Source organism: Opisthocomus hoazin, chromosome 7 (assembly GCF_030867145.1).
Source record: "Opisthocomus hoazin isolate bOpiHoa1 chromosome 7, bOpiHoa1.hap1, whole genome shotgun sequence".
Lineage (NCBI taxonomy): Eukaryota > Metazoa > Chordata > Aves > Opisthocomiformes > Opisthocomidae > Opisthocomus > Opisthocomus hoazin.
In genome coordinates, this window is record NC_134420.1 from 51,108,934 (window position 1) to 51,231,038 (window position 122,105).

A 122,105-nucleotide genomic window follows, 5' to 3' on the forward strand; every position below is an offset into this window, starting at 1 on the left:
TCATGTCAGCCTGGCTGTCAGGCCTGGCATGGAGGGGTCCATGGCTGGGCAGGTCAGGGCCGTGGGGAGCTGGAGACCAACCCTGATGTGGCATCGCTGGGGCAGGGGCTGATGGCCTTGGAGGCTGACATGGGGTCCTGGGCTGTGGTCAGGGTGGGACGAGGTCCTAGATAAGGCCAGGCAGGAACAGGCAGACCCATCAGTGCCTTCAGCCCTGCCAGGCAGCTCTAAGAGGAGCAGCAAGCTCGGAGCCAAGGGTGGCCACAGCACAGACAGTGACCTTGCCAACAGGACACAGTCCAGCAGCATCTTAGCAGGATTGGGTTGGTGACATTGACAGTCCCAGAAAGGCAAGAAATCACATCAGATCCAGGGTCCAGACAGGAAGGGCAAGAGACACCTGGAGACATGAGTACAATGTAGGTCCAAGGTCTATCAAGGAGACAGGACTGAAGAGAAGACTGGAGACAATGCTAGCTTCCACACAGCTCCAGAGTCTACCCAGGAAAACCAGTCAGCAAGACAGGGCTTCAGGAATCAGGCTGGGAACGGGTTCAACTTTTAAATAGCTCAGGAACAGGTTTGGGTGACCCAGCCGGAGCTGTTGCAGAGGGTGCATGGTGCTGGGGTGGGCTGGTTGGCCAGGGCAGAGCCCTGGCAGAGTGAAATAACTAAACCGTGATTGCAGACTTCTAGCCAGCAAATTCCTTAAACGTGCTACAAACTCCAATGTATACAACTTCATCTTGCTCAGAGCATAACTTTGCAGCACAAAGCCAGCGCCCGTGGAAACACCATGTGATGAGCAACAGTCCTTTTGCTCCCCAAACTCTTACTATTGATGTTCCTGTCTCAGAACCTGCAAGCCAGGTCTCAAAGCCTAGGAGGCAGCGCATCCAGACCTGGAGCTCTCCCCAGGCTGAAGTTGCATGGTCTGTCCTGTTTCCTTCAAAGCTATCAGGCCTTGAGCAAGAGGAATTCTGTGCTTCTCTCAGACAGGGTTCAAGCCCAGAAACCATGTATTAAGCAGTTCTTATTTATTTTGAAATCTGCTCAGAACGTCTACAGCTTCAGTATCAGCTTTGCCATTTCTTCACTCTGCAATCTTTTATAGTTGCCATTTTTGATCCCTTAGAAATAGCTGGGAAGATATTTATTCCTTCCATTAACTTTCTGGACCACGACTGCTGCCACAGAGCAGTTGACATGCCAAAGCTTCTAATGCCAATATGTACGTGCATGCTCTTTTTCCTACGAAATGAAAGGTATACATAATACTTAGTCCTCAGTGAAAAAGCAATGAAACAAATTACCCTTCCTCTAGCTGAAGAGTCTGAAACACAATTACTATGGAGTAGCTAATGCAAGGTAGCTTATTAGTAAAGGTAAGTAGCATAAGCATACCTTTAGTACAGCAAATGAATGAGTATGATTTGGTTTACGAAAACCCACTGAAATGACTGAAATCTTGGGACTACTTATCTGGTCACCAATAAAACTATTATTCCCCACACAAAAAATAGTACTGAAGTCAGAATAAAAGTGGGGGAGAAGTGCATTGAAAGAGAGTACACACAAGAGGTTGCAACAAATCACCCCAGCAGTACTGTCATTACCGAGGCAATACACATCCCTAGCCTCTTCCTGCTAGCCAGGCCATGTCATGAACAGCAAGTCCACACATCCTCTGTTGTGCTCCAAGTCGTATTAGGTCACCAACATCAGTTGTGAGACAACAGAAGTTGAGCTGGATGAGGATTTTAATGCTGCTGCTCAAAGTTGACAAGCTGCCTCTGGGCAGTGTCAGGAGATATTGTTTGCTGGATGAAACAACCATGGCTTATACCCACTGCCTGGAAATCGGGTGTAGAATAGACTCATGACACTTGAGAGACTTGTCCAAAAGAAGGCAGAGATTCCTTTGGTGATACACTAGTTTTGCTAGATGGCTTTGTACGCCTCTGCGTCAGACTATGTCAACCACAATATTTCTTTGTCGAAGCCAAAAGGAACTGAGATTTTCATGTCCTATTGCTAATACAGCATACAGTGTCCTCAGGACAAACTGGATGCTTTGGCAGCAAGAACAAGAAAACCAGCGGAGAATTTTGATATCCTGGGAAAACCCCGTAGGCAGCTATAGCACTGCCTGAATTTTCTAACGTAGCAGGACGGGACGGAGTAGCAGCCCAGAAGTAGGTGTGCTTCCACCCTCAGAACCTGTACTAGCTTGGGGCTTTCTTCCTCATGAAATTTGTCATTAGCCCTTGGCTGAGAAAGAACGTGATCCCACCGCTGAGAGCTGGCAAGCCTGAACGCACTGGTAGCAGCCTCCAGCAGCTTGATCTGGCTCACACTGTACTGCAGTCTCCCGTAGCACTGACCAGAGGGGTGAGCAGTTACAGAGCTCCGTGTCGGACTGGACAGCGCTGAGTCACACCTTTTCCCTTGCCTGTGCCTTGGCGGAGTGTGCAGCTGCCTTGTTCATCAGCCTTGAAGTTCAGTGATGGGCCTGCAGCTTCATTTTTGTCTGGTCAGTTTGGCATGGACACCAAAAAGTGGTGGTGGGTGGTGGCTCTTAGGGCTGGCAGGGTGAGTTACTGGTATGAGCACTGTGCCAGAAGGATGTGACTGAGTGGGGCATGGGACAGCCAGCATTGCCAAGGGAATTCCGTGCAATGGGGTGTGAAGTTGTCTAGGGCACCCTTTGGTGGGTGCTTTAGCTTGTCCCCTCACTGGGACTCCCCTCAGGATAGCCCTGTCCTAAACAGGATGAATGTATCTGATGGGGTTCCTTACTTACACAGATAGGTCTAAGCACTATCATGTGTTTGCAAGATCAAGATTTATACTGTATTTCTTTATGGGCATAGTATTATTTGCTCACCTTGAAAAGATATGTTGAGAGCATTAATTATGTTTAGGAAACACATACTAATGAACAGCCTTAAATTACTTTTAAAGAGTCATATCAAAATAATACCTGATGTGTGGTACTCAACTTCTGGATATCTCTGATCTAGCAGGAGGGGAACTATTTATCCAAGAAGACTGCAGTCTAATTTTTTTCTGTGAGTAGGTTCCTTTTTCAAGTTTTCTCCTCCCAAGGTTACATTTTTCTTGGCATTTTGTTGACATTTTTCTTGTTGTGCACCTACACATGCACAAAGCCTACACGGAGGAGAAAGCACTGGCAGTTAGTTGTAACAAAAAAATTAAAGGAGTTGAGGTGAAGTATTAAAGAACTTTCTTCACTGTGTCATTGCATTAAACATTAATATCTTTTTTCCTTTCATTACTTTTAAATATTTGACTTTAGCGAGAACATCTCTTGTTTATGAAGAAACTCAAAATTAAATGAATATTGACCAGATTTTTTCAGCTTTTAGTGTGTCTGTCAGGCTGCTTCAACGTGGGAAACTCCATGCTATGTCCATTGTAAGCCTGTGTCCCTACCGGTGACGGCAGCAGGTTGCTGACAGAATAAACAAGAAGTGACAATAATTTCACCTTCTTTCTCTCAACGTTGGATTTTTTTTTTCCTTCATTTTTTCTTTGGTGAAAGGCTTTTATCTTTTCTAATAATGTGGAAAATATTACTCTCTCCTCTTCATTTTTCTCTTTTTTTTCATGTGATTTTCAAAATCACTCTTTTGAATTTTCAGTGGATTTTTAAGTGCTTTACATATAGTGCGTATCCACTTGGCAGCTAGTCAATTTTCCCCCGCTGTCAAGCTCTCTTTTAACTTCACCGCTTTTACAGGTAAGTTGGCATTGCGCTTACGCAGCCCCCTCCCTCCTCCTGAGATGCCGGAAGAAACGTTCGGGCTAGGTGGGACGCCGCGCTGCCGTGCTGGAAGCCGGCTTGGCGGGCTCGTCCCGCTGCCGGCGGGGAGCCCGAGCCCAGCTCCCTGCCCGGAGGCTCTCGGCTCGGCCCGGTTGGGCAGGGCTGGGCGGGGAGCCCGCTCTCCCCGCACCGTCCCAGCCCCGCTGGGCAGGCGGCCCCGGCCCGATCGCCCCGCGGCTGCGCTGGGACCAGCCGGCTGCGGCGGGGGCGCGGGGAGCCGGGCTCGGCGCCGCGGGGGGCCTGCGGGGGACCAGGCTCGGGGGACCCCCGGGAGGGGTGCGGGGCGGGGGGGATGGAGCCTGCCCGAAGGAGGGGGCGCGCGGGGCTCGCCGAGACCTGCCCTGTCCCCGCGTAGGGAGGGGCCGGCGTTGCCCAGCGCAGGGGCCGCCTTCCCCCCGCAGCTTCTCCCGGCGGGGCAGCCGGGAGAACACCGGCCCCGGTGTCCGCTCGCTTCCCCGGGCAGCGGGCGGCGGGCGGCGGAAGATGCTGTGCCTGCCGGTAGCCTTCCAGGTGCTGCTGGTGCTGGCGCTGCGCAGCCAGGGCACGGAGAGGTGTCCCTCAGCCTTCTGCGAGTGTTCCGACTGGGACGACTACAAAATCACCTGCAGGGACATCCGCTTCATCCCCAGCCTGCCGGAGAGCACCCAGACCCTGTGAGTACGCGGGCGGGGCCCAGGAGGGGCAGCGGCCGGCCGTGAGGGTTCGTGTTGTGGGGGCAGGAGGTGCCGGGGCTGGTGCCCTGTGAGACGAGGGAGGGGAGCGGCGGGGGGGGCTGCGCGGGCTGCCCGCGGGTCCGGGAGCCGTAGGAGAAGTGACTCGCAAACCTCACGGAGATGTGGCGAGAGGGCTGTCCGCGGGGCCTGGAAAGTTCTCAGTGGGCTATGGGAAGACTCGTCGGCGGGCTGTTTCCGCGCAAACCGAGCGCAGGGCTGGACTCTGTGTGGCATCTGCCCCGGGGAGGGGGGGGGGGGGGTTAGACCAAACACAGTTGTGTAATTGAAAAAAACAAAGGAATTGGATGTGCCACGTCGCGAACAGTTCCGTGAAAGCTTCTATGCGCTTTCAGGTTCTTTGCCAAAGCCTGACAAAAAGAATCCATGGGAACTGAGAATCCCAGTACACTGTCTGGGAGTCGAAGTGCTTCAGATCAACAAAAGTGTGAAGTACGGGATACGGCAGCAAATCTGGGGCTTGCCAAAGTGATAGAGCACTTCAAGCATCTAAAGCTCAGTGCTAGTCCCATTACAGGTACCTTGGAATATCCTGCCTGGGTTCCAGAAGCATCTCCCGTGTCCTATCTGTCAGTCCCGCACAGATCCATCCGGCAGATGCTCTGGGGAAGCTGAAATGGCACCAGTTAGCTAGAACTAAGCAGCTGAATCACTCCTGGCTTTCACTGTGTCTCACAAGGCGCTAAATGTTTCTAGTTTCCAAGGGAAAATTCATTTGTAAGTAGGTTACTTTCTCACAAAATAAACAAACTCGAACTCAGTTGATTTAATTGGAAGATAAACCAGGTTGATTGGCTTATGTCTTAATAATGTTTCTGGGGACTTTATTTGAAAATATGAGCCATGAAGTTATTTGAATGGGCTTCTCAAGTTTTTTTAACACCTGAAAGTAGAGGTTTAGCAAAATGATCACTTACCTGAAAAGACAGGGAAAAAATCATTTATGTTATTTCCATTATGTATGTATGCCTTTAATTTTTTGGATAATTAGACTGTAGTTATACAAGTATTTCAGTGGATAAGTAAGATTTTATATTAAATGGGTTTTCATTTGGTTATTATACTTTTGTATATGCAGTTTACTTAGTTTGAAATTACAGTAACATTACTGTATGTGACATGTAGCATATTCTTTGAAATCTACCGTAACAAGCTAGAAAATAAAGCAGTTTATAGGAGAAATATGCCTTCGTACGGGCACTTAAAATAGTTCAAAGAAACAACGAGATCACATAATGGAATTAGATACTTTCCTTGAAAAATGCTGGTACGATGGCTGTGAAGCAGGTCTCTACGTACAGCTCCACAAATACAGCACGTTGGCTGCTGGAGTTCTGGTGTGTTGAACACCTGTTGTAATGGGGGCTCTGCGATCATAAGCCACTGTTCTTAAAAGACAGAAACAGCCGGTGAAAATCTTATTTCCATGGAAAAAGGGATTAACAAAAACAATTGAGGAGTACTTTTCTGTTTATTTTGGGTGTATTTTAATCATCTGTACCAACTGATCTGTGACCACTGCAAACTTCTCAAGAAGTGTACTCCCTACCATAGTCATTATAAGTGGAGAAAGAGTTCCAGGTAATGACAATTGTGATTTTATAGTGTATAGTAGAAAAGGTAGAACATGTGCTGTATAATCTGTTTGATTTGAAAATAAATGGTAACATTCTCTAAGGAAATTAGGAAAACAGAGCTCTTTTCACAAAAAAAAAAAAAAAGACATTTTTTACTTCAGTTTGCAGTTTTCTCTCTGTATAAGGTGTGTATGTTTTTCTTCTGTGTTATTATTTGAACTGCTGAAGCCTGGTGGACTGTATCTAATTCTGCAGTCCCTTGCTTTCGGCAAACTGCTTAACCTTTCTTTCCCTCCATATGCTAAATGGGAGTCATAACAGTTAATTGTATCTGTTTTTCATTCAGAGTGCTTTCAGAGGCTTCAGACTGACTTACTTGCATGTGGAGGATAAAATAACACAAAGAGTTTTCCTGAGAGATTGTAAGGTGTGCACCCCTGCTTCTGTCACGTTTTGCATCCTTCTGCCTTACACCTGGCAACAGTTCTGAATTAAAGACAAAAGATTCCAAAATAATTGACGTTTCTGTTAACCTTAAGAACAAATGAACACTGATTTTGAAATGGAGTATGTAGATGTGCATATCTGCACATATCTGCACATTGTATATTGAAACTCTCTACTCTTTTCCCCAAATCCAGCAACTGTTTTACTTTACATAAAGTAACTTTGCTTCTTGGCTGCATGAACCTGAAGATTGCTGAATTTAAAACTTTGTTATGAGGCTATTCAGTTTTGTAGGGTTTGTAAAGCGAAGAGACTGGTGAGTCTAGGAGTACTTTGCCAGCTTTTGGAGATGATGAGCTTTTTTCAGTGCACATGATCTTGAAATTCCAATTAAAGTTTCATTCTGATTATTCAGTCGGGACTGTTCTCATTTCTCTGCCCAACTTCAAGAGAGTGGTGTAAGCCTCTTTTTTTAACAAGCCATGCTTATAAGAAATTGTAAAAATGTTTATTTCCAAACTCTTTTAGTGGAAAAGGGACATGAACTGCAGCCAGGAAAGTGTTTGTTTTAAACTGTTTTTAATGTATTTGTCCAAATATAGTTAATGCAGGTGCTTATCCAGAATGGCTGAGTGCACAGATACTGTACTTGGAGATGATTTTTTTCAGTATAAGATTTTTTTTTTTCCTGTGGACTAAACAAAATAAATAAAAAGAAAAAGGTTTTGTGTATTACAGGCAAAGCTTGTCTTGTTGGCAGAAGTTAAGGATTTTATGCTCATACCTGACTACAGTAGGAAAGCAGTTCTAAGTAGTGTAGAAATACAGTACTAAAAAGATGAAATTAGGTATCAATAATTTTGTCACATCTGTAATATTTTCATGCCTCTCTGCACTGCTGGCACCTGGCCTGCTCTGGTGCTGTTTCATCCCTGCCTGGCCCCTCTTTGCTTCTGCCTCTGCCTACCCTTGACTCCACTTCTTCATGTCGGGCAGTGGCACTACGTGCAGGGTACTGAGGGATCCCTGTCCTAACCCCTCGGCTGGCAGTGCTTTTCTCATTCACCAGCACAGCGCTGGAACAGACCAACCTTTGGTGCTATAACCTCCTCCGTGTTTGGTGGAATGTGCAGGGGCAGATCCTGGCCTTTCAGTGCACGCAGATCCGCTAGGAAGTGGATGTTAATGACTGTGAAGAATTACTTACATTTACAGATCACTAAAACCCCACTGAACCTTTGTCCAAGGATATAATTGCACCATAATGCTTGAATTATTGTAATACCTTTCTTGGCATTGTTATGGTGAAATATTCAGATGGTATCATTATCCCAGCATAATCTCAACGTAGTTCCCAATGCTTTTCATTTTATGAATCTATTATTAGTTGCCTTTATTTTTCCTTTGGCAATGAAACTTATAAACTTTTTCTTATTATTTATAAGTGCTCTACATCACCTGCATTTACTTACTAAAATAATTTCAGCTCCCCTTCCTATCCCCAATGTCCTCAATACCCTTGCTTATGTTTTCCACCACTTAAGAACAGGATAGCAAATCAGTCCAATGGCTCTCATCTAATGCAGTATCCTGTCTCCAGGATTTCCGTTCTCTTAATTTTCCTTAGGTATGTGCATATTCAAGTCATATGTGGTACTGGCCATGAATAGTGTCTCAGCTTTCAATTACTTTTACCTGCAGAAAATTTCTAAACTTGGTGTGGTTTTGTCACTGTGGTAGCTCTCAAAGGATTGCTCTTCTGTGTCTCTTGAGTTTCATGTCTGCATCTCATTCAGTTGTCTCTTGAGCCCATTTCAGCATCTGTAATATCCTTTGGCAATGAGTTCCACAAGTTTAACAGAAGTTGCAAGAACTCTTTTTTCCATCAGCAGCCGGATACACAACATTTTCAGGTCCATGCTGTGCCACTTAAGACTGCTGACAATTTTCTCATCTCCTCCCTATACCTTCTATAGCAAGCCAACAGTAGAGACCTGTCTTCCCTCCCATAAATGTTACTCAAAGCAGTCTCATCTGCTGCCTAAAACCTGTGTGTGTGTGTATATGTATATATATATATACACACACACATATATATATGACTGGGCAGAAGGCAGCATCTCCTGAATTCAGAGCTCTGTGAGTGCTGGTTGATTATTCCCCACAGAATGGATAAAGAGTTGAGCCCTCCCTGCTTTTTTTCTTTTTTTTTCTTTTTTTTTTTTTTTTCCAGAAGGGATGCTAATAAGATTTCTATCCTGTACCCAGGTGCTATTTTCACATCACTGTAAACAAATTTGGTTGAAATTGAACAAGAGGGAGTTGAGGGGGGACATTGGAACTGGCAGATTAGACACAAAACCAGTACAGTCTTTTAGAATATGCTCTTTACATGAGGTATTAAGCTACAATTCTGCCTTTGCTTCAGGATTTTGGCTGTAGGTAGGATACTTACTTCTGATAAATGCAACGTAGCTCACCCTTCAGGGGCAAGGAGCCCTAGCGTATGTCATATTTACCATGTTGGTAAGGGTGAGCAAGTGGATGCCAGGATAACAAGACGTAGTGAATCATCTGGTCTGTTTAGTTCCCCGCCCTGTTGTCAGCTTTTGATAAAAGAGATATGGAAACCGTATAACATAGTTTACACATTTACAATGTGATATTTAGAACTAGCAATGATATGTTGAATATTCATATATACCTTTTTTTGAACTGGAGAACAAAATACATAGGGACTTAATAGTTTTGCCTGTAATAACTGCATCACTGGCATCCACATTTTTCATAAGTTTAGTGAGTAGTTTAGAGCATTTTGAGTTCACAGAAGCTACAGGTAAAACCGAAGGAGATGATGTCTCTACTTTATATTGAAAATAAATTAAATGGATTTAAAATATTTTCCCTCAAATCTTAATCTTAGGAATTATCTGAAATTCAGAGATATTCTGACTTCAGGTAATTCTGTTACGATCTTTTTATAGACTTCATTACTTCAGAATTAAGTATGGAGCCTCATAAACACATCTTCATAAATTATGTTGCAACATAAGCGCATAATTATTATCCCCATTTTAATGGTGAAGTACCTGGAGTCTAAAAAAACAGGAAAAACACTAACATGGTTAAACAGGCAACTGGAGGAAGGTATTAGGGCATCCGTCAGAAAATGGAAGTTATGCCCAAATGAGGAAATCTTTGGAAACTTGAAGTAATATTGTACAAAAATATTTCAAAGAGAAACCTGTAATATCATAAAAGCTCAGTATGTTCTTTAAAACACTAAAGAGGGTAAGTCTAAAAAACTTCTATCAAACTGAAGTGTCAGTATGAAGCTTGTTTACAACAGATTGAAAAGTTGAATAGAATTAAATTCTGTGAGGCAGATAATATTTGTGTAAGAGTTCCAAAGACATTAAAACATTAAATAGCTGCATTACCTACTGTAGTATGTAACTTGCCGTTCAAATCAGCTGTGGTCACAGAGCAATGGAAGGCCACAAGTGTAGCACAATTCTTTAAAAAAAGTGCTTTAGGGCATACCTTGGGAACTAAACACTGATAGGTCTGTCTTCTTTGGAAGGCTGTGAAAAGTAGGAGGGAATTGATCTGGTTTCCATAAAGGGAAAGCTCACCTCACAGATATATATGCTAGTTCTTCAAAGGAATCGGAAACATGCGAATACACTGATTTTTGAACTCGGGTTGTTAAAAAAAAAATCAGCAAGGACCTTAGGAAAGACTTGAGACAAACTAGCTGTTAGACATAGGAAAGAAAGCTCTTTTCTGGATTGACAGCAAGTTTAAGCAAGGAGAAAAAAAGGTGGTAACAAACTCTTGATTTTCAGAATACAGGGAATTCATCAAAGGTCCTTTACTTGCAACTATGACATGGAACAGTCTGTGTGTCGGCTGCTCCTTGTTTAGGCTGTTCCTAGTTTCTTCTAATCTGGGTTTTGTAGTAAACTGCCCATAGATATGCTGTGATCTTAATGAGTAAGCTGCCATCAATACATGCCGTTTTTATATCCTGCTATTTCTCCTCAGTAGCCAGCCACCAGCTACTATCGGTAGCTAAAAAGACAAAAATTTTACTGTTCCCTGTGAGTGAGCCTAATTGCCCTGAGGGTGAGCAGAAATTACACAGATCCATTGCAGGGAGATTAAAACCTATAGTTTACTGTTTTAGCTTGGTAACGGTTGATAATGCAGCTTCTTGCCCCCATATTTTTAGAAACTGATCTCATAAGATTTCAGTAAGATGTAATTATATTGTAAAAAATATTTGTGTTGTGTATGGCTTATAATCAACTGGCATTTGACTGTGGCAAAAGCAAAAAGAGGATGTTTGCTTTCCAACAACTGTTTAACTCGCTGTCTGTGAACAGTCACATAGTAAAATATGTTATAATAAAATGTTAGGTGCTTGTTTGTGAACTTCATTTGTTTTGCCTTCTTAATAAGTTGTAGAAGCATAGGTTTTAAGGCCAAGAGGGCTCATGGGAATATCTAGTCTGACATTCTGGATGATAAAAAGCATAAAACTTCCCAGTAGGTGTGGTTATTTAGAGCTCCTTCTCCTTTTTTGTTTTTTTGGTGTAGAAAAATCACGTATAGTCGGTTAAAAATAATATTAAAAAGAATCATATTAAAAAGAACCCCATACAACTGTTAACAATTTATTCAAATGCTCAATCATCCTTGCTTTTTGTCTGTGTTTGTGGCTACTGCTGTGCGGTACAAAGTAGGGAAATGTATTTAAGCATTTAATTTACGCATTTTGAATTGCCGCTCTGGAGTGAATTGCCACTCTCTGCATTGACTCCAAGAAATTCAGGCTTCTGATTTTGATCCTCTGAACTGCATGTAAGAGAAGTGCCAGAACCATCGCGGATGTTTCACTCCTAACATGAAATCTGGGCAACTGTAGCTTTATGCCACTAGATTTTGTGGGTCTTTACCTGTCAGATGAAAGAGCCCATCATTCTCACTGTTAACATGATCAAATTGCTCATTTTTGTTTTGATAAATCAATCAAGTTATGATCCTGGTGTCTTCCACTGTAAGGCATTTTCAATACTTTATTTAAATCTGTGATTCCTTTCTGAAATGTCTCCAGCATTTCTACCTACTTCTTAAATTATGAGCATTAAAATTCAACTACTCAGATACTTTATTAAACATCATTGGGCATAGAGCTCTAATCAGTTATCCACTGAGCACAACCCTTAGGTCATTTTCAAAGTTTTTGTTTTTGAGAATAGTGTCTGCCCAGTCTGTAAGAAAAATTTGTGGTTTTCTATCTTCCAAACATTTTTTTTTGCTGCCTATTTCAGTGCACATTGTCTGCTTTACTCAATTTACCAAATGTTCAAGCTCTCTGTTTATAAGTGACTTGTCTTCTTCATTATTTGCAATAATGAATTATTCTTCTTCTTTACAATTCTTCATTATTTACAATTCTCACAACATTTCTCCTCATCAGAAAGTCTGTTTTCCTTTTTTGTTGAATCTGGCAATATTTGTTGTTCCTATAGGGATCGTAAGCAATTTATTCCTCTCACCCTCTTTCTCTCTGACTGTTGTAGCATAAACAACTTCTCAGCTGAAAGATTTCGCTTATCAACTTAAGAAAAACAAGATGGTGCAATTATTTAAAAATCATTTCTGGACTTAAACATCAGAGTCTAAATCTGAATATTCCTTTTAAAACAGAACCTTCCACATAAAGATTTAATTAATAATCAATAGCTCACCAAGTTTGCTGAAATTTTCAAATCTTCCTATCTTCAGAGTACTTCTTTCATCTTGCAAAGTTAACTATTGCCTTCATTGCAAAAACAGAGGACCAGTATAATGACGTTGTCACTGAAAGGCATTTTCATTTAAGAGTTGATCACAGTATAGCAACTTTCCTTTCTCTCTCGCCCCAGATTTTCTTGTTTCCTGGTCCACCTTCCTCTTGTAACTGAATTATTTTAACAGTAGCCTATGACATCATTAACCCATGAAAAAATACTATCAAAAAGTACCTCACAAGGAAATCCTGTTAAGAGTAGAGGAATGGTTGTACTTCGTCAGACAAAAGGTCCACCTAGTGCAGTATCCTGTTTCTGATAGACTCCATGAGCAGGTGCCAAGAGAATAGTATAAGAAAAAGAGAAGTGAATATTATACTTTCCCCTAATATTCTCCTAACCTTTAACAATAAGGGGATTCATTAGCTAGATGTTGTTCTTGTCCCTATGCAGAGTCCACTATTTTCATGTTGTTTCTGAAACCAGTTTTGTTTTTGAAACCTTCCAGAGATGAAGTCTTCGCAAGCTCCCCTCAGCAGTCTTTTCCACAGCTTCATTCTCTTCCTGATGCTTTTCTTTGGATTCTTTCCATCTAACCCACAATTTTCCTGAGATGTGCTGTTCCAAAATACATCCATATCACTGCTGACTAAGTACTGCAAGTAGCATTGGTATTCCGAGATGTAAAATGACACATGTGGGGAGGTCAGTAAGAAATGGGGTTTCTTTCCTGAAAAAAAATCAAACTATTTCTAGCTGCTGAAAAATGGAATTAGCAAAAATTCTTCCACTAAATCCAATAGATTTAATTGAGGTATAGCAGTGAAGTGAGTTTTCACCTAAATAAGAAACAATGATTTTATTAGGCTACAGCAGTGACATTAAGAACATAATAGCCATGCTGACTGAAATGGAGGACTGACCCATTTTGCCAGGTACTCTATGTCTGAGAGGGACCACAAACGGACTGGAAGGGTAAGAACAGGCCAAGCACATGCGATACTCCCTTAATGCTTTCCCAGCTTCTCACTTTTTTCAGTTGAAGAAATTTCCTCAGCCTGGCATGTTCATGAATATATTTTTTTGCAATTTTTTAATTCTCAGTGGATCTCTCTTTCAGCTGCACATCCAATTTTGCCTTGAGCTTATATTACCTTCTTTTTTTGACAATGTCTTTTGACAAGGAATTTCTCAGGTCTGCTTCCTTTTGCATGAAGAATCACTTCCCTTTTGGTTTTGGTGGTTTTGTGTTTGGTTTTTTTTTTAACTTCCTGAACTTGTCTCCCTCTAGCTTCATATATATGGCATTTTGGTCTTGTATTTGAAGAAGGAGCAATAAGTCAATCCTGTCTTCTCCCTGCCCTTCTTGATGTGTAGACCTCTATTGTGTTCAGCTGTTCCTCAGCCAGAGTGAAAGGTCCTGATATCTTCTGTGGAAACCATTCCATACCTTTGATCATCCTTCTTGCTTTCTTTGTTTCTTCCATTTCTAAGTAAATATTCTACTCCAAGTGACAATACCAGTGTTCTACAAGGTATTCAAGGTACAGAGAAACACTAAATTTCTACAGTGGCAAAAGTATATGATCTGTTCCTTTCCCAGTATTTTCTAATATTTGATTTGCATTTTTTTTTTACTGTTCATAAGCACTGAATTCATGTTTTCACTGACCTAGTGCCAATGTCTAACATAATGCCAAGATCTGCTCCTGAGTGAAAATGGTGTGCACAGAACCTGTCATTTCTAATGTATCTATGTATGGGTTTCCCCCTGTGTATCATTTATACCTATTGACACCAAATTTCATATACCACTTTATTTTCCAGAAACTCAGTCCTATAAGAGCCTTCTGAAATTCTTCACTGTCAGCTCTTAGCATTATAACCTTAATAACTTCTTAGCATGAGTAAATATTGTTACCTTACTGTTTACCCCCCTTTTCTAGGTCATTTATGAAAGTATATTAAGCAGCCTAAGTTGTTACCCAGATCCCTGTGGAACTTTGTTTACTCTTCTCCTTTGTTTCCTGTTTTTAACTAATGATTTGTTACGAGTGTATTTATCCAGCTGTCACTATCTTGGAAATGAACTAGCTTTTTTGTTTTTCCTCTAAGGAAGAAATAAATTTTCCTTCTATATTGAAGTGTCTTCTTTGGGAGGGGATAATTGCATAAACTTATTTTTAATACGTAAAATCCTTACACAAACATTTATACATGCTGGAAAATACCAGTGAAAACTATTTATTAAGGAAGATCTAAGTAAAAATACAAATAAAAGTATTACCTTAGAAACTGCTGAATGTGCTCTCTTTGATCAACCTCAAAACTTAGAGCTATTTACTTGTATATTATCAGTCTTATCATCACACTGCAGTACCACGTTCGCTGCCTTTGGCAGCTGGTCTAAGATTCTAAACCTGAAGTGTTGCGCAGTCTGGAATAGCAGCTGCCACACCATTGCTGTTGTTACTGTGAATAACAATGTCATGGATGCTGACCAGGTTTCTGTAACAGCATTTGTTAGTTTCCCTCATCCTTCACTGAGGATTTTAGACAATCTAACAGGCAGAAATAAAGTATCTGAAAGGCTGCCACTGGATTTTTAGTGCTGTTCTGGATCCCCTTTTAAAAGAGGTTACATTTTGAACATCCATTTGCATACCAGTTGCACTTCTCATACTTACCTGTATTTAACTTGCACTGTTATCACCACAATTCAACTCCAGCTCATTCCTTACATTCCTCAAATAGGAAAAATCAAGCAAATTACATTAATTATTTCATTCATTGTCTGTATTACTGTCATTTGTGGAGCACAGCGCTATAGCTGTGGGCATTGCATCAGGACAGGACATAGATGGTTCTTGCCTCCAAAAGTAATGTGGGACTGCGGATAGATACAGACAAACATGGGCATCTGTAAGACAGTAGAAAGCTGTATATTTACATATGTAATATATGCACATTTCTGGAATGGGATGGTGCTTTTTCCCTAAGGTAGAGGTCTGCCACTATTGTGATTTATAAATGAAAGAAATTTAAGCTAAGCAAATATGAAACCAAAATTACAGTTTGTGTGTGTTTTCAGTAGAAATTCAAGCAGTTTTGAAGTAAATTCTTGTGTAGTTTTATTTCTGAAAGTCCTCTGGTGAATCTTAGCAGTATTGTGATGAATGTTTATTTAAATTTCCATATATTCTTTTAACATTTGTTGTATGTACCAAAAAAAATAGGTTTCAGAGATCTTTCTGAATTTTAAAGTATCTCTGTTTATAAAGGCCCCTGAGGTTTTTAAAGCCTCTTTCCTTTCTGTCACATATGATCTCAGACTTTCTTTGGCTCACCAAACTAGATGCTGCTTTTTTGTTCAAATGGAATAGCAGGAAATTTCTTCATTTACATTTGAAATGTAAAGAAAATTATTAACTAAAGCATGCTGTTCTGTAATCCCTGCTCAGCTAGTCAGATTCCAATCAAATTCCCTCCTTATTCTCAAATAAACATACAAAGATTTCTTTAAAGGGAGGTGGTTTAAGTGGTCTCTAGTGCAAATATGGCCTACTGAAACATTTTCACAGTCTGGGAGAACGGCCTCTGTATTGCAACAACTTTTTAATATCCGACTCATACAGAAATCAAGAAAATAAGAAAAAAAATTGAAAAAAATGCTGTAATCGTATGCAAATGGCAAGAAAGAAAGGCTAGGTAGAAAAAGATGACATTGTTTTGGTGGAACGGGTGAAGATTCTCTTCTTGTTGATCTATGGTACTAATTTTTCTTCCTGACCACCAGAAAAAAGGTAATGCTGTTGCTCAGAGTTGTGATCTTGCAATCAGTATGGATACATGCGTTCCGAATTATATCAGGAGCAAACCTTCTCTTTTGGGCTACATGAATTTCAAAATTGCCATCAGGACTGTCTCGGCGTCAGTTGAATGCATGCAGTCATGTTCAGGTATGACAACACATTGTAATGGAGATAGCTTCTGAAGAAGTCCTTGAATTTTTTTTTTACTTTGTAACTGAATTTACCCATCAAGAAGGAATAGAATTATTTTTCTAATAGCTATGTTAAGCTCTAGGCTTTAATTTTTTTCAACTTTGTTCACTCTCCTGTTGTGACAGAGAATTTCCCTTTTGCTAACGTGCATCAATCGTTGTGGAGGAAGGAAGAGGAATTTCACCACTCAGAGAGGTTCTGCAGGAAAATTATATTTCATATAGTCCTATTTTATATTTGTGGAAACTCCCTAATTAAGTGGATAAGGAGAAAACTGCATTTTTTAACAGGGAGTCTTTTAAACTGTTGTGGTGGACATTTCCTTTCTGACTAATGGATCTGAGTTGAAAGAAACTTACTTCATTAGTTCCTGGAGGACAAGCGTGTGTACTAACTCTTTGGAGCATCCTGGAGCATAAAAACTTCACAATTATTGTACTGGGTTGTAAAGAAAGCTCCATCTCACCTAAGATTCTGTCCTCAACGCTGACCAAAAACAGATACCCAGGGCACAGGATATGAATAGTCTTGTATACAGGGATCAAATTAGGACAGCCAAAGTTCTGCTGGAGCTGAAACTAGCAAGGGATGTGAAGGGTAGCAAGAGGGACTTCTGTAAGTGCATGGTCAGCAAAAGCAAAAACAAGGAAAACGCGAGCCCACTGCTGAGGGGCACAAGGGACCTAGTGACAAAGGACATGGAAAAGGCCTTGATGCCTTATTTGCACTGTCTGGTTTTTTTTTTTTTTTATTTTTCATCTGCTCCCAGGCCTCCTAGTCCCTTCACCTAGTAGCACAACCTGAGGAAACGGAGCACTACCTGCTGCAAAAGATAGACTAGAGAAGCTCTGAAGTGTACTGGACATACAGAAATCTGCAGGACCAGATAGGATGCACCTAAGAGTGGTGAGGGAGCTGGTAGATGTCATTGTGAGGCCACTCTATCATCTTTGAAAAGTTGTGGTGCTGAACGGAGGCTGATGCTGTCTGAAAAAGGCAGACATCATCTTCCTTTAAGGCAAAAAGGAAGATCAAGGGAAGCACAGACTGGTGGCTACTGCGTAGTTATTTTTTGTTTGCAAGTCATTCTGTACCTTTGAACATACTGTTGCAGGTGCTATCCATCTACCAAACCAGTGGCAAAAGAATTTTCGTTATTTTATTCTGTATTTCTATCTTAAGAATTCCTAACATTCAGTTTGCCTTTTTGACCTCAGCTGAGCAGCAGGCAGTGAATATAGGCACTTAGTGGTCCTCTGATTAGAAACAATAGTAACCAGCAATTACAGGCTGTTCTTACTCTCTTTGCCTGTAGGAAGTGAACCTCCTCTGACTGATATTTTCTGAAATTGCACTGTCCCATTTGAAATTTCTTTGGAGCCATTTATAGACTTTTAGCTTGATATTTCAGCACCTCGGCTCTTTGTTGTATTGGGAGTGTGTGCTCCTCTGGTGCAGGCAAGGTGGTGGTCCGTTTGGAAGGGTGGCCAGTAGAGGGACCACATCCTGCCAGGCAGATCTACCCAGAATTAGTTAACCAGAATAAACCATTATGATCTTCAGAGAACATTTAAGTGTGAACTGAGACCAATAAGACCTTTAGAATCAATCATACTGAAAGTATGCCAGTGTTCTTAGGAAAATATTATTTTTATTAATGGTCAGAAAAAAATCTAGAAATGAAATTTTCTTTCACCGATGGGACTGTCTCTTAGATAGCAGGGCTAATAGGCAAAACCAGAAGGGAAATCTGCGCTATTTCTGCAGCAGATTAGAAGATTGTGGACTTCTGTAGTCTTGGGTCCAGAAATTTTTTCCATTATGCTAAAGACATTAAGCAGAGAAAGCTAGGGATCCAGTTAAAGGTATAGAAGAAAGAAAAAAATTGAGTAACAGGCATAAGAGGTCAGAGCACAGACAAACTCTTTATGTGTATCTTAGTACCTGTGGCTGATAGATAGGCTTAAAAAAGTTTTCATATTGTGCCACTGAGGAAGTTTAACTCTTTCCTGAATTATACACAATTATACAGTTAAGATGCTAGGTTATAGTGTTAGGTTTCGTTTCAATTACCTTTGTGATCTCTTCATACTCTGTATTTAAGTACCTCCTTATTGGTGAGAGCAAATAGCTCAAAGTTTCTGTGTTGTGTGATTCAACCTTTCTCCTTAAAGGTTACCATTTAAAATGTCCATTTTCATTAAATGGGGATATACTAGAGGTAATTGCTGTATATTATAGTACCTTTGTTTTTATTTTTAAAGAATTTCAAAAGATTTCCGTAAAAATAATCTATGATGCTTTCTTTAGATCCAGACAGATCACACTCACTATCTTGAGATCAAGAGAGAAGTAGTCTTCTTTTAGCATGTGCCAGCAGCTCTTTATCTATGTTGAGGTTTAAATTGTAATGAATTTACTGCCAATGTTATCGTTGTTTCTACCTGAGTACGTAGCATTGGATTTTGCAAAATCCTGAGCATCGTTGTTTCCCATTGATTTGAGTAAGGCATTAGGGCACTGGCTGGACTGAAGAATCTTGAATAGAATAGAAGCAGTTGACATAAAATGGGCTTTTTGCAGATGGGACCATTTTTAATTCCTGAGCGAAACAAACTTCTTTTTCTACTCTCTAAAATTTTGACTTCTACTTAAGAGACACCAAAGTGTGCCTAACAAGCTGCTATGCTATTAGCAGCTTCACAATAAAAATTGTTTTTTTTTTTGAGACTCTTTAATGTGTATCCTGCTAGCACAAGGATGTGTAAAGGCTTAACCCAGCAGAATACAAAAGCACATGTTTGAAGTTGAGTTTTTGAGAAACTGAGATTGTACCTCATACTTCTCACCCCTGTTTTGGCAGATCAGCATTTGACAGCATCTGAGCTGCATGTGGGAATGTTCCATCACAGTTGGTGAAGAAGACAGATCATTTAGATTTGTTTAAAACCACTTCCTGAGACAGTCCGGTTTTCAAAATACAGTAACTTTTAGACTGTTTTGAGGCTCTGTAAACCCAAGTTATGGAAAATATCAAACATTGATTTTGCCAAAATATAAGAAATCTGTATGAGTCAGTTTTCTGAAAAGTTGCCTTCTTAACTGATAGTCACAGAAGACATTACTAGCTCTTTGCAAAATACTCTATAAACAATTGCTTAGTAGTTACAGTATATTTTAAAATTTAAGCTTTTTTTTTTCCTTTTACAGTTATATCAATAAGCTCTGTTTCTCAATTCAGGAGAAGGCTGCTGTGTGCTTCTGAAGTGTAATGGGTTGGAAAATTAATGTTGAAAGAAAACAATGTAATGAAAACTGACTGTAGTAGCAATTGAAGATTCAGTGGACTTAAACACTTACAGAATCAGTCTGCTAAATGACTGTCCGAATCTTCTCCAAAAATAGAGTTTTTTAACTCTGCTGTAAACCACTTTTTTGCTATTAAGTTCATCAAAACTAGTCATCTCCACAGACAAGGAAAAGATAAAAATGAGTTTCTACTGCCATATCACCAGTGTCTTTTGTGACAACATGTGGTATTCTCATTTAATTGAACCTCTTCCTAACATCTACAAAAGAACTATTTGAAGTCTTTCTGCTTTTCTGTTGAGCGAGCTGTGTGTGTATTTAAAGCATACTGAAACAATGCTTGTTTCTACTGGGAATGGCTTTTTGTTTTGCACTTGTACAGTTCCCAGCACTGGGTGGGTTTGTGTGCCATGACACAGGAATTTTGAATGTTACAAACATAAAAGAAATGCTACTGATACCATGACTGAGACGCAATGAAAAAAAAAATTTTTGCAAGGTTCAAAAAATATTATTTTGATCTTCAGCAGTCTCTCTGGTCCCCTTCTGTCACTTATTTCTATTCTTCATCTGGTCACTTCATTGAGTTGTTGTGTGTGCATACAGTAAGGCAGTGCATAGTTTGTAGATAACTTCAAGAACCCTTAGAATAATTTTTTCTGTGACTCACAGTTGTGATTATGAACAAAACATTTGACTTTAACATTTCACTTTGAGAGGATAATACATACCAATTTTTTGGACTAGTGTATGTCAACACGCAGGATTTTTGTATGTTAACAGCAGGATTACAGAATACCGTGCCTTTTCAAGCAAAATATGTAGGTAAATATAATAACATGCATCAGATTTGAAAGGAAATTTTAAAAGTATAGATTTTTGTAAAATGTAGCATTTTGGAAGCATTTTATTTTGCGGCAAGTACATAAAATTATTTAAATCATTACCTGAAAGACAATTGATAAGATATTGTAAAGGATTTGGTAAGTATAATGGTGTTTGGTAGAAAAATAATTAATTATTTTAAGAAAGCTCAAATCTTGTTTTGCCTTCAGAAATAGGTAAATACTTTTGCAAATGACAACAACTCAGTGTTGTTTGGAAAGTGAATTAACTGCAACAGAAACATTGTTTCAAAAAGTGTTGCCATTTCATATTATTTCTGACTGAATATCCAGATATTGCCACAGGTCAAGGGAAAATCTTCCAGTTGTGAGAAATGTGGCCAATGAATAGGCTGCATGTCTGTGTTTGATATTTACATGTGATGTCTCATCATAGACTTAAAATGACTTCTGCTTTCTTTATTTGATGCAGAAACAACAGTTATAAACTGGGTTTAGGTACCCTGTGTACCGTGAAGTGTATTAGTTGTTTCCTTGGAGGAATGTGAGAGATATCTTAAACTGATGTGAATTGAATATTTCAAAGGTAGCTCCCAGTTTTGTTCAGAACTCATTTTATAGGTGTGTTTGTAGAGCTTGGAAACATTTTGCACGGAAAAGACCTGGTTACTTTACTTATTTTTAGAGTGCTTTTAATTTTAGTTCGATATTTCACATAGTTATTTATTGTCTTTTCAACTTTATTGTCTATTCAACCTTGCCTTGAATAAGAAGAAAATATTTAAAACAACTTTAAAATGAGGACAGTTGACCAATAGTCCTAGTGTTTATACATAAAGGCAAACTTCAATGGAGAAAATAATTGGTATCTTTCAAATATTAAATACAAAGACCTTACAAAGACCTTACCGCTGTGCAGGGCAGTAGTGTATGATTTTTATAAAGACCAGTTTTAATATGGCATAAGTTGAATTGTGACTGGTCACCATTTTAAAACCCAATTTTTTCCTTTAAATTCTTTAAATTTTATTGGCTTTTGGTGTTTTTTCTGAGAGAGTAAATTTGTAAAAAAGAAGGCAAGTGGTTTCATGATGTATTTAGTTCAGGATTTTACTGAGTCACGTATTTAAAGTGCAGCTTTAAAATTAGCAGTTGTCTCTTGCTGTTTCTTAGGATATTCAACTGTATAATTTCAAGGCTATTATTTTAATGAAATCTTCTGCAGATATTTACAAATGCGTATTTAAGTGTTATCTTCAGTGTGATCATCATAATGTGACACTCAAGAAATTCTTCTATTGCTTGCATTTTGTATGGTCACCTTCCTTTAGCATTGAAATGAATACTGAGCGAAATATTAAGCTGCTATGTAGTTTCCTGTTTGGTTTTTCTTTGGATTTTAGTGGCACTGATTATGTTTTTACCTGCTGGGCCAGCGTCTTTCCACAGTTCTCTGTGTTAGTGCAGTTCCTCACCTAGGCCTTGTGAGCATTTAAATGGCATGATTTCTTCAGCACAGACACTTTGGAAATCTGCTAAATAACATTAGCTCCCTACTGTTTTGCCAGTAAATGGAAGGTGATGTTCAGGAGGGCCAAGCGCTTCCTGTAAAGTCTTCGTTTTTAACTCAAATCCAGCAAGAAGCAGTGGGCAATCACAAACTGAGCAAGAATAAGATCCAACATTGTGGACTGAAGTTTTCTCCTTGCTACATATTAGCAAGTAACCAACTTGAATTCTTGCCTGTCAGTCTGACAGTATCCATATGCACCTCAGTTTGTAGGAAGAGGATATCTGAGTGCTAAGAACTTACTTTCAATACAGAATTGTCCCAAGTGCTAACATGCACACTTTCACTGTGAAAGGATCTAGTATTTCTTTAATTTCTTAGGGCTGGGACATGTTTGACGTATACTTTATGTTATTCTTGTGGATTTCTAGTTAATTGTAGGAGAGTAGCTATATTCTAGTATATTCAGAAGTGATTTCCTACTTTTAGAGTTACTTTGCTCTGCAAGTCTTTCCTTCGCTCCTACCACGTTGGTAATTCTAGCATTAGACACTAGGTGGTAATCGTCTTCTGGTAAGGTCAGCATGCATTTCACTGTGTGAAATGCCTTTTTATAACTATGTTTGCACCACTGAAAGACTACAATGCATTTATTTCAGAATAATAATTTAAAAACACATCATATTTTTAAGTTTGTTTAGTTTGTATTGGGTTTAGTTGAATATAAAAACTTAGAAGTTAATGTGCCAATAGTTGTTTACCTAGCCATTATCTTAGCTGTCTTGGTTATTTCTCCTAGATAAAAGCTGAAACGTCATTGAAATTAACATGCAAAATTTCTTACTTTGTTTCACATATAGTCATTTTTTTCCCCTGTCTTTGTGGAGAATAGTTCATTAAAATACTTGTAGCTGTTGTTGCCATGATTCAAATTACAAATCAAGTCATTTTAATCTGAAATTCTTTGGATAGTCCCTAATTATTTATTATCTTTTGTAGACAGGCATTTTAAAAATGTTTTAAAATTAAGAGGTTAAGTATGTAAAATATATATTTACTTCCCTAATTTATCTTACTGAAGTAATATCACAGATATTGATGAGGATGTTGTTAAAATCAAGTATATATGGCATATATTTATATATTTCTTAATACAGAAAATGTGAAATCTTTTATATATTTGAGGAGAATGTTGGTTTCTCCTGGATTTTTCATTGACTATTTGCCTCCAGCTTCTGCTAAAAGATAACGTCCTCTCAGCTCTAGCACAGCTTTTTGCTTCATTATTTAGGGCTGCAAAGTAGCTGCAGGGATTGCTGCAGCCAAGCTGCAACTGAGCGAGAAGGGTTTCCTTCTCTACTGTTTACTGGAGCGTGAAGTCAGGTCCCTTGTTACCGACAATTTCGATGAGTCTGGGTGCAGCAGTGGTCCATGAGAAAGGATGGTGGAACCATCAGGATCGAGCGAGTAGATTCAAAGTCCAAGAGACAGTAAAGCGGAAGAAAGAACCATCAAGCTATATCCAAGAGAAGAGACTCGTTTTCCAAATTTGTATGTAAGGTGGAGTTCTTTGGTAGGCTGTTGTGCGCTGAAATGATCAAGTGTAAAGAAGAAGTGTGAGGGTATGGGGTAAAATCTAGTGTATATCATAGAATCATGGAACAGTTTGGGTTGGGAGCGACCTTATAGATCATCTAGTTCCAACCCCCCTGCCATGGGCAGGGACACCTTCCACTAGGCCAGGTTGCTCAAAGACGCATCCAACTTGGCCCTGAACATTTCCAGGGAGGGATATATACAACAGTTTAATATATGCAGTTAGGCAAATGTTTCCATTTGCATTGCAACATGTATTTTCTCGGGGGTGAGGCGCGCATTTGGTGAGTTTTTACTGCTTGATTAAATGAAGGAGGTTGAAAACCAGGGCTTTCATTTTGTTTTGAGGGATTCAGATACACAGATTTTGAAAGTATTAAAAACTATTCTGTGTTGTTACATTATGCAGAGCAATCACACAAGTTATCTGGAAGGGTATGTGGCAGGAGGTAGTGTCTGCTCCGCTAAGGTTATCTGATCAAGGACGTTGTTGAATGGGATGCTAAGGAAAAGGGCAGCAATAAGCAAAACAGACAGAGACACAGACCTCACAGAGAGGCAATAACAACGAGAATGAAAAAAATAATGACAAGAAACGGGCCTGATCAGTCACACTAATTGAGGGGTTATCAAGAAACTTCAGGCATCATTTCAAAGAGGCCAACCTGGACTCGGCAAGTGACAAGGATGCAGACCTGGGGGTCCTGGTATTGTGTGTACGGGGAGGGCCGGTATTGGTGAATACCCTGCATCAAGAAGAGTGTGGCCAGTAGGACGAGGGAGGTTCTCCTTCCCCTCTACACTGCCCTGGTGAGGCCTCATCTGGAGTACTGTGTCCAGTTCTGGGCTCCCCAGTTCAAGAAAGATGAAGAGCTACTGGAGAGAGTCCAGCGGAGGGCTACAAGGATGGTGAGGGGACTGGAGCATCTCCCCTATGAGGAGAGGTTGAGGGAACTGGGCTTGTTCAGCCTGAAGAAGAGAAGGCTGCGAGGGGACCTTATAAATGCCTACAAATATCTGAAGGGTGGGTGTCAGGAGGATGGGGCCAAGCTCTTTTCAGTGGTGCCCAGTGACAGGACAAGGGGCAATGGGCACAAACTGAGGCACAGGAAGTTCCGTCTGAACATGAGGAAGAACTTCTTCCCTCTGAGGGTGACGGAGCACTGGAACAGGCTGCCCAGAGGGGTTGTGGGGTCTCCTTCTCTGGAGATATTCAAGACCCGCCTGGACAAGGTCCTGTGCACCCTGCTGTAGGTGACCCTGCTTCAGCAGGGGGGTTGGACTAGATGACCCACAGAGGTCCCTTCCAACCCCTACTATTCTGTGATTCTGTGGTGAAACTATGCAAACTGATCAGGCAATGTGAAGGGGCAGGGGATTGGGGGAACAAAGGAGGAATAGGCAGAAAGGGGTATAAAAGGGCTCAGTTGTGGGCGAAATGGAGCTGGTCAACATGTTTGACTGAACCCTGTGCCTGATCACTGCAATCTGTCCTATCTCCTTACTAAATCAGTTACATGTAGTGACAGCTGAAGTTTTATTAGATTTTTGCTGAAACATAATATTTACATACAATATGAAGGCCATATTTGTGTATGGTATGAACCTTAATGAAAAGAAAGTATAGATTAAATCAGAGGAGAGAGAGATAAGAAGTGAACACCCAAACTCTGCAGCCACTTCAGCCAATATCTGGCAAAGGAACAGGTTTTGACTATCCCAGTTAGATCTACCTGCTAATGTGCATCAGACTCCTCATGCAATTGCTCCCATCCCTGACTCTGCACCTAAATGTTTATCTTCTTCATTTACCACTCTGTTCTGTGTTTTTTTCTGCTCTGTGAACTCAGGTGATAGACATGGCTGTTAGCCTGGTCTGGGCTTCGTATAGGGTATCAAAGAATGAGGAGGAGAAGAAGTCATGGTCAGTGTTGCTCAAAGAAGGAAGGCTCCCTCCCATCTGTCTGTCACAGGTGATAGATAGGAACAACACCGTTTTTCTGCTGCCCTGAAACTCAAGCTTGGGAAACAAACCCCCAGAAATCCACAAAACAAACCCCAAATTCTTGAGAGGCTTGTAGCTAAATGCAGTTGTAAAAATATTTTAGAGACGCCAGTGCTTTTTATAAATGTTTAGTGTAAGTTACTAGATAATATATTACATATACCTTCAAGCTATTTTGAGAACTTCAGCACTGAGTCAGCATTCATCAGCAATGAGAAATAAAGCTGTTAAGTGATTTACCAAATAAGTCAGAGAGCAACAGAAATGTTTTCTCTTTAGATTTTCATGTACTCTATCACATCTATGTCTGTAAATTCTCACTCTAATAGTATTTTAGCTACGTAGTGCAAGCTGTTAATGCTAGTTATCAGATGAATAGGTGTGACTGAAGTACACTTCCTACCTTTCCTCCTGGATTTTTTTTGCTGTAACACAAGACAGTAATAGAAATTAAATAGTCAAACATAAGTAGGCAGAGGCTGTGGCAGTTACATGTACACATGATGTTTCTCTGGCCCTAGTTGCTAGGTACTTCTGATATTCACCAATTTCAGATGTTTTAAAATGGTCACCTGCAAGAAATTAAATACCTGTCAAAGTTTTCAGTTTAACCTCCTTATATGCTGAACACTGACTGTTGTAAGTCATAGGCCAGATTCCATTCTTGTGCATATGTGCAGTCAAAAGACAACTGGGATTATAAGGAGTTTCACTTGAATTTTGCTGTAACTCCTTGGTACTAGCCTTCCTCTAACTATATTTAGCATTCAATAAAAAAAGTCAGCTATGCTGGAATTCTGACTTAAATACACAAGTGGACGTGAGGAACTGCTGGCTTCTGAGATGTAATTATGGCTTTGCTTAACATTAAAATAGAGTGCTGTTAAATGGATAGTCAAGAACTATAATCTGTAGAGTTAGTAGTGTTTCATATAGAAGAGCAGAGCTTTTATTCTATTTTTCTAATCTTGATTTATTAGTGGAATATTTTTGTGAAATTGTTTTTATTTCTGTTATTATTACTTTTATCTTGTTTTAAGTGAGCTGTAAATTGCTTATTTTCCTGTATTACTATTTATAGATTTTTTAAAGTGCAGTCTAAAATACGAAAAAATTAACTGTGATGCAACAGAATATACTGAAGCAAATATGTTGAAGTTTGAATACTTCACAATTTCGACTTACATATACATGTATTTTGAAATTAGTCAAAAGTAGAGTTGTTTCTATGCAGATATGAAATATTTTGAAGTCTATGTGATCTTATACTTTTTAAAAAAGCTTATTTTTCTCATTAATGAAAACAACTAGGCTAAAGCTAGTCTATTTAAATTACTCTTGGTTTTGATCTATCATAGACTTTTCTGGTTGAGAATTCTCTCAGTTTGTCTTCTTCCCACTTCTAAGAATTACTGTCTGTCCCACAGCCTTCTACACACCGCTGGTGCCTCATGGTCCTCGACTAATGATTATCCGCAGGCTCCCACTTGGCAAATAGGGACTGAAGCACTGGGGTTTTTTCTGCAAAGTTTTAAACTTCTTTAGGAGGTGGCTTAAAATTAGCAGTAATGTATTAGCCCACAGGTTTTTAAAACTCAGAGAGAACTGGAGCTTAGTTTAGTAAAAATTAATTTAATTTACTAATTAATTTAAATTTTAATTTACTAATTTAATTTAACTAAGTACTAGTTTCTGTAATGGTTGCTGATGGGAAGTAACAATTGTGTGAGTCAGCCTTTTGTAGGTGAACAGAGGACCAGAGGGATATGAGAGGTTAAAAGTGAGCTTGGATAGTTGGAAGTGGCTTAAACTATATGTTTCTTGACTGCTGAGTTCTAACAGTCTCAGGGAGAAGCCTTAGGACTGCGTTCTCCTTCTAATGCAGCCCAGTCTCGCACTAGCCCTCTTCACAGCAAGGGCGCATTGCTAGCTCATGTTCAACTTGGTGTCCACCAGGACCCCCAGGTCATGTTCTGCAATGCTGCTTTCCAGCCAGCTGGCCACCAGCATGTACTCGTGCATGTAGTTGTTCTTCCTCAGCTGCAGGTCTTTGTACTTTCTCCTTGTTGAACTGTGTAAGGTTCCTATTAGCCCATTTCTCCAGCCTGTCAAGGTCCCTCATTCACTCTGTTGTACTTTAAGACTTGTTAAAATCTGTCTGAAACCAGAACTTCCTCAGTCATCACTGTCAGCTTCTTCAAAGGCCTGGAAATACAGACAGATGTTGAAACACAACAACAAGGTCAGCTGGCTGTGCTGGACTAAGCAGCTGATTTTTACAAATACCTTGTCTAGGACTGTGATAATAAAAGGAAGCAGTAGGGTGAAGTGAAGGAGGGAGAAGAATGGCAGAGAACTGGTATGGGTGCAGGGGAGTAGGCGAGCATAACTCTGGACCAACTGACATTCTCCTGGTTGGGGGCTTGGTGAGAGCTGGGTGGATTGGGGTCAGGAGAAACATCAACCCACTGTTGGAAAAACAGAAGTCTTTAGGTTCTCCTTGCTCATTCTTGTAACAAGTATACAGAGTAGGGGAGGTATCCTTGGGAAGCAGACAGAGCCTTCCTCTGGGGTGACGGGAGTGTACATTCTCTTGATTTATATTTTTACTCAAGATGGAAGTTTTAAAAATTTCTACATATATTTTTGTATATCTTGTATGCAAGTTCCAGAAGCTTGATAAATCATCTTAAGATGATAATGTTTTTGTCTGTGTAAATCAAGTATAATTATTATAATCAGATACATCACATTATGAAACAGAAAACAGAATTAGGAGATCATCCTAATTTGTTTATTACTTTTCTACTGAACTGCTCTTAAACAGCAGCTATGGGAAATGTTTATCATTTGTACTTAATTATCCTTCAGACGATTCGTTGACTATAAATTATGTAAGTGTATTCCCAGATGTACTGGAAAACCAAAAATTACCTCATCCAGCAATGACAGGTTGTAACTGTAAGTTTAACAGACATATAGGCTAATTTTCCAAAGCATTTCCTCCTTTTTTTGAGGAGTCGGTCTGCTAGAGATTCATTCTATTAAGAAATTGGCTGTTGATAAGAATCTCCATTAAATGTCACATGTTTTTCTACAGCCTCCTGCAGATGAGTAAAATACATAATTCTGTTCTCTCCTGAAGTGCATCTTTAACTAGGCTTAAACAAAAAATAATGTACGTGCCAGCCCCATATCAGAGGTTTAGGGAGGAATAATCTTGTATTTATTGCAAAGTATGTGGAGAATTCTGTGGAGGTAGTGTGCATTTGCTCTAATTCAATCTCAGTTTTCTGGTATGCCTGAATTTCTTGCTCAGAATGAGGGATGGGATATCTTTGTGGAGCCTGAAATAGTTAAAATAATTCTTATACTCTTAAAACTTCATTTACTTCAGTGGGCAAATACGTTTACTGGTCATGCTCTGGAATTTTGGAGGGTCCATCATTACCACTGGATGTTGAGTTGCCAGGAGAGACAGTGCAGAAGGTTGTAACTTAGATTGAGAGAGCAGCCCAAGCAAACCAAGCTGCATAATGAAACAGGAATAGAAATGAGGCAAAGATGGTAACATTGGGAAAAGGGAAGATAAGAACAGAAATGTTGGAGGAGAGCTGGAGTTGTGTAGGTCTTTTTAATGTTAAATTGTACTCACCAAAGGATATTAACTGCGAAACTTTTATTTCCGTAGGAGATTTATGGAGACTCATCTAAGAACAATTCCAAGTGACGCTTTTTCCAATCTCCCCAACATCTCTAGGATGTAAGTTCTGTTTCTGATATTATTTTTTTAGCTCTTTTGGTAAAAATAATTTTCCTTCTCCAACATTCTGTCTTTGTGTATAAAATCTTCTGAAATGAAAATATTCTTGCACCTTTATTACCTCACCACTTACATTTTAGGACTGCAGGTAATCCAGGTAATCATCCCATTGTTTATAATCTGAACCAGCTGTAGGAAGGCATACTAGGCATTTTTTGATAAAAGCACACCTTTCTTGAAGTAGGTGTGACAAAGAAGGCTATAAAACTTTTCTTTTTTTTTTCTTTTCCGGTTTGCAAAATATCACAAATGGTTTTATTCACAACAAATGAACATATTCTATCGCTCGTCCTGGCTAAAAATTTGTTTCCAGCTCCCAGCACGATATGTAGCTGATTTCACTGGAGACCCTGTAGCATTTCTAGACTGGGGATAGACTTTCACAAAAACATTAGTATTTGTGTGATGTGAGAAGGACTTCCATTGTGTCACTTCCTTTGTGTTTAAACGCATGCATAGATACAATCCATAAATGCACAACCAGCAGCCTCTACCTATTTGCCTCCCTTCAACATTTGTCCTGTTGAAAGTGGCTACCATTGCACTGTACTGTTCATTGATGGCAGCAGTCTTGAGACAAAGTTGTCCCACCTTTGTTTCTTCTTGGTGGCTCGCCCACAATCTGTCATCCTGTGCATGGCTGTTTGATGCAGAGAACTTCTCTGCCGTCTCCCCATTCACTCCCTAGAATAAGAGAGTCATGTAATTTAGAAGGGTCCTCAGGAGCCCTCTAGCCCACCACCTGCTCAAAGTTGGGCCAACTATAATGTCCAACCAGATTGTTCAGGGCTTTATCCGGTCTAGTGCTCAGCTTTATCTGTGTCCATTGTTAACTAAGTAAACCATCTCATTCCGCGGGAGGCCCACATTTTTCTCGTTCAGCCTTTTATTTCTAATGTTGCAATAGGAGCTCTTCTGGTTGTCCTTGACGTTCATTGCAAGCCTGAACTCCAGCTGAGCTTTGGCAGAATGACTGAGATGGACTGCTATTTGAGAATTCATGAAACAGGACTTGGGGGGGGGAGGGGAATGGAGGTCTGCCTAATTACATTTTATGGTTTCAGCCAGGTATATTGAACTAGTGACTTTCTAAAATCCGTGTAAGTAATTGTTCCTGAATAGCTGCAGCCTCATTTACCATCTCAGTTTAATCAGATAGATGGTTTATTGCTTTGGGGTTTTTCGAGGGGAGGGATGTCCCTCATATGATGTGTAGTATCCTATCTGATGAAGTTTGTTCAAAACAGAGTTTTATTAAATGTAGAAGTATGTCAAATCTTCTCTGGCTTTCAGTGACACATAATCCATTGCTTAGATGCTTTTCAGATTTTAAAGTTCTCAAATCATAGTATTTATGAACTTGTAAGAGCACAGGTGTTCATCTGAAGAATGTGGTGAGCTCTTCTCTAAAGAAGCCTACCCTCCAGAAACTTCCAGTGGCCAAAAGGCTGTTACACCAAATCTTCCTAATCTTCATGGCACCGGAGGTGAGGAAGGGGTATTCACACTGACTGTCTCTAGATCACTTCGTGACCTCGCAGGCTAAGGACACTTAGCCACCTAGTCTTTCTCCATGGGCGTTAGGAGTCAATGACAATCTCTTGCCTATACTGTTTGATAGTAAGATGGTAACAGAAAACCACTCTGTTTCATGTTTTTATCACGTCAGTTGAAGAGGAAAGTCAAAATGACAAAGACCTTATGGCCTTGAATGAGATGAATAGGTGATTTTTACACATCTTAAGATAATATGTTGGCATCCATGTCGGTTTAATTGGTTCATGATTTCAAGGATGCCCAGGAAAATAAATGTCTGTATCTTCCCCAAATTATTCTTTAGAGAGAGTATCTGAATATGGAGTTTTACCTTCTCCCTACTCCACATTTATGTGTGGGAAAATAGCGTAGATACGGTTGAGTATAGCAGCAAGCTACCTAAAATCATGACCTGATGTGGTAGCGTTTCACTCTGTCTCCTGCTGTACAATACCTTCTTGGTTACCACATCTCTTTTTTGTTCGTTAATTTTAAAAAGCCTCCAAAGAATAGATCGCAGCTTAAATTAGAATAATGTCAATGCCCTTCTGGATTGTTCTTAGAGTGTTACTACTACTACAGATCATGAACTCCCACCTTCTTGATATAATCTTTGGGCTAAGGAACCAGTACCTGTATTTTAACTACAGCTCACGTGTGTATGTCTTGGCCTCTAATGTACCCAATTCCCATTTGCCTCTCCCAGCCCATAATTTCCATCAGCAACGAAAATTACCAGATCATTCCTTGCTTTTTTAAACTCATCTAGAAAATGTTCTGAAGGTTCAATGATCAATTGACTGTGTTTACCGTTCCAAATATAACACTTCATTTTGCTGTATGGTTTCTACTATATAATTTCCACAAAAGAACTTTTTTCCTCTGTACTGAACAGAAAATTGAGTTGTCCTCTTTATGAACCTTGTTTAAACAAAAATTTGAGGGCTACCATTTCTCTTAAATGAATGCATATCTATATACTCTCGTTAGCTAAAAGCAGAGATTGTTTCCCTGTACTTCTTTGCCACAGGAATGAAACGAAAAGCATTTCAATGAAATGCCCAAATACAGAGCTAATTCCTGTCAGAAATAGATCAGCACACTGAAGAAAAAAAAAAAAAAGGTTTTATAAGGTATTTAGATGCAAGAGAAATTTGTGTTACATCCTGAAAGCTGTAAATACATTAAATCTTGGTAGAAGGGCTTTGCCTTGTATTTCCTACTGACTTAGGACAGGTTGAACACACAGTATTCTTAAGGTCAGGGATAAAGAACATTTTTCCTGGGCTCAGGACGGTGTTTTGGGGACATATTAATGAGTACCTCACAGACACTTGACCAATAGCTCCCTGAGAACTTTACTCCACAGCTTCTCCACGCAAAGTAGCATCCCCGCATCACACAGTGCTCACTGCCAGCAGCCCCATGCAGAGCACAACATTTCCCCCGTGCAGTGTTTTCCCCTGTGCAGCACAGTGCCCTTTCACGCCCTGCACACGCTGCTGTCCCACAGCCAGTGTCACCACAGGGCTCCCCACGCCGAGCACGTGCCTGCACCGCTGGGCTCCCACACCTCCCCTGCTCCCCAGTACCAGCCCATGCAGCACAGCCCCAGCTCGGGGTGGCGATTGCCTTAGCCGCTCCTGGTTGTCCTCTTGTGAAGCACCCTACATGTCACCAACCCGCCCTCCGTCAGCAGCAGAGGAGAACAGGGGCAGCTGGTGGGCTGCAACACAGGGGATGCCGAGGCTGGAAAAAAGCCAAGAAAGGTGGAGAGGGTGAGAAGGGAGAAGATAAGAGCAAGGAGCCTTGCGGCTACTGCCATGTGCTGATACACCTTAAATCCTGTGTTCTCAAGCTCTTTCTGAATGGGCAATGATGACTAAAGAGTTACCTGCAAACAGACCATCTCTGAAGCTGTGCATCTTGTGTTTAAGCTATGACTGTGCTGGTGATGGGTGTTGAAGGCATTTTGAAATCCTGCAAATTAAACACAGCTGGCAGAGAGAGATGCTGAATTGTGGCACGCCTTCAAAATGCGAATTAAACACGCTTTCCCTCTTCTTCTGATGCAAAGCCTTCCAGTTCTGATAGCTACGATTTTTATTTCTTACATTTAACATATTGTATTATCTGTTCATCAGCCAGAGCCCAGAGGTTTTTGGAGGCACTCTGAACACTTGGAATCAAATGTTTATGCACCATTAATATGTGTTTCTGTTTGACATTCTTGTCTCAGAGGAGATTTTGAATGTGTTTGTGTGGTTTTTGGGTGTTCATCTAGATGACACTAAAGCAAATAAAACTACTCATTTCCCTGTCATCAGTGAGGATGTGGTTTAATTAATATACACAAATACATCTGCTTATGAAGCAGAAGAGTGAAGGTCAACGTGCAAAGAAAATAAGCCGTTTCCTTCACACTTTTGTCCCACAGCTGCAAGATATAAAACTGTAACTCAAACAGCACCAAGGCAGGCAGTATAGTAAAAATGTGACATGCGGCACGGTGGGAAGGGACGTGGTGGCTGTAGGGGCGAGGGAGGGGAGGAGGAATCCCTACTGCAACTCTTATGCCTCTTCTCATATGTGAGAGAAGCACTTGCCTGCCTGATGTAAAGAGACCAGAGCACACAAAAAGTACTCTCTAATTCCTAGCCCCAGCATGAGGATGCAATGTTTGTTCATTATCTGGTTTTATTTTCATTTTCTGTCAAGCTGATTTATATATAGCTGTTTGCTACATAGAACAGCCTTTTTATTTTTATATGTCATTGATACAACCTATCTTGGTATGTTAAAATGTAGGCTCTGTTAAAAATGAATAATTAATTTTCTTTTAAGACTGAAACTCCAATTTCATGGGCAATAGACATTTATAGCTTACAGGAAAACAAAATCAAAGTGTCTCACATAAACATCTAACTCTGCAATACTCAATCACAGAAGTACAGCATGGAAACACTTTCTTTATTGTATTCCTCTTTTATTATCTTTCTTCCTTTCAGAAGAGTCAAATAGCTTTGTAAAAGCAATACTACTGTGGAAAGAGAATCTGTTAGTCATACAATTGCTACTAGTTACTTTTCTGGTATCTTTTCAAACACATACATTTGAATGCATCTTCACAGTGACCAATAAAAAGTAAATGTGATGTTAGAAGAGTTAAAATTAGTTCAGGTAATATGCTTTTAGCTCCGGTCTGGAGAGAACATAAATGCCCATGAAACAGTTAGTGGTATTAGTCAGCTGCTGGTTGTTAGAGCATGCACTGGTCGCAAAATATTGTTTCTAATTTTTAAAAACATTTAAAATATTTTTTAATATCCATTGAAAGAAATATTTTTCTTCTTTAAAATTTCCACAAAAAATCAAAATCTGATCCATAATTGATTGTGTTAAAAAGCCCTCCTGGGTTAAGTGATCATATTTTAATTTGCTGTTTACTATTATTACTCTTAATACTGTCATTGGAAAAAATGGAAAGAAACTTAAGAATCTTTTCTGTTTTGTTTAAGGAACACAACCCAGTTAGAATTGATGTAAAATACCAGTTGGATATGTTTTAGGTTAAGTATGATTCTAGGTCCTTGAAAGTCTACTGATTAAAAAATAGGAAAGGCATATAGTACACTCTCTTTTCACACTGATGTCTAAGACTCTAGTAGTCAATTTAATTTTGTGCGTTTAAAATAATGATCAAGTTGCTCAGGGTATGTGTAACCATGCAAAATATTAAAAACTGTTTAACTTCGATCAAGACTATCAAAAGATAGTACTTAAATATTTTAATAATAATAATAAATACAAAGAATATATAAGGCATTACAATTATTTTGTAAGATACATAGATAAGAAATATGATATAAAATATTATTAGAATAGTAAATAAAATACAGGAATAAATTTTTAAATGCTATTCCAGCATTAGTAAATTTTAAAACTAAGAGATATTTTGAAAGACAGAATCAGGTAATTTAAATAGTAATGTCAGTTACTCTGAAAATCTGCACTAGTTAGTTGTGTTGCAACTTTATTCACACTTGAAAGCCTTTAACAGCAGTTCCAGTATTATCATCCTCCTAATGATGGTGGAGACTCTGTAGAGCAATTTTCTCATCACATTCAGTAGATCACTAGCAGTACAAATCCTACACAGTCTGAACTGTGTGCAAATAAGTATTTATTAAGCTTGCTGTCTGGTTTTGCTTCTGAGCCACAGCACTCCTTACACCCTTTACGACATTCACCATATGGCTAGAGTTTCTCTCTAAATTCATGCCAGAGCACATTTTTTTCCTCAGCAATATCAAAACACCAGTCGCCCCGATGATCTGTTTCTCTCTAGAGAAATTGCGACAGTTGTTGCAGTGATGGCCCAAGGAACATCTTTGCTTCTTTCCTTCTTTTTTTATTCTTCAATATAGAGAAATATGTCAATTTACCTGGGGGCTAGATCCCCTTAGAGAACTCCAGGGTGATCTTGTGGGGAAAAGGGAAGAAATATGATTCTGAAATATGAAATATGGATGTTTGCTTCTGCTGCTTAATAGCACTGTTGTGGGTTTTTTATTTAACTGTGTTCTCCAGTATGGTGTGCATGTAAGGCATCAGTCAAAATCAAAATCCTGTTAAAAGTTCCTCCCTCAGACACTGTCCATATGTCTGACAGTGTCATGGCAGTTGGATGAGAAAAAGAATGAGAGGAAAAAATAAAGTGCCATGATAGGCACTAGCCATGGCTTGCCAAGGTCTGAGACTTGTTTCTTTTTCTGCTTGTTGGTGTTTAGCTACATCTCCATAGACGAAACACTTCAGAGTTTGGAGGCCCGTTCCTTCGACAGTTTAAGCAAAGTCACTCATATGTAAGTACTGTAATTAAATAAATGAATACAGTGACAAAATAAATTTGGGGATGTGTGGCAATAACATACATGTTGATATTTGAGTTGTCATTCTTGTCTCCTTTGTAGCTACACATTTCTTTTCTCATTCCCTCTCTCCGTAATGTGGAGTCAGTCTCTTTTTTGACTTGTGCTTTCTCTCCCTACATCTTTGCGGTTTCCTTGCCCTTCTGTATCCTCCCACGGAAGTCTAAGAAGGTGTAGTGAAAAATATGTAGGACTAAATCATGAGTTTGATTGGAAGGTTGAAATAAGCTGGCGAATATGAATTACTTCTGTCAAATTACTGAAGGTAAGTATAGAACAGTAATATAAGCACCAGAAATGAATCAGAAGGGCCAAAGCACAGAGAAAATTTGCATTAGCTGGAGACATGAAGAATCGTAAGTTATCATTCTGGAAGTGCACTAGTAAAATGAAAAGTGTTTATCTGGTTATTAAGTGGAATGGGAATGTTATGGACAAAAGCTTCTGGGAGGTGTTTTCATACCTTTTTGTTCTGGCCAGTCCTCACCAAATGATGCATTAGGGCAGATACAAAAGTGGCAGGACACCTGCATCCAGGGAGTTCCTGTCATTCAGCAGGACCCTGTCAAAAGAAGAGGATAAGGCACTGAATAGAGCTTCGTAGGATCAGTCCTGCATCTGGTACTCATCCATGTTTCCATTAGTGATCCAAGTGAGGGAACAGAAGGTGTGCCAGTGTCATCAAGCTCAGATGAGCTGCAGCTTGAAGTATTTCCAGAGAAGATTTGTGTTTGCAGAGGTTCCACGAGAGAGCACTGTCAGTCATCACAGATCCAGAAACCATTGTCAGAGAGGAAAGACTTTTGTGTCCAGAAAGAAAACACGCCAGAGGTAGATGTGTCTTTTAAGGTTGTTGCAAGGGTGAAAGCTGCAGCCCGTTTTCCACACCGATAATTGACAAAGCAAAAGTAATAATAACCTTAAATTAGATTAGGCAAGATTCATGTTCGACTTCAGGAAATGTTTTCATATGGCTGGCATAACTAAACACTAGAATTGTTTTCCTGGGGAGCTTGTCGCTCTCCCTGGAGGAATTTAAGGCTTTGTAATCAGAAACTTCATAGGTCTATTTAATCTTCACTCAGAGAAAGAGATTGATGAAAAAAAAAGAAAAGATATGATCTCTTAACACTATTCTATTTTCTATATTTTTTTTCCTTTTACTTTATGCAGTGTGAAACAGAAAGGTTAATAAAAATAAAGGAAATAATATCATTACTATTGCTGTAGATAGAGAGCAATTGATGCTGGAAAGTGGAAGTGCCTCTGCTAAAAGTACCGGGCACGCAGAGCTAGAAGTAGAGTCCAGGATCCTGAGACGTAGCTGAGGCCAAGAACACGCTCCTGTAATCTTCCTGAAAGAGTTTTGCAGACAGGCTTTGGTGTGATAACAGTACTTGTCTTTAGTTATAATGCCATTCCCTCTTCTGTAGGTGGTTTTTCCAGGCCTGTCATCTTCATGTTCGCTTTTCCTGTTTCACAGTTGTTCTGTCTTTAGGATTTCTTGTTTAACACAAATGACCATTTAAGAAAACATTTACTGGCGGCGCATTTTATAAACAATAAATAAAGCATCTGGCACTATGCACTACAAATTCCTCACGTGGTACTTATTTTGTCGTTCACCTTATTAGAAGTTAAAGATCAAATGCTCTTGGGCCATCGCATTTCATTGCAAGATTCTTCCGTACAATATACAGTGTAGTATCTTGCTTGTTTTAAATGATGTGGATACAAAGGCTTCTTGAGGACAGCTTGAGGAAAAAAGCTAGCTGGCTAGATAGCTGTTTTCTATTGTTTCTGTATGAGATTCAGTGTGGAGAATGGACTAGAAAAATCTCCCTCAGGATCTTAATTCGTAACATAAAACTGATGTCCTTCAAAGGGTAATGTAATGTAAGCTTTTGGTTATAAAGAACTCTTCCACAAAATGCACACTTTTAAATGTGTGACTAGCTTGAAGGAGTGGTGGACGGAGCTCTGGTGTTGCCAGTGCCTCCCGAGGCACTCATTCTTGCGATGTGCTCTGGAGCACTGCCTGATTTGCATTACTTTCTACTACCTAAAGGGTTGGCAAGAAACGTGAGTAGAAGCCTTTTCTCTTGTCCTCTTCCAGTCTCTAACCACCCCCAAAGCACGTTTACATTCCTGCCTGGGAGGCCCGCCAGTGCGCCCTGCCATAAGCGCACCTCTGTTGCGGCTCCCCTGGGGTCAGGCCAGAGCACACCAGCGAGGTCCGAAATTGCCACACTCTCACACCCATGCCAGAGCCCAGGCCTGGATGTGCTGTCCATGGCCAGGAAGCTGCAGGCCTGGGCAGGAGTCAGAACAGCTCACGGGGGCACTTATGCTCCTGTCGCCTATGGCACAGGCTGCGAGGAGGGCACGCTGGGGAGGAGGTTTCCTGATCTGCTGTGCAAGGGTTATGGTAATGTGGGACCCCTTCTATTTCTTACAAGGCACTACCAAAAAAGCGACTGTACACAGTCATACATCTTTTTTCTGTGCAAGAGTGAAAAATATTACTTAGGACAAGACATGAGAACTCTACCCACAAAAGCTATAGGCAAACCCCAGACCTTTGCAGATAGCCCACGGAGAAGGGCTACCTCTACCACTCAAAAGTGCTTACCAGGTTTTTAAAATCTCTTTGGAAGTAAGGCGCGTGTATTATTTGATCAGGGAATATCCAGGCATCTGGCAAATTAGGCAGTTGCATATAAGCTGTAAAAGAAAGCAAATTATAAATTTGGCCATTTTTCTGAATTGCTGCCATAACTTCTCGTGTTTGTTAACACTTACCATTGCTGGGCTCGATTTACTTTCCAAAGAACAAGATTATTTAGGGATAAATGTATATGTTGTGCTATGCATTTTTTTAATGTTCTCAACTTACATAGTATTTTCAAAGCATTACTGCTAAAATAGCACTGGATAAAGATTATCATAGGATATTTTAAAGGAGGTTGAAGTTACAGTTTGGAAAAGTCATTTCACAGAGTTTCATTTTCACAGGTTGTTTTTCATGGACTTTTCATAAAGTGCAGTTTTATGTAAATAACCTTTTTACCCTAATCTAAACTTATACACACAGTTTCATTTTAAAAACATTAGTTTTTAAACATAAGAACTTCTTACCAGAAAATTCAGTGTTTGTGGAAGGGAGGAACTAATTGCTTTGGCTTGAGTCACGTGTCATGTGAACAGGCGTCCTGTGTTCGCCATCGCCCCTGTCTGCCAAGCCTGTTAGTGTGCTTCAGCTTCGGTCTGCAGCGCTCCATTTTCTTGGTCCTTATTCAGTTCACGTGCCTCTGTCCCGACTTTCTGTTCCCTCCAGACCTCCGCTCTCTTGAAGCATAGGTCATATTTTCATGAACCTAATCCTGTCAAGTGCTGAGCAGCTTCTGCAAACTAAGGATACTGATCGTCTGTTGTATTTTAATGGGCCAGATCTCATTTTGGTTGTAATTAATGGCAAAATTCCTACTCTATGAAGATGAAAATCAGCGCCAAGACTTTGTGGGGATTTTTTTTCCCCAGTCGTGTTAAATTGGTCTCACGATGGTTTCTTGTTCCTTCTTTTTGTCTTTACCTTTTTTAAGTATGTCTGTGAGACAAACTTAATGTGTTTACAAATTCAGAACAGTCTCCTCCACACAATGGCATATTTATTTTTTCTAGATATAATTGTGAAAGTGCAGTCAATGTGTCTGTGTAGTTATCTTACTAGTAGTGCTGCAGCTTGGTAGCATTACACTGAAAAAAAATCTCTTGTAATTAGGTCATTGTGTCTCAGGAAAACATTCCTGTGGAAGGAACCCCAGAAAATTTCACTCTTTCTTTTCCCGTTCTCTGTGTCTTTGCTCACTCTCCTCTGATCTCTGCCTACTCCCCTCTCCTCCTGACGCTGAAAGCTCTCTCCTCTTATACAACCACATGAAAAGCCCTCTCAGCACTTGGGAACAGGTCCAAAGGTTATGGTTCAAGTGGTTTGCCCTCATATAAGTGACGTCATTTGGATAGCTGGTGGGGGACTGCTCTCCCTCTTCGCAGTGAGCTGGAGCCAAGGGCTGGGCCAGCTCCACCAGCCTCCGGGCCAGGGCTGCACTTCTCTTCTTGAACAGCTCATGGAGCCAGGTCGTGGGATACAGCGCTGCAGAAAGGAGAGGTGATTTGATGGAAATATCTGAGAAGCAACTGGAGAGAGAGACTGAAGAGATTTGGGGGGACTGCTGTATACCTGCAGTGAATTTCAGGGCACTGAGACAAGTGCTGAGCAGAAAAAAATCTTGTGAAAAGCTGCAGTCTGGAGGTAGGGAGTAGACTGTTGGGAGCCTGAGCCAATTTTCTGGTGCTAGCAGTGCAAAAGCTTGTCAGGTGCACGCAGATGAAATAATGTGGGTTGTTTGGCTGTAGGGGGAGACTAAAACATGGAAATATATAGGCAAGTGAGACAAGCCAAGGAAGACATAGGCAAACTAAGTCTAAGAAGGCAGAGGGAGGTCCCAATTTATTACAAGAAAAAAAAAAATGGCTGATTTAAAACATTTTAGAGCTGCTGACCTGAATATCCTTAGTCTTTGTAGGTATGTCCACATGTGTATTAAGACTCTGTGGCCAGATTTACAATTTCTGGATTCTGGAGTCTTGAACAATCACAAGGATGTGTCAATATTGCAAGGCAGGTATGAAAGACATGTCTGTTCAATGAAGTTTAGAAGCCACTTAAATATGTAAATATTTGTCCTTTTTTCAAATGTTGCTGAATTCATATAGAATGTTAAGTAGCTTAATAACTTTTGTAAAAGTTCTCTGGCAAACTTATCTCTCATTAATTAATTCATTAGATGAATATTTGAATAATTATTATTAGTTGAATTTGTGAATTCATTTGGAATTAGAACTAAATATTTATATCTCTGTTACTCAGCATAAGTTCATTGTTATCCGCAAGTCTTGACACAAGACTTTATATCATTGAGCGACTTCTCTGCACATCTGTTCTTTGCATGTTAAAGCTTTTGAAGTATTTTCTTTAAAAAGCAAAAGTGAGTTGCTGTTCATGGACAGTCAAGTGGTGGCTTGATTGTGAACCTAGTACATTTTTAATTACTAGTCTGAGTGCCAGAAATAAAATTTAAAACATTGGTTGTCTTTGAAGCACAAATAAGCCACCTCTTGGTCATTTTATTTACTTTTAAAAGCAAAGAAGAAGCTGAACAATTTGTAAAGTAACTTTGAATAATTCTGTAAATATTCCGCAAATAATCTTGTTATCTTGTGGGTAAGTAGCAGCATCCGTCTTTCTTATGAGCATCTCTAAGTAATTTTACTTAGGATAGCAAGTGAAATGTTTGTTCAGGGCACCTTTTACCTCTCTGCATCAATGATCAGCAAAGATGCCTGTTAAACATCTTAGGGTTTTTTTATATCTTTAAAGCACTTCATTCCCAGAAGAACTCAGAATTGTTACAGTGCTGTTGGATGCAGGCTTTAAGTACTGTATGCTAAGATTAAGTTGTATTTATATTTATTCCATAAGTCACTGAAAATCAGCTCTCGTAGACACTTAGATACCTGGGAACTAGCCTACTAGACATTTTTCAGTATACTCTTTGGCTTTATCTGCATTTTAGGAAGCTGAAACTACTAATAGCTTTCCTAGAGCCGCTTTTCAAAGGAACCTTAACTTTCTAGATTGGTGGGTTTCAATCTTTTCAATTCACCAGTTCAGAAACACTTACTGATAAAAGTGCAAACCCCATGCAATGAATCTGCCAATAACCTACTTGCTTTTCTTATTTTTTTGGATCCTTTGTAAGTAATCCTTACACTGCAGCAGTCTTTTGTTTACACTGTGAAAATTACTATCGTATAACATTTAGGCACCTTTGAGTATATTACTCATGACTAATTAATGTAAAAGAAATTGTGAAATCCAGTTTGTGTATCAGTATCCTATGAACTGATGAGATCAGAACTATTTCAGTATCTTTTCTCTTCATGCGCTTAACTTCATAGGCTCCAATATTGATGGAGCTATAGATATCCTTTAAATCTACGATTTTAGGGGGAGTTTCCTTCCAGTACTCTGAGATTCATTCTGTATGAGTGTGCAAAACAAGGACAGCAGCACAGTTCATGAGTGGAACTGAATTTGAAGATCTTTCTCTTTTTCACGCACATGAAATGAGAAGCCACATATTCAGCCAGTCAAGTGTGAGAGGCACATTTGACTGGACTAGAAGTAGGGAAAATTGTATTTTTCTCCTGAGTTCTTTTCTTAAGCATAGCATTCACTTCAGTCAAATCACTTTTTACCTTTTTATACCTCTCTCACCCTTTTTCTTGTCTGTTTTGACTAGAGACTTCTAAGCAACTGGCTGTCTGCTGTTGTTTTCTGTAGTACCTACCACAACAGGCCCTTTTCTTCTTTTGGGGATTTAAGAAACCTCTGTAATACAAAGCGTAGGATAAAGTTCAAATATAAATACAGTATATATTAAAGCTTACTTCTTTCCTAATCCCAGCATTACCAATTCAAGGAAATCGAACATCAGGGATGTAAATCTTTCTCCAACATTCAGCTGAATCATACTGATTTCCTCACTCACATTCTTTAAACTTTTATCCAATTACTGTGCCAACTGTCTCATCTAGCGGTTTTAAATCTTTTATTCCCAGATTAATTAGTTTTTAATTTGCCTTTGTTAAACAACACATGCCCTCTCATGGCCCAGTTACTTAAGAAATTGAAATTGAAATCTGATTGAATCTCATTGCATTATTTGGTATTTCCAATTTTAATACTATCTACAGATTTGGGATTCTTACTTTCAGTACCCTCATTTATGCAGAATACTATGAACAGCAACAAGCCAAATCCTGATGACTCTATGGTATTCCAGTGCATTATCCATCTCTAGGCTGTAGGTTGATGTGAACATTGTCTTTCCCTTTGGTCCACAACAAAGGAGTATGTAACAAGGAAGCTCATGAGTCCAGCATTTTAAATGTAGTCAGTGACAGAAAAAACATATCAGAGTTTATGGAGCAAATTCTACTGTCAGGAGAGTGATAGTTACATAACTAATAAAATCATTTGAGAGAAGCAAGAGGCTGACATTGAGAAGATTTCCTTTAAATACAGAAACACTACTGTTCAAAGTAGCTAACAGATATGAAGAATATTTGATTACATCACTGTAATGGCAGTGGTACAGCTATTAATTACATCCATTTAACATGCAAGTAAAAAGTAAATCCTTCTCTCCCTGAAATACTGTAGTAAACAGAGTAAAACCTGAAGACTTGAAACGTGGAACAGAATGGTTTCATCAGTATAACAGCATATAGAGAGGCTGAAGTCTTGGTACGTGTATCTACATACTGATTTATGTACTTATGTCTCTTTTCCCACTTTTATTTCTCAGGCAACTTGGCTGGGTTGATTTCATCCCACAAAAATTATTCCAGCGGCAAAGCTATGCTTAAACCCCAGCTTCCTGATACCTATATTGTGTAGGTTACTTGGCACTGTCAGGTAACGTGGTAAACTAAATACTACTGGTTTCTGCCCATTGAGTCTCTGCCCTGTAGCAGCACTTCTTGGACTGACTTAAGATGAGAACATTGTCTATACAACCTGCACCACCATCCCATCTATACCTGTCTTCATCAAATTTCTGTCTACAAGTAGCAAGAAGTGCTTCCCTCAGCCCACTGCTCCCCAGCTAGTCTCAGGAGGAAAACTGGGACTGTTTTTTTCTATATGGTTTCTATATTAGGAAAGGCTGAGAGCTGTTGCACCAGAGTTGTAAGACCAGTGCCCAGAACTAGTTTAAGGTAAAGCAGTAGAAGCAAACAAGCAAAAAGGGCTATCCCTTTCTGGAGACATTAAAGAGGCCAGGAAAGGAAAAGTGTGCATGTGATGGGGGCAGGTAAGGGTGGGTTTTTTCATAAATGGTGAAAATTTTGTAGGTTTACTGAATCTAGACAGTGAATTTTGGCACAGTCTGATTGGTGCTGCCAGACTGCTGGCTGTTGTTATGGATAGAAAAGAAAGAAATCTGCTGAGGAATGAGAAAGATTGAGGAAAATTGCATTAAGGGCAGAGACAAGCATTTCAGAAAAATGAGGAGAAGTCATGATGCCAGGCAATGATCACGATGGCTGGAGGGGCAGCAGCCCCACCAGCACACTGACAGAAAGCACCCCATGTCACCATAGCCGTGATCAGTGTCAGGCTGGTTCTTCAACACTTGCAGTCTAAAAAGCCATCTGCAGACCAAGCTGTCACCTGTGTAGAAGTATTCAAGGACATAATTGTGGACAGAAGATATAAGGAATGAAGTCTGTGTTACATTTTGCATCAGCATAAAGCAAAGAGGTACACTATCCTCTATACTGCTGGACACGGCTATATTATATAGTGAATGGCGTGTCCATTTCATGCTGCAGAATGGAGTGAATTTAAGTGACCTGATCTGTCTTTTGGACCCATTGATGAGTTCTGTAAAAGGGAGAGGAAAAATAATACAAAACACTGTTGGAGACATGAAGGAAATAACCAGAAAAACGGGATATAAAATTATAAGCTAAATAGATGGTTGTGAGTTGATAGGACTATGATACGTCAATGCTGAAAGTTTTGCTTAACTTTTCTTCTTTTTACTCAACTTCACAGAAACAAAACTCTCACCGTGTTCAAAGAACAGCCATTACCACAGGCTATTACTTTGACTTTAGGACCATACAGACAAAGGATCCATATTCAAATCTCAGGTGCTTCTTCCCCTGATGCTTAAACTACCCAGTCTCCAGCACTGTGTCTATCCAGATGATAACTAGTCATTGTAAGACTGGTCAGAATTTATAGTGGTCTTGAGCTAGTGCTGGTTGGTACAAAAGCTCATTGTAGGAATTAGATCCCTGAAATCTTATTTTAACATTGCTGATTTCTGTTATGATAAATAATTAAACAGTAATGATCAATCTGGTAATGTTCCTCCCTTTTTTACAGTGAAATTCGAAATCTTAGAAACTTGGATTACATAGATCCAGATGCCTTTAAGAACCTCCCACTTCTGAAATACCTGTAAGTATTTAGCACCTGCAACAAGTAGGCACTTAAGCCTTACAGATGACTTTTTACACAGTTTTGTTTCTTTGCATTTGATTTTGGAACTGATTGCAATGTTTTTCACTGTTGCTTTATTTTAATGACAGAAAGCCAGCTAGGGTAGGGGTTGGAACTTTGACTACTTTCGTGAGAAAGCAACACATGTTCACAAATTCATTAGTAATTTTGCCATTTTTCTTATCCATTAAATGTCTGGAATACACTAATATTTCCTTGGCATCATTCCACAGCTAGTCTTCTTATGTAAGTGCTGTCTTACTATATTTTTGTAGGAAATAGTAGGAAGAAGGGACAAACAGAAATATACACAACTTCTATAGTTACTAGAAATTTACACAGGTTTTTAAAGCACACCCCTCAGCTAAGTGTGGCAAGCCCATCCATAGACACCTGATCTCATATGACCTCTATGGCAGAGAGAAATCCTGAAGAATTCTCTATATTCCCATAAGGTTTCTGAAGAGCAGCACAGAGTAACCAAACCATAAAATTCTAAAATTACAGCATAGGAAAGAGAGATGAGAAAGAGAGTAACTTCTGTGATTTTGAGAAATGTTTGGAAGACTCTAGAAAGGGCGGTCTGTGTGTGTGTGGTGCGGGTAGCATTGAGGAGGAAAGATTTTTCCAGATTTTTCCTATAGATCAGAAAGCAATGAAAAGAAAGTAGTCACAACAATTTCATTTCAGGGAATAATTTTTAAAATTGAGAACTATATTTTCTTAGTTATTTCCACTCTACAGGAGTTCAGAAATAAAGGGCATTAACTGTATTCACATTTGGAGAGTTTCCCTTTCTAGAGCTATTTGAACAGCTCTTAGTCTCAATGAAAGATAGAGGATTTGAGAGTCCAGAGTATTGTCTGAAGCAGCCTTAATCTCTCAAGTGAATCCACAGTTATAACTTTTTTTTCTCCCTATCCACCTCACAGGCTACTTTGCTCTGCAGATATGCTTAGCTGTCTTATTTTGTGTTGCCATTTTTCAGATTGTATAATTTATTGTAAATCTCGTATTTTTATTTTTTTAATTGTTCTTGCATCCTTATATTTTGGACAGTTGATTATATATTAATTGATTGACAATAGAGAGGGTGAAATAACTGCCCTGCACTGCTCAATGCTCTAAATGCATTGTTTTTTGTTGTTCAGTGATCCAGTATGTGCAGTTCTTTTTGTTTCTTCTTTCTTTCAGAGGTATTTTTAATACTGGACTCAAGGCATTTCCAGACCTCACCAAAATCTACTCATCTGATGTGAACTTTTTACTGTAAGTATCTGTCCTCACAGCTGGTTAGAATACTGCCATCCTCAGATCCCAAGAAAAACCTATAGTGAAAGTTTCTGCTTTGGAGAAAAATATTTAAGAAGTCTGACAAAGCACTATTCCTCAAGCTAGATTTCAAAGATCATTAGTACCAAATCTGGAAAATGCCAGGTCACCTAGCACTATACATTTAACCTGGATGAGAGACATGGACACACAACAATTCCTCTTGAATTAGCCTAAGCACATGATACACAACATCTACAGGCCATTTTCTTTTATTTTGTTTCTGTTTTTGTAATGGCTGTGCAATACCCGAATTAGCTTGAAGTCAGAATAGTGTGGCACACAGGACCTGATCTGACATACAGCCCGCTAACACTAAGTTATCTTGTCAACATTCTTCTAACAAATTTGTGCTGGTGTGGTGAGCTCATATTGCACATTTTCTGATACTACTCTTCACTGATCTTCTGTATTGCTGAATCATAACTTCCGTTGGCTATCCGTCTTCTTTCTTCTGACCCCACTTGGAGCACAGAATACTCAAGAGCAGAACTGGACAGTGTTTACCATTACACCCTTAAAAAGCTCAGTGTTGGCTGAGCTCATGTTTTTAGGAAGATTTCAGTGAAGATTTATTTTATGCAACATATGTTTCTGTAATTGTTCATACAGTTAATGTTTTAATAAAGAAAACAGAAAAGTAGTTTAAAAAGCAAATCAAAAAAGCTGAGAAATAAAGTAGAGCTTTTAAGTCGCTACACCAGGAGCAGCTTCGTTTCACAACAGCTTTAGTATTGAGGTCAGGCTGGCACAGCATGTCTTCAAGACAGACAATTACTCATCTCCCTTCTGTTACTCACCCCTTTTTTCATAATGGTTGAATAAGATGTGTGCTCCTTTAGGTCGACAGCATGAGCTTCTATGAACACACACTTTGCCTAAATACCCTTGCCCAACCTTACTTGTAGAGTCATATTTCTAGTACAAGTCTATAGTCCCACCAAAGGACCAAAATGCCAGGACTGACAATTGCCTGCTCTTAAGCTGGACTTCCTAGGTGGAGTCATCTCTCATTAACTAAAGTCCTCAGCTGTAAAGAATTAGCTTTGCTAATTTAGTTGGGTTTGTTCAGGAGGCACTCCTACATAACACTACCTTCTTCCTTTCTCACACCTTAAAACCCATTTACTTTAACTGATTTAAAGACAACCCCTCCCCTCCCCCTGTTTTTTTTTATTATGGCTTGAAGCAAATTGCATAACAATTTCTTTGAGAAAGACAATGGGAACACACGTGGGGGAAGAGGGGTCTCCCACTATTGTCCTTAAAGGTATTTCAGAAACAAAGAGTTCTGCTGTAAAAAAAAAGCAAATGTTTGTTGGTATTCATAAAGCAAAGATGACATCCATCTTTGTGCCCTAACCTGCAGTTTAAGTTTGAACTCTGGGTTGTAATCAAGCCAAGGGGGAAGAGCAGCTCAGATGAAGACTTGCAGGCCAACACAAGGTAAAAGTTTCTTGGTCACTACTTAGTCCGAGAGAGGAGTTGGCAATATTATGTTGTAGAATTGTTCAGTTGGAAAAGGATTGACTGCTGGATGGGCTAGGTAAAAGGCTATTAAAAATAAGAAGTATTATGCTAGAAGGTGACTTGCAAAGATATGATTGGTGGTCTACCCCAGGCATTGTTCCAGTGCTGCTAAGGGGGATTCTTAGTCAAGAGTGGTGAGTCCCCACTGTATTCATGGTCTGCCATTGGCAAGATGAACCTCAGAGCAATGCAGAAATGCTGGTTGCTTTGTTAAAGTCTAGACCTGTACTGAATAATGAGATCTTCCCTCACAAGGATCTTTGGAGACTAGAGGTAAGCCTTGTGCTAGCTCACACCCCATAACCTGAAGCTACCAAGTTTGCCTTGGCTGTAGGCTTCTGAGATTGAAACCTGAGTCAGCCAGAGCTCTGAGTGGAATACACCTACATCTTAAGAGCTATTAGGGAGTTCCTCAAAGACCACAAGGGCTTTAGCTTAGATTAAGCTGTACTAGATTATAAATTAAACACTATGCTTACTAAATTAAGAGAACAAAGAATTAAATAGGCTTGAAACAGAAGCAGTTTATACAACCATCTGTGTCCTTGTTTCCGACAAACTCAGTGACTTTCTAAGTGGCAGATAGCAAAACATTATTTCTACCTTGAAAATTTTTCGTAAAGATGACTAATAAAAAATAAACATGGGTCTTTTATGCTAAAGACTTTTTAAAGAGTAGAGCTGCACTTTCAAGCAAGGTATTTCTAAACACTGCTATTCAATGAAAGATAGCCTTTTTGATTCTTTTATCAAGGGAAAAAATCAGCTCCTGAAGAATAATAGGTTTCTAAATGATGAATAAGGCATAGCTGGGAGAAAAGCATTCATTATATCACTAATTGTGGGATTCCTGGAGGAATCCCACCGGAACAACTAATGACATTTGAGGTCAAGCAATTTACAAGTAAACATTTGTCAGAAAAGTGAATGAATCTGAAAAATGTCAGACCAAAATAACTTGTGTCAGAAACCACCTATTGGTGATAACTACTTGGAATGAAAATGCTTGTAGTACTGTTCAGTCTTAGCACATACACACGCACGTATATAGCACAGAAAAGGAATTAAATTGTTCCTGTCACATGGGCAATGGTTAGGACTTCTCAGCCCATGGACATTATGGTCTAGCCTTACTAGACCACATCAAATCCACAAGCTGAAGGAAAGATAAATTTGCAGACCGTTTTGGTTTCTAGACTCTACTATTATTAGGAAAATGCAGAAAAAGGACAATCAGACACTTTGCTCTGCCCTGTGTTTCTACAGTTTTTTCCTCTCTCCCTTCTCCAGTTTAGTCACAGTAAATCTCTTGTTTTTCTTTGTCCCTTTTGTCACAACAGAGTTTTGATCTGAAGAGACATAGCATTTATTAAGACTGCAGAGTGGGAATAAGAAAGTATTGAAAAAAAGACAGCAAGTGAAACACTCATTTGAACAAGAGTTGAGAAGAATCATTAGGTTAGATCACATAATAAGTTATTTCATTTGGGCTAGGTGCAGTTCTGTAAAGTGAAAAGCCTGTGTCCTGAATAATGTATCATCTGATGTCTTATCTGAGTTTAGCTAGAGAGCAGGATCTCAGCTCTGAAGTCACTTGGGCTGGCTCAGTTGACACTGCAGCATCATTTACTTTGCTAATTCTCTGACTTATGAGACAAGGGACCTGTCTGTGCTGGTAACCACTACAATCACGCAGCCTGGCACACCTCACCAGGACTGTAAAACCCATCTACTTCACAAGCTCGCTTCCTGGATGCTGGAACATGATTGATTCTTCATCATCCCACATGTAACTTCTGGCCTTAGATATAATTAAACAAGTTATTCTACACTTTTATTTATTATCAAGACAGAGAACAATTAATAATAAAACTGCTCTGGAGAAGCTCTGTTGGGTAGATGTTTGATTGTGATGTTTTGTCTCCTTTTTCAGTGAAATTGCAGATAATCCTTTCATCACTTCAGTGCCTGCAAATGCTTTCCATGGGCTTTGTAATGAATCTCTAACTCTGTAAGTTCTTCCAGTCTAAGTCACAAGGCAATTACCTCTCTCAAGCATATGGTAAAATATAAAGGAAAAAAAAAAAATCTCTGAACACCATAGACAGGTAGCACCCGTAATCGAATTTGTACAGATCCTTTACTTTGACAGTGATTTGAATCAGGCCTGCTGCTTTTCTTTAAACTGGCTTGACAAAAGTGGTTTTGCTTTTATATGACCCTAATGCCAGTGAATAGTTAGATTAGAGAATATCAAAGGGAAAGGTTTGCAGAGTTCTCCTTCTGTAAAGCTACAGCATGGTTAGAAATGTGTCTGAACTTTTTTGCAATCAGAGTGGCACATACCATGAAAACTAATGGGTGGCAAATGTCAGAAAAGTCATATTTTAAGGAAAATTGTTAAATAAAGTTCAGTTATGCAAGTCATACTCAATGTGAGCCACAAGAAAAGGCTGAGAGGAGTAAAACTTAATTAGTTATGACCTGAACTAGGGGGAAGAGCATTAGAATGCAAAAGAACGAATTCTAAACACACTTTAAAAAAAATCCTTTTGCTCTAAGGGAGCAAAAGAATGAATTCTAAAAATTCAGGCAGGCCTGACAGTAAAATCATACCTATTTTACTAGGTATTAGTTCCTTTAACCTTCCTTAATCAGTCCTACAGAAATTTGTTTCTTTGCTTTTAGTCTGAGAGTGGGGAAGTTACAGCAAATTGTTTTAATCTAGTTCTATCTTTGCTGTAAAAAGAAGTAAAAGATGGCATACCTGCCACATGGTATACTTGATTCAGCTACACTAAAGAATGCTGCTGGGCATTTGTTTGACGTTGCACTATAATTGCTACTTCTTCAAGAGATTAAAATTAACCCATCCATAAATGGGCTGTTGCCAAGAAAAATGATACAGATGTTAGGCACGTAGGTATTGAAGTAACTCAAGATACACTCATTTTTTATTTTTTTTTTCTTGCAGCAAACTCTACAACAATGGTTTTATGAGCGTCCAAGGCCATGCTTTTAATGGGACAAATCTGGATGCTATGTAAGTAGCAGATCATTCTCTTTCAGAAAAAAAATTATATAATAAATTCTCTATGCTTGTTGAGGGCTCTTTAATACATATCTTATTCTAATTACTTTTAAGGAGAAAAGGAGGGTATTAATTTCAGCCAGCGATAAAAATATCAGCACTTAATGTCTTTTGCAGTGTGCTTTCATTTGGTATGTATATTTATAGCTCAGAAATAAAATCATGGCAGGTAATTCCAATGTGAATTTTGTTCTGGTTTGAAGCTACAATAAAATTTCTTTTGATCAGTAACATTTCTAAGACATTTTGGAAGATAATAATGCTGTTTTACTTACAAGACAGTTTCTTGTAAGAAGTATAGCACTAATAATGGTAGCAGCCCTTTCCATGAAATCTTCTATCTGCAAACAAGCAAGTGGTGTGAGGTGTTGGAAACAATTCAGAGGAACCAGTCACACTGGAATTGAGAGACGGGTATCTCAGAAACATGAACTAACTATTTCTGCTTTCCCTTCACCTTCTTGTTGTAGTTTCTGGAAAACTAATACTTAGTGAGTGAATATCCTTTTTACACCATACCAAATATCATCTACCTCAATCATTAACACAGAAGAAATCTCAATTCCAGAGGCTCCATTCACTTTGGCAGAGCTTACTCTGATTCTACAGAGGCTTGACTGATGAGTCTGGCTGGCAATCTCATGAGTAGATTTGTTCATCGTGAGTTCTTAAATTAACCAGAGAAGCATGAGGATAGATATGATTTTTTTTTCAGTACTTCATTTTAAACTGGGCCTGAAGTCTATATGAATTCTATTAAGAGCATCCTTCACACGGTCTTCATCTTTCCAAACTGCTTTTTTTTTCTTAACAGTTAGCTAGACTTCTTAAATTTCGAAAGGTTTGAGTTAAATTAAAGATCTGGGATAAGTCTTATTTTACTCACATTAGTTCAGTTACTTTGAGCTTTCATATTAGAAAGGAAGTTTTTCATTATGACGTAGCGTTTGTACTAGTGCCCACAGAAATCATAAGATGTAAAATATGGCAAAATTAATCCCGTGTCGACTGAATCCCTCTAAGCTGTATATGCAATACTTAAAACCTTCCTAAGCCTTAGCCAACATATGAACTGTGTTGGCTGTTCCATTTTCATGAAACACAGGATGGAGGTGATTTTGTAGGAATTTTTCTTTTTGCTTCTCTGATAGTTTGCAAGTGCTATTGCTTCTGGCCTCTTTGGAATTTTCTTTATTATTAAAGAATCAAGTGAAAATGTAGCTTTAGAAGATTTGGAGTCCTAAACATCTGCTTTATTGGACTGGGTGGAAGTAGAGAAGCAGAGAACACATACTAGGTTGTGTAGATACTGCTTGCTTACTTTCAGAAAAGTATCAGAGGATTGAGTCCTCCCTCGGTAAGTTTGCAGATGACACCAAGTTGGGTGGAAGTGTCTATCTGCTTGAGGATAGGAAGGCTCTACAGAGGGATCTGGACAGAATGGATCGATCCAGTATGAGTTTCAACAAGGCCAAATGCCAGGTCCTGCACTTTGGTCACAACAAGCCCATGTAATGCTACAGGCTTGGGGAAGAGTGGCTGGAAAGCTGCCCAGCGGAAAAGGATCTTGGGTTGTTGCTTGACAGCCGGCTGAACATGAGCCAGCAGTGTGTCCAGGTGACCAAGAAGGCCAACGGCATCCTGGCTTGTGTCAGGAATAGTGTGGCCAGCAGGAGTAGGGAGGTGATAGTGCCACTGTACTCAGCACTGGTGAGGCCACCCCTTGAGTACTCTGTTCAGTTTTGGGCCCCTCACTTCAAGAAGGGGATTGAGGTGCTGGAGTATGTCCAGAGAAGGGCAATGAGGCTTGTGAGGGGTCTAGAGAACAAGTCTTATGAGGAGCGGCTGAGGGATCTGGGGCTGTTTAGTCTGGAGCAGAGGCGGCAGAGGGGGTCCTTATTGCTGTCCACAACTACCTGAAAGGAGGTTGTAGTGAGGCAGGTGTTGGTCTCTTTTCCCAACTAACTAGCAATAGGATGAGAGGCAATGGCCTCAAGCTGTGTCAGTGGAGGTTCAGATCGGAGATTAGGAAAAATTTCTTTACTGATAGAGTGGTCAGGCATTGGAATAGGCTGCCCAGGGAAGCGGTTGACTCCCCATCCCTGGAGGTGTTTAATAAATGTATAGATGTGGCACTTTGGCATATGGTTTAGTAGGCATGGTGGTGTTGGTTGGATGGTTGGACTTGATGTTCTTAGAGGTCTTTTCCAACCTATGATTCGATGAAATTGGGGGATGAGAGGCTGGAGAGCAGCCCCATGGAGAGAGATCTGGGGGTCTGAGTTGATGGCAAATTGAACAGGAGTCAAGAGTGTGCCCTGGCAGCCGTAAAGAGCCAGCAGTGTCCTGAGGCGCAACAAGCACAGCTTAGCCAGCCGGTCAAGGGAGATGATTGTCCCACCCTGCACTGCACTGGTGCGGCCTCACCTTGAGTACTGCGTGCAGTTTTGGGCATCTCAATATTAGAAGGACATCAAACTGTTAGAGTGTGTCCAGAGAAGGGCAACTGAGATGGTGAAAGGTCTCAAGGGCAAGGCTTACGAGGAGCAGCTGATATCACTTGGTTTGTTCAGCTTGGAGGGGAGAAGGCTGAGGGGTGACCTCATGGCAGTCTGCAGCTTCCTCAAGGGGGGCAGCAAAGGAGGAGGTACTGATCTCCTCTCTCTGGTGACCAGTAATAGGACACAAGGAAATGTAATGAAGCTGCATCAGGGGAAGTTCAGACTGAACGTTAGGAGAAGGGGGGGGTCCCTTCCAACCCCTAGCATTCTGTGATTCTGTGATTCTTCACTGAGAGGGTGGTTGGTCACAGGAACAGGCTCCCCAGGGAAGTGGTCACAGCACCAAGCCTGTCAGAGTTCAAGGACCATGTGGACAATGCTTTTAGCCGTATGGTTTCATTTTAGGTAGTCCTGCAAGGAGCAGGGAGTTGGACTCGATCCTTATGCATCCCTTCCAACTTGAGATATTCTATGATTCAAAGTCAGTCTTTCCAGAGACTGGCTATGATGCACTATTTAAGCAAATTTTAAAAAACCCAAAAGAACTAAAACCAGGCTTACTTTCAGGGCTTTATCTAGCAGCAGTAAAAATAGTTTATTACAACAAACAGTTTTCTCCTAATTAAATCATATGACATTTACTTGGAGCAAAGCACTACTCCAGATTTACAAGGTAAACTAAGGAGCTGAACATCACCGGTAAAGCCTTTATCTGTTTGATAAGCTACATTGAAATTTCTAAACTAATTTTCTGAAGTAGTTTGGTTACCATATGCCAAGATAACGTATAATTTTGCTAAGTGCAAGCTTGGAGATTTGTTGATTCTAGCTGCAGGATTAAATTAATGCAAAAGGCAAATACTTCATTTTCTGTATTCTGACAGTTCTGATTTGAACTCCTGTTTATCTACCACTGTACAGTGAAGAAAGTACCTGTTTTCCTCCGTGGCTGGTCCAAGGTCTTGTGGACTTGATGAAACTAGGAGCAAAAAGAAACTAAGAGAAAAAGAGTGAGGGAAAGAAATTTTAACGGGTTTTTGAATGATGACCTCAAGGAGGAAAACAAGTAGAAATGGAAAACTATCAAAAACAATAATTCATTTTTGACAAATCATTCAAAGACTCCATGTTCCGTCCATAAATCAGAAGACATTTTGGGAATCTCAGAGACTACCTTCTACCATGCAGTGTGCCTTTCTACCACTCTTGCAGTATTAAAAGACTTAAATAATTCAACGAGGTCAAAACAATCAATGCAGATATAGGTGTGGAACTGTGCATAAATGGTTTCCATTATCACACTGAATAATGTCACTACCTAATAAATCTTCTCATCCAACAAGGGTCTGTGTTTTATAGCAAACCACAGTATCTCTCTAGAAGTTTTATAAAAGCAGGGAAGTAAAGAACCAGGAATGAAGGGCTGAACGACACTTTTACTGAACAGCATTCATCTGAAACTTGAATCCCTCATTCTAACACATCATTAAGGTCCATGAACTACATCACTCCTGCAGACTTCGGCAAAGTGCTGCTTCTGCACCAATGTTTATTTCTGTAAGGAAATTGGTGAGGAAAGAAGATTTTTTAAAACGTATTTCCAGTGAATGGCAAAATATATTTGAGATAAGCTTTTACAGAGCTGTCTAAATGACTGAAATGGAAAATGTGCAATCTCAAAATCTAATTACAAAAATAAACTCCAAAAGAATATATTTACTTTGGTATACACTCTCAGGGATCACTTATAATACTTGGCTTAGCGCAGAGTCAGATAAACAATGGCGTAGAAAACACATATGATGAATCCTTAATATTGCTTGTTGACCAATGCATCTCTTTTGCCTGTTCTCCTCCTCTTTAACCTTCATTTCATAATCCAACAGGATTCATAGATACATTAACATGTTACATGTCCAGAGCCCATTCGCTGCTATTGTGGTGACACTTAAATGTGTGGCCAGCATAAAATTTTTCTCCTTATTTGTTAAGCTCTGCTGCCTTATTTTAAAATCAGAAGCTGAAAGCAAGCAAGCAGACACTATCAAATAATACACAATTCCATAAGCCAGTGAGGTATTTCAACTAGGAACTTTGGTAACTTTACTTGGTTTTTAACTAAGTGATCCTTTGGAGGAAAACTTTGCAAAAACTCCCTTTTTCCCTAATCTGGCTGTTCATTCTCCATCACTCCCTGTGCTGATAAAATTGGTTCTGGGACTGCAGTAAAAATTTACCAGTGAAATAATCCATCTTAAAAAACATACTGAGAAAGGTGTGTCCAGCTACAATATGGGTGATGGCATGAACGACCTTGGACTATGGAAGAAGCGAAACAGACATATTTTACACTGAAAAAAGAAAGGTATGTGGAACTATATATTAGTTGAAGTAGCTGGTCAGCATTTTTCATTCATATCCTTTGTACTCAGAAGAAAATACACTTTTGGTAAAAATAAAATATTTTGTAAAAATATCTTCAGACCTTTCAGCGTTTTTCATTTTTTTCATCTCAGTTGAAAATTTTGAATATTCAGGTTTTTGTTTTTCTTTTGCCATCTTGTGCTTTTCACATTTGCTCTGTATCTCCAAAATGATGTCCCTAAAGATCTTCCAGCATGCCCTCAATGATTTGACGTTCATACTTTTGTTTATTTTTAAGGAAGCTTTCTCATATATATGTATTTCTTTTTTTGGAGACTATAGCTGTGGTGTAGTCTTTGGCTTTTTTGGTCCTACAATGTTGCTGAAGATCAGTAGCTGGTGGTTGCTCTTATAAAACAGACTTTAGACTGTAACACTTTGAAATAGAGCATGTGCACCACTCAAACCAAAATCAAAAGTTGTTTTTCCTCATGCGGACTCTCTAACCTGTTGCTTCATGAAGCATGCTTTGATAATGTCTGAATACTCAGTTTTTCTGTCATGCCCTGAGATGACGTTGTCCTGTTTTACACAGCAGTTGAAATGCCCAGTTACTGTTCTGTGTCCTCGGAAGATCCTGCTCAGCATACTGCAGTTGTGTTGTTTTCTGGTGGGGCTGAGACTTAACGCAATATTTTTCACACTTACCCCTGGACCTTGAGTCCATAGAGACTCTGCATAAGTTACCGGCATCGTTAGCTTACTGATCTGATTTGATTTAAAAAAAAAAAAAAAAAAAAAAAGCCAAAAAGAAAAAAAAAAGCCTTCTTTTTCTTGCAGCACTATGACACCATCAGCCTATCCTCCTCCAGGTTCAGCATTTACTACTCCAGATCTCCTGCATACTTTGCAGTGTGGTATTCATGCCTATCTGGTTGCCTTCCACCAGCTTCCCAAAATGACTATTATTCTATTGTCCCCACTGAGGGCAGATATTCCACTTCACCAGTGTGATTTCTAAGACTTCCAACATTTGTTTAGACGCGTGGGTATCACTGTTGTGGTTTTCTGTGGTATATTTAAATGATGTTCTATACCATCTAGGTATCAGTAACAACAAGATTAAAGGCACTCTTAGCAGCTATACTGGCTATACGTAAACTTTATCACATTAATATTTACCAAAGTATTATTCTTTGATTTAAGAAGTACCTATCAAAATAAAAGGGCTTAAACAACTGAAATCAGTTAGCGTCAGGACATTGTACATTCTGATGGGCCTGACTCATCTATGTGAAAACTGGCAGCTAACTCTGCAGCCCTTCCTTGGTAACACATGGTTACGAACTTACCAAAGGTCTCTAGCTGGCTGGTTCTATTTGTAAGTTTGAAGATTTTTATCAAGTATGCAAACTGTTATATTTCAGGTTTATCACTCACCATAGTGTTCAAATAGCACAGGAAAATATTTCAAATTTGGACAAGCCATTATCTGCTTGTATAATAATACCCAGTTACTAAAGCAGACAGGTTTTATTAGGTCAGGCAGGTTTTTGTGTTGTTCAAGACTACAACTTAGATGTTGAAATCTTGGATTAATTCTTAGCTCTTGCTCTGGTTTTCATCTGTGTTACATTTGCAGACAAAATCATGAGGAAATTTGCAAACTGAAGCAAAATCTCACAATAAAAGTGACTAGGTTGTCATTTACGGAACATGTAAGTCCTCAGAAAATGCAAATGTCAGGTGATATAAGAATGCCATATATTTCTAAAGAATGAAAGCTTATTTCAAGCAACAATAGCTGATAAGATGATATTTTCCTCTGTAAGAAGCAAGGCTTTAGGCATGGGTAATGTCCAATGAACAACATGCCAGAGGTGTTACTCTGGCTTGGCTCCCTAAGACTTTGTGCTGTGTAACGCAGCCAAAGGGCATTTACTTCTCATTTCTCACTATGGTGATCAATATAAGCTTATATCCAGCGCATGTTATGGAAAATTTGCCAATCACTTCAACCAGGACAGGATTAGAATCTTTAGTTGATTTTTTTTTTTTTTCATACTTAGAAACAATTGCTCTGACTTTATTATTTTTACAGTTAAACCCCAGTTCCGCTATCTGAGTTTGAAAGACTCTTCCAGCACAAAGACAAAATAGTGGCCTTCTGCACTTCTCTGAGTCATTTCAATTACCTCCACAGCCACCATCTCAAATGATGTTTTTGTTACAGAACTTACAGTTACGAAAGGTTTAACCTTTCTATCTTTGCCATGACCTGGCACAATGGGCACAGCTCACAGCAACTTCATGGACACCCTCTGAAATCTGTGGTGACAACGTTTCTATTGTATTTTTTTTGCCTTCCCAGCTACATCACAAGTGAGCTTTAAAATGTTTGTAACAGTTATAGTACCAAACATACCTCTCCTTGAGGTATTACTGCCTGCATCAATAGTATCAATTTCTTTCTCCTTTCATTTCATTGGATTTCTTTACTAGGTCTGTCTGGGCATCTTACCATTTCTGTGCCAACTGCACTCTGAAATTTTACAAAATTCTTTTTAAGATAATTATGTTTAAATTCTGAGCAATGTCACCTGGCTTCACTTGGGCAATATTGTCGGTATTCTCTTATTTCTCTCTTTTGCTGCTGATCTCATCATTGTGATTTTTCTCTGCTTTTATCCACCCTGTGAGACACGACTTCCGTAAGGCGGTCTGTCTGCAGTCCTTGCAAAGTTTCTGTCCTTCAGTTGGACTGAGGACTACGTTGTCTGCTCCTGAGCAATGCATCACAGTCATCACCTGCAGCCATCTTCTTTTTCTTCATTCTTGCATTACAAGGACTCCACCAGCCCTGTGCTCTTGGTGAAATGTCCAGCACTCCTGATTTAGGCCCTTGTTTGCCCTGGGTTGCCCACTGTTGTCATAGTACATCACTACGAGTTCCTCTTCCTGCTTCTGCTGGGCCTGAGCTAACTATGGTATTGCAGTCTATGGACCCTGTTGTTTCTCCTAGACTGCAGCCTCATGCTTTAATAAGTGGTTTGCTGCTGAGGTCATTAGACTTTACCTTTCCTGCTATACAGAAGATTGATGAAATTTATAAATGGGATAGTCATAGGTGCTATGAGTCTCTTCTGCCTAGGCACCATGGTCCTTCAGGGCCTTTATACCGTTGATCATTTTGCCATCATTTCATCAAGGGGAACATACATTCCCCTTGGCAATTTTCTGTGTTCTCCTTAACGGGTTGCATTGCATTTCTTCCCTGAAGCACAGTCCTGTAGCTGTACCATTCCCTTTGCTGCCTTGGTTCAAACGTGTCTCAGATGTCCTTTCTCATCATAGTACAGAAACAAAATGCTTGGACTGTTTTGTCTCCCTGCTCAGCCAAGAGAGCTACGTGCTCCTCCATCCTTCTCCAGGGACTACTGTATTTGGTAAATGGGTCTTAATCCCATCACAAGATTTCAATTTCCATCTAAATTAAGTTAAAAATCATGACTAGGTTTGATGCCTGCAAGCTGTTTCTCTTGTAAATTTTGTGACAGAAGTTGATTGAACTAAGTAAAAACACCACCTAGGACTTAAATTCTGTCTTGGGGAAAGAATTATCACAGTAGTATCCACGTGTACATATATACACACACATATATATAGGTACATATGTATGTATCGCAACCTAATCTTCACTTTCTTTTCATCGCTAAGATAATTCAGCATATTCCTGTCCATATGTTTAGGAGATCTAGCTGCTTATAACTGCAGTCCTCCTCCCTCCTGGATACCCAGGAAGAACCACCTCATCAAGGCAATTAACAGGCCTGTGGTGTTTTGTGAAATACTTTTTAGCTGGACAATCATTCCAAAACCACATTTTTAATCTTAACTCTACGTCAAATGTACCCAACTAATACACACAAGCTGGTACCGTGTGCATAAAAATAATGCTTATTTTTTCCATTTCTTCAAGTTGTGTGTATATCTGCTCTTCACAGAATGTCATAAAATATGCTCAATGCCGTATGTCCACTGTGACTGTCAGAAAAGCAGGATGCCCGTGCTTCTGCTGCCCCTGCAGGATTTTTAATTTATGCTTTCTCTTTGTACACCTGCAATTGTGGAAATACTGAAGCAAATTATTTCTCCCGAGTCTTTCCACAAAACCCATAAATTCTATTGAACAAAAGTCTTGGACGGAATGCATAGCCTCTCTAAAGCAATTTGGAACTTGACTGAATTACCTGCAATAATAATCCATGTATTTATAAGTTTCTCAGACGACAGCTTCAGACCATGGAAAACAGGAATCCAACTAAAAACAATCAAGATTCATTCTAGATCAGTCACTTTTAGATCTAAAAAGGCAGAACTGAAATTAACACTGATTGTTCCACTTGGGTTATGTTAATTTTTCAGGTGTTCAGTAGCCTTGCATTGCCCGTCTTTAATCATCACCTTTAACTCAACTCTGTAAATCCCCTGCTTCCTGCACCCACACTTTCTCACGTGTCAGTTTCCAGAGTGATAGGAATTAATGTTGGTCCTTGATTACATGCAATGATAGGAGAAATTTGCTGCGTTCCTTATTTCAGGAAACTGTTGGCTACTGTGGCAGGTTGACCCGGCTGGACACAAGGTGCCCACCAAAGCTGCTCTATCATTCCCCCTCCTCAGCTGGACGGGGGAGAGAAAATATAATGAAAGGCTCGTGGGTCGAGATAAGGACAGGGAGAGATCACTCACCACTTACCATCACGGGCAAAACAGACTCAACTTGGGGAAATTAATTTAATTTATTGCCAATCAAATCAGAGTAATCAGAAATAAAAACTAAATCTTAACACACCTCCTTCTTCACTGACCTGGGTGTCTGCAGAGTTGTTTCTCTCCCATATTCTCACTCCTCTCTCCTACCGCAATTTTTTTTTCCCTTCTTAAATATGTTATCACAGAGGAGCTACCACCATTGCTGATGGGCTCGGCGTCGGCCAGCAGCGGGTCCCTCTTGGAACTGGCTGGCATTGGCTTTTAAAGCATTTTAAATTTTTATTATCGCACTAAAAACAAAGAGGAAATTATTTTCGTGTTTGTTCACGATGTGTTCCTGTAAGTATCATGTAATTCCCTAACCTCGTTCTGATGAAAGCAAAACAATCTATTTCACCTCATCCTCACACATATTTACCTGAAGATACAGTGTGTATGTGTGTGTTTTCATGTGTATGACAGAGAAAGAAGAATTTGGAGCAAAGATGATTTATTTTGCCAATTTATTTATTTATCATGTGTTAATGAAATTAATTCATTTTCAAAATGGCAAACCTGCATTTTGTTCCTTGAGCACACAGAAAAATGAAGTATCTAAGTATGTTGCAATATGTTGTTGGGATAGGATGGTCTGTATACATACTGCTTTTATAAATCTGTTTAGGCAAGTAAACTGAAGAGCTTTAATTTGTAGATAACTATTTCCAAATTACTGTGTTTTTTTTGTTTCTGCAGCTATCTGCACAAGAACAAATACCTGGAAGTTATCAATGATGATGCATTTCTGGGAGTGCACGGTGGACCAACTCTATTGTGAGTAGGAGAAAATGAAGTAGAGAAAGATTTACTACTATTTTAGGTTGCGCTTTCTTTCCAACTACTATTAGCAGCAGAGCAGCAGAGATGGGAATGGAATGTTTACAAAAAGAGTATCAGCAACAAAAGCTGTGCTTTAGGGAACTGATTTAAAAAATGTTTGCATCTTACATTAGAAATACCGTTCCTTCCAATTTTTCTTCCAAAATATTCTGTACTACAATCTGTCTTATGACTGTACAATTGTAGTACAATTATAACAAAACTAAGGACTCTAGTAGCAGACATGTAAAGGAAATTGAAACAGAGGTGAAAAAATAATTTTAGACAGTAAGGTTACTTCTGGTGCTCTCTTTTCTTCTTTCACATGTAATTTAGCTTCCAGTCTGATTTCATAGTCCTCCAAAGAACTCTTCACTAAAATTAGGAATCGCAATACAGGATGAAACAAAAAACTTTAAGAAGAATCACATTGCCCGACATAAATCATCTAGCATGTAACATAGCACATAGGACTGAACACAGGGACAACTGAGGTGATGAAAATGGCAGTCCCTCCTCCACTGCAAAACCAGATGGTGGCGGCAGTGCTCATTCCATGTAACAACTAGTTTTACCTCTGCTTTTCAGGAAAACAGCATATTTATATCAGAATAAGGGTGTATTGTTCACAGAAGGAATCCTACTAGCTAGCTATAATAATGAAAAGGTGCAGAAGACATTATTTTTCTCCCAGAACCTTTCCATCTCCAGAAAATCAGGCTAGCTACCAGCAACATAGCAATCTACAGTAGAAGTTGTATTGGTCCTGACTACTTTATGCTAAGAAGAGTTGCGTCCCTGCAGTGCAAAGCTGCAACAGACCTTTGATGACAAGGTCATAATCAAATCTCTGGTTCTCTCGGTCCCCTGCGTCACAAGTCAGATGCATTGCAAAGCCTATGCGTGAATGGTAGCCTGTCTTCTGCTTCTGTCATATAAATTACTTTGTCTTGTGGGGTGAAGAGGAAGATCTGGCTGAGGGCCTACCTTTCAGGGCCACATCATTCCTCCACATCACTCTCTACCACAAGGTCACTGGAGTTATCAGCAGAGTCCTTGGAAACAGGGTCCAAGACTGGTTCTGGGAAGTATCATGTTTTCCTTTCACCAGCTTGAGGGGAGAGAGAAGCACAGACCGTTCACAGAATCATGGAATGCTTTGGGTTGGAAGGCACCTTTAGAGGTCATCTAGCCCAACCCCCATGCAGTAAGCAGGGACATCTTCAACTAGATCAGGTTGCTCAGAGCCCTGTCCAGCCTGGCCTTGAATGTGTCCAGGGATGGGGCCTCCACTGCCTCTCTGGGCAACCCGTTCCAGTGTTTCACCACCCTCATGGTAAAAAATTTCTTCCTTATATCTTGTCTAAATCTACCCTCCCTTAGTTTAAAGCCATTGCTCTTTATCATATTGCAACAAGTCCTGCTGAAAAGATTTTCCCTGTCTTTCCTACAGGCCTCCTTCAGGTACTGAAAGGCTGCTATAAGGTCTCCCCGTAGCCTTCTCTTCTCCAGGCTGAACAGCCCCAACTCTTTCAGCCTTTCCTCCTAGAAGAGCTGCTGCAGCCCTCTGGTCATTTTTGTGGTGCTCCTCTGTGCCTGCTCCAACAGGTCCATGTCCTTGTGCTGGGGGCTCCAGAGCTGGACACAGAACTCCATGTGGGGTCTTGCTAGAGCAGAATAGAGGGACAGAATCACCTCCCTGGACGTGCTGGCCATGCTTCTCTTGATGCAGCCCAGGATACATTTGGCTTTCTGGGCTGTGAGTGCACATTGTTGGCTCATGTCTATCTTTTCATCCACCAGTACCCCCAAGTCCTTCTTGGCAGGGCTGCTCTCAATCCCTTCATCCCCAGCCTGTATTGATACTGGGGGTTTCCCCAACCCAGATGCAAGACCTTGCACATGGCCTTGTTGAACCTCATGCGCTTCACACAGGCCCATCTCTGTCCAGGTCCCTCTGGATGGCATCCCGTCCTTCTGGCATGTCAACTGCACCAGTCAGCCTGGTGTCCTCTACAAACTTGCTGAGGGTGCACTCAATCTAGCTAAGTCATTGATGAAAAAGTTAAATAGCATCAGTCCCAGTATGGACCCCTGCGGGACACTACTTGTCAATGGCGTCCATTTGGACATCGACCACTACCCTCTGGCTGTGACCTTCCAACCAATTCCTTATCTATCGAAGAGTCCACCCAAAACTGAAGCTTCCCTGACTGGGAATCGAACCCAGGCCACAGCGGTGAGAGCACCAGATCCTAACCGCTAGATCACCAAGGAACAATGAATTCATAGGGTCATACTTCTGAAGCAGATGTCTTAAATTATTGGACATCAGAGGGACAGTCCATAACAATCAGTCATTCCAACAGCAAATCAATCCAAACAACTCCTGCTGCACTGGGGTGACGTTTTGTTTGTTTGCTAAAGTCATCCTCACTTTCCCAGTGGGCACCTGATGCACCCCATTTCAGAGCAGCTCAGAAAGACAGAGTTGGAAAGCACCAATGCAGTCATTCTCTAAGGACATGCAGGCCACTGCTTTCTCCCCTACACTCACTGCTTTCACTCCCCTTCCCTCTGCAAAAAGCTACTGCAGGACTACATAGGTCAACAGGGATAATGTTACCCACAACCTTCTCACCTCAAGTCTGGCAGCTCTGGCTGCCAGCTGGTGGGACATTCCACCCAGCACTTCTCTCCAAAGGGTCTGCAAAGGGAAGAAACTAGTCCAGACCTCTTCATTTGAAGTTGCAACATCCTTGGGATGCAAGTGTGTATGAGAAGAATAGATAAAGGCAGCAACACACTGCTCTGTGTCCCTCAAGATGTTGTCAAGGACTGACATGCCTATTTATTTTTACTTCTTTTCACTAAATCACCTAAAGGACAGACTTCAGTAGTGCCATAACTGGCCAGGTCCTGAGACAGCAGTGAGAAGATAGTAGGTTTTTACCATGTCTTAGAAGTTCTACATTCTGGATAAGAAAAGCACAGTCAAGGCCCTGGTCCACCATCAGGAGGAGAACTGGCCATCCAGGTAGAGCAAAAGAGGGTGTTCTGGAAGCAGAAGGCAACAGATCAGGAGGAAAACCTGAAAAAACTCACAAAGGGGCTGTTAAACCTCCTGCTCAGGGAGTCTTTGTGATGGCTGTTGCTCCTCTTCCTCCCTGCTAGCTAGGTCACTTTCATTTCTACAGCTTCTGCTTTAGGCCACCCACCCCTGAACTAAGATGGTCATTATCGGAGAACTGTGACAGAGGCTGTGCTGGTGCTGAGTAAGACTTTTTCTTAATCTTGCACATGGCAGCAGAGAAGCCCTATCTCATTTTGTCATGGCCAGAAAGAAATTTTTCAGTTGATGTAACTTTACCTGGACATCGTAGTTCCATTACAGTACTACTGCAATGTGCATTTGCCTGTTATCTTTGTGGACTGCACATCTTCCCTCTGAGCCCACAGGTGGCACAATGGGTTGAAAAGCTCCTTCCTAAGGATGGCAAAAGACAAAACATTCGGGATCTTGAGTCTAAAGGAGGTGAGAGCTTCCAGCAACACAGATTTTGACTCTTGGAGTTATTGTAGGCATTTAAAGCATAAGTCTCATTATTATGCTAGACAGGTGAACAAGTAAAGACATTCTGCAAAGGGTTATGGGGTGATCATATGCTATAGTAATGTTGCCAGGTAAACTCACTCTGCAAGACCTAGTTTTGAAGTGTATGAGCGACATGAAACCTCTTGGCTTCAGGGCTAGAGATGACTTCCTAGGACATACGTAAGTAACTGCAAAGAACTTCCTTCTCACTCTGTGTTTTCAAGTCAGATTCCTCAAATGACTTGAAATTTTTCTAAACTTCTATAATTATTGTGCTAGCCCAGCTGCCACTGATGCTCGATCTCAGGGGGAGTTTTACATTTGCAGTCTAAACAGCCAGTTATCCATCTGCCTTTAGAATGATATACCTCCATGGATAACAGTAGTCCCAGTAGCATTTATAGTTGGACACACATGTGGTGCTATAGTGACATTACAGAGAGAGGTGTTGCTTCTCAAAGGCAGAAGGTATAAAATGGCATGCAAGCAACAGTAAATCAACAGTGAATAAAAAAAATTCAGATTATTTCACATCGTGTCCTTTGATTTGCTAGTCCTAAGCTAAAGATCTCAGGAAGGTGTTATGGTTTAACCCTGGACTGCAGCTCAGCTCCACACAGCTGCTTGCTCACCCCCTCCCCACCAGTGGAATGGGGGAGAGGATTGGAAGGGTAAAAGTGAGAAAACTCATGGGTTGAGATACAGATGGTTTAATAATTTTAAAAAAAGACAGGGAAAAAAAAAAACAACCAAGAGGAGGAAAAAACCAAACCAAACCCAAGAAAAACAAGTGATGCAACAAAAATAATTGCTCACCACCAACGCACCGATGCCCAGCCTGTACCCAAGCGATGGCAGCCCTGGCAAACTTCCACCCAGTTTTTATTGCTGAGCGTGACGTGATATGGTGTGGGCTATCCCTCTGGTCAGCTGGGGTCAGCTCTCCCAGCTGTGTCCTGTCCCAGCTACTTGTGCACCCCCAGCCTCCCTGCTGGTGGGCTGTGTGAGGAGCAGAAAAGGCCTTGACGCTGTGTAAGCACTGCTCAGCAGTAACTAAAACATCCCAAAACATCAACACTGTTTTCATTCATAAATCCAAAACATAGCCCCATACAAACTACTATGAAGAAATTTAACTCTATGCCAGCCAAAACCCATATAGAAGGGTGCAACATATTATTAATTTTTAATTTAATTTTAATGGAATTTTAATATCAGATTTAAGGACTTCTGTTACCCATGGATAACCAGGAATTATTCTGCAAGTGTGATGTCTGAAAGGTTTGTTACAAAGTGAGATATCTTCCAGTAACGATTTAGAGCAGAATCCTTCCACCTGAACAGATCTCTTAGTCGACCTTCAGGGACTAGAACTATTTCAACAGGAACAAAATAGTTTCTGAAACTCCCACATATGCAGTGCCTTGAGAAGGCTGAAATCAAAACAAATGAAAAGTGAGTGGAACCCTACTATTGTCTGTTGTGTCATGTCAATGGCCATTAACATCTCCCACAGGAGACCGAAATGTTCTTGCAATTGGTGCTTTATTATACCCCCCCCACTGTAGCATCAAGACTAACATTAATGAGTTAATTACAGAGAGACCAGAGATTTGTTAACTTGCATAATAGCCTGAGAAGTCTGACCAATACAGCCCTTCCATATCCCCCTTGGGTGCTGTAAAAAAATTGGCTTATTTTAATGAATAATTTCTTAAGTCATTTTTGGTTCAGGCATCTAGCTGTTGTTAGCTGGCATGGGAATTTGTGGACATTGGATCTTGTGTATGTGGGTGTACACATAGATTTTCCCTTTAGAAAATTATGTTAACAGTATTATGACTATACACTGCTTTTCATCTGAAAATGAAATCTTGGCTAGGATTGAGCAGCTCAGTGGACCTCATTTACTAGATGCACCAACAAGAGCTGCTGCCTAGAGCACAAGTTCAACAGAGTACAACAAAAATACAGTCAGGCTCACTATTCAATTAGCTTTTGCAAAACACACAGTCCAAATTCAAATTACTAACTGTAGCACGAGACACATGCGAATAATTCATTATCTTTAGAAAGCAGAAGTTCTCTTTAAAGCTTCATTTCCCAGTCTAGGAATGGGCCTTACCTTACGAGATTCTGTTCTGTTCCTGTCACTGGGCACAAGCAAGTCTTCGAGCAACAGGAGCACTCTGCATTCTGCTGCTCAAACAATGCAATTTTGCAGAATTAAATAATCTTTCAGTAGACAGAAATAATATCTGTAGACTAAGCCCATCTCATATATTTTATGCTTTTTTAACTATTGTAGTATTGCAGTACTCAGAAAACTGTATATGATTAAGCAAAAATTCCCAATGGTACTCTGATGCATTCAATCTGATTTACTCAATTATCTGTCTTTTAAATTCTCATTATTACTTGATTTCATATTACAATTGCATGTTTCCAGCTGTGAAAAAGATTATTGACAAAAGCTGTTATCCCTTATATCTAGTTCTGAACTTCTGACTTCGTAAAAACAATGAAGAATTAGACCAAAAAATAATCACGCAGAAAGAAAAATCAAATCTAAGCAGCTAAATATCTGTTTAACACTTGTATTATATATGTAGGTTCAGAAAACAGTATCTCTTAAATCATAAGCTGTGTTTTATTCCCACATTCATCTGAAGCTCTACAGTGCCTCTGCAACGTTCAATCTAATGTGTAAATCTCATGTAAGGTAATCAATAGCCTTGAAATGTCACATGAAATTTATAAGAAAGCACGTAAGAGAAAAACAAAACAGCTAACAAGCCGCAATGTTAAACCTGGTTGAGCGCCCTTTGTTTGCTGTTATGCTCCACAATGCAGAGCTCCGCGCTACTGCAGACAGACTGCTCCCAGTACCTGAGTGAGCTCTAGACCGCGGCTACTGAAGTGCTGAAGTCTGATCTGGATCTAGGCTGGAAGTGAATTCTGCTAGCACTGCACCATAATCCTGAACGTTTGACGTGTCCCACAGAGGAGTGTGGCTGCTTGGTTTCTACATCAGCCTCTGTGGGGGTTTGTGAAATGCCTTGTGGCAGTCCCAGGAGACTCTGAGCAGAGCTTAATCGCAACAGAGAGGTTTGTAAGGCAGGACTTCTTTTCACAAGAGCCCTTGACCTGCTGACTGCCCCCACGTACATCATGTTACTTGGTGGCTCATTTGCTGCTTTCCTACAGGGGGCTAAGTCGTAGGTTACACATCTCTTTTACCAATTCAACTATTTCCTCCTTGAGCTGCTTCAAAACATTTTGGTGAAAACCATCCAGTCCTTGTGACTTGTTATCATTATTTTTATCAGTTTCCTGCCTAACCTCATTTGTAGTCACTTCAATTTGAGACAGATCCTCTTGACGAGTCTGTCAGACCTCTTGCCCATTCTCTTGTGTTTCTTTAAGCGTGCCAGCTATAACTTAACAGTAGTAGCAGAACACTTCTGTGAATGAACATTGCTGTGTTTAAAAAACACCTTAGTCATCAATATTATTAGATATTAGTGAGGCTGACATAACTGCAGTCATTTCTCATTTTTCTGAGCAGCCCAAAATCAAGACTGACCATACAATGACACAGAACAAAGAAATCATTTAGGAAAACGTGTCCTCTGTATGAATGCAGACACAAATCCTATAGTCTGGCAAACTCCAGCCAGCTGGACTCACATTGCTCTGAAGATTAGTAACTATTATTTAAAACCTTTTCAGTCCAATGCTTTCTAGTTTGAAGACAGCTGCTATGCTGCTTGAAGTAGATTGTGAATCTGAATAGATAATTGTCAAGACTGGATTTGTCAGGTTGAAAAATCCCTATCAATCCCACATTTTTCTCTGGCCAGTTGACACACACTTTGTCACTAACAAAGTGTGGGCCCAGGCAGAGTAACGAAGAAGTTACCTTCCACTGGGAGCCAAATTATCACCAGACTCCCAGGAGGCAGCAGTACACAGAGGTCACAAGACCTCTTGGTGGCAGACACCATACCAGCAGTTTAGAGACTTCCCAAACTGGGGATGTTGGAAACTTTTTAACTTTGGAGCCATTGTGCTTCATACGGCCCGTGGATGGGACCAACCATCTATTGTTAGCCCTGCAACAGGATTAATCCTAAGTCAACTAGAACTTCAAGGCAGCTGTGCCTGTATATTCTCCCCAGACCTCCCAGTTTAAAACAAGCAAGGTTTTTGAAACTAAAAACTGCAATACCTAACTACTTAAATACACACCCATATACACCTACATAAAAGACTTCACAGGATTCAGTAAGCTAGAACAGAAATTATGTAGTCTTATAATTAATTCTTCCAAGCCCTTTCTTCTCACTGAACAGATTTTTCTTTCAGACTTTTTAACATTGCTCGATAGCACCCTTTGAATTGTTACCGACTTTGCAGGTTCCCCTCTGCTTCCTGGGAAACTATTTCCACCCCCCGGCCCTGGGCTGGCTGCTCCCTTCTGCTCGCAGCTCTCCAGTAGCTGCAGCTCCCTCCCCACGCATCCGGGGACCTGGAGAGGCTCCTCTCGGCGGCTGTTTCCAAGGCACAAGCCCTCCTCCTCAACAATGTTTCTCTTGACCCAGCCATTTCTGATGGGAGCATGACACTACTGTGAGGAAAACAAAACCAGAAAGGGATATTCGCCTTATGTTACCTTGCTATTTGGCCTGCGTGATGAACCATGGCACTGACTTTCACAATTTAATAATGCAATTTTGTGAACAGATGATAACTTTTCTCAAGTCTCTTGCCTCACTTTCTTAGGTGCCCCAAAACTTGCCTCATAAGACTGAATAATCATTCCCAATCACCCTCTTTACAATACGCACGGCATCTACAGTCTCCTAGACTGCTTCCAGCCCTAGCTTTTCCCAGAAGTCCTTGTCTACTCCTTATTACTTCATCTATAAACAATTCGCTACTTTTAATCATCCTTGTTGTAGTTTTCTGTGCTTTTATTGTAAACCGCATATAGTATTTAAGATGCAGTCATATTAGATTTACAAAGTGAAGTTTTTCTGTTCTATTTTCTGTTTCTTTCCTAAAAATTCTTGGCATGCTATTTCCCTTCCACATTACTAAATAGCGCTGACCTGACGTTTGCAGAGATGGCTCCAAGATCTTTCCCGAGTGCTGGGTAAATTAAACCCCATTGTCACCCATGTACAGTTAAGATCGCTTTTTCCTAAATGCACCTTACATTCATTAATACTGAATCATGTAAATTACTTTACTGCTCAGTCACTTAGTAATGCAGGATTCTTCTGCTGCTTTGGACAATCAGTTTCAGCTTTCCCTACCTTGTACTATTCTGTGGCGGAAAAAAGCTTTGCTGCAGCTACTCTCCTTCTCTTTCCAGACTGTTTATGAATATTTCAGTAGTGCCAGTGCCAGCCTAGCCTCTGTGGGCCTCTGCCGCAATGATCTATATATTCAGATACCAGTTCATTTCCCATTCTTCCTCTGGCATGAAAACTTATCATCTGTTCCCAGGCTTTTCCCCTACTTATTTTTTTCACTTACTCCCCCCACTCTTATTTTTTAATTAATCTAAGAGAGCCATTCCCCTTGTCAGATAACAGATTAGTTACCTCAGGAGCCCTTGATACCTGATTTTGTCCAGGCATTTCAGAAATCCAAATTCATTGTACAAACAGGATCATCTTTCTCCATATGCTTGTCCAGAACATCTTCAAAGATCTCTGAAGAGTATCTGAGGTATCATTTCCCTTCCAAAAAGCATTAGCACCTCCCATCACACAGCATTTAACCATCTTCCCTTCCTGCAGGTAGCTGCCACCACCATGAGGACTTGATGGAGACCCATGGGGGTTGCTGAAAGGCCAGCCTTGTCTTCGTAAGATCTGGTCTAAGAACTAGTTTACCAAGGTGTTTTGCTTCAGAAGTGGAGCTCTATAAAATGAGGAAATCTGTGAAAAACAAAAAGGAGCAGGCCACTCCATTGACTAAGGGACTGGAGCATCTGTCTTAGAAGGATAGGCTGAGCGAGCTGGAAACATTTAGTCTGGAGAAGAGTCAAGCCAATCTTATCAATGTGTATAAATACTTGGAGGTCAGGGAACTGGGAAGACAGAGCCAAGATCTCCTCAGTGTTGTCCAGTGACAGGACAAGAGGCAACAGGCACAAAGTGAAATACAGGAAAGCCCATTCCAACATAAGAAGAAACTTCTTTACTGTAAGGGTGGTCGAATGCTGGAATATATTGCCTAGAGAGGCTGTGGAGTCTCCAATCCTGGAGATACTGAGAAGTCAATAGGACACAGCTCTGAGCAACCTGCTGTAGGTGACTCTGCTTTGAGCAGGGAGGTCGAACCAGATAATCTGGAAGCTCTACTATTCTGTGATTCTTTACCAGATAAAATGATAGCAGGCAGCATTCAGACTCTTCTAAAAGCCAATTCAGGGGCTTTGTAGAAACATATACTATCTGTCAAAAAGGACTCCAGAACACCAAAAAAGAGGTTTATGTGGTTGGAAATCAACTAATTGTGACATATTCAAATACGTATGATAGCAAAGAAGTTACTAGAATTGAAAAAGCCCTCCTACAGAAAGGGGAAGCAATTTCTAACTCCATTTAAAAACAAATACAAGCAAATCAAAAGAAAAAAAATAAAGCAGAGCAAACCCAAATGTTTTAGAAGCAATTTGTTTAAAGCATTAAATTAGTAATAATTTTCTTTTAGGAGCAAGAAACCAGCCAGTGGGTGAGACTTCTAGAGGGATAAGAACAGCACTCCTGGGAAACAATACATAGGAAAAACATGAATTATTTATTATTTATTATTGGGGTTCTTGTGATGAAAGTGCTCAAACAATGTTCCTACAATAGAAGCTTTTTTACAGGTTTACTTCTTTACAGAGTGTAACTCTGAAAAAACATCTTGACTTCAAGTGTCAGTAGAAGAGGTTTTGGGACAAAACAAAAAATGAGTGGGAAACACTAGCAAGACCAGATGACGTTCATCTGGCAGTTCTAAAGGAAATCCACCTCCCCTGCGAACTGTGCAATGTACCTGCTGAGGTGGACTCAGTAACCAGAGAAATAGAAAGCAGCAAACATTCTACTAAATTTTCTGAGAATTTCAGGACGGACTGAGAAGATTTTAATTTCAGTTTATGAAGAACATTATTTTAGTAAATATAATTGTTTTAGTAATTATAATGCTTTCTACTGAAGTATCCCAATAGGTTAAAATGAATCTACAGAGATTTAAAGGAAAATAGCTCTTCCAATGAAAGATGCAATTTCTTTAAAGAATTTCTAAAACTTTGTTTTTGCAAATGCATTTATATCTGGTTGGCTTTAGAGGTGTAATTTTAGAAGTCCTGATATTTCTTTATCATCCATATTCTGCACTATGAGACATTAAAGAGAAGAGTTTTAAAAAACAGAAAAAATGACAGAAGGAATTCATACCCTATTTGAATTTGAATGGTATTAGAGTGTGGCAAAGTGATATTAAATCCTCACCTCCTCTGGATTTGATTTTTGATGTAGAATTCTATGAAACTCCTAAATTACTGTGACAATCTGAAAAAATTCTGATCCAGTCACTGGATATTCTGACATTTGTATTTTCTTCCCTTACCTAGGGATGTCTCCAGAACAGCCGTTGCTAATCTTCCAGCCAAAGGACTGGAAAGCCTTAAAGAACTAATGGCCAAAAACACATGGACTTTAAAAAAATTACCAGCTGTAAAGATATTTCTTCAGCTGATGCGAGCTGACCTATCATATCCAAGTCACTGCTGCGCTTTCAAGAGCTGGAAAAAAAACAGCGGGTGAGTTTCACTAACATTCACTAATATTTTGAAATATGTAGGTGAAGACAATGTTTTAGTATTAATATAAAGTTACATCTATTGGCACTTTTGTGACCATTCTTTCTTGGTATAGAGGACATTCTTTGAAACGGAGATTACAATTTCAAACTGACAGAAGAAAGAATTTTTGATACAGCAATTTGTAGGACCTTTTGCAACAGCTCCTCCTCTTGTTGAGCCCAGAATTAAAGGGAAAAAAAGAAAAGGATAATGTGCTATAACACAGAACGTGCTGTAGCAAGGACTGGAAAAAGAAGTTTTGAAGGGGTTATAGCCTCATATCTCATATGTTTTCTAACTGACAAGCTCAGAATAAATTATTCTGTGAAAACCTTGTAGACGGATTATTTCAAATTCTATTTTGGCAGGATTTCCAGCCTCCTATCAGAACAGATGCCGATAGCTTTTAGAAAGGAAAAAATACATTTATAGATGTCCTGATACAACACAGAGACTCATCTGCTAGGGAGAGAGAGGAAGGAGGGATGATCTACTGTGATTAGCAGCACAATTGTATTGCAAGAATGCAAATCCACTGTAAATTTCTCCAAAATTTAATAAAGTTTAGAGAATTCTTATCCAGGCCAGCCTCTGATTTAGGAAGACAGCCCCAGTCTTCAGTATGACAGTATCTGTGATTGGACTGCATAGTATATTAAAAATATGCCATGATAATTATTCAACAATAAACTTACAAAGCAATATCTTTCACAATTACAATGAACTGGGAAAGTGAGGACAGAAATAAAACAGAGAAATAGAGAGATGCGAAACAGGAAGAATGTGCAGAAAGAACCCAGCACAATCTAATAAGTGAAAGAAACAAGTATTTGCACATCTGTTAGTAGAGATGAAAATTTCTCAGACTGAATTGCATGCAATCTTGAATTCTACACACCTGGAAATAAGAAATGCTAAAGGTTATGTGGCAGTGAATCACAGAAATCAAAAAATTTGATGCCAAATTGCAATTTTTTTCCTACTAAAAAGTATGAACATTTTTCTACTACAATTACAGGTGTATCACACCGTGAGGTACAGGATTCCCAACCACTACACTGGTAGTTAGCTGTAAAGCACCTACAGAAAATACATAGAACAGAAACTAAAATGATGGAAGTTCTGGGAGATTTGTGAGCAAAAATGAACAGGAAAGTAATACTGTGTGTACTACCTAACAAGCTATAAACAGTAGATAGAAGTCTTGCTACCTACTGAGAATGTAGGTCCCAGAAAGGAAGAGGGCTTATGGATGCTGACCAAGAGAAATTACTACTGGGGATAGCGGATAGCAACAGAGAAAGGAAAACTAAATTTTAAAAAAACAGCCCAGCAATGGTGAAGCTTATAGTTCCCTATACATTCATTTAACAGAAATACATCCGATCACATTTTTATAGCTACGTTTTCATTCACAGTGGTTTGCTTTTGAAGTGCTCCCTTTGTTTACTCCCTGTACTGTAGTACGACTGTAAATGCCAGTGGTGTTTTCACCCTCCATTCTTTCAGAATCCTGGAGTACCTGACATGTAACCAGAATGACAGTCACAGCTTTCGTAAGAGAAGATCAGTCAAAGCTGTCAGAGATCCATTTTACAAAGATTATGCAGAAGAATACACAGACCACATCAATACTGTGGACAACAAAAACACCAAGTTCACGAATTTTCATGAAAATTCCCATTATTACTTTTTTTTGGAAGAACATGGAGAAGGAAATCTTGGGTTTGGCCAAGAGCTCAAGAACCCCCAAATAGAAGATGTCCAGACCTTTGACAGTCATTATGACTATCTGGTCTGTGGAGGCAATGAAGATGTCATATGCACTCCAGAGCCCGATGAGTTTAATCCCTGCGAGGATATAATGGGATATCAATTTCTGAGGATTGTGGTGTGGTTTGTGAACCTGCTGGCCATCCTAGGTAACATTTTTGTCCTTTTCATCCTTCTTACCAGTCATTATAAACTGACTGTACCACGCTTTCTGATGTGCAACTTGGCCTTTGCTGATTTTTGCATGGGGTTATACCTCCTCCTGATCGCTTCGGTGGATCTCTACACCAGGTCAGAGTACTACAACCACGCCATAGAGTGGCAGACTGGACCTGGCTGCAACACAGCCGGCTTTTTCACAGTCTTTGCTAGTGAACTCTCTGTATACACCCTGACTGTGATCACCCTTGAGCGCTGGTACGCCATCACTTTTGCCATGCGCCCAGATCGGAAGATTCGCCTGCGGCATGCCTTGGTCATCATGCTGGGAGGGTGGCTCTCGTGTTTTCTTCTTGCCCTTTTGCCACTGGTTGGCGTCAGCAGCTATAGCAAAGTCAGCATCTGCTTGCCTATGGACACTGAAACACCGGTGGCTGAAGCCTATGTTGTCTTCGTTTTAATATGTAACATTATTGCCTTTGTCATCATTTGTGCCTGCTACATAAAAATCTATGTAACTGTGCGAAACCCTCAGTACAAGTCAGGGGATAAAGACACCAAAATTGCCAAGCGGATGGCTGTGTTGATTTTCACTGACTTTCTGTGCATGGCTCCCATCTCTTTCCACGCTTTATCTGCCATTATCAACAAACCATTGATAACTGTCACCAATTCCAAGATTTTGCTGGTACTCTTCTACCCACTCAATTCTTGTGCCAACCCCTTTCTTTACGCTATTTTCACCAAAGCTTTCCGAAGAGATGTGTTTATCCTGCTAAGCAAGTTTGGTATATGTGAGCATCAGGCTCAAGTCTACAGAGGTCAGACAATCTCAGCCAAAAACAGCAGCGGCTCTTATGGGCAGAGAATCAGCCGAGGGATAGGGCAGATTCTTACAAGCATTCAAGACCCAGCCAATGATTACCTTCCTGCCATGACAATGCAGAACCAAATTCTCATGGAAGAATGCAAGCAAACTGAGCTATAACGTCTCAAAGTATCACAGCCACAATCTGGTCAAGAGGGGGTTGTGCATACAGTGAATCGAGTGAGAAGATAATGTAGTCTCCATACCCTTTCTCCCTAGCCTACCCTTTGTGGTGTCTGAAAGTACCTTCAGAGCAGCCTTCTTTTAGACAAGTCACTCATTTGAATCTCGTCTCTCACTCTTATCAGTGCAGGTCAAATGATACTGTTCTGTTGATAATGCTGGAAGTAGATGTGAACACTCTATCTAAATAGGAAAATTAATATATATATAAACTCCGCAAATATGAAATATACCTTCATCTAAAAAATTTAAGGAAGCAGGAGACCAAGCATAAAACTTGGTTGTACTTGTATGACTGAAAAAAGAACCTGAAATTTTATAATTGAGATTAAAAAAAAAAATTTATAAGGTTAAAGTTCTTAAACGCCAACTGCCTATGTGTCAAAAGGTTCAATTGGTTTCTTAATAGCAAATTTCTAAAACTTCCACCAGGGCCTAAAATGGAACAGATTCCTTCTGCTTCTGCCATCCTAACCTAAAACAAAGCTAGTCTTCTGTTTGCAGTTCTTGGTTGGGAACACAAGCCTCTTCACACTGCCTTTATAGCGGTAAAAGGCAAATGTCATTGATTCTGTGGTTGTTCATAACAGGTAAGAAACATTAGGGCATTTGTGTGCTACAAAAATTCCCTTACTACCACTCTCACTTTTTGATAAACCTGATTAGGAGGTGGCTTAGTTTGAACTTGTTTTGAAGACCAGTTTACCCAGTCAAGTTAATGATGTTTGTATTTTCTTGATGGTTGAAACTTCAGATTGTACTAAATTTTCTCCCAATTATCCATTCTTCACCTCACTCCAGTACTGTTTAATTTGAGCATGTTTATTACTTTGAACACACTGTAGCTGCCGATTTCTCACCATTACTGCCATCCCTACGTACCCCTCTCTTATGTTGAGCTGCCTCAAATTTACACTTAGACAAAGGGAGTGGATCATGCCTTCAGGTTACTTCATGCCCTTCAGTTACTGAATTGAAGGCTAACTGCTAGCTCCTCTAATGTGTTTTAAGAACACCTCTCCATCTTACAGTGAGATCCATTATCAGACTTTTGTAATGTCTGCAGTACAACTACATAAACCACACTGTTAACTTCTGGTTGGCCACAGCCCGTCTGTAGCTTAAACTTGTACCCTCCACACTGTGCTTGAGGAAACCCAAGCTCAGATACAAGGAACAAGCCACAGCCTTTTGCTCAAGTGAAGCACTAAAGCATTCTTCTACCATACCTGCTGCTAGGTAGGGCCAGACCAAGATCAGGCTTGGCTGTACTCAGTCCATCCACATACCACAAACATCTGAACAGAGGCCTGGCTCTCTACATCTGCTGCAGATGTCAGGACGCGAGGTAGGAGCCTCTCTGCACCAGCTTGCTTGTCAACACTTGTGTGGCCTGAGCGCCTGGCTTTGACAGCGGGATCAGGCCAGCTCTAAACCGACTGCAGAGAGCTCTGTATGGCTGCTACCAAGACTGCCACGGATCGTTTCACCCATCTGTTTGGAAAGCTTTCCACAAGAACAGAGAATATTGGGTGAATCTTTGCCTTCGGGTAGGTATTTTAAAGATCATTTTGTAATATCCATACTGTTTTTAATGGAATTATAGTCTTCAAGGAACTGAGACTGAACAGACAACAGTCAGATCTTTTATAATGTGGGTTAGTAGTATCCAGAAACATGTCATGGTACAGCCCTTCAAACTGCTAGCTGCTACAGCTGGAAATGGCATGATTGCAAATGCCATGTACCTACCCCAATCTAAACTTCATTTAATTCCACATTTCTGATTATATGTGAAGGCTGCTTCAGTGAGCAGAAACAAGGGCCGAGATTCACCAACTCTGCGAGATGGTCTCACAAAAAAAAAAATTCTGTTATTGTTAATGCCATTAAAAATCTACAATACTGCATTATAGATTAATTCAGCTGCCTATGTTGGGCAGGGGCCTGCTTCCATTTTTGACTGTTCTCAGCAAACTTTGAAAACAAAACTGATGAAAACCATGCAAATAGTAACTTATGACCTCCTCTTCTATGATTGGGACTCACTCATTGTTACTCATAAGCATACAGGTAGCTTCTTAAGTGTGCAGACCAGCAAAGTTTCCTAGTCTTGAAACGGCTGCATTGGGAACGCCCTGGCTGCGTCTGAGAGTCCCATACAAAATGCGTCATGTTGCGATGCAACCCCTGCCCCCGGGTTCTATCAGCCTTCTGATACTGGAATAACCGTTAAAGGGAGAGTAAGCTTCCTGAGTGCCTTTATCTCGTATCTTGGCAGCAGCTAAGACAATCGAGTTCTAATGGACAAACTGTACATTTATGCTACAGGCTTGGTAGATACTAGCATACCAGTGGAAAAGAAAATCCAAGCTTGAATCACATTCTTTTTCAGAAAGAAAATCAACATTTATTTTAAAAGTCCTTTTAAAAGTAACAGGGGTCACTTATTTCAAACCTCTGTTTACCTTAAAACAACCAGAATATTTGTTCCACGGAAACCAGTAGGACATTGGAAAGATGTGGAATGTTGGACCGATTGAAGTATGCTTTTGAATTAATACAGCTGTTTGCTGTTACTAATGGATGATGGATATATTTACACATTCTTGAACTTTTTATATTCCATTATTGTGTATATTTTTTGTCTGTTGAAAGAATTCTGTGATATTGCCTTTATGAACAAAGTATGATATTTCTAGTTTATGTCTTGCATATTCCTTCTTGTGTTTAACTTGGTAAAAAATATTTAAAAGCTATTGGAAAGATCCAGGCAATAGACTTCAAGTAATTTATTTGCCAGACTTTTTCTTGTAAATGTCTGTATCCTATAGATATTCTGTTGCATTCCTGCTCTGATCAATCCCTTCAGCCATTTTTGGTTTGTGTATACCATTACGTAATACTGGCTATTTTAAATCTGTCTCAGCAAGATGTATTATTTCTGGCATTCAGTACATATTTTCTCTAGAATAGTTTAGAAATATTGTAGAGCACCGGAATAAAATATTTTGTTTGAAATTCTAAGAGGCTCAGCAAATTTTTCTGAAGGTTTTGAAATATTTTTCCTATGAAAGAAGTTAATATGATTTCTCTTGCACTCAGCTTCGTTGTTCTCCTTGGCTGGTCTACAGCCAAAAAGATTGACCACGTGACACACTGGCAAAGGTTTGCAGTTTTTCCCCACCACTGCCTGGGAAAGGGATGTCATAAATGGCTGTCTTGGACAGTGCAGCAGGGACTGAAAGGAACAGCAGCAGTACTGCCGAGCTCTGGGGGTTCCAATTTTGCTGTACTAAAGCCATTCCACTATCCAGACTGCCAAGACAGCTTCAACTGCATCTTCCTTCAGCAGGCCTGACCACAGAGCCCACGCAGGTAAAAAGCCCAGCCGAGTGCAGGACAGCGAACCCCCTGCTGACAGCACTACCTCAGTGGATTTGACCTCATGGCTCAAGGGAAAGGGCAGAGGCTAGCTGCCTTCTCTCAAAACCCTGCCCAGAAACGGGAAGAGCTGATGTTACCACACTCCTCAGGGCTTCGTCTGGCTCAGATTTTGGATTGGAGAAGAGAAAATCCTGTTTGGGGGCGAAAGGGAATGCTATTATTTTCTCTGCGTAAACTTCTGTGATTCTATTTGCATAATTTGGTGGTAATATATACACTATGAAAGATTTCCTCCCTCAGACACTGTACAAAAAAAGCTGTAGAGTTGCAACGAAGCCCTAGTTATGAGGACTTCGAACTTTCTCTGAGCAATTTAATTTAAACTGGCTGTAGCTGACCTCTGCTCATCTCCTCTCTCTCTACCTGTAGAGCACTGAGGTATTTTTGATTGAGCAGGCATCTGTGCTAGATGACACCATCTGCAACAGGTCAGCTGTAGTCAAAGTAAAGCACACCCTGCTATGGTATGCTGGGATCTGAAATAGCACAAGTAATAAAAGGTAAATTTCACATCACTGCCATAGCATTTTTGCTTATTAACACAAATGAAATGCACTTTCGTTTCCCTTCTTGCTGGATAATTTAAATATTGATGCTCACAGCATAGTCTTTGTAAAATCTGTACCAAAAAACCTCCCTAAGAAGTGAAGATTTATTTGAGCAGACCTCCTATGCTTACGTGTTAAAATGAACCAAAGCCTCCCTTCCAGGCTGTTTGGCCAGGCTGATGAGCAATAGCAGCATAATCTGTACTGTTTTTCTAACAGATGCCAGGCGTCCTTGCTCTAAAACCACTCAGTAATCAAACGGTTTCTGGGCCGCAGCTAAAACTGGATAGAGCGAGGCATAAAATTCCTTGGATATCATGCCTTCATATTATGCACTTCCCTCCTCATTGGTGGGGATTCTGAAAACATGAGACATTATACTGCACTTCAATGTAGGCTTCGTGGGTTAGGCGCAAGGTGTTGAAGGGCCATCATCGTGCCCTGGAACAGAAGGTGGTTAAGAGGTTTTAGTGACGCACACCGAAAGGTTCTGACAGCATCTTCACGCCGGTTCAATGATACATTCGCATAAAGCTGAAATACTTTTGATCTGTTTAGTCACTTCCATATGACCCGACTTACTTCTGTGCGGCTGCAAATCATGATGTGAAAGTGAACAAATGGAGGCTTTATGAGGTCAATCTGCAGAGCGTCTCACCAGCAGAACCTGTCAGTTCTAACTTTGTACCCCCATCCCATGCCTACCCCCCATGCAGACACATCAGTAGGAACTGCCACAGTACCTCAAATTATCAGGTTCTCAGAGTAGACAGGGTACCAATCCTGTGGAAATCTGTAATTTGTGTAACTGCCTGTCCTTATTTTCCACCCTAAAAATATTAGGTAACTCTTCCAAAACATGGAAAAGCCTCCACAGCTGTAGCATAGGACTTGGACCTCATTGGGGCCATCTGAACTTACTCCTTCCAAGAGCCTACCTTCTGCAGGATTAACACAGACCAACTTGAATTTTACCCTGCTTATTAGGTAGGAGCTTTCTGTGCTGCCCTGATTATGTGCAAGCCAAGCCTTGTCTGTATGGTCATCTGAACTCATATCCTTACTGTGGCACATCTGTGCAGTTCAGCTGAAGCTCATCAAGCTTTGTTAATTAGTTAAGAGGAGGAGGAGCACACTCATTTTGATTCTCAGCTATTCACCATGCATCTGTGATGAAGACAGTCTCCTCTGGGTTCTCTATTTTTCTTCTGTCTTTTAAGGAATGAAGTTTGTTGCAAACATGCCTTCACAGAATCACGTTCTGTGAAAGAATGTTTGGCTGAGAGGGGACCTCGTAAATGCCAGTATCTTAAGGGTGGGTATCAAGAGGATGTGGCCAGATTCTTTTCAGTGGTGCCCAGCAACAGGAAAATGAGCAATGGGCACAAACTGAAGCATAGGAAGTTCCAGCTGAACATGAAGAGGAATTTCTTCCCTCTGAGGGTGACGGAGCACTGGAACAGGCTGCCCAGAGGGGTTGTGGGGTCTCCTTCTCTGGAGATATTCAAGACCCGCCTGGACAAGGTCCTGTGCACCCTGCTGTAGGTGACCCTGCTTCAGCAGGGGGGTTGGACTAGATGACCCACAGAGGTCCCTTCCAACCCCTACCATTCTGTGATTCCGTGAAACATCAGTTTCGTTCACCACACATATGTAAGAGTTCCCTAAACTGTCATTACAAAGTGACTGGAATTGCTAGATTGTTACTCACACACATACTGTGACACTTTTTACAAGACCTGCTTTGCTGCTAAGAAGAGCCTCCCTGTTGCAAACGCCAAGGCTGACACCCGGCGAGGCTGCCAAGCCCAAGCCAGTGTCTGAGAGCTCAGCAGTTTCAGCTGATCTGACAGCACCTTGTCTTTGAGCAGTGAAGAAAAACGACAGCACTCCCTGTGTTTTCTAAAGGCAAAGCTGCAACAAACCAAATGCAAACAGTAACACAGGTTTTCAGAAAAATCTTGTCACTCCAAATTCTGAAGCACCGTCCGAATGCCTGTCGTCTCCACGGCTTGCTGCTGAGTGGCATATGTGCAGCAGTACCCAGCAGCCTGCAGGCTGTATTTGTGCTCCAGTTACAATGCTGGCTTCAGCTGGACTGTAGGGAAAGCATTCCCTAAATCAGACGTGGATTACTGCTGCTGCCTAGCGGGAGCTCTGGAAACAACAGATCCACTCTTCTCAGCCAGCTAAACCCAGCAAGGACATGTCAGCATAACGCAGTAAGAAGTGTATTTTGATACAGGCAATTAGGAAGGGCGGCTGACACACTGGTAGACACACCTTCCCATGACATGTCCAGGAAAAAAAAAAAAGGGATTTTTTTTTTCTTTCCTTACATATACTTCTGTTTCAACAACTAAGAATGTTCACACTCTGATTTTTTTTAAAAGACTAGCTACTTTCTTTTAATTTTTACCCTCTGTGCTCTCTCAGTTTCCTCTTTCCAGATTCTCTTTATGGCTCCTTTCTCTACTATGGAAGAAACCTGATGCTCTATTTGATGAAGTACTTCACAGTTTCCACCTATTATCTAAACTTATTTAAGCTACAATGGCAACATATATACGGCAACCTCAGGGAGATATCACAAATCTGTTTAAGGATATGACGATGATTTAGGATGCAAAATGAAAGCCAAAAGATATTCTGAATAAATATCGACAGCAACTTGATCTGCAAAAATTAAGAACTGCTCCACTTTCCCTCTGCCCCCTCCCAAAATCAACTTAAGTGATAGGTGCAGAAGTGTCTGTGATGTGAAGGTATTTCTTCTTTAGCCAAACAACTTTTAACATCAGTATCATCACACTTATCAAGCCATTTCTCAACTCTACACACACATGGAATTTTACTAGATGCTGCTTTAAGATCAAAAGTACTTATGAAAATCACACAGACAAATTCAGTCCACCAAAAGCAGTAGATCAGAAATAATATTCCCAGCACTAATGCTTTGTTCTTTGTTAAAAGCTCAAACAAGGTAAGCTCAAAAGGAAAGAGCTTCCATCCAGCAAAAATCTGAGTTTTTTGGAAAAAAAGGCAACCCAAGACAGAACAAAACCGACAAGCAGAATGTCCCCAGGGTGGATTCTGTGATAAGATCCCTTTTAGCAATGCTGTGCTCCCCAGAACACTATGTTTCCCAGAACATACTACCGGCTGAATCTGGAGAGCCCACCTGGAGTCAGCCAGTTGTTCCTCGGAGAGAAAGCTGTGTATGAAATCCTCGGACACTGGTACGATGGGACACACGAGGAGCCCTATCTACGGGGACCTTCCAGCAGGATTCCTAGGAGAAACAGGAATAAGCCTTTGGGAAAAATCAGGAAGCCAGGTGCTTTGGCCGGAGACTGCCTTCCTTCTGCTAGTGCAAGCTGCTTCTTTCTCCACCACCAGCTGGGAAGGATTTTTCTTTACCTTGGCATTAAATCCTGCCAGCTCCTGCACTTGTAAAGCACTGTCCCAGCTCTCCTGGAATTCAAACTGGTCTTCTGCTCCAGACATCCAGAGGGCTCGTCTGCAGTACCGTGTGCTTCATGCGGCACCTCTGGCAAAGCAAACGCTGTTCTACCTTGACGGAGCCACGCACCCACATGTAACACATTTTTTGTTAGAAGATTTTTTTAAAAATGTAATGATAGTCTTTGTTTTGGATTTGTTATTGAAATATACTTCTCCAAATTGAACACTTGCTGTTTTCAATTTACGTAACTTTTTGTTTATAAACTGAACTAAAAATGAAAACAAAAACTAGAAAGTGTAAACCACATACACCCAGCTATGTAGTTTTTAAAACAGTTATGGCTAAAGAGTATTTTAAAACACCAGCTCACCAGTATCTATCTTCAGAGTGGGGGGTTTAACGTATGGACATGAGTGGGCAATTCAGTATCATTTGTAACGCAAAGCGCTGCTTTCAGTTGTTCACCCCCTCTCCATATTACGGCATTATTGCAGACAACCCTCTTTCAGGTCACACCAGGACATGCACATTTATACTATGTAAAAAGATGTAATTGCACAGGCATTTCACACAAAAATGACTGGGAAAGTCTTCACACTAACGAAAAGAACCTGCCACACACCCACTTTTCTGAATGTTCCACACCCACACTGAAGGTCAGTAGTTCAACTGCAGTTCATTTGATGGTGCTATAGATGCCGTTAGGTCTGACACGATTGGAGTGGGGTTGGCATATCTCATTAGTGGTGAAAAAAACAGTTGGAAAAAAAGAGTGACAGAGTCTGCTCTGCAAACAAGTGGCAAGACCTTCAGTCTTTAACAGAGTATTTTACAGCAAAAGTACAGGGTTAAAAAACCAAAACAAAACACAAACTCCAAAGCAGCTACAGTTTAAGACAAGTTGTAAGGAATGGTATGTAGCTGAAACTAAATGGAGATATACTGAAAGCTATGCTAATAGCCAAAGATTCTTATCCTCTCGTATGTCTGCAATTAAAATTATAGAGCCTTAAAGAAATTAAATTAAAAAAAAGGAAAAAACCAAGTATGTTTAAAACGTACTTCACTTTGCCCTCCAAAAAGTCCTTGAAGTACTTTGCTCATGCACAGCTGGGAGAGCACAATTAACATGCACAATTACAATGTTCTCATCTTTCCTTACAGGGACAACTCCAGCTTTTTCTGTGTTCTAATTTGAGTTTGCTACTAATTTGTCAGCATTCTGTTTTCCCTCCTCTTCTTCGGGTCCTTTTGAAATATTTTGGCCAGAACAACAGGTCATTTTTCCAAGCTGTTTTTTTCTTACACAATATGCAAGCTCAGACAGCAATGATGTTTTTCGGTAAAACATAATTTCTGATAGTTGTTTACCCAGAATCACCATCTTGAAAAGGATTTACAGGTAAGTAAGATAAATTCTATGGGAAAAGCAGTATTTTTTTTTTTTGTAGACTCCCCCAAGCGTTGAGGGCTGGAGGGCAAGAAAAGTATTAGGAGAAAAGAGCCCCTTGAGTACTAGAAAAAAAACCCCACCATTCCTTATGATTCTTGCTTTGCTACACCTTTACAACATTATAGTTAAAAAGATTACTTGAAGATCATATTACAAAATACACCTCCCCCATACAGACAATATAGCCTATAGCTTACAATCTTTCTAATTATATTTAGAATTTCAAGCTCAAAATTTAGGTTTAAAAATAAAGCACAAGTCACATCTCAAGATACTACTTTAAGCTAGGAACTCATTAGATGTTACCTCCTTCGACCAGAAAGCAATTCTGCCAGATCAGTTCTGCTGATGAAGAGGAAACATTCACGATCCGCCGGCTCTCAGCCAAGAGCTCTGTATTTTACTTGTCGATATTGTCTTGCATTTCCATTTACAGGACTAATATCCAGATGGCACCCCAAGTTATTCAACCAATCTTGTCTCAAAACCTGTCTCTAGTTACCATAAGTAGAAAATTCTTAAATAAATACAGAAGTCTGGTCTCAACAACAAAATGTGGGGTTTTTTATAACATTGTGATGACGTTAAATGGAAAGTCCGCAAGGCAAACTCAACAAGTAGGTGACAGTGAAGTCACCTGCATGTGATGAAAGCAAATTCAGAATCTTCAGTGTTATTATGTAATACTCATTAAGCCTCACACATTAAACAAATGCACATGCAAGATAATAAATGAAGTGGCAAACATTTTTAAATAACATCTTTAATTAAAGTTTTTGCAAAGGCAAAATATTAAACTTAAAATAGGTCTTAGTACATCAAAATACTAAGTTCTCTAATCGTATTCCAAGCATGGCCTTTGAAACATAATATCCTGTATATCACAGAGGAGCAACCTTGATCTGCAATTGTACAGAATGAATTTTACAAACATAATAAATATATTTACCCCCTCACACATAACAGTATATGTACAACAGCAGTTGACAATAGTAGCTCAGAACAGCAAAAAAGGATATTCCCCCACTCCGTAATCTATTGGTACCCTATGCACTCTGGAACGTGTCTCACTGGATGACTGTACATATAGCTAACCCAAGGTACTTCTTCCTGTTAAAAAAGCTCTTTTTGTTCCACAATGTCTAATCCACCAAATAATAATTGAAAGACACACTGCACGAACTGCCTGAAAAAAGCACACAAGAGGGAAACCAACAGACTGGGTTTTACACATTTCCCAACCTACCACAGCAATGGGAAAACGAGACTTTAAATGCCAGACACCAATACGTAACAAAGTGCAGGTTTCTATCTCTTGTATAGTCACTGATCTCAAAGTCTGAAAAGACCTCGAATTTTGGCGGGGGGTGGGTGGGCGGGGGGCACACAACAAACCCCACGATGCTGTGTAAGGCAGCCCAGTGTCAGCCCAGTGTGCGTTATCCTAAAGCCACTGTTCACTTCCTGGACATCTTATTGCATTCTATTAAGGAAGCTTTTGCTTTGGGGGGGCTCTACTGTGTTTAAAGGAACTTTGACAAATTGAAGAGACTGAATCAAAATGAACTTTCATTAACAAGGTCCCTAACTCCTTCACTGGAATTCAGAAATTTTAGTCTGGTAGTGTTATGTGGTGACATAATTACTGCTAACTGTCAAACAGTGGAATTATTTTCACAGACTCTATGAAGTTTACTTTAACACTCCTAATTGTGCAGCAGAAATAGAAAAAACATTTATAAAAAAACCAATCTGTTACATGACACAACATGTTCTTTGCTCTTTCTAGAAACTGTGCTTCAGAATCATGTATCATATTCTCGGAAATAAACTCTGACCACAATTATCACTTTAAATCGTATTTAGGAAACCAAATGATGTTTAAATGCAACTTGTGAGTACAATGAAGGAACAAAGAGTATGAAGCCTCAAAGAAATCTTCTCGCTAACCAGCAACTGAGGGGGGAATAAAAACATATTTTATTTAAATAGTCCAATATAAAGTTCCTTATGTGACTAAACTCTCTATTATCTCCTTAACAGAAAACATTTCAATTTGTTTTCAACTTAGATGTTTTAAAATGATTGCACACACTAAAACCCAACAGAATTAGAGCAAAAAAAGTTGCTTTTGTGATTGAAGCACTGCAGGAAATTTACTCTCTCAGGAATCAAAAAAAAAAAGTATTGTCATACTGGCAAAACAGGTATTCTGCAAACTGAAAAGGCACAAGACTCCCAATTTTGCCCAGTTGCTCTACAAGTTTCCATCAGCCATCGTGGTTATAATTCTGAAGTTATCTGTCCCCATTTTGTCCATCATAAAAAGGTGCTCCATTATCTGTGCAAATTTTAACATAAGCCCTCTTGAAATCATTGTTTCCATAATACTGAACTATTTAAACGGGGGGCGGGGGGGAACCCAACAAAAAAGACGTATTTCCAAGGGGGGGGGTGGAAATCATTTATGAGCTATGAACATGGGAATCCCTTGCCCTCTGAAAGGAATGGTTTCTTTGGAACCTAACAAAATGGTCTGTTCAGTTACATTGTTAAAACCATGATTAAAAATTCAAGTACAATAATAAAATTAAGCAAACTACATTCTTACAGCAAGCTGCTACAATAAAATGAAATTAAAACATGCTTTTTGATTTAAAAAAAGGAACACTTGATGTAGCAATAAGAGCACAGTTTGGTATGTTCATGTTTGACTGGCTTTCCAAAAACTTCACAGGTATTTGTATTTCAAGACAAAACTTCTTATGTGAAAAGCATACCATACAATTAGCCTGCAAGAGACTGTGCAAGTTCAGAAAGCTTCTAACATCCTTCAGAACCGGCTAAGCTTAAGTCACCTTTAAAGTTCTGCTATCCTTTAAAAATAAATAAAAAGGCTATGCAGCTTCTAGTATATGTATGTGGGTGAAAAAAATCACTAAGATGTATGAAAACAAAGTGTTGTACAAGTAATCTGGGTTCCAGTGGTATAAACAGGAATCTATACCTAAAGGGATTTTTTTTTTTCCTTTTATCGGTTTGGTTGTGTAGCGTTACGGGAATTTCTCTGAAGTCCACTACTTAAGACTTACTGGTAACAGACACGGAAAAGGTGAGGGAAGGATTAAGTTGGTACATTATTGATTTCATTACAGTTGTACATAGAAGTGTCAACAGTGGCAAAAAAAGTAAAAATAAAATATCTGCTTTGTTCAGAAGAAAGCAAACACCGATCAGTTTGAGGTACTTTGAAGCTCCAAGCCAAAAATGCACTCTAAATGATGATTCCATTGCTTAAGAATGAATTAGAAGAAACATCAATTAACTTTTCTTAAAGCTTATGTATGTAGATGGCTTATGAACAACCATACGGCTCTAGACATAGCCTACAGGCAGTTTTAGTCTGTATCAACGAGCACATGGGTGTACAAAATCACAGCAAAAAAACCCTCATTACAATGTGTTTTGAGTTTTGGAGCCAAGTAAATTAGAGAGAATAAAAATTATAGCAGTTGTTATATCTGCTAAAAATAAACTTGTGACTTTGTTAAATAATGTGACTTTGTTAAATAATGTTTAAGAAGTTTCATTCTCAAGCAAAAAAAGTTTATAAATCGGGGTTCAAATGCTTGCTTCTGAAAGTCTTCCCAATTTAGTTACAATTATCTTCACTGTGTCCTTTTTTCATCATCTTACCAAGCACCAAATGAAACAAATTCTTCTGAAATGGTGAGCCACATGAACATTCCTTCCTCAACAAAGTATAATGCCCATTCCCTCTCCTTGTTCAAAAGTAACTGCATTTCTGAAAGCAGGGCTTGCAAGAATAACCTATGCATGAAGAAAAGGTGTTTGTTCTCAGGAGAGGAAGGGAAGGAGCAGGGAGCAACCTTGTCGCTTTTCATAGAAAAAAAAAAAAAAACAACAAAAAAAAACAATCCACCACAAAACCACACCTCTGGAAAAGGCAAGTGAAAATGTGACTACACAAGGTTTAGTGCATCTGACTGCTTATCTTCTGTTACCAAGACAGTCTAAAAATGCTCTAACAAAATTTGTGTTCTCAAAGCTGTGCAGCTCTCTTCATGAAATTACATGCCACCTGGAAACTTTAGAGAGATTAACTGCTGCAGTAACTGTTTAATAATGCAGATATTTGATTAACAGAGTTGCAGCTAGGATGTTAGAATTCTTATTAGATTTTCTATATTAAAAATGTAGTCATTCTTGTGGTCTGTTGAATTATTTGTGAATGTCTGGACTACACATGTAGTAGAAGACAGGTGAAGCAATGCATCTATTATGCCATTACCTACACATTTGATTCAAAAGGTCTCTGAAGCCTTTAAAAAAAATTAAAAAAAAAAAAATCAATGAAACCTATATTATTCATTTCAGTTCAGTGATGCTGAACCACCACCAAACAGCAAGACTATAATTAAGAATCTGACTTTTGTAGGGAGGAGCTACAGGTGCTTAGTATTTAAAAAAAGCAGCCCTAAATAAAAGGTATCACTTACATGAAATTAAAATAATTTTGAAATATAAATGATCATTTTACCACTTTGTAACTGCTAGGAACAACAACCTGTTTATGGGGAACTGAATTGAAAACAACAAATAGATATAATAATTAATGAGCATATCAGAATTAAAAATATTTTCCTTATACAAGTTATTTAAAATTTAACACCTTAATTCTTACCCTTCTGTACAAAGCTTGCACGCAGTTTAAGTAACATTCTGACCATCCTCACTACCAAAAGGAAGTGTTCAAAGCAAAGATTTGTACACACAATAAGCATTTTCAGATTAATAATCTATCAAAGGGAAGAGTTCCTTCAATCAGTGGAAGAAGTATTTTAAAATCTTAAATCAAGGGAAGGAGGGGGGAGGGGGCAGGAAACGAAGCCTTACATGCTAAATACCAGCTGTAGGTACCTGTATGTAGAATTCATAATTAAGGTATTCCTAACACACAAAACCAGCTCCCAGACAATGCTATAGCTGCTACAGTCCATGGCTTGCTCATCTGAAGTAGTGTCTTTGTTGCCATATTTTACCTTTGTTCCAATACTTTTGTTTATTTCTTATTTCTCATGTGCAGATACACATTTTGGTTGGAGTATACGTCCAAGTCTCAGCCTTTCCTGCTTTTGATTTTTTTTCCTTTTACAGGGAGTTTTTTTGTTTTGTTTTGTCTCTTAATTAAAACTTCACCATTCTGCGTCCCCAATGGCTTTGGAAAATACATAATCTCTTCCATTAAGATTCATGATGCCGTCTTTGAGATGAAATTTCCATTTGTTTTTACTTCTATGGATCTAAAAACAGGAAAAAAAAGTTGAATTATTACTCTGCACCAAAAGCAGGTAATAATGCATAAATAAATTAAGGGCAAGAAAAAAATGAAAATAACTATTAGACATATGTTACTAACTTACTACAAATATATTGAAAATCAGTTCTGTGTTTAGCTACGAAAAACAAAAACTAATTATGCATATAACAGTATTTTCTGATTTCATTTTTTAAACCAGGGACAGCAACTGTCACAAAACCATGCAAGCACAGAGGCACTCCAAAACCCAAAGCATATAGCACATTTCTAAAGGTGGTTGGAAAGGAAGAGTAAGAGCAATATATCCACCTGTGCTACTTTAAGTTGACTAAATTATCTTTGATTACAACAGCCACGAAACTCCACTTCAAAGACAGAAATCCCCGTTTCAACCACTGTAACAGAAAGACTAACGTTTTAAACCAGCCCTGAAAGGGTCAAACACTAAGTTTTATTATTTGCATCTCTTGTCTAAACTACATTCTGCATGAAAACTAGTCCGATTATGTTGTGCATAGATAGAAAGCAGGCCCATTCAACTTTCTACTTTCAGTATTAGAGTTTGACTCTGGGCTTCCGAAAGTTAAGTTTTGCTTAAAAAGCAAGTGCATTATTTAGAAGTTTTTCAGTCTGAAAACCTCTGCGGTACAAAACACACAAGTTGATACAGAATATATGTACTATTCTTATATTCTGTAATTTCTCCTCGATGGTGAGTCACTGCGTATGACTTACATTTCATTTCTCATCATAAAGCGTCACGTGAGAAAAGTAACATTCTCCAGTACTGGGCATGATGGCATGAAGCTTCAATTTTAAACTACAGCCTTCCCAGTTAAAACACTGGCCCTTTTAAGGCTTTGTATAAAATTTTTAATATGCATCTGGGAGATCTGTCCAGCTATTCGCAACAACCCAAGAAATACTAGGAGGGGAAAAAAAAGCAAAACACACAAACAACCCAACAACAACATCAAAACCCCAAACACACAAACAACCCAACAACAACATCAAAACCCCAAACACAATTCATTCCATTCTTGCTCCCCAGCGAGTCCATATTACGGGAGCCTGTGACATAACGGATCTTCAGCTTAAACGGATGTTTCCGTTGACACAGGATAAGACAAAGAATAAACCAACACTTTTATTCATATTCTCTTTAAAAAAATATTTCATACAGAAATAACTCTTCTCTCTTCATGCTCATTCCCAAACAAATACTACCTGACTACAGGAAGGGAGGTTCATCAATGTGGTGAAGAACATCAGAGGAGACACAAGGACGAGAAGTAGTTGTAGTATCGGAACACTTCAATTGTCTTACGCCTACTGAGTAAACATCAATGTGCAGCACTGAGGCTGGTTTAGATACTATACCGTCAAGTCCTACTTCACGAAGAAGCTAAGCCAGGAAGCCACAAAACACACAATCCTTTTCTTGGTCCAAGACAGCGTGCAGAGCTTAAGTTAGAAAATATCACCAGAACTAATAGCAGCCACGCAAGACAAACATTTTCCCAGGGGTAATAAAAAGTCAATAAATCCCCTAGCAGAGCATTTAACTAAATTTATGTTCTTATGTTTAAAACTAAAGGAAACTGAACAAAATTCAGTCTAAAGGTAGAGGAGTAAATTTTGGAAAAAAAAAAAACCACCACACAAACACAAAACAAAAAACCCCCGCATACTCTAAGCACAGAGTAGATAAATTACCTGCCACCTATCAAAAAAGGCATCAGAAAAAACAAGAGACCACAAGTACAATTAAGCAGCAGGACAAGAAGATATTCAAAGAAAGCAAAGATCTTTCAGAAAGCTGAAAAGCTGTCCAAAAGAGAAAAGATTATCATAAACTTCTGCAGATAAACCATAAAAAATGTAATTAGGTGATCTAAAAAAAACTTAAGAAAATTTTACAAAATTCATAAAATCAAGGAGGCCCCATTGCAACTTTTTCAATTTCCATCAGGAATTCTCATCATCTACTATTAGTGCTGTAGAAGCAAACAACAAAGCAGCACCAGAACAGACATGACCACAGTACTCCATCCATTATTAGTACTATTGTTTGGTCTGTGCTCACTAAGCTAAGCAGTCTTAGGACTGTTCTGCTGCAGTCTATTCTTGCAACAATAAATAAATGAACAAGGAAATGTCTGGCTTAGATATTCTACTTGCCCTTCCAAATGGCATTCAACAAAAATCCCTCACCAGAAGCATCTGAGCTGCCATGAGGTAAGAGGGAAGGTCCTCAGATGAATAAATAACCGAATAAAGATGGGAGAACAAGGGTGAGAGCACCATTTTTACAGTGGAATGACATTATTCCTGAAGAGATTTGTGCTGGCTCGAGTCTGCATGGTTTAAGAATTCACTAATCATCTGGAAAATGACAAAACATCACCGATGATACAAAAGAACAGTTACTGAAGAGCTGCAGAACGGTATTTCTGCCCTAACTCATTGTGTAATAAAACAATGGCGACATTCAATGTATATGAAGGTAATAACGACAGAAAAAACAATTCCAAGTTATACGGATACAAAAAATGATGGGTTTGAGATGACAATTCCAAGTCATGAATGAGATCTCAATGTCCTAAGACTTTTCCATGAGAACATCAGCTCTGTGTTCAGTGGGGTCAAAAGCACACATGAACTATTGCCGAACATTGTTACATCACTTAATAAATTGAAGGTTCACCTGTGTTATGAATAGCTCTGATCCTCTCTCAAACTTATCTACCTGTATTCAAATAAGATACAGAAGAATAAAACAGATCTGGAGAATGAAAGTAAGAATAATCAGATGTTTGGACACAAATAACAACCAAGCAAAGTGTAGCTCTAATTTTAAAGACATGACTAAGGAAGGTTATGATGGTCTGCAATATCATGAAAGGCACCAAGCAAGCAAAGAGAAAACACTCTTCTAAATAAAGAACCAGCAGGTATCATATGAAACTAGTGGGTTAAAACCTAGGTAATTCTCCACACAGCACATAATACAATTATGAAACTTATTGTCATAAGACAAAGTTTATAAGGATTCAAAAAATAATCACATTAATTTCTGACAAATCAAGGAAAAAAATCCTCTGCCAGGTATTTGACACAAAGGCACTATCTCTCCCTTAAGAGACAGCTCTACTTGAGCATCGCTACCTGTTTGGCTTTGTCTCACTGTTCCAGAGGCACCCACCGGCAGCTGATTCAGGATACTGGCAGAGAGAACTCTGCTCAGAACAGCTGAGCTGATCCTGTGTCTTTTATGGGGACAAACTGAACAGCGATTGTCTGATAAGTGAAGTAGTCACTGATGAAGAGCGCATGGCACTAGAGGTTAACGATGGACACTGCTCCACACCACATTCTTAACTTCTAAGGGGGTGAAGATTTCAGAGTAGTTCCTGTTGCTCAACTTCAGCAGCTCCCAAAAAGCTTTTCTGACTGTTCCAAGATCCCTCGCTACCCTCACGAATTGCCTCCAAACTAACAGCTTTGGAGAGGTGCAACGAGCGGCAGCTCTGACTCAGCGGGGGCGGAGTAGAGTGTGACAGCGGCAGCTGAAAAGCCGGTGTGCCCGCCATTTCGGTGAAGCTACTGAAGGTGAAGGGCTCTGGAGCAGAGGCTCGCGCCGAGGGACCCTTTCTCCAGTGGCAAAACGGCAGCGGCGAGGCGGCAAAAAGCGCCGAGAGAGGAGACACCCCCTCACCCCCACCCCGAGCGGGAAAGCGGGAGGGGCCAACGAGCGGCAGCTCTGACTCAAGGGGGAGGAGTCGAGTGTGACAGCGGCCAAACCCCCTCACGGATAAGAGCAGCCCCAGGGAGCGCGGGCGATCAGGAGCGCGAGCGAACAAAGGCGCGCGGCGTGGCAGTGTGCGCGGGCAGGGCGAGCGAGCAGAGTGCAGCCGCCGCTCCTGGCAACTCAAGTAGTGGGTGGGCATCGCCCATCCAGGAGATATTCTAGCCATGGTTACCACCCGTGGTAAAGCTCTTGCTAGAAGGAGTGTGGGGACCCAGACGGAGGCCCCACGCAAGAACGCAGGTGCCCAGGTCTCTGGCTGCAGGGAGTGCCTGAGCCTGGCGCTCGTACCGGAGGACAGCAGAGACAACTGCTGCGTTCGGTGCGAGCAGGTGAATGATCTGCTCAGCCTGGTGGCAGAGCTGAAAGAGGAAGTGGAGAGGTTGAGGAGCACCCGGGAGTGTGAGAGAGAGATCGACTGGTGGAGCAGCTCCCTGCCCTCCCTGAGGCAGAGGCAGCAGGAGGCGGCTCCACGAAAAGCAGAGAACCCCCTACCCTCTTGCCACCGAGCAGAAAGAGGGGGCCTAAGAGATAGGGGGAATGGAAACGGGTCCCTGCTCGGGGTGGCAAGCGAATCCCCACCGGCCTCCCTCACCTGCCCAGTTGCCCTTAAGCAACAGATATGGGGCTCTGGAATGTGAGGGACCGGCCACAGAGGATGTGGGTGAAGGTGAAGCTCCATCCAGGAGGTTGCCTAGGACCAGTCAGACAGCCCCATGCATTATGACTGCCTCAGCTAAGGAAAAAAAGGAGGGTAATTGTCATTGGTGATTCCCTTCTGAGGGGAACAGAGGGTGCGATCTACTGACCAGACCCATCCCACAGGGAAGTCTGCTGCCTCCCTGGGGCCCGGGTTAGAGATTTTGCTAGGAAACTCCCTGGTCTGGTGCAGCCTTCTGATTATTACCCCCTCTTGGTAATGCAGGTTGGCAGGGACGAGATCGCAGAGAGAAGTCCCAAGGCCATCAAAAGGGACTTCAGGGCACTGGGGCGATTGGTTGAGGGATCAGGGGCGCAGGTGGTGTTTTCCTCCATCCCATCAGTGGCAGGGGACAGCACTGAAAGGGGCAGGAAAACTCACCTGGTTAACAGGTGGCTCAGGGACTGGTGCCATCAGTCAAATTTTAGCTTCTTTGATCATGGGGAGGTATACACAGCACCGGGCCTGCTGGCGACAGACGGAGTACAGCTATCTCAAAGGGGAAAAAGGATTCTTGACCACGAGCTGGCAGGGCTCATTGAGAGGGCTTTAAACTAGGTTCAAAGGGGGAAGGGGACATCGCCCAGCTCACTAGGGATGAGCATAGGCTTGGCGTGCCAAGGCCAGGGGTGAGATTGACAGCCCAGCTCAAGTGTGTCTATACCAACACACGTAGCATGGGCAATAAACAGGAGGAGCTGGAAGCCATTATACAGCAGGACGGCTACGACTTGGTCGCCATCACAGAAACATGGTGGGACAACTCGCATGACTGGCATGCTGTCATGGATGGCTACAGACTCTTTAGGAAAGACAGACCAACAAGGAGAGGTGGTGGAGTTGCTCTATATATGAGGGAGCAAGTAGAATGCATTGAGCTTGGCCTGGGGGCAAATGAGGAACAAGTTGAGAGTTTGTGGGTTAGAATTAAGGGACAGGCTCATAAGGGTGACTTTACTGTGGGTGTGTACTACAGGCCACCTGACCAGGAGGAGGAAATTGATGACACCTTCTACAGGCAGCTGCAAGCAGCCTCACAGTCACAGGCCCTGGTTCTCATGGGGGACTTCAACCACCCTGACATCAGCTGGGAAGACCATACAGCTAGGCAGGCGCAATCCAGGAGGTTCCTACAGAGCATCGATGATAACTTTCTGATGCAAGTGGTGGAGGAACCAACAAGGAAAGGCGCGCTGCTGGACCTTGTGTTAACAAACAAGGAGGGACTGGTGGAGGATGTGAAGGTTGCAGGTAGACTCGGCTGCAGTGACCATGAAATGGTCGAGTTCAGGATCCTGCGTGGAGGAAGCAGGGCGATAAGCAGGATCAAAACCTTGGACCTCAGGAGGGCTGACTTTGGCCTCTTCAAGGAGCTACTGGGAGGAATCCCGTGGGCCAGGGCTCTCGAACGCAGTGGGGTCCAAGAGTGCTGGTCGCTCTTTAAACATCACTTCCTCCATGCACAGGAGCAATGCATCCCCCTGAGACAGAAATCGAGCAAAGGAGGCAGGAGACCTGCATGGTTAAACAAGGAGCTTCTAGCTGAGATCAGGTGGAAGAGAAAGGTCCATGGAATGTGGAAAGAGGGGCTGGCCACTTGGGAAGAGTACAGGAATGTGGTCAGAGCGTGCAGGGATGCGACGAGGAAGGCCAAGGCCCACCTGGAATTGAAGCTGGCAAGGGATGTCAAAAACACAACTAGAAGGGCTTCTTCAACTACATCAGCAGCAAAAGGAAGGCTAGGGACAAAGTGGGGCCGCTGCTGAATGAGGCGGGTGTCCTGGTGACGGAGGATGCGGAGAAGGCAGAGCTACTGAATGCCTTCTTTGCTTCAGTCTTCAGTGCCAAGGCAGGACCCCAGGAATCCCAGGCCCTGGAGGTAAGAGGAGAAGCCCACAGAGAGGATGACTTTCCCTTGGTCGAGGAGGACTGTGTGAGGGATCACTTAAGCGATCTGGACGTCCACAAATCCATGGGCCAAGATGGAATGCACCCACGAGTGCTGAGGGAGCTGGCGGATGTCATTGCTGAGCCACTCTCCATCATCTTTGAGAGGTCCTGGAGGACAGGAGAGGTGCCCGAGGACTGGAGAAAGGCCAATGTCACTCCAGTCTTCAAAAAGGGCAAGAAGGAGGACCCAGAGAACTACAGGCCGGTCAGCCTCACCTCCATCCCGGGAAAGGTGATGGAGCATCTTATCCTGGAGGTCATCAACAAGCAAGTGGAGGAAAAGCAGGTTATCAGGAGTAGTCAGCATGGATTCACCAAGGGGAAATCATGCCTGACCAATCTAATAGCTTTCTATGATGGCATGACTGGCTGGGTAGATGAAGGGAGAGCAGTGGATGTTGTCTACCTTGACTTCAGCAAGGCTTTTGACACAGTCTCCCGTAACATCCTCCTAGGGAAGCTCAGGAAGTATGGGCTGGATGAGTGCTCCGTGAGGTGGATTGAGAACTGGCTGAATGGCAGAACTCAGAGGGTTGTCATCAGCGGCGCTGAGTCTAGTTGGAGGCTGGTAACAAGTGGTGTCCCTCAGGGGTCAGTACTGGGCACAGCCTTGTTTAACTTCTTCATCAACGACCTGGATGAAGAGTTAGAATGTACCCTCAGCAAGTTTGCTGATGACAGAACTGGGAGGTGTGGTAGATACACCAGAAGGCTGTGCTGCCATTCAGCGTGACCTGCACAGGCTGGAAAGCTGGGCAGAGAGGAACCTGATGAGGTTCAACAAAGGCAAATGCAGGGTCCTGCACCTGGGGAGGAACAACCTCATGCACCAGTACAGGCTTGGGGTGGACCTGCTAGAGAGGAGCTCTGCGGAGAGGGACCTGGGTGTCCTGGTGGACGACAGGTTAACCATGAGCCAGCAGTGTGCCCTGGCTGCCAAGAAAGCCAATGGGATCCTGGGGTGCATCAAGAAGAGTGTGGCCAGCAGAACGAGGGAGGTTCTCCTTCCCCTCTACACTGCCCTGGTGAGGCCCCATCTGGAGTACTGTGTCCAGTTCTGGGCTCCCCAGTTCAAGAAAGATGAAGAGCTACTGGAGAGAGTCCAGCGGAGGGCTATGAGGATGGTGAGGGGATTGGAGCATCTGTCCTACGAGGAGAGGCTGAGGGAGCTGGGCTTGTTCAGCCTGAAGAAGAGAAGGCTGAGAGGGGACCAAATATATGCTTATAAATATCTCAAGGGTGGGTGTCAGGAGGATGGGGCCAGACTCTTTTCCATGGTGCCCAGCGACAGGACAAGGGGCAATGGGCACAAAATGAAGCACAGGAAGTTCCGTCTGAACATGAGGAAGAACTTCTTCCCTCTGAGGGTGACGGAGCACTGGAACAGGCTGCCCAGGGAGGCTGTGGAGTCTCCTTCTCTGGAGATATTCAAGACCCACCTGGACAAGGTCCTGTGCAGCCTGCTGTAGGTGACCCTGCTTCAGCAGGAGGGTTGGACTAGATGACCCACAGAGGTCCCTTCCAACCCTGAACATTCCGTGATTCTGTGAGTACAGTTTGGAGGAGACAGATGGCTTGCGTGTAGATACTGATACCTCTTCCCTTTATCTTAAATTCTCTGTTGAATCTGATGACAAACCTAAGCAGAGTCCAGGCATCACTGAAGATTTTTTACCCAAGCCATTCTTTGCAATTCAGGAATTTTTATTCAACAAGCTTACAGCTTTTTTCTGCTTTAAAAACTACCCTTCAATTGTCCAAGTAATCCAGCATAGGAAAAGAAAGAAAATCCACACCGAATAATCCTTCTGCAACCTACCTCAGCAAAAAGGTGTCGGATAACCTGTAGACATATTTAAAACAATTCCAGACATGGATGAATCCTTGCACATTCCAGGGCAAATACTCAAGAAGAAATTAGTCATTATAGAGGAGGCAAGACAGTTCAGCAGAGTTTAAAGCAAAATAAGCAAAAGCATTCCACATTGCCACTTCAGTAAAGAATGGATAGCACAGGAAGAACCTTCTCCTCTGCTGACTAATCTGACATCAAGAAGAGATACCTTTAGTGATTAAAGAACAGTTTTTCACAAGTCTAAGTCATAATGACTACCTCTTCCATTCATGGCCACAACAAATGTACAAACTTACAATATTTCACTTCTGAGCCTAGAGGACTGACCTTTTGTTAAAGGTAACAAAAGACATGATGAAGAAAAAGAAAATGCAGCCAAATTTTTCTAAGCTTTCCTCATTACAAAGTGCAGTACACACGTCACACAAACCTGTTTTAAAAACCAAATAGCTAATTCTTCTGTTACCATTCACATTATAACCTTTATGACTGTTAGGTACAGGTAGATCTGTAAAGATAAAAATTATGACTTGATAGGAAGAACGGAGAAAGCAGAAATCTTAGATTCTGTACTGTAGAGATTACCTTATCATATTGGCACACAACAACATTTTCTGTATCAAACAGTTCTTGTCCTTCTTCATCACTCACATCATCCTCACTGTTAAGAGGCTCCTGAAAGAAATACATGCAAAAAATCAAGCCGTTTCGTAAGATCAGAGCTGTTACTTTGATGACTCACGAGGCTACAGTCTTGTCTATAGGACCTAAAAGGCCTTTGAGGTGAGGAATATTAGGCTTTCCAGCAGAAGGCTGATGTAAATCCACTTCCTTCCCGCCCTCCATCCTCAGCAGATGTCCTTAACCATTTAGTCTGCAACTTCAATGTCCAAACCAGATTCTGGGCAGCGCAGCCTTTTGCTGCAAGCTTGTTGAATGAAAACTCCTACATTGCAGTGCAACCATTCTTGCCCCTTTACTGTTAATGTTCTGGTGCTTGCAATTTGTCTTTAGAAAAAATTAATCATGCAGATATTCATTTTTCTGAAGCATTTAAGCAGTGGAAAAGCAACACTAGTCACAACACTCCTTATGTGCCATTAAAAATAGGAACTCCATGACTTCTTCACACTTGATTCACCACAAACAGAAACAGACCTCATGCTGCAAGTTTTTACAGGAAGGGAAAAAAAGATGCTTTAAGATGATCTTTCATAGATACATACCAAATAACTTCTCCAGACCTTCTAGAATTTATTTTCATGTCCCTTAAATATTATTTTCATTCCTTCCTCCTTCTGCTAACACTCTGTTCCAGCAGAAATGTGGGTTTTTTAGGTTTTTTTTTTATCTCATGTAAATAACAAACACTTCAAAAGCTAAAACAGTGTCTAATAACTGCAAAACAACTTTTCTGAAGTCTTCTGTATAATCCTCATCTTCCCTTCCTATCTACTCCCAAATACATAAGCCAAACGGGGAGGGGCGGGAAATGCTAGTAAGAGGAAAAAAAGGTAAAATGCATACTAGAGGTCCTAATTCCTTTCAAAGTAACACTGTATTTAATTGACTTCAAAAGCTTTAAGGAACTCGTCCACTCATTAAGTACCTGCAGATGAACAAAGGTAGCAAAAATAACAGATCTCTGGCATGCTGATAATAAAGTCCTGACATATAAAAAAAATTCCACAAGAAAGCTAGTATTAAGGCACCATTAAAGAATACAATATTTAAGCATCATGATCTATACTTAATAAGGCAACTAATAAAACATTCAAACCGACATCAATGCTGATCAATGTAATAGAACAGCGATGTGGACTCAACTTGTAATCTGTAACAGAAAAATACTGCTAGACACCACTGTAGATGTACTACAGAAAACCTGACTGAACTCCTTAATGAAAACTAGAAGTTCTACCAGCATATACTGTATGAGTAATACAGACTGTGAAATGCTACACATGCTCCTCATACTGGCATTTTAAAAATGCAATCTTAAAATAATTGGAAAGTTTGCAGAGAACGGTGGAAGTGATCTGACAGTTCAAAATGCATTTTTGGGATAGACTTAGGGAGTACCAGGTTCCCTGTCAGAGACTGAAGTAACAGCACTTTTAGCTTATTAGTATCCCTCCCCGCTCCTTTTTTTTAAAAAAAAAAAAAAAATCTTGTTATTGTGGGCTTTTTGGTGCAACACACCAAAACTTAGTAAGAATCACTGGCTCAAGTCTGAAATCAAGCAAATTCGAAGTCTAAATTAAGCACATATTTTTAAGAATGCAACAAGTTACAAAGAATATTCACTCTTGCTCTTGTCTCCTGATTTCATTAAATTAGTCGGATGTGTTTCTAGAAGGTGTTTATAACCAAATTTGAGTTCTCGGTCTTGTTCTAGTGTAACACCAACAGAATGATCAGCGCGATAGAGGTCAGACTACATCTATTGGTCCCCTCAGTGAACTAAATACACGCTCTGCTTTTTGTCAATCTTCCTAGCACCTTGCTTTCGTACGCACTCAGTTCCAAGTGCAGTTGACTATTTCTGTTTGCTTATGAGGGCTTCATAATTTCAGGGCTGACCTCTCCATAACATCAGAAATATTACTGCTGAAATTTTCAAAAAGGGCATTCACAACAATTAACAGTTTTCACTGTGTCCCCTGCCTTCCCCAGCTGCATTTCAAGGTGCTTTGCTAATACACACAGCTTCCACAACTTCAGTATGGGAAATAATGAACTTGAAGTACAAGGTTGAAAGTTATATTCTCAAAATTATTGGAATATATTAGTTGAAGCATACAGTTTTCTTTCAAATATTGCAAAAAATATAAAATTAAATACAAGTGTGCCCTAGTCTTCTGAAATAGTGTTAAGTTTACCTCTTCAACTTGGCCATCTTCACCCCCATCTTTCTCTTTGTCTTCCTCTTCATCGTCATCATAGTCCTCTTCCTCATCTTCTTCTTCTTCAGACGATGTGTCCCCTGCTCCATCAACTTGGAGAACGAGTGGTGCTTGTGGTTGTGCCTGCTGCTGTTGTGGTTGCTGCTGACCAGCTGCAGGAATCTGTGCTTGAGCTGGTGTAGGGGCAGCCACTGTTGTAGGTATGACTTGTGTTTTATTTCCGGTAAACAGGATCTGCTGAGGCTGAATGATCACTCCTGTCTGCTGGGGGATCCCTCCAGGGATAGGAGCCAAAACCTGATGGAATATCATTGCAAGTACTGTGGCTGCTAACATAAACGGACTACCACTTCATCCACTGAAAATAATTAAAGCTTATCAATCTGACTTGCACTACTTACAGAAACAAGAGTTACAAATATGCCACCTGTATCAGATACATAATTAATCTTCAGTAACATACTTTCTTTCACTAGGCGGTGTTCATTTTCTGCATTTTGCATTGATAAACCTAAGAAAACCTCCTGTCTGTCTTTCCATTCTAAAACACTAGCACTACTGCCACCACACTGGACTTCCCAGCACAGCAGAGGAACATTTAAATTCAAGTAAAAGATTATTTTTAAATGTCCTCTATAAAACATGTAACTTTAAACTCTCTACAAACTGTTAGTCACGCTTGAACTGCAGAACTGTGACACAATGCCAAATTCAGTGCTTACAGAGTCTGGACACACAGTTGACCTTGTAGCTCAACAGAAGTCCTTGTAAAGCTTTCTGTATTCACTACTAAAATAATGTTTATTTTATGTATTTTCTTCTGTATGTTATGTGACACAGAATCATTTTAACTGATAAACACATTTTTAAAAGTACGTAGACTAAGATTATGCACATAACTGTCATGCGGGGACACACAAAAACATTTTTGAACTGCAGTCAGTCAGAATTTTGCAATAAGCGTGACATTGCAAACAACATTTCAAATTTCTTCATTTTTAAAAACACAGTTCTTAACACAATTCTTTTTTTTTTTTTAAATACACCATTTCCGACTTTGTATTCCATTTCAATTTCCTCCCAAAAATGCAAGCCTCCTTAGTAATTACAATAATATTTTTTCTTTCAAGTGTACCTATTAAAAAATGTTTCTTTACCTGCTGTATAACAGGTGCTTGTACTGCACCAGGCTGCATTTGTGGTATGACCTGCTGCTGTAGAACAACTGGCTGCTGTGGTTGAATGATATACTGAGCTCCATTTGCAGTTCTAACTACTTGGAGGATCTGGCCTGTAATAAAATAAATATAATATTAACCAAATGTGGAAATTCACCTTTAAAATGGTCTTAGTTTAGAAGCTTGTTTCCTGGAAGAACACCAATGACAATTAAAGGAGAGCATTCATGTGTTGCGTTCACCAGTAAAAAGGTGCTATGCTGCAGCAGCTGTGTCAGAAACAAAGAACTAGTAGGGTTGTTTACCATCTAAATACGCTCATGAGGTATGCAATCCAAAAATAAATTTACATATGCAAGCCGAAGTCTAATCCTTTAACATAGCACAGTATTTTAAATATTAGCTCCCAGTTACGAACACATCTCATGTTTCAAAAGATGAGATTTTACATATAAACAAATGAACATATACCAAAATAGGAATACAAGTATTCACAACACAAAAAATTCTAGCCACTGCTAACACTGTGGTAATTCCAGGGTCCTGTAAGATGATGTCCTTTCCTCAGATTATTTTCCTGCCGATTATACCACATTAGAAGAAATACTTCTATGCATAACTTTCTTTGCAATATTACTGTGCAGTTGCCTTTTTGAAAAATCTGTCCTTACTCTACCCTTATTATCCACCTCTCCTTTCTGTTCCCATAATGCCTGTACTCGATTTTCTTTTATTATCCTATAGTTTTATCATTTTATACCTTTCCTCACTTCACAACATACATCTAAGACTCACAAACCTTTGGAGATGGCCTCCAACTCTGAAAAGCAAGAGCTAAGATATATTCCAACATTAGCTCTTTATATTTCTTATCAGCAGGATGGAGGAGGAGGAAAAGAAATTAAATTAGATAATCCTGAACTTCATACATAAACCTCAAATTTTATTTCCTGTTCTCTCTCCACAGCAAAATGCAAAGCCCTATTCACTGAAATACCTAAGTATACCTGAAAAGAGGGACTGCCCTAGCCCCTTGTTTAAGAAAACATGCTCTTAATATTTCTAACTGAAGAAAAAGAAATTATGACCATAATGCAAGTGACAAATGTGAGACGCAGATTATTCTATGTTCTGACAAACATAGATATGCTTCCTTAAAAATCGGAAAAAATTTAATTTGTAGAACAGCTACACATTTAAATTTCATTTCAACTACATCATCATTAAATTTCAAGTGTTTAAAGCAGGGTGGTTAAGTCCCAGGTGATTCTGAGCAGACTAGGTGAATTACTCTGGCAAAAGCAGCAACTGATTCTAGAAAATTAGCTTTCTCAGACCTTCCTTTAATCTCCGCACAGAAGAGCTCTACAATCAAGCTTATAAAATCAGCATGTTACAAAAGTACATGAAGCTCCAGATATGCTGTTCATAAAAGTAACATTTAATTGTATTCTAAATGTACAGCATGACAAGATTTAAAAATGATAAATCTAAAATAAAATCAGCACCGCCAGCAAAATTAGAAATTCCACTGTGTGTGCTTTGCAGGTACCAGAAACCTTAAGACATTCCTCATTTGAAATCACAGATTAAGTGATCCTGCTCTTTTATAATCAGTCTAGTATCTGTGCTCAGATCATGCAGCACATATCTCAGAAATATGCTGAGGGGAGAGACAGCAACACCTGTCCTCTTGCTTAATACCCTTCTCTAAGCACTGAGGAAAACTCGCACAGAATCTAACCCACACCACTGCTAGGTCAGAACCACAAGGTTTGTAAGACTAGCAAGTCAGTGAGCAAGAGTCCAGGAGTCTAGCGAAGAGACTGCACTACCTTGTGAGGGTGGATTCCCAGGTTCTGTTTTTTAACAATACGTGGCAAGGAGTAAAACTCAGAATTTCTCCCTCCCAAGCACCCTCAAAACCACTGTTTGATCTCAATGTTAAGACAGTTACCTGAATTTGTAAGTATCTGCTGCACAGGAGTAACGCCAGCAGGGAGAGCCAACGTAGCTGCAGTAGCTGCAGCGCTCTGAAATAGAGGAAAAGCTTTTTAACCATGGACGCTATTGCCAGTGTTTCATCTCACAACATACTGCCTGAAAATATGTACCTTTTTATTGCTGTTCACAATGTCTGCACGCAACTTTCTGCAGCTATTGAAATGGAGGCATTAATCAACTGTACATTATACTACATATAAAAATTATTTTCCTTCTTTAATAGGAAGAAGACTGGCACAACAATCACTAAGCATCACACCTTCAACCAGCTCCACGTGGTTTCCTGGTTTACCTGCAGGCTCAGATTTTTTTTTTTTTCTTCTCTACTGATCTGTTAACAGAGTACAACACTGCATTGCTCATGTGGCAATTTTACTTACACTTTTTCAAAGCAGCTGAATCTATGGGTCTACAAATCTGAAGCAACATAAGGTACTGAAGCAATGATCATGTTCAACTGCCTTGTTTTCACAAGGAGTGGTAATCAGGTTTGCAGTTTTCTGCATTCTGTAAATGATTTGCATTTCAAGTCCCACATAACACAGCTCTTTTTAGTGAATATATGCATATAGTGTACTAACTGTTCACAGAATGACTAATTTTTTCTCTCAACACTGCTGGTTAGAAGAGCAAGCTGAAGACTCTCAATCCGTAATGATTTGAACTTACAAGGAAACTGAATTCCAACAGAATTATGTAAGCTCCAAACACAAAAATCTGCACTGAGTCCTTAACTCGCAGACGGAGATGGACTTCTCCAGAGGACTCTCCATTTCAAGGGTCTGACTTCAGCTGCCTATGGGAAAGCCTCCCTTTCTCACTATAAGGGAACCATGGCCGATTACATTTTGCTACTGGAAGGATTGAAACTTTCTTACTGGGCAGAGAACGTACTTCCTGTTTATAAGAAATACGATCTCCCTGTACTGGCTGGTCAATATAGTAGTTAAAACTGTCAAAATTGCAGACCACCAAGCAAAACTGAAAAGTGTTTGTCTGCATCCTCACATCCCAGACAAAGGCAGATGAATAAACTCTCACTACTCTCTGCCTTCCAAGATAATCAAGGTCTGTCAGATCCACTCTTTAATACTAACTTAGATGTTTCTAATAAACACATACACTAATTCCAAATCGATTCTGTAACTATTTGCTGAACAGTAGTTTTCTGCAGTATACAATTCATTGACTTTTTGACAGCAGCAGAGTTTTAAAAGCATGGCACACTCATCTTTTAAATACCCATCAACAAGATCTAAATGAATGAGAAAAAAAATGTTTAACCGTTGCACTTGGGAAGTTACAAATCACATCAAAATAGCTGCAAAAAATGTAAGGAAAAGGTAGAGGTTAATGTGCTCTCGGGCCTCTGGGTAAATCACACTATTCAAGTCATGAAGTTCAGGTTCTTTTCTATAAGGTCAGCAGGTAATGGAGAAGTGAAGGCTAAGCAAGCTGCTGCAGCTTTGACCAACTGTGAAACTTTGTTTCATGTGCTTTTACCATAAGAGTGGTAAGAATGTAATGAAGTCTGGTCTTAATACACATATTTCACTATTAGCTGTTGTTTTCACCACTTTGCAAGCAAATTTTTGTTTTTTAGTTAACCCAGGGCATCTAAAGCAAGATAACCAAAATTAACCACTAGAGATAAAAACTGCAAGAAAAGGGTAAATGACTAGCTGCTATTATATGCTTGTATTATATACGCATATACTACATGCTATTACAAAATTAGTGAATCAAAATAACGTGAGGTCGATGTGAATTGCTAAATAATCTCTCATTTGATATAAGCTTATGTTTCAGAGCAGTCACTATTTTTTCCCCGCATCTAGCAAATACAGTATGCTTGCACCAGTTAAAAGTGGCGCATTGGTATATGACAAGCACATCACCATGCAGATTCATATCAACAGTATGCCAATTTCTGATCAAAAAGTTTTGGTTAAACCCATTGAAAGCAGAGGATCAGGGTAAGTCCTAGATTTGTTATCAAAACAAAAGTCATGGATTACTGTTCCTAGATTGTCAGCGGAGCAGCAAAACTCAGAAACGTGGCAGAGAGCTTTACCAGTGTGTCCTAAATTACTTTTAAGCTTGCGATGACTAATACCAGATCTGTGTTTACTATTTAGTCAAAACAACTTCCATAATGACAGTGTATGTATGTATAAACCCATGCTTTTCTTACCATGCCTGATGCATTCATGTGCGGTATCAGCTTGGAATCTGGCACAATAACCTGCTGCTGAGGTGCTAGAAACAAAAAAATAGCATTTCATGAAAACTACGCAGCCTGCCCAAAATAACATCCAAGCCAGAGTCACTCAGAACATCATCCAAACATCAGCTGAGCTTCATAACAAAACCAGCTACTGAGCAGGCTCTGATCTCTCAAGACAACATACAACAGCAGCTCTGAGAGGCAATACAGCTATTCTGGCTTTACAGATCTTCCCTCAAGATTCAGTTACGTATTCTGACCCTCAGTAAAGCAAGATTTAAAACACATTTCTGAAATCAAAGGTATTAGTGAAATGTTGATAAACTTGCTGATGTCCAGTACCAGAGCTCTCCAAAAACATGGACAGTGGTTAACTCTTAATGCAGACTTCAGCAAGGATTGTTGCAAGATGAAGAGTACGGTAACAGGATGCAGCAGTTAGCTTGAGTTAGGTCTAGTTAGCGTAACTGTTAGCGTAAGCTCATGATCTTCACTGTCTTTCCAACGTAGCAGAAGCAGATGAAATATGATCAACCACCCATCCCAAACAACAGAACAGTTTTGGTGTGCTAAAGGAAGCAGATAGCTAAACTACGCAAACAACCTGTTGATCATCTAGAAGTGCAAAAGCGTCCAAGTCTACAGAACAAGCAGGTTGCCAGTGCTCATACCAGTGACAGTAAACTGGAAAATGACAGAGCAATTTGAACAAACCTATCATCAACAAGGTATTGTCCATTCAATCCTATAACCAAGGACACTTACGAATACTGGGGATAACAGAGCTTCTGGAAAAGATTCTGGGGACAGAAGCCTCACAACCTTGCACCAAGGTCTGAGGCCATCCCTCCAACCCTCAGGGAACCCAGGGAGGGCCAAAGGAGTCCAAAGAAATCTCGTGACCCTGTGCCAGAACCACACACAGGACAGCAGGAATCACCATGCCAATTGTCCTGATCTCTCTCTAGGACTGCATCAGGTTGTGCAAGGAACTACTACACAATCTCGCCCATGGAACAGGAAAGTCAAGCAATTCATGAAACTGCATGTCTGCCATTAAACTGCTTTGATAGCCTAATTTCATTTAGCCTCCACACCATCATTCGGTCATAAGCCACAACATCGGTCAACAACAAATCAGTTTTAAGTGTATTACTACAGGCAGGATCTTATTCTACCCTCAGACTCAAGCGGGAGGACAGAGACCTCCATATTAGTGGAGAGAAACCTGGTCAGTAGAGTCACAGCTATTCAGCTACGGAGCCACAAGAGGTCTTGGAAAGTAGTCTTTCCAGGCTCTGCTGACTGTAACCTAAGCTGAGACACCAAGCTCATCTGAAGCCATGTGTATTTAGGGGTCTTTATCTCAAAATGAATTTTATCCCAACAGTTGAAACTGATTTATGTCCAGCCAAAATGCAAAGTACTATAAGAAGAAACAAAACAAAAACAAAAAAACTCACAAACCCAAACACCTAAAAAAACACACCAAGGAAAAAAGCCCCATCAACATGTTCTTGTCACACTTGTTCTCTTCTGTTTGGAATATACAGTGCTTGGAAGTTTTTTGGAGAGTGGGGGAGAAAAATCAACTGATAGCTATCATTTGCGCCTATGAAAACAGGTTCTGATCCATGAAATCTGATTAAAAGACTGAAATCTGTGACTGTCTACCACAGATAAATATTTTACACTACAATTTTAATAGCACACTGAAAACTCAACTCAAGCATTTCACAGATGGCAGATCTGTTTACACAGCATATATGCAGGAAATCCCAGTAGTATTTATCTTAGTTTTCACATGAAATTGTAATTGGTGAAACTGTTTCCCTTAAATTATTTACGGAGAATACACAAGACAATAATTACAAGAAACAATAGTGTTATGGCTAGCTAACACATAGCTTGAACATCCACACCTATACAGCGTGCAACCTTTTAAGACCACAAAAATACCCAGCCATTACACTTTCACTTCAAACTTGTTCTAACATGAAAAACCACCTCCTACACATATTCAGAGTGTTCTAAAATTATTTTTCACATCTTAGCATCCACTTTCGCTAAACAGTAATCTATTTCTTTTTAATGAATTGGCTTCTAATGACATTCCTACCTCATGACTAAATTGTCAACTGCATACGTATATTGGCTTGAAATTACGGAGCTGCTAATGGATTTTTGACAGAATCTGAAGGTCATGTATTCTGAAAACGCAAGTTACGTAGTAGAAGACCAAGAGAAGAATTCAGCTCTTCCAAAATCTTCTGAAGAGTATGACTAACACAAATACCAAGGTATTTTTCACCAAGACAGCTCTCTTGTCCCATTAAACAGGCAGGTAGAGACAATGTTTAACACAAAGACACAAAGTTATCCATCGGATAGCATATTCTAAACCTAAGGCAGGTTGTTTAAGGAGTTCGTCTAACTTGAGAGTCTTTTGCCAGATAAATTAGAGAGTAAGTCTGACCTTGCTGAGACGCTGGAATAAGGACCTGTTGTGGTTGAGACTGCTGCTGCACAGTCTGCTGCGGCTGAGGTTGTGTGTGATGGTGGTGGTGATGATGCTGCTGTTGCTGCTGCTGCTGTTGCTGCTGTTGCACCTGCAACAAAAGCTGCTGCTCTTCTGAATGGAAGCCATCTACAGCCTTGGACTGCATCAGCTTGTTCTCCCACAGCTAGTTTGGAAAAGGAAAGAGAAATCTCTGTGTACGATTTTCAATCAACAGGATTTGTAACCATATACAGACAGCACTCCAAAATCAAATTTGTTTTCACTGTTTATCTTATGCAGTCTACTTAGCCAAAACACCCTTAGGCAAATACAGACGGAAGAGAGAACTCCACAGAGGTAATGTTTTAAGAAGAGGAATTAAATATCCCTTATGAACTGTCAATCCAAGTTCAAGCTTTAACATTCTTTCTTTCTTCCAAGCACGGAAGATTCATAACAATCCTAAAAGAAGCATGAATAAACAGGTAACTTTAAATTAGCCTTGAAGTTTTCACTTTTCTACCTTCTGTCTTTCTTACCTCTTTAATCGCAAACAAACAGTTCTTTATTACAGCTTTCCTCAAGCCATTTCTTCCTGGAACTCGGCAACAAAAATTGCTTGAAGACTACTGCCCCATAACACACTTCAACAGAAACTACCAGTATACCTAAGATAATGCCTCTGTACAAGCATTTACGCAGTTTCTACCGCAATACTCAGTTTCTCCAACCCTCCAGTTCTTGATGTCAGCTGATGTGTCTCCCCCAAAAAAACACAGATGCAAAAAAAGCAGCTCTTGTAAAAAGACAGCAACACACGTATTCCGTACTACATCAGAATCAAAAAGACTACAGACACCCAGGACTCCCGATTTTAAATCCTGCTTAGGGTTCCCTAAGCCTTCCTCTTTAATCTTCATTTTCCTTCCTGTCTCTTTCCTTATTCAATCTTTTCTGACATCATTTGCACAACACGTCTGCGACACAAACACTGAGGTGCTTTTCTTACAGTGCTCACTCCATTTCCACCAAGCCAGGTCATGGTTTCACAAAAAAAACATCTTCATCTGTTTCTGTCTAGCCAAACTCAAAATTCCTTTCCCACTCCATCCATTTCTTAACATTTCAAAAATACTGAGAGTGCCGGACGTCCTACTTTCTGAAGAAGTCCTTATTCTGCAGTTGAAATAAGCAGGCACCTACTTTCCCAGTTTCCTTTTACTTTATTTCTTCCTTTTTTTTTTTTCCCTGCCTTTTCTCTTCCCTGTTGAAGGGCTTCTTTTACTCAGGAAGATTTTGAAGCAAGCCATAGGAGACCCACCGGAGCTCAGGTCAACATCCTGCCTTTCTTTCGGACCCCTGGTAACAGTTTGAACCCACTGTACGTAAAACAATTCTGAGCTTCAGAAAAGTGTGATGCACACAGAGCAATTTATTACGTACAACCCCTCAAAAACAATACTTCTGTAAACCACAAACCAGACATGCAAAAATCTGACAATGCATCTGATGATGCAACTCCTCCTCTTCAGCAAGGCAAAAACATCAAGCAAAGCAGGTGTTTCATTTTTCCTGCAAAGAAACCTTAAGAATTGTCTGCCTCTAAAATAAACACATTCTGCTCTGTTTTTTAAAGACATAATGTTTCATGGACTGTGAACTTGGATGCCTGCTATTAGTTTATGTCAAGTTTGACATGCCAGATTAGGAAAAGTAAACAAGGCGAGCAGATCTCTCCATACAGCCATGCAATTCAAATAATTGCTACAGATATGCAGATGAATACAATGCTTAGCTAACTAAAAATTAGTATTTTTACTGTATACAACAGTAAGCAGATCCAAAAACCAACTGTTGTACTGATCTATTAAAAAAACTTTTTAAGTTGCAACTTACTGTTTTGAGTTCCATAAGAACTTGTTCATCCACTCCTTCATCCAGAAAAACTTCTCTGACATCATTGATGACATCTTCGATTACAGACCTGTACAATTTAGGCTTTAAAAAAAAAAAAGTAACTAGTCAGTGTTGCTTTGAAAGAAATTTATCACTTTAAAGTAAGATCTTCCCCCACTAGAAAACTCTGAAAACTTCATTACAGAATAAACTGTAGATTTCCAAGTGACTAAAATATGCAGGGAGGTATAAATCAGCAAGAACAGCTCAAACGAGGTGAAAAAGGAGGGGACTGTTCGCTATAATGGTCAACATAACTACGGCACAAGAGTTTTCAAGCCATGAGGAGAGTCATTCAAAACACAGAAAAGGAGATTGTTTTCCATTCAGTAAATTTGTTTCTGGCTTGCCAGCGTACATACTGAATATGTAAAAATATTTGCATGTGTACAAAATATTCATGTCAAAGAAAATTAAAAGTTCAAAAGGATATTAGATAAATACAGAGAAAAGAAACTTGTTAGTGCTTGCTAGTTCAACAGGAACCAAATACGGCTCAGAATGATCTCGAGCTGAAAAACTGTGAAGGCTCAGAAAATGGGAAGCATTCATGTGAATGTCCTGTTCTTCCTTACACATCTGTTTACAGAAACTGCTGAAGACAGGATATTAGGCTAGACAGACTTCTGCTTTCAATCAGCACTTACGTTTTCATACCAGAAATTTTTCAGGGGGATATACTACAAATACATTATTATTCTATTACACTGATTTCATGCCTAAACTGTTAATGATAAAGCGAATTGTCAATTCACTTTAGGTTTCCAAGAGAAGTTGTGGAGTCACCATCCCTGGAGATACTCAAAAGCCATCTGGACACTGTCCCGTGGATATCTGCTCGAGGTGGCCCTGCTTGTGCATGGGGGTTGGCAAGACAACCTCCAGAGGTCCCTTCCAACTTCAACCACTTTTTAATTTTAAAATGCAGGTAAAATTTTTTGAAAAAGAATATAAATACTTAGCCTTATCAGTTAAAACACAAAATCTAATTCATGGGACCACAGGATAATTGTACTATGCCCATGCTGCACCTTTTAACCAGTACAGCTTGGACCTCTCTAAATACATGTGAACCTCAACAGTGTTTTGGTTAGGTATCTGTGCTCTCTACTCACGAGGCAGCACTACGAGCTCTAAAATCAGGGCTGATCAATCTGCAGCCTGTGAACCATACATACTTCACCAACCAAGGCTGTTCCTTGGGCCGGGGGCAGACCCTTTTTAAACTGATCTGAAAGTAGCTACAGCTTCCTGTGAGCTGACACCTTCTACGCCGTTCTGTAACTTCCTTGGGCAATAAATCCCAAACGATGCCACACACATCAGATATGCTGTACTTGTGCAGTGGGTTTGGCACCACAGGAGGGCTGTGCCTCCAATTCACACGCAGAAAACCTGCACCAAGCACACGCAGTTAGTCCAGCGGTGCTGGAACTACGCAAATTTGCTGCATGCACCTGAAACCTTTCCTTTCTGCACACAGAGTTGCTTAATGCATCCCAGAAGCACTGAATTTGTTACAGATATGCTAAAGATTATATTGCACACATGTTAAGGAGTTGTTCTGCTTATGTCATGGAATCACAGAGGGGGAATAGCAGCACATGATTCACTAGTCCAGGAAAAAGCCGAGTGGCCAATAAGCACAAAAAGAAGTTGAGTATCTTTGCTTTAAAATGTTAAAAAAAAAACCCCAACCATCAAACCCAAAAACCTTAAAGAAATGCACTGATATTGCGAAGGGAGAAAAGAACCTATTTGAAAGCCTGGAACGAAGAACTAAGCAGTCTGGTGGCAGCTTAGTGCATTATGTCCTTAGTGTTTAAAACAAACTCCACATTGGGGTATACTCCAGTGATTTATCTTACTAAAAAAACAATCAACCAACAAAAAAGAGGGAAAAAAGAAGAAAAAAAAAAAAGCAAAAAAAAACCCCCAACATACCACTCTGTTTCATTGGCCACACACCAGTACTTTGGCAAACGGCATGCTATCAGCACTCTTTTTCTTTATTTTATATTTCATCAGTTTGCCACTTCTCAACTTTAAAACATGCTGCTGCAGATTAAGTGGCTGAAATGTTAGAATTCATCCTTTTGTTACTCAAATCCTGTCCTCAAGTAACAGGGTAAGTTTGCCATTCTTGAAAACTATGTTTACAGCACCTATGTCTAAAACTGAACTTCTCCAAAAGAAACAAAACATACCAGACTACTTGCAGGTCTTTTTCTTTCAAAACAGTACTGCATGCTCGTGTAGCCAGGCTTCAAGTACAGCCTTAATTGTGCTTAGAGATATTTGAAACAAACTTTCAAAGCCAGACTACTCTTTAGCGCTAGTATTTTAAATCTGTGTAGTAACTTAGAAATACCAAGCATCATTAACAGGATTATTTTTCTCCTTAAATTTAATTCATAGCAGATGCAAAAAGATGTTCTACTTAACAACATTAAGTCCTATTATTTCTATAATTAACAAATTGTGTAAAGCTTACATGCTTTAACTAGCACAGAAATGCTACTTAACCCATTCCATATATTGTTCCTTATTGTATTAAAAGCATCTGTTTCTCAATGCCAAAACCACATTCTGCAAATAAACATGCTTAACCTCAGGCACGTAAGTTACTTTACTGAAGTCAAGAGAACTACCTGTATGCCTGAAATTACAATCCAGATTCCTGCAGGATGGAGATTGCATTTTCTCCTTAAATTCTCCTCTCCTTAAATCATTTATTAGGTCCACTTCTCTAATAAAACAGATTTTACACAAACAGGCCCTAGTAATTTCCACCAGCAGTTACCTCCTCCTATCTCGGCAGTCAGGCATTTTTGTAAGGTTTATTCACAAAGCCTCCTCGGTCTACAAAGTCATAGCAAAAACTATCAACATTCAGATACAACAAACTGACCTTAGAGCCCAACAGTCTGCTTAGGCATGTTCTTTCTGCATAGTAGGGGAAAAAACAAATTCAAAGAGCAGCATACTGGTTTCTAGTGTCAAGAGTCAGTTCAGCAAGAGAGCAGGAAGGCAGGTGAAGAGCACAGGAGCTCACATGCCACTGACCCAGCATCCTTCTGCACAGCCTGCAGCAGCCCAAGCAAGCGGCTAAGCACCCCAAAAGACAGCCGGACCACGGGGGTGCAGCGAGCCTAGCGCAACGCAGGTTCGCGAACCCACAAGCAGTTTGTACGTGCCTGGACCTCTCTGCACGAGCCACGCAGTGCACAGAATCAAAAGATGGGTCAGAGTTTTTGGCCGCTGTTCTAATCACGCAATATCACAATACACAACACACTCATGGCTGTATCATTAGCAGGAAGGGAACAGAAAAGAAAGTATCCGCAGGCTTATCATGAGTGTAGCAGGCACTTGTCTGATTTCACATATACATGTTCACGCTATACTCAGAATAATCCTGGCCTGGTTGAAAACATTCTCTTGCACGCGCTCCTACCGAGCATCCAGCCCAGGCAGCTGCACTGCCTTCCACAGAGGGAGCAGCAACGCCTTCAAGAGCCATCCATAGCGGAATTTTGAAGAGCATCACAGAACGCTCTTTTCTTACCTCAACAGAGGCAAACCCAGCAAAATTACAAACCGGCCTTAAGCCCTGGTCTTTAAAAGGAAGCACGCTGTTGTTTTAGATACACACTAAGTGTTGGCTTTAAGCATTATTTATACAATGCTCAAGCTGTTCATACAAACCACAGAAGACTCTGGAGTTAAACGACAACATTATTTTCATACACTGGTTTCTCAGACACTGAACATGGGAACACAATTACTGAACAAGTCTAAAGATGGGACAACAGGTGAGTTAAGCTTTCCAATAAATATCCACAGTCAGAGAAAGCAATGAGAACATAATGGAAACTTTAAAGATTGCTATTAAAATAATCATGCTTTCATCTGGTTTATATTAAAGTGCCTCCCCCACAAAAAATACATTGCTGTAAACTTCAAGCTCTTTTAAGAGCAAAATACTCCAATCACTCCTCAATAAACACTATTCCAAACACTTACTATAGATTAAAGACAACAATTTAAATTCCTGATTTATTAGATACAACCACAAACACATACAAAAGATTTGTAATCTAGTACTTCCCCCTCTGGGAACATAAGGAAACAATTATATTTCGCTTTCTCTATGCATCCTATAAAGAAAATTGAGTATGGCGAGACTGCTACACACGCACACACACTACAAATCCGAGGAGCAACCAGCAAGCTATTTTAAGCAATGCCACATGCCTTTGGGGGCTCACACTTCCTACATTCCTTCAGTTCCAAGGGTACACAACCTACATCTCTTTGCAATTATTACCACAACGCTTAGGATTTCAGCAGTTTGGGTTTCCAACAACCAACACATTATGGAGAGATACACCATGGCGCGCTTTGTGTGTTTGATAGCAGTTTGTTCTTGGTTGCTTCTGCAGTTATCCCTGAAACGTCGCTAATGTGTCTCCTGCCTGTGCAGTTGCAGCTGGAAGCTAGCTGTATGACAGCTACAAGAGCACACTGTGAAGTTATAGTAATAATCACATCAAGAGATGTGCGTAAAAAGAAGTAACACATATAATCTACATTGCAAGCATTAAAATATGAGCCTTATGTTGTCGTGGACTTTTGCAAATAAATTACCTTTGCCACCTACAAAATCTTACACTGTATATAACTGTTAGCGTCTTGTATTTGTCCTTTATCAGGAAGAACAGATTTCTAGCAATTCAGATTTGATTGGATGCCGGCACGACACTGTTGACACGTTAGGCTCATTAGTCTAGCTTCCTGAAGTTATCACCTGGTTGCAGTATTTCAGAGTGTTCCTATTCATCTCTGGTAAGCATCGCGATCCTTGCCATTGAATGAGACCTGAATTTGACAAAGTTGACCATGCACTATTGCAAGGTTTTACCACTTAATTGAAAATTAGCCTACAGCATACCTATGTGAAGCAGGCTCATTTTAAGTTTGGCTTTTGCTATTCCAAACACAATGTTTAAATGCAGACACCTTCCAAGAGAACTTTGCTTATGCCAGTACAGAACTACAGCCGAGAGAAAGCAAGTCTTAGTAAACCATTCAAAGATATTTACAAGTACTCTGGAGATTATTCAATATACATGTATTTTGCTGTTCAGTACTAACTCGGTCGAAAAAGAGAAGCAAAACTTCTAATTTACTATACAAAAACAGCTCCTTCTCTCGCAGTCAAAAAATAAGCCCAGAAGTTTATAAGCAGGACAGCCAACAGATTCAGATCGCACGTATTTGATACGCATCCTACCAAGTAACTCCCCTGCATGTAATGGCTGGCTACTGTCCAAAAATCTTCTGACACAAAACCTGACAAAGTATCAAAGCAAGGATGCTACTTTGCCACTGCATGACTCTAACTCACAGGCAGGTCTGTAAAGTTTCAGATTCGGAAAGGAAAACTAGGACGCTTCGCATTTTCTTTTGTATACTGGTTTGCAGTGTACCAAATACTGTCATTAACCCAAGTACTAGTGAAAACTCCAAAGTCTTTGCTCTGCCTGGACTATAACAAAGTATTTGTCCGCTCTAGTCCTCAGAAACGCCCCGCAGCCGCCGAGCAGCACCCGCGGCCCGTGACCCACAGGCAAAACCAACACCCGCGCTGCTTTCAGGGCAGCGGCCGCAGCCGGACCCCGGCGCAGCGCCAAGAAGCCAGCGCCGCATCTCCCCTCGGGGTCGGGGCCGCCGAAACGCCGCGTTCCCCGCCCGGCAGAACAACTGCTCCGCAGAGCTCACCGGCGCCCGCGAACGAAGGCGCGCTAGGGGAACCAAACCAAACCACACCAGAAAATAAAGGAAGGAAAAGGTAAGCGGTTTCGGGCGCCGTAGAGGACGCGGACCGCCTCTGTGCCGTGGTGAGAGCAAGGCAAAGCCCACCGGCCCGGAGCCCCCCCCCCGGCAGAGAGCACGGCGCTCCGCGGGCCGGCGGCGCGGGGCGGGGGGGGGGGAGGGGGGAAGGGGAGCCCGGCGAGAGCCCGGCCGCGACCGGAGGGACCGTCCGCCCGCCCAGCAGCCTCCGCCGCGGCCGCACGCACCTCCCAGCCCGCGCTCCGCGGCTCGCTCCCTATTTAAAGGCTGATGTGGTGTTTAAATGGAGAGGCGGTGACGTGGGGCTGGAAAGCACCTTCCCATCCGAGCTGAGTCTATATTAGAGAGCGGCAATAGCTCTATATAAACAGGGCAGCCGCAGGGAGGAGGAACACAAGGAGCGGGGAGGCAGAAAGGCAGGGGGAAGCCATGATGGATCCGAGAGCCACCAACGAGGGGGCCGGGGCCGAGCCCGCCGCGGGGACGCCGGGTTTGTCTCCTCCAGCGCTTCGGGGCGGGGGTCGCGGCCGGGGGGGGGGCGGGGGGCCCGGTGTGACTGCTTGTTGCAAACCTCCGTGAGCACGAGAGCAGCAGCGAGCCACCCGCCACGGTGCGGAAAGCGCCAGAAGGGAACCGGGGCGGGGGGGGAGGGGGGACAGGTCGGGGTTTTTTTTCCCCCCTCTCTTTTTAAAATAAATACTGCCGCGCTCGCCGGAGGGAAGCTGGGCGCTTTCGCCCGGCTGCGGCCGGGCGCGGACAAGTGCTTTTCAACCATCCTCTCCTTCTTACAAAGCAACATAAAATGGCTCCGTCGGAGCCCGGACGGGCTTCACCGACACCGCAAACCCGAAACCCGGTCGCCGCTCCCCTCGCCCCGGGACGACGGCGGCAGCGGGGCGGGAGGCAGCGCCCGCGCGTCCCCCGCCGCTAGCCCCCTTCCCCGGGCGGCTCCCCCCGCCCTGCCCTCCCCGCCGGACCCCCAGCCCTCCCCCCCGGGACTCCGCCGCCGCCCCGCGCCCCCGCCGCCCCGCTCCCGCCGCGCCCCCGGCTCCGCTCTCCTCCCCGCCGGCGCCGGGCGCCACAAGTTGGCTCCTCACCGCGGGAGGGGGACTGCCCCGCGCCCCCCGCCGCCCCTTCCCGCCGCGGGAGGGGGGCCGGGGCCACTCCGGGCGGGCGGCGGGAGGGAAGGGAGAGGGGGGGAGGGGGACGGGGGCGAGGGGGCGGCGGGCCCCGCCGGCCCCCTCCGCCCGCGCTGCCCCGGGGGCCCCGCTCGCCCCCCCTCCCCCGACCCGGTCCTTACCACGGGGTTTGTGTTAGTCGAGCTCGCCATGTCCCGAGCCCCCCGGGACGCCCCCAACGCGCGGGGGGGAGGGGGGGCGGGAGTCGCCCCTAAAACAATAAACCCGCCCGGCTGCGTCCCCCCAGAGCCCGCGCGTCCCGCCCCGGCTCACGGGCGGCCCCGCGGCCTGGCCCGGCCTCCTCCGCCGGCCCTGGGGCTGCCGCCGCCGCCGCCAGCCGCCCGCTCTGCCCGCTTCGCCCCTTTATATAGCGAGAGCCGAGCAGCTGCGCGAGCGGCCAGGGCGAGAGGGGGACGCGGGCGGGGGGGGAGGGGGGACGGCAAGGCACCGCGAGAGCTGCGCGCGAGACCGCGTCGCCGTCACGTGAGGCGCCCGCCCCGCCGCCATGACGCCTACCGAGGCGGAAGTACCCGCGCGAGGTGGCACGGCCGCCTCTCTCGCGCGGCCGGGCCTATCGAGGCGGAAGTGTCCGCGACCGCCGCCACTGCTCCGCCCCTCCCCGCGCGTGGCGTCACGGCGCCCGCCAGGCGGCGCGCCCGCCCCCCCGCCCGCCCGGGCCGGCCGGCGCCGCGCTGTCCGCGGGCCGCGGCGGGGGGGGAACTCGCGCTCGCCTGGGCTCGGTCCCTGGCAGCGGGAAACCGCGCCCGCCGCTGCCGGCCCGCAGGACGGGGGGCCTGGAGCGCGGCGGGCGCCGGTACCTTCACACTCCCCGGGCCATGACACAAAGGCCCCGTGCGCCGCTGCCGCAGGCCCCGCGGCCCCCCGGGCTCAGCGCCGCCACCTAGGCCGGGCGCGGAGCTGCGCGGGGAGGCGGCGAGACCCGAGAGCTCCCGACTCCCGCCGCCGGGGTCTGGCTGCGGTCTGCGCCCGCCCGCTGCCCGCGGGAGCTCCCCGCGGGACGGGTGGCAGCGGGACCTCCCGGCCGGGCGAGCAGCTGCCGCGGCCCTGCCAGCTGGCTCCGCTGCACCCTCCCCTTCTCAGCCCCTTCTCCATTCTCCCCGTTACCCGCTTGCTTCGCGGCAGCTGCGAGGCTCACGCAGTGCGGGAGCATCTCAGCCCCGAGTGCTGCTCCGTGAAAGGTGACCTCACTGCTGCCAGCTCTGTTCAGTCCTTCCAGCCACAGTGGCTGGGCTCCGCTCATCCCTTGGACCTCCACCCGTCAGCCGCCTACCGACGTCCCGCCCGAGCGCAAGTGAGAAACAGTGTGGAGCTCCGACTTGGCGTGCGCAGGGCAGAGCGGGTCGCACCTCTGCAGCAAGCATTGTGACGCAGGCTACCCTTGCTAGGTTACCTTCAGCCCCAAGTCCAGCCTGTTAACTCGCCCAAGTGACCAGGTCAGGAACTCTTGTCTGGTGTCCTTTGATGGGAAGGAGTTTGTTCCTCCCCTCCTGTTCCTCTAAATCCTTCACCTTCTGGACACCTTCTTCCCTTCTGGGGTGCGGACTTTGTGTAGGTACGTGACTGGTTCACAGTGGGCCAGCTGAGGAAGCCGCTGTTCGCCCGGCATACTGCTGGAGCCCTGGTCCAGAAACACAAAGTTCTGCTGTTCTCAGCTCTGCCTTTTTGCTGGAGTCTCCACCTGCACAGCACAGCCGGCAGGGGTGAGGAGGCTCTGCCCCCGCAGAAGCCGTAATCCGTGGTCTGATGAACAAACGATGGGGCTTGACTGAGGTGCCAGTGTTATCTGACGTCTGATGCCTCCGATAAAACGGTAGTAAGCTCAGAGACGGTGGCAATCTCAGACGATGATCAATCGCGGAGAGTTTGTACGTTGCCATGAAGCAAAACTGCTGAAGTGCCTGGCACGCCACCGGGAAGGAACCAGATTGCCGTTCACAGAATCACAGGATGGTAGGGATTGGAAGGGTCCTCTGTGGGTCATCTAGTCCAACCCTCCTGCCGAAGCAGGGTCACCTAGAGCAGACTGCGCAGGACCTTGTCCGGGTGGGTCTTGAATATCTCCAGAGAAGGAGGCTCCACCACCTCCCTGGGCAGCCTGTTCCAGTGCTCTGTCACCCTCAGAGGGAAGAAGTTCTTCCTCATGTTCAGACGGAACTTCCTGTGCTTCAGTTGGTGCCCATTGCCCCTTGTCCTGTCGCTGGGCACCACGGAAAAGAGTCTGGCCCCATCCTCCTGACACCCACCCTTGAGATATTTATAAGCATTGATAAGGTCCCCTCGCAGCCTTCTCTTCTTCAGGCTAAACAAGCCCATCTCCCTCAGCCTTTCCTCGTAGGAGAGATGCTCCAGTCCCCTCATCGTCCTCCCAGCTCTCTCCATACCCTTCCTCTTTCCAACACGAGGCACTGGATAGCTATGGTTTCCTTCCCTGGAACCCCCTCCCTGTTTTTGGTGGTGGCCTCCTGGACAATTAATAAATTTAACATACAGGCGTGATAGCAGTAATGGCTGGGCCTGGCATCAAGCTCCTCTCCATAGCTGAGCAGACCGTCTCCCCGGAAGGCCAGACCTGTGCACGTAGCCCTGTCACAGTTTCTCAGGCACCAATGCCAAGTTGTGGTGCAGCACTGCAAACTCCCCGCGTGCCTTGAAAGAGTGTGGCCGCGAACGCAATCCAGCCCTCGTGAGAAATGCCCCACGGAGTCAGGCGAGCGGTCTGCCTCCTTCACGGCAACTCCGCTGGTGCCTGGGGAGAGCAAGCGAGTTAGCCGCGTGCCGAAGTCTGTTCACCTCGGTCCTCCCCAGCATCAGAGCTGCCTGCTGTATCGGCGTGAGGGGATTCTGCTCCGCTTAACATTTTGTCAGGCTGGAGTAACATACAGGTTTATGTGTAATGTGGTAGCGATACTGTTAATCTGGATAGTGTCATAGAATCACAGGTTGGAAAAGACCTCTAAGATCATCAAGTCCAACCATTCACCCAACACCGCCATGCCTAATAAACCATATCCTGAAGTGCCACATCTGCACATTTTTTGAACACTTCCAGGGATGGTGACTCCACCACCTCCCTGGGCAGCCTGTTCCAATGTCTGACCACTCTTGCAGTAAAGAAATTTTTCCTAATATCAAATCTAAACCTCCCCTGATACAACTTGAGGCCATTGCCTCTCGTCCTATCACTAGTTACCTGGAAGAAGAGACTGACACCTGCCTCACTACAGCCTCCTTTCAGGTAGTTGTAGAGAGCAATAAGGTCCCCCCTCAGCCTCCTCTTCTCCAGGCTAAACAGCCCCAGCTCCCTCAGCTGCTCCTCGTGAGACTTCTTCTCTAGACGCCTCACCAGCCTCGTTGCCTGTTTGTGGCATCAGCTACCTGACAGCATTACGTGTGCAGGTCACTGTGTTGATCTGCCAGCATCCTCTGTGGCTTGCCCGCCAGGCGTGGATCACGGTCAGTTTGTGTTGTCCTGTCTGTCTGCTTTCTTCTAGCGCAGACAACTCAGGGCAGCTTCACCAGGTTTAGTGCTAATGCCAGCTTTGCTGTTGGCAGGACACTGCTGTTTTAGCCATTGCACTGTCCAGACTTGAACTCCACAGTGATGATGGACAATGAAAGAGGGTGACATTTGTGTAAATTTTCTCCTTCACTGCAAAAATTGGGCCAAATATGGGACGGTGTAGGGAAAAACACATTTGTGCCCGAGATCAAAA

At 41.3% G+C, this 122,105-nt stretch overlaps 2 protein-coding genes and 1 non-coding gene across 4 annotated transcripts; 1 reads left to right on the forward strand and 2 right to left on the reverse strand.

Moving 5' to 3' along the window:
• The first annotated feature begins 4,330 nt into the window (after window positions 1-4,330).
• TSHR (thyroid stimulating hormone receptor) lies at window positions 4,331-76,130 on the forward strand. Of its 2 annotated transcripts, XM_075425987.1 has the most exons (10): window positions 4,331-4,500; window positions 29,361-29,432; window positions 35,819-35,893; window positions 44,982-45,056; window positions 46,293-46,367; window positions 49,894-49,971; window positions 50,935-51,003; window positions 61,428-61,505; window positions 72,785-72,973; window positions 74,525-76,130. In XM_075425987.1, the coding sequence occupies exons 1-10, from the start codon at window positions 4,331-4,333 to the stop codon at window positions 75,933-75,935; spliced, it is 2,292 nt and encodes a 763-aa protein (XP_075282102.1). In that variant the 3' UTR covers window positions 75,936-76,130. The 2 variants fall into 2 exon arrangements, with proteins under 2 accessions (XP_075282102.1, XP_075282103.1); XM_075425988.1 differs by lacking the exons at window positions 29,361-29,432; window positions 35,819-35,893.
• TRNAE-CUC (transfer RNA glutamic acid (anticodon CUC)) lies at window positions 63,756-63,827 on the reverse strand. Its single transcript has one exon. It is a non-coding gene; the product is annotated as a tRNA-Glu (tRNA).
• A 9,527-nt stretch (window positions 76,131-85,657) lies between the features above and the next one.
• On the reverse strand, window positions 85,658-118,713 carry GTF2A1 (general transcription factor IIA subunit 1). The gene is made up of 9 exons (XM_075425867.1): window positions 118,494-118,713; window positions 111,278-111,379; window positions 109,358-109,565; window positions 106,849-106,913; window positions 104,608-104,683; window positions 102,630-102,763; window positions 101,449-101,769; window positions 99,152-99,241; window positions 85,658-90,236 (listed from the first exon to the last, which is right to left on the reverse strand). The coding sequence occupies exons 1-9, from the start codon at window positions 118,521-118,523 to the stop codon at window positions 90,129-90,131; spliced, it is 1,134 nt and encodes a 377-aa protein (XP_075281982.1). The 5' UTR covers window positions 118,524-118,713; the 3' UTR covers window positions 85,658-90,128.
• Between the last annotated feature and the right edge of the window lie 3,392 nt (window positions 118,714-122,105).

What these genes read in the sequence shown, in the direction of transcription:
- TSHR (XM_075425987.1), top strand. Translation starts at nt 4,331, where the DNA reads ATGCTGTGCCTGCCGGTAGCCTTCCAGGTGCTGCTGGTGCTGGCGCTG. An exon ending in CACGGTGGACCAACTCTATT is followed by an intron (nt 61,506 to 72,784) that starts GTGAGTAGGAGA and finishes TCCCTTACCTAG; the next exon opens with GGATGTCTCCAGAACAGCCG. An exon ending in AGCTGGAAAAAAAACAGCGG is followed by an intron (nt 72,974 to 74,524) that starts GTGAGTTTCACT and finishes CCATTCTTTCAG; the next exon opens with AATCCTGGAGTACCTGACAT.
- GTF2A1 (XM_075425867.1), bottom strand. Translation starts at nt 118,523, where the DNA reads ATGGCGAGCTCGACTAACACAAACCCCGTG. An exon ending in CGACTAACACAAACCCCGTG is followed by an intron (nt 111,380 to 118,493) that starts GTAAGGACCGGG and finishes TTTTTTTTAAAG; the next exon opens with CCTAAATTGTACAGGTCTGT. An exon ending in AAGCACCTGTTATACAGCAG is followed by an intron (nt 101,770 to 102,629) that starts GTAAAGAAACAT and finishes ATATTCCATCAG; the next exon opens with GTTTTGGCTCCTATCCCTGG.